Genomic DNA, 144,179 nt, shown 5'->3' on the forward strand with positions numbered 1-144,179 from the left:
GCAAATTCCGATCAGAAACTAGTGTCCGCAGATTTTTCCCAACAGTGCATAAATAATCATGATTAGCTAGTACTAAGTTTCCAGTACTTCAAAACTATGCTACTTATTTTTAGTTTAATGCCCTAGGATTATGCAGTTTCCAGTTGCAGTAAAGAAAGTTAGAGACGAATCTTTTCTTCAGACGCAGATTCCAGGGCCGGCTTTAGGTAGAGCGGGGCCCCAGGCTTACAACTAACTTGCACCAAGGTCTGTAGAACAAATAAATAAATATATTATATATATATATATATATATAAATATTTATTTATTTACCGTATTTCTTCGAATCTAAGGCGCAGAAATAATGTACAAATAGATTCCTATTTCGATAAGCATTTTCTTATCAGTAAAACGAAATGTTCATTGTTCGTGAGCGATTACCATCTTCATGCAGTCTGTCATTGTTATATTACAACCAATTTTAAGCAAATTAGTTGTAACTACAGTACCAGTATTAAAGATTGCAGTAGATTCTATGTTGTAACCTTCGTGCAATGAATAAATATGTATATTGCAGTACATACATCGAATCTAAGGCGCACCTGAATTTTGGACGTCTAAAAGCTGACAAAAAGGTGCGCCTTATATTCGAAGAAATACTGTATATTGTGCTTGAACCAACCAATAATAATAATAAATAACTACTAAGGAAAGAATTTTGATCTGACATTTTCTTCTTTCATGGTTTGGAGAAGAAACTTCCAGGTAATGTATCGGTATGTTAGAAACGTTTTTTTTTCTTTTTTTTTTTTTAAACTGCAACTTTCCCCTACACCTCTTATAATTATGTTCAACAAGCAGGGATACCGGCAGGGTTTTTCCAAGGGGGAGCAAAATATGGACTCCAGCGCAGTCGCGAATACGCTTACAACTTGATAACTTGAATCCACGCATGCACGTAGTACTTAATGTACATTTGTAAAACAAGTATTTACTAGTGCTGTTGAATTTTTGTGACATTTTCGGTTTTTGAGAAAACCGGTTTTCTGAAAACCGAAACCGCAAATGCGGTTTTCAAAACCGAAAAAGCGGTTTTCAAAACCAAAACCGCAGATGCGGTTTTGGAAACCGAAACCGCAAAAGCTCTTTTCGAATGCAAAAGCCGCCCGAAACGGTGTTTGCGGTATTTTAAACGAAACCCTGTTTGTCCTTTTCAAAGCAGAAACAATGTTTGATGTTTCTAATTACACCTTTTAACAATTGTGAAAGCATCTATCGATCGAGATAATTGTATTGATTTATGTCTATGTTTCAACTTTTTTTATTTGCTCCAAGACTATTATGGTAATATATGCAGCACTGTGCGAAAGGGATACTTCGATGGTTGTACAAGTCACAGCTAAATTAGGGTTGGAATATTTTAAAATCAGAAAAGTGGGGAGTTCTAAACCGTAAGTACTGATGTGAACTTATGTGTTACAAATACTGACCTGGGATCCTTCGCATTTTTTTTTAGTTACTTCTTTGATGACACTTCCAATGTACTTTTCGGCTGCAGGGAAGCAAACTGGACCCCACCTGATTTTTATATATTTTGTAAAGTGGAGCACGAGGAACTCGAATCTGAATGAATTTTGACATTCCGACTTCCCGAACTGGAGATACTAGAACTTATACAGTAGTTTTACATAATATGTATAAAATTAACGAAGAAAGTTCTGTCGCTTTTTGACCTATCACCTTAGAGCATCGATATGTCACCTAAGATCAGGGGTGTAGCCAGCAGGTTTCTGTAGGAGGGGCCAGCTACAATCTAAAAAAAGTGTTGCAGCTCGTGTTTTTGAAGCCTGAAAAAAAACTGGAAAATTTTGGTTTCCTTCCGGAAAACTAAAAACATTGTTTTTGTCATCATCTTATTATTATTATTATTATTAATAATAATAATAATAATAATAATTTCATAAATTATATTACAGATAGTTTGTATTATGTTTAACCAAGATCTACTGCCCCCAATCAAACATTATACCTTTGTGCTAACTATTTCAATACACAGAACCGATCTATAAAGGTAAACAAGAAAGTTATATCGCTTTCTCACTCACCACCTCCGAACATTCATGTGTCACCTAACACGTATCTGGAAGATCAAGAATAGATCGACAACCTTCTGCAAACGTTCTGGAAGGCCATTTATTCCATCGCGGTAGAGGTTGGTGTTCCATGAAGCGAAGAAGGTATCAAGTGCATTTTGCACCTCTACTTGGGATTTGAGGTGGCATCCTTTAAGGTGATTGTCCAAGGAAGGGAACAGATGATAATCGGACGGTGCAATGTCCAGGGAGTATGGCGGATGCAATAGTGTTTCCTATCCAAGGCGTAAAATGGTGTCCCGGGTCATCCTAGCCACGAGGGGCTTAGCGTTGTCCTGTAACATAAGGACCCCTTTGGGATTCAGAAGTGCTGGCTCCAGAGTTTTGAGTTTCTCTTGAACACGGCTCAACTGTTGACAGTACACAGTTGGATTGATGCGATGACCAGCTGGTAGCAGTTCGCGATGCACGATGCCGTGAGCAGTTCATCAACACACAGGAGGACTTCCTTCTGGTGTAGTGCTGGTTTCGGCTGTCTTGGAACCGTTCATGGGATGCTATCCAATTATGACGGCACCGTGGAACTTCGTACAGGACCCATTTCTCATCACATGGCAACACCTTGTCCAGACATGGCTCCTTCCTAAGACGAGACAGCAAAGAAACACAGGTGTCTGCTTGCGTTGCCTTTTGACCCGGAGTCAAGTTATGTGGGACCCATCGATCCAACTTCTAGTGTTTCCTCAGTTGCTGAAGGTGCTGCTGAATGGTTTCGCAACTCTCACTGAATTGTTCCCATGCCGTAAGCGTCGGTGGACCACAAATGGGCAATTACCGACATCCCGCCAAACATTGGCGGCGCCGCAGCGACGATCCCCGGTGGCCCCTCCACCGTTTTGAAAATGATTCCACCAGCGGCAGTGATGCGACAAAACACCAATGAACCACAAAATTACTCCCCCAAAATGTTAAATCGGCTATATGTGTGATTTAGTTACATTAAGGTGAGTCTAAAAAACACTTTTAAAAAGTACCAAAAAATTACCCAGAAGGGGACTCAAACCACCAACCTTATGATTACTAGGCAAGTGTTCTTCCTACTTCGCTACGAAGGCGATGAAGAAAACATCGCTTGTAAAGGGATAAATCGTTAAGATCTTTTTAATTTGGTCAATCAGAGTGCTCCTTTAACCGTGTATATACGACGATAACTGTTTGGAATTAGATAAAATGTGTTCGCCATGAAATTTTGTAAAAAAATGACGCGTGTCTATTTACTTTATTTCATAGTTCTAGCATACTCACTTTCTAATGATCGACGACAGTTGTCATCTAAATTCATACAATTATCGCACTTATCTCAAGATTTTTCACTTCATGATATTGAGGCAGAGGTTATTCTTGACCCTCGGAGCTCACTTTAGGAACAATTCGTCAGGAAAAAATAATATATAATAATAACCGCATGCACATGACTGGCGATAGTTCGTGTTGGTCCCTTCACGATTCTCCGCGAAGAATCTAAGAAGTGCGGACCAAAACGAAGTTGTCGCTGGTACGCGGTGGTAATTTCAACACCCCGGCGCGAGATATATGTTTCGACTCGACGAAACCCGGCCGCCAGTGAGGGCCAATTATCGCAGACCTCCGCAAAAAGCGACAGAACTTTCTTGGTTACTTTTATACATAAGACTGATTTTCTTTGAAATCGCACTTAATGCGGTGAAGACTTTCTGAAAAAAATGTTTATTTATTATTCGTGACTAAAAAGACATAATTATTTTATTAACAGCTATATCTCACTTCTTGTTTTACACGAAATAGCATTTAAAAAGCGAATGAAATCCAAACTGAAAAACTGAATAAAAACGTTGCTTTTCACCAAATTTACCATCTGATAAAAAGTTTTCTTGAAACACTAATTACAACATATAAATAATATAATTTACATACGATTTAGTTTAGTACCATTGTTTTATGGCAGAATTTATAAGGTCAAAAACGAAACGAGGGATGGGTACAAATATCCAAGTAGAAAATGCTATAGCAGAACGATCTTGCGCAAGCTGTGTACAAACAAATCAGGAAGTTTCTTCTCTTCAAGAAATAATAAATATTTTGATGAATGATGTAGAGTCGTTGAAAGGCAAATTAAACGAACTTCAAAACCAACGAGATGATAAGAGTGCTGAAGTGCAAGGTGAAATTCATAGAAATGGTCAGTGGTCAGAAGTTGTAAGAAACAATCGACTTTCTGTATGTGTATCAAATGTAGAAACTAGAAATAGGTTTGCTGCTCTCGATGAAGAACAATGTACAAACAGTAACAATGACGTAATTGAAACAGTGAATTATGGCAAGTGTGAACATTCAAAGAAGTGCAAGTGTTATCAGCAGTCTAACTTACATACGAATTGTAAAACAGCAGTAGCTCCAGTAAGTTCATCACCAAAGAACATGCAGTGTAAAGTAAAGAAAAACAGTGAAAGGAAGTTTAACTCAAATACAAGGGTACAGGAGAACATTAAGAGAGCACATGTGAATTCCGTTAGCAATATTAGTGCATCCAATAAAACACAACAGAACATTCTTTCACAGAATGACAGTCAAGAACATTGTACCGGTACTAGAAGTTTCAAGAAGACAACTGGAATCTCTTCTCGATCAGAAGAAAAGAACAGGCAAAAAATGCTACTATTGGGGGATAGTCATTTAAGAAACTGTGCATCTATTATCCAAGATTGTGCAAATAGTGGCCTTAGTGTGAGCAGCATTGTGAAACCAAGTGCACCCTACGAATCTATCGTTGAGAACGTTCACAAACTAACTAGTAATCTCAATGAAAACGATTGTGTTGTGTTGGCTGGTGGAACTAATAATAACCTAAGCCATCCACTAGAAACCCAGAATGTGTTAGTGTCTTTAGAAAGAGCACTTGAAAGCACAGGTAAAAGAAATATTAGAACAGTAGTATTGTCAACACCCTATAGGTATGATTTTCCGCATAGGCCGAACGGTAGTGTAAACAGATCAATATTTGAATTTAATATGCAGGTGAAAGAAATAATCTCTAGAAAGTACAGCCATGTTAGATTTGTTAGTTTAGGTGCATTGCGTAGACAGGATTACACTAGTCACGGCTTACATCTAAATGCAAAAGGAAAGAGAAGGGTCTGTGATTGGATTATTGAGGCAGCAGATGCTTTTTTATAGGTTACGAGTTCTGCAAAAAAACGAAATTTTTGACGTGTACTTCACCTCCGCAAAATAAACATAGAGAAGTTTCCTGTAATTGTTATGACAAAAAAAGTAATATAGGTTATGTGTGTTGTGGTATGCCGTCTTGTATCTCGGATCTAAATGTTGTAGATACTGTAAGTTGCCCAAGTAATACTCCCCTACTAAAAGCAGTAGATATAACTACCGGTAATGTTCCTAATCAAAAAGTAGAAGACGTAAGTGAGTCCAAAAATATCAGTCTCCAAATCCTACATCACAACGTCCAAGGATTAGGAAATAAAATAATCGAATTAAAAATAATTTTGGAAAATGAATTAAGTAAAACTGATGTCTTGTGTATATCGGAGCACTGGCTGAATAAAGAAGAAATAGAAACAATTTCATTCACAGGTTTTAAACTATCTGCGTACTATTGTAGGGAAAATATATCCCATGGCGGTATTGCCATATTTGTCAAAGAGGACTTTCGTATCAAAATTCTAAGGAATACCCTTACATTGAACGTTGATAAAACTTTCGAATCTGTAGCACTTGAATTTTGCGATCATAATTTAATACTTATCTGTCTCTATCGCACGCCAGACAGTAATGTCAATGACTTTTTGAATAAATTAGAAAGGAGTGAATTTGAATAAGGCTTATATCGGAATTGTCGTCCTCTAAAAAGTCGTTAGTAATTTGTGGTGATATTAATATTGATTTTTTACTAAATAATAGCAAAGAAAAAGAAGATCTCATTTCGCTCTGCACATCATTTAATCTGAAACCTATCGTAAATACTCCTACCAGAATAGGCAAAACAAGAATCTCTGCTCTTGATCAAATTATAATTCCACGTGATGATTTCGTATCTCATGTTGATGTACTAAACCTAGGCTATTCTGATCATAATGCTCAACTCCTTTATTTTTACACAGAAATAATTAATAAGAATAGAAACGTGGGCGTGGAATGGTCCGAACGGCGTTCATTTACACCCACTAACGTGGCATATTTCAAATACTTGTTGAAAACTGAGTCGTGGGAAGATGTTTATATTGAATGTAATGTTAACGACCAATTTAATTCATTTTTATGTATATTTACTCATTATTTTAATATTGCTTTTCCTAAACAAAAATTTAAGATAAATAAATCGGTAAATGTCAGTTCGAAGTGGAAAACTTTTGGAATAAAAGTTTCTCTAGAAAAAATGCGCTATTTACATCAACTATCCCGACGGTGCCGTACTCCCGTGTTTAAACGATACCACAAAATGTACAGACGAGTTTTACATAAGGTTATAAAACAGGCAAAAATGTTAGAGAATGATACTTACATAGGAAAAGCTTCCAATAAAATGAAAGCTACATGGCAAATTATTCGGAAAGAATCTGGGGAACGAAAACCCTCCTCTAAGATAACTAGCGTTTCTTGTCAAAATAAAATTATAAAAAATCCGACTGAAATTGCACATGCTTGTAACGATTACTTCACGAATGAAGTGGAAAAGCTTATCACTAATAACGTGAACAATAAACTATCTAGCAAACAATACGTTAGTAAACATAACGATATTTTCGAAAAATCATTGTTCTTGCGCCCAGTAACTAGTCAGGAAATCTTAAATACTACACTGAAAATGACAAATAAGAGTTCTTCAGGATATGATGAAGTTCCTGATAAAATTCTAAAGCAATGCTCTTGTGAAATTGCTGATATCTTATGCTTCATAGTAAATAATTCATTTAGTAGTGGCGTTTTTCCTGAGGCATTGAAGCTAGCAGTTGTTAAGCCCTTATATAAAAGTGGCAAGAAAGATCTTACATCGAACTATAGACCAATATCATGTCTGTCTACCTTCTCTAAACTTTTTGAAAAACTTATGTATATAAGACTAGTTAGCTTTCTAAATAATTTTAACTTAATATCTCCTGCTCAAAATGGCTTTAGATCAAATAAGTCTACTGAAACTGCTCTTGACTCTTTTCTCTATTCTGCTTTAAATTCAATAAACACTAAGAAATATACAACCGGCATATTTCTTGATCTTAGCAAAGCTTTCGATACAATTGATCATCAAATTTTACTTAAAAAATTGCAAGATTATGGTATTAGGGGAAATGCGTATGAGTGGTTTAAATCGTATATATCCAACAGAAGGCAAACTGTTGAAATTAACTGTCAAACTCGAGACACTCAGGGAGTAAGCAAATATTATTCAGATACCAAAGAGTTAAAATTTGGAGTCCCTCAAGGTTCCATCTTAGGCCCTATTCTATTTTTAATATATATAAATGATTTGCCACAATGTTTAGACTCTGCTAAAATTGCTCTGTATGCTGACGATACAAATATATTAGTAACTGGAGAAACTTACGTTGAGTTATGTAATGCAGTAGATTCCACCATGTCTGCCATCAGCGACTGGATGGATAGAAATAAACTAATACTAAACACAACAAAGTCTTCGTGCATGTGCTTTCACGTAGCAAAAAACGAGATAAGAAAACGCCCTTGTGTAACAATTAACGGCAAAACGTTGAATTACGTCTCGGATATCAAATTTCTTGGTCTTTGGGTGTCAGATACATTAGATTGGAAAATTCACATTCAAAAATTATCTAGTAAATTGGCTCAAACCTGTTACATGTTAAAGCTTTTACGAAATAGTGTCAGTCAACATGTTCTGCTCACAACTTATTTTGGACTTTTTCATTCTAAATTGAAATATGGTATTATATTCTGGGGATCTACTGCACTGCTAAATTCCATATTCGTTTTACAAAAGAGAGCTTTAAGGTTTATGACCGGAAGTAAACCTCGAACTTCTTGTAAACCTCTATTTAAATTTCTTGAAATCTTACCTCTTCCATGTTTATATATATATATATATATATATATATATATATATATATATATATATATATGAAATTCTAAAATTTGTAAGAAAAGATATACAGATAGGTACAAGCACCTTCCGGTTGAACTCAGATATTCATATGCATAATACAAGACAAGCGTCTGACCTTCATGTAGAGTCCTCACGTTTAAAAGTACATAAGAATAGTACATTTCCTATGGCAGTGAATATTTATAACAAGCTTCCTTCCACTTTAAAAAACAAAACATCTGGTTTCAATAAAGCAGTCAAGTCCTACCTACTCGAGCACTGTTTCTATTCTGTAGAAGAATATCTCGCCTGTAGTAAATAATGCTTAAAGTATATATATTTTGTATATCTATAATGTAAGGTTTTATTAACTGTTATGTTGTTTTATATCGATGTATGTAAATTAGAATAATGAAAAATTGTACCTTTTTTGTTTTATATAAATTCACACTATTTTAATATTGCATGTAGATTTAAATCTATACATATGTACACATTCAGTGTTCTTATGACGTGTTCAACTCATACGTTCACGTTGTGAACAATTTGTATGAAAAAGGATGAAAATAAATACAATACAATACAATATAGTACCTTGTCAAAACGTTTGTCTTCAAACTGTCAAATACAAATCGCCGTAAATTGTGTAATCTGCTGTCACAAAAAGTATACCATACTATTTTCGGATCGCTATAAGGAAGAAATGCCATACTATTTTGTGATCGGTATGGTAAAATACTATTTTTCTATACTATTTTACCGTAAATTATTAATTATATGTAAACTTTGTTATTTTTAAATGACTGAAGCGAAGTAATCTCACGATGATGTTTTAACATCTGGTCATTAGAGGGGGCAGAAAATCATTTGGGGGCCTGGCCCCGATGGGCCCCCCGTGGCTACACCCCTGCCTAAGACGTAGGCTACCTGGAAGATCAAAAATAGTACCCATCAGTATCAACGACCTTCTGAAAACGTTCGGGATGGACATGGATTCCTTCGCGGTAGAACTTGGTTTGCCGTGAAGCGAAGGTCAAGTACATTTTGCACCTTTACTACGGAGTTGAACTGGAGTTCTCTAAGGTGAGTGTCCAAGGAATGGTTCAGGTGATAATCGGACGGTGCAATGTCCAGGGAGTATGGCGGTTGCAATAGTGTTTCCCATCCAAGGCGTAGGATGGTGTCCCGGATCACTCTAGTCATGTGGGTCTTAGCGTTATCCCGTAACGGGAGAACCCCTTAGCGATTGAGAAGTGCTGGCTCCAGGGTTTTGAGTTTTTCTTGAACACGGCTTAACTGCTGACACTAGACAGTTGCATTAAGAGCCTGCCTTACTAAAAATAATACGAAACTTATAATTTTCTTTTGCTTGATTATTCATCAGTGAAAGGAGATAATGAAATGCAAGTTACCACATTCATTGATAATGCTATTCTACAACAGAAAATATTAACTTGAAGAATGTTCAGTGTTGCCATCCATAGAAATTACAGTGTTGCCAGAAAAACAATTTCCCTAACATCTAAGTTAAGGTACCAAGTAGAGGAATGAACTCAACTGCATTTGATTACGTATCATGTTCTTTTGGTTTCTTGTGAACTACTTTTTAATTAACATTATTATTTAGTTTTAATAACTGTATGTTAAAACTGTTTTGTTTATTGCAAACTAAATACAACTATAATTTAAAAAGTAGTTCACAGGAAACCAAAACAATATGATACGTAACCAAATCAGGGTGGCCACTCATTTGGAATTTCAAAACTCCCTGACTTTTCCAGAAATTTTCCCGGTTTTCTAGAAAATTTCTAGAGAGATCTAAAATTGGTATATCATTGTTTTTCAAAGCTTAAACAGAAGCTACAAGTGAAATGCAATGTGGACTAGAGGATCATTATTAAAAAAAGAATCACAAAAAAACACTAGCGAAGATAAATAGTCTAATTTTAATCACTTATTGCCTAATTTTCAATTCTCCTGTGTGTTTCCACTCCACTGTAACCAACTGCTGCACAGAACGAGAAGAGGAATGTCTATCCCTTTCGCTTTCCAACCTTAAGCTTAATACTAGTTACAAAAGTACACACACTTACAGTCCACTACTAAAACACAAATTACTGGAACGAACACTACTTTACTGAAATGTTTTATAACCTCAAATCACAGACTTGCAGTTCACTAAAATCAAACTGAAGTTAAGACCACATCCACTTAAATGTTTTAAGACCTCAAACCAATAATCTCATCATCAATTGCAGACAGTTTCTCCTTGACATCATTCAACAACTTCCTTTTCTTAGCCTCGAGTTCAATAACTTTATCCTTAATGGCATTTCTCTTCTTCTGTTTCTTCTCTTCCTCTTCTTGATTCCTCAGAGACTCAACATATACTCCATGAGCATTGCGGGCAGCATGGACAACCCTCTTTGTAATTGGAAACTTATCAACACCACCCACAGCTGAAATTTTATCATGTACCTGCCTGAGTGCAATTAGACTCAACTCGCTTTGATTTTCAATTAAACATTCTTTGTTGATTGAAAATCCCCTCTCCACACTAGCATTTCCATGAGATAAAATGAGTAGAATTTTCACAAAATCAGTCATATGTACTGAGCATGCGCTAAATGCAGCATCTCCATCCAATGGTCGTCTAATCTCTTACTTTTCCTGTTATAAGTTCTCATTGCTTCCAATACAAGAGGATTTTTAGCAAAAACTTTGAATTCACCTTGGATTTCATCAGCTAATGTTCCTGAAATCCAATTCTTGGATACTACAATTTCTAGGCAATCGGACAATCTCTTTGCAGCTACAGTGTCATCCATAACAAACACACTTGGATCCAGGAAAGAAATTGCTCTTGTCAGGTTGAATTTTAGAGGTGACCTGTCCATTATTTTCAGTATGAATTTCTGACATCCTGCACGACAGTCTTGTCGAAATTCAAGAGTCTGTCTATCCGATACGGTATTGGGTTTTCGTGTAGCATCCTTTGATGTGTACCCAATGTTTACAAACTTGGCTGGCTTTAAGTTTTCGCTATTATTGAAATCAATCTTAACCAATGGCCGGCCTTCCAAAACACTATCTTTCACAAAACGACCTGCAACAGACAATACTATGGCCTGGAGCGAGTTGTAAAGGAAAGGAGCTAATGGAGCTTCTCCCTGAAATTCACGCAGGAAAGGTTCAACAGTTTTTGCTAATGTTGTGAAAAAGTCAAGTTTTTACAGTATCAAAGCTTTTGCACTGTGGTACTTTCTTCTCATCAACAGCCCACTGTACGTATTTCTTTACGTTCGGTAATATTTCCATCGCCCGGGAAGCAACGTCTGAATTTTCTGTCCATCTAATGCTGCAAATTTTTTTCGGAAACACAGAAGACCCTGTGCATCTTATGTAATCTGCACGACGAGCTGGAACGTCTTTGAATAAATTATAAGACGCCCTTAGGAATTCTTCTTATTTCCAACCTGTTGCTTGCATGGCAGCTTTAAAAGCACAATTCATAGTATGCAGCCCACAACTTCCAATATCAAGAAGAATTGGATCTGAAGGTGAACTTGCAAGATCTTTCTGCAGGTCACTTAAAAATTTGAAGTTAACATGTGGGCCATCCATCGAAACTTGAACAATTTTCTTGAGGTCCAAACCTAAGATACCATTCTTGAAACTAACTTGAATGTCTGCTGACGTTGAATGTCCGAGGAACACTGAATTTAAATATCTTGCTGACACTTGGTTTTTGTCATTGTCCCAAAACCGAATCGAAGGTCCATTTGCTGCTTTTGCGGGACCTTGTTAAGGCTTTCATCAAACCCAATAACATAATGCTTGCAAGCTTCTATTTCTTTGAGAAGATCACCTTTAAAAAGTCGTCCAAGACCATGAACGATAGTATAAGCTAACTTGGTACGTTGTAATTGCATCTTACTACAAATTTCGCTATCAGGGAACATGAGCTTGAAATTTGATGCCAGTCGGGAAGCAGATCGGAATGACAAGTGTTCCATTACTGCCTGCAAACACCACAGAACTTCAGCTTTAGTTACTGACTCAGACACTAGAAACGACTTCATAACATTAGCATGTTTATTTTTAATAGATTCTTCGGAAGCCACCATCATCTCTTTACTTACAACCAGTTCTTCAGCGGGACAAGAAGGACCTGGATTCTGACCACTACATTCCACTGCATTCTTTTGCTGACAGAAAGTTGTTATCGGCCGAGTTACTAGAGAGTTCTTCGCAGCTGCAGTGTGTTTTTTACCTTCCATGTGGCTAATAATTGCCCGTTTCCCCATGTTGCTGAGGTTAAAAGTATTTCTGCAAATCTTACAGAATGCAGCATTCCTGTTGTCCTTCACAGCAGAAAGCCACAATGAGAAATTTGGGTTGGACAGCCAGTCGTTCGAAAAAGTAGCTTTTTTAGACATGATTGAGACGCAAACTGAAATGAAAAATAATAATAATATGAATATGAGCGTACAATTAATTCACATCAGAAATTAATATATATAACAACATCAATAAAATAAGTACACTGTCTATTGTTTCTCATTGCTCAACGTTGTTACTGAATTTGGTATACTGAAAAAGTTAGTTAGATTAATAAGATGTGTTAGTTAAATTAATAGATTAGTTAGTTAGATAGATTAATAAGATTAATTACAAGCCACACGACGTGTGATCACACGCAAACATAAAACAGCACAATCGTGATTCGTATATATTCTGAAATAACTCTTAATGCTTAATATATTTTTTAATAACTGCATATGCATAATCTATCTTTACTTACCTCCTTAATCCTCAACCTCTTAAATCCAGCTGCCGGATCATAAGGTCCAAAATACACGCGTAGCACGTTTAAATACCACACAATTTCACACAAGCACACATTGATGCGGCGTAGCTAACGTATATATATGTATATACACAGGGGCGGATCCAGAATATGATCAAGGGAGGGGCTAAACCATATTTTGCCGTTTTATCCAGTGTAAAGCAGGATCAAAGCCCATTTTATCCAGTGTATACCTGAGCGTCAAGGGGGGGCTATAGCTCCCCCTTTGATCAGCCACTGTATATGACAACCTCTTCAGTTCGTGTCTAAAACGGGGATGAAAATGTTGAACTGAAAAAGGTCACCTTCCACTCACCATCTAAAATGAGTGGGAACGTTTTCTACTTCTAAGCGAGAGGTTAATGATTCGTACATGCCCTTATAAGGATTTACCGTGCGTGCGGTGGTTATGTAACCGGAGAACAGGTCGACATAGATAGGAAATATTGTGTAACAAAACAACGGAACTGAAGTAAATGAGCACTAATAAAATGTGTTTTTAAGAAATCAGAAAATTTTGTTTGTAGCTTTTTTTTTTTTTTTTGAACAGTAGTACATGCAGTAGCGGAATTGGGTGTAAAAACTAGGGGGAGGAGAATGCCACTACTTCAAATTGGTGGTCAAAAGGTCAAATATCTGTAAAAAGCATAGCCAATTAATCGTGTGTCGCAAAAAGTACTGCCGCCACTCAGTACAAATGCATGTGGAATCCACACAGTTTTTGATTCCACATAGAAATACACGCATCAACCAAAATTCCACACATTTTGTGGAATTCGACACACATTCGGAACTCTTCCGGCAGAAATGCTCAACTACCGTTCAGCCTTTATATTAATCACGTGACTACCAAAACGGGATGCAGGGGTGCAGCGTGTCCCGATAACAAGTGTGTGAATTACAAAATGGTCCCGATTTCGCTCCAGCTCAATTCATGCGCAGCACTAAATGATAAAAGAATATGAAGAAAGTATGCGCAGCCCAAACCAGCAGAGCTAGACAAACGAAACCTGGAACGAAGGAGAGATCTGGGGGCGAAGCACCCAGCGACCAAAGCTATTTTATATATAAATAAACCGGCTAAATGGCTAGGAATACAGGAGAACGTAAATTTCTCCCCGAGTAAAAATTCCGTTTTTCATCAAAATTCCCTGACTTTTCCAGAATTAAAAATTTCCCTGACTTTTCCCGGTTTTCCAGGTGAGTGGCCACCCTGCAAATGCAGTTGAGTTTGTTTCTCTACTTGCTGCCTTAACTTAGATTTTAGGTAAATTGTTTTTCTAGCAACACTGTAATTTCTATAGATGGAAACACTGAACATTCTTCAGGTTCATATTTTCTGCTGTAGAATAGCATTATCTATGATTGTGGTGGCTTGCACTTCATTATCTCCTTTCACTGATGAAAAAACAAGCAAAAGAAAAATGGTACATTTTATATTATTTTTAGTAAGGCAGGCTCTTAATGTTCTGCTCTGATCAGCCGGTAGCAGTTCCCGATGCACGATGTCGCGAGCAGTCCACCAAACACACAGCAGGACTTTCTGCTGCATTACTGGTTTCAGCTGTTTTGGAACCAGTTCATGGAATTTTAACCAATGATGACGACGCCATGGAGCTTCTCATCACATGTGAACATCCTGTCCAGAAATGGCTCCTTCCTCAGACGAGACAGCAAAGAAACACAGGTGTCTGCTCGCGTAGCCTTTTGGTCCGGAGTTAATTCATGTGGGACCAATAGACTCAAATTGTAGTGCTTCCCAAGTTGATGGAGGGGTTGCCGGATGGTTTCTCCACTCACACTGAATGTTAGCCCCAGTTCCCCACAGGTCTCTCCACTGTTCGCCTCAATTGCTACCTGAAGATCTTCATTTTGTACATGTGTTGGTCTTCCGGCACGTGGTGCGTCTTTCGTGAGTGTTTTGTCACCGTTCTTAAACTTTCTAAACCACCCTTGCACTGTCTGCGTAATCACGACACCCTCACGAAAGGCCCGAGATATCTTCCGCCCCACTGCAGTGGCGTTTGATCCAAGTTTGAAGTCGTACAGCATACACGCCCTTATGACGCTCTGTGGAGGTTCCATATTCACTATGTCCTTACACAAGTTCACGTTGTAACTGAACTGCCACAAGCAGGTAGAATGTTGGATATACCCACACCAACATCTGACCTTCGCCTTCTCTCCATTCGCATTCAACTCACGGTGTGAGGATCAATTGAACACAGACCTCCACAAAAAGCGACAGAACATTCTTGGTTACCTTTATATATCTCACAGGACATAATATGTTTCGTATAGAGAATATATCTATATTAAACTTAGTTTTAATATCTCGAGTTCCGGAAGTCGGAATGTCAAAACTCCTTCAGATTCGTGTTCCTCGTGATCTAGTTTACAAAATATATAAAAATCAGGTGGGGTCCACTTTGCTTCCCTGCACCCTACTTTTCAAACGAAACTGAGTTTTCCAGAATGTACATTTTGCTTCAAACTGAGTTCTGCCCTGGCTAACATACGTAAATTCGCTTCTATAAGAGTCGTTAAAGTTACACTTGAAATTGTCGTTCGGCATTCTTGTAGCTTATGAGCTTATGAAGGCATGAATAATTCAAGTATATTTGTCAACATCTACAAAAGAATATTCATTCGTATAGAACCTCCAATACATTACATTAAAAACACATGAACTACACAAAGAAAACTATTGTGTATTAGAGCAGATCTCTTATTAGCAAATGGCCCTACACCCGCGCACTGCTCAGATAGCTCACAGCCTGAGCCTGAGCGCGAGTCCCAATTTAACTCAATCGCGATTAAGATTGTCAGAGGTGTAGCGGTTTACGTTGAATATACCAACACTTTATCCACTAAGTCGTGTTAGATTTTTCTCGAATCCCAAAAAGTGGGTGGTTTTTCGTGATTAAGATAGCGAGGGACGAATATAGAACCTGACAACCGGGTGGTACCCGCAAAAATCGGGTAATATGACAACACTAAGCTAAATAGAAAATAAGGTATATCCCCATTTAAGATCACAACACCTGCAACTCATGAAATCCAATTTGAAATCTCATCCACTTAGACTGAGATCTTTTATATTATCATTACTCTTTCACCTTGCTTTAAATAGTACTGCCACTCTTTCTTTTGTTAACAAACACCACCTCCCTTTCTTTAAAAAAGAAAAGAGAAAAATTAGATCGCAATACACAATTTTATTGTTGATTTTGTTGCCACTCCAATAAATGTGAATGTTGTGGTTTTGCATGTGTTGACTGGTTTCTTATCGCAAGTCCCAGACACCTGCAATAGTTCATACGTGAAGGGAACACCGATATTTTATTCTGCACCTTTTTACTTCCCAATAACGATAGCCGTGCCTCTTTGTGAGAAACTGCAACTTATTATTTTTTTTTATTCTGCCAATTGTAAAAGAATACTAAACAAGAATTTCCCTACACATTAAGACATTTTAAGAAAAAATATATTCTTTCACGTCTGCAAATTTTGAGCATTTTTTCCCTACGCCGGGGGAAATTTCCCTCCATCTGGCAACTGTGAGCCGAAGATGGGAAAGATTCTTTGCTGTTTTCTCGTCGTTACTTAGTGCTGTCGAATTTTTGTGACTTCTGCAGTTTCAGTTTTTGAGAAAACCGGTTTTCAAAACCGAAACCGCAAAAGCGGTTTTCAAAACCGAAACCGCAAATGCGGTTTTCAAAACCGAAACTGCAAATGCGGTTTTCAAAACCGAAACCGCAAAAGCGGTTTTGAAAACCGAAACCGCAAAAGCGGTTTTGAAAACAGACATTTCGGTTTGATGAAATTTCATTTTTTCAAAAACCGGTTTTCGGTTTTTTCAAAAACCGATTTCGACAGCACTAGTATTTACGTAGGCCTACTTGCATATCACTGGCGTAGCCAGGGGGTGGGTTCAGAGGTCTGGATCACCCGAAATTTTGAGGAGTTGTTCAAACAAAACCTAAAATTGCGTTTTCAGCCTCATATTACCACACTGAGAGCCCACGAACCACTCAAAAATATTAAAGTTCTTAAAAGAAACCCTAAAATTGCGTTTTAATTTCCCTATTGCCGAAAACTTTCCAGGGGAGGACCCGTTCCAAAATGAAAACCTGGCTACACCACTGTGCATATATTAAATATCCATAGTACTGTAGAATTTCTACTAATCTATTAAATATAAGTGTATCAGAAAACCAATCTAACAACTTTTGACATGTATTTCGAAGAATTTAATACTTTTCGAAAATGTAGATGATATAACTCACCTTCTTGCCCCCCCTCTCCTGCGAGCGCCTATGCATAGGTACAACATATATTTTAAGACGGTTTTAAAAATTTAGCAAAAGCTTCCAACAATTCTCATATTGTGGAGAGCATAAAAGAATGACGTCTTAAATGCGTCATAATAACTATAAATACTGTACTATAGTTTCTTTTGTCAATTTGGCATTTTGCAATTTAAGGTTAAAATAATAGGCTCTACTTGCACTGAGTGTTAATATGACTGAATAACACAATCCCCGCCTATAGTTTCTTATGAAAAGTCGCCCGATACTAAATACAAGATGAATGAATGAAAGAATGAATTCATCTTCATTGTTTGATTCGATGATATACGATAATCTTTTACCTGATGTTTTATTGATATTTCCTACTGCTCTTTATGCTATTTTTTTTTTTCAAAAATTAGGGAAACACTAATTCACTGAAACTTACCTCAATTGTATTTCAATGATATAATAATCGTAAATCCCAATCAACTGTGTTCACAGTACGAAAACGCACACAAGCTCATTCGTTGCTAAGCGGTTAGCGTGGGAGATACGGGTTTGGTTCTCAGCGGGAGCTCTTGTGGTTCGGATTCCATGTTATAACTCATTCTGAAAATATTATCATAGGTCTCACAAACAATCGAATGTTAATCCTAACTCGATTAATATATAACAAAAGGCAGATCTAAACAACTACTGACTTGAGATGAAAGTGGCATAATTTTAGTACGTTTAAAGATATACTAAAGACTAAATGATGGGGTGTGCGCAACAGTGGTCTAACCCCGAAAAATGTGAAAATGAGATTTTGATGTAATCTTTTGTCATTTAAATTGAATTGTCTTCCCACTGAGTTAGATAAAATTCACCTACTATATTTTAGTTCTGGGTCTCAATCTAAGGCCTAAAATATTCAAAACAGGAGTCCGAATCTGAACTTCGAAATTTCGGGTGTGGATCCAGGAACCGGATATCCGGATCCAAGATCCGAAATTCCGGATCCAATATCCGAAACTTCGGATCCGGATCCAAGATCGAAAATTCCGGATCCGGATCCAAGATCCAAAATTCCGGACCCAAGATCCGAAATTTCGGATCCGAATCTTATAGAATCCGGATCCGTCTGGCCATTCCTAGTATAAACGTGGACCTTGAGAGAAAATGGCAAGTGCAAGCAGAAAGGAGAAACGTGTTGTTTTAAATAGTCAATCTCGGGGACTTGTGTATAATTTGCGGGAATATTTTGAGGCAGAAGGGAAAATGGAGGACCATTACTTCCACTTTCTAAGTTGTCCAGAGAGTGTCTGCAGCTTTGCATATCGGAACAGCCACAGTGACAAGAATCACTAAAGAAAAGTGCCCAGTAAATTTGAATGAGCCTTCAAGAGTGACAAATCTGGATGCATTTCAAAAAGATGCGATCCGGCGGCATCTTTAAGATTACTATCAGCGAAAAGAATTTCCCACCCGGAGAAAACTTGTGACCCGCCTGGGTTCGTATCTTGTCCGGTACGCCTTTCTTATGGTGGTTTTAGTGGTTAGAGGCAACAAGCATTTCACTCCGCTATTGGTAATGGCCAGAATAAAGGGGAAGCAAACCTCTACTTGGATCACGAACCAACATGGAGTCTGATTGAGGTTGCACTTGCGCGTACCCACCGTCTTCGGCACGCCCGTTAACATTTACAGAGTGAAGGTAAATACCTGGATGTAATACCCACTATCTTGGTAGTAATTCATGCTGAAAGAACAACAGGAAACAAACAAATATATGAAATAGAATTTATTTGATTAAAAATAACTCACATATGAAATTACTTACGTACACCCTTTTTCAATAAATTTCTGTTAATAAATTTCTTTGTACGTTTTCAATACCTTTAGCCCACTGCAGATTTCAATAAAAAAATAACGAGGAGTAAAATTTTGATAGAAATAATAGATTTTTTGCCTATGAATTGCCGGATTGGTGGTGCATGACCATCTAACACACGTTAATTCACTATTATCACTTCATTTCACCAACAGGGTATTAAAATGAGGAAAAGGGGAGAGATTGAAATTAATTCCTTGTGGTCTCGCCTTCTTTCTTGTCTGATAGTTTTCTGTCTTCGTCCTGGTTATCGCGACTCACTTCGGCTCAAGATGAAATTTGTGACAATCCACTTAATATTAAATAAATTAATGGTGCTGCAGATGGAATTATACTTGCAAGTAACCCATACAGTGTTACCGTAGTTGTTGAGAAATTTGATTACGAAACTTAAAAATTCTTTTCTTGATGAAAACCTCTACATTCCTAAGTTTTACGACGTGGTTTCAAGCGATTCTAAGTAGTTAACGTTCCTCTGGAATATGATCGATAATTCCATTAAAATTTCACGTTCAAATAAGTGCATTTACCTTTCTTCACTTGTGCATAATTAATTCACTAACATTTCAAACGATGATTCGTTAAATAAACGATTTTTGTAACACAGACTGCACTTCTTGGTCCATTCAATCATCCATGGCGGCACAGAGTACCACTTCGCGCGTTCAGCATCAGGCGTTTGTCTTCTTACGCCTGATACTAACTACGCTTATTATTGAAAAGCACCTTTTCATAGACAATATACATATCGTTGAATGTCATTTTTATTCGCTATCAAAGTTACATAATCAAAATACTAAAAGTGATAAAGGTAAGCATCGATGATGCTGGAATTCGCAGGATTATTTCTTGAAACAGTGCAAACACTTTCCTTTCCTTTGTGCTTCGAACAGGAAATGCAAGTCACCACTGCACAGAGTTGTCAACACGTTGAAAAAGATAAAACCATAACGCAAAATTTGCGTCAACGTATAATCCATGGAGCTTTATTCCACTTCAGACAAGAGTAACTGGAAAAATTAAAATGGAATGGGAGTGAAGGAGAGCACACGCTCATAAACTACTTGTTTCACTTAAGGATAGTGGTTTGTTCGATGGGGGTAAAACTAGTTTATCGTTGGTATTGAAAGGGCTTGGGTTCGAGTGGAAGAAGTATTCAAGGCGAAAAGTTTTGTTGGAAAGAACAGATATTGTTGCCAAAAGATGGCAGTTTTTGCGGGACATTTTACAAGAGCATCGAGAAAACATCGTGTGGATAGATGAAACTTGGGTTAATGCAAATCATAGTAGGTCGCAGGGGTGGACGGATGATACCATTGTAGGCACAAGAAAAACACCTCTTGGAAAGGGCAGTCGTCTCATTCTGTTACATGCAGGTTCATATGAAGGTTTCATACCGAATGCCTTACTGCTGTTTCAGTCAAAAAAAAAACTAATGACAGGGGAAAAATTTTATGATTGGTTTGTCAATTCACTCCTTCCAAACATAAAACCCAACTCTGTCATTTTGATGGACAATGCATCCTATCATTCAGTACAACTATGAAAAGCCCCTACACTCAGCAACAAAAAAGCAGAAATTTTAGATTGGTTACAAAAGAATAATATTCAAGATTTCAACACGTCAATGACAAAAATCGATTCAAATAGTAAAGCTTCATAAACACAGATATGTACAATACACAATAGACAAAATAGCTAAGGATAATGGGCACAAAGTAATTAGGATTCCTCCGTATCATTGTCATTTTAATGCTATTGAAATGATTTAGGACCAAGTGAAGGACTTTGTAGCAGAAAACAAGTTGTTCACGTTAACATCTGTGCGAAACCTCGTAGAAGAAGCTATAGAAAAAGTTTCACCCGAACAGTGGCGAAAAGTAATTGATCATACATGGGGTGATATAAAAAGAGCGTGGGAATCGGAAGGTATTTTGCAAGAAAGAGTAGGCAGACTTATAATAAACGTTGGAGATAGTGACAACGATAGTGATTCTGAGGCTGAAACATCTGAAGAGGAAAGTGTTCCCTCGGGCAAGAATGAATTATTCGAAGATTGTGGTGTTTTCTCTCTAGAGGAGCAGTCACAGTAAAAGGTATGTAGGAACATTTTTCATTATGTATATATAAAAAAAAGTGCTACATTGGTGTATATTATATTCAATGTTCGCTGTAGGGTTTTTCACACTAAAATTTATTTTCTTTCTTACATACACTGTAGATTTCAACTCTATCGTATTGCTGTTATCGTATATGAGCCACTAATACATAATTAATATTATACAATATATTGTTTTTCATTCGTTTTTCATTAACAATTAGTACGAAATGTTAAAAATCTCGCCCCCGCATAGTTCGGTCGCCCCCAACGAGGAAGCAGATGATTCTCTCCTTGCGCGAGAAGCACATGGCAACACCGCACTCCTCAGTTGTCCTCGCGAGCTGAGCTGTCAGAAATCATCATTCATCAGCCAGGGTATAGTAGGAATTAATGTTGAAACCGAAAGTTGTAGTTCATTCCTATTATTTTCAATTAGGATAGAGGAGGAAATTTGGAGATGAACGCATTACGAAGGTTCGGCAGATTTCACATTGAAGTGTTGAAAAGGGACGCTAAGCTCCAACTAACCACACAAAAGCTACTACATATTAAACTTTGTTTATTATTATTATTATTATTATTATTTCTATAGCGATTGAAAAAGAAATCTTTAAGTTTACGTCCACAGTTATGTCGGCTAGGCTAAAGGAAACTGTGATGAAAAACGAAGGAAATGGTGGAACGAAGAAAGTGGGCGATTCCCGAGAAAACCCACACACGCGTTGTTTGTCCACCACAAAGCTCACTTGGAGCGAGCTGGGATCGAACCAAGGACCCAATGAACCAGAGGTGAATGCTCTGCCACTGAACCACCGCGGCCTCCTATAGCGATTGAAGTTGAAACCGGAAGTCATTTTTACCACTTCTGGTTTGAGTAAAGAAAGAAAGTTCAAGATATAACCATCTTGAAACACTGAAGCTATAGATCTCTAGCTCATACTGTTTTTGCACAATAGAGCTAAATACTGAAACCGGAAGTGATAGTAATTTCTACCCCTTAGAGAAGGTACAGAGATCAAGGCACCCATTTATAAACTGACACTCAATGTGTCGAGACGAGATCAACACAGACACTTGTAATGCGAGATGAAACAAAAACCAGTCTATACAGACTTTGTCCCGTCTCGAATATTGACCAAAAAATTACTGAATTTATTTTTAATTAAAATTTTAAATTCATGTAAGGTAATAGAATGTCTACAGTCGGATGATCGGAATTTATATTATATATATAATTCTATTTCGTTCATTTAATTACCAAAAGAACACGTTGCCGACATATTTGGAAACTTAATTTTGTAAAACAAAGACGTAAGATCTCTACTTCGCAATACTAAGGTTTTTACTCAGTTCAGTTCTGTAGGGAAAGATAAGTTTAATTTCTTGTTTTACTGCAACCGCCCGTACAAGCAATGATACGGACTCTTTTTTTGAAACTGAGGGGAAATCTTCAGTTCGCAAGAGAATATGGCCTGGAATTCTAGAATAGGCTACGCAAAATCATGGAAAGATGGAGATCATAGGATTAAAACAGAGATCACAGAAAAATCATGTCTCTCAGCAAATCACACCGAAGCAAGAAGAAAAAGATTTTACGACATGCAACACCTGAAGTGTTGACAAATGGAAATAAAGAATACAAAGGATAGTGTATGAATACGCTTCCCTATGCTGGCATTGCCATAATAGTTATTCTAGAACACTTACACTTTGTACACAAGTAGATACATCTGTAATTTATTTCTCTACAATTATTATTTATACACTTTATTGATTCTTTTATTCAGTTTTTGCAACCATTTGATGCTTCGTACTGTCTTTGGCATGACTAGCAAGAGCAGCACATCTTACAGGGTCATACGAGAATTAAATGTTTATTACATATTCTGTAGTTTCCTTAACTTTTAGTCGTTTCAACTAAGGAAATTCATTTTTCCACTTTTATTGAAACTGCATTGAAAGCATGACTATTTGTTACCATCTGAAAATATAGGACCAGAAATAAATAAATAAACGCCTGAAAATCAAGTTAGGCCTACAGAAAAATGAACGACTGTTCAAACTGAAGCCAGTTTATCCTTTGTCAGTGAAAAAATGCCTTTACCCTCCTTTTACTTTTTAACTCGTACATATTTTCTCAAAAGTACTGATATCTGTATTTTTGAATAACTTCAAAGGTAAACTAAAAGCTGAGGAATCAAACACATTACACTTAATGTTAACTGCGTATGGTAATGTCAGGGAAACTTTTTTTTTTTTTTTTTTTTTAACACTGTGGACTTAATTCCGTAATGGTCTGCGTCAACACAACACAAAATCTGCGTTTAAAAGTTCGCCATCATCGGCATAGCAGTTATAATTGATTTTTGCATATTCATGTGAAAAACATGCATCCGTAGGGGGAAGCCGGCGCGTTAGCGAGCGCGTAAACCAAAATATCCTAATAGTTACTACTGATGTCTATACTTACATATCATTTATTTTTCCTCTGCTGTGTTTCTCTTGCGAAATATCAGACAAATTCATCTATAACCTTATTACTAGAAATTAACGTAATGTCTTCGTCACGTTCATTACATCCAACAGGTTCTTTTATTAAGCTCAAAACAGTAAATTCGAAACAAGATCATCTCATGTAATTACTATTTGCATTCAGAAATAATGAAAAACTTGGGAATAGTCTCTAGCTATAGTTGAAGCGAGCGTAGAAAAATCTTCTACCATTCGACTCGATCGGCATTTGTGTATCTGACCATCCGTACGGCGATGTGAATGTAAAGTTATTTTCTTTTTTTAAATTGCTCTTTCTTACAATGTACAGTGTCATTAGTAATAAAATAAAAGTATTACTATTATTATCCGAAAGTAACATTAACAAGGCTTTCCTATTATTAGGTTTTATAAATAAATAACCCATTACCTAAGCAGGTTTTATTCTTGTGAATTAAAAATAAATTCCTGGAATGGTTCATATTGTAAGCAACAAAAATGGCGGTAGGCAAAATATAGAAGTTAAATGAATTAAGACATATTACTATGATTTCAAATAAATACTGCAGAAAAAAAAGCACGTTGTGCTTTATATTTACTCATTCGCAACTGTAGACTGCAATTATTATTACAAACTGCTGAGGATGAATTTGGAGACACAATACAATAAAAATAGTATTAGAATTAAATATACGAGGTGGTGCAAAACTTCGATACCAACTTGAATTGTAAGTAACTACTAAATGAAACGACATGAACTTGTCATTTAAATTTTAGATTCGACTACATATCATGCCATTTATAATTATAACACTTCCACAATATGCTTTTCAAATTCAATGATTTTATGCAATCTTATTTTAAATTTTGATACGATTTTGTTAGGACTATTCGCAGAAATGTGCGCAGTTATTGTTCAACAAAATATAATAAGAACCGTGTGCACTTCAGGTACTTAATGTTTTTATCATTAATGTATACTGGGCAACAAATTATAATCAAAAGCAGTTTCATTAGTTGCAGACATTATCGGAAGAGTTACAGTATTGTAGGTAATATTCATGTCTGTAATAATGAGTTTTTACCTTTTTGAAAGAACTATTATCAAATTTAATAATAATAATTTACGCATATTGACAAATAACTACACTCGCTATAATTAATCTCTTGCTAATAATTTTTAATAAAATACACATTTACTAATAAAAATTTACAGAAATATTCAACAAGTCACTAGTGTAACAAGGAAAGTGCAGCCATAATACATCATCATTAAACTAACAATGGAACAACTAATCGATAACTTAAAACGGTATCACTGGAAAGTTTAATCAACTATAAACACTGGGAACTTCCTTTATTAACTTAACTATTACATTTCATGTTCAAAATATTTGTAACCAATCTTGAGTACGGATTTAAATATTTAACAAAATCGTACTCAAGAGGAACTGTGGATTCTGTTCTAAAATATTTTTTTCCATTCCTTTCAAAAACTATATATGCGAAATATAATTGTCTCATACACTACGATAGAATGTATGACTATTGTACTATCACAGAATAGCTCGGGTTTCCCTATATTTCATTTATTACATTTTTTTATATTTCTTACTCAAGATACAGAAAGGCAATGACTTAAATAGTATTTTAAAATTCTAGAAAACAATGAAACTCAAGGAATAAAAATCGAATTTCATTAAATTCGTATCTACTAAGCATGAAATGTAAGAAAAAAAATCTTTTCCTTTCATTTCTCGATACATAGAACAAAACTTAGCTTAGAAATAAACAGCCTCCAACAATGGGATCAAATTCTTGGATCCGATTATTTCATACTGCTGAAACAGATACTTCCGGAGGTAGAAAATAAGAGTATCACTTTCGTATTATATCACACACGCACATGCGCGCACACAAACACACAAGTAAACACTGCCCACGTGCTTCTTTAAAATCATAGTATCACCTAGTAAGTTCTCGATTATGTAAATTTGGCAAGAACGTACGAAGGCACTTTATTGAGTTTTTCTTCTTTCTTGAATTTTCGATGAACTCATTCGTACTAATAATGATACAGTGTAGGTCATATAAAATGAGCACTATATACCAACTATCTCTTCTTCATAAATCACAATCCATTTTGGAGAATATGATAGGCTGCTCCAAGAGCCCAACTCAGTTCATGTCCATCGATTTTCTTCACTAACTGCAAGATAAATAAGTTCATTCAACCTTATTGAAGCAATTATAAATTTTACTTCTACTTAATCAATAGTTCTTACTTTCCATAAGCTATATTGCATACTTTTCTTTTTGGAGTAATCGAGATTTGAAGTTTAAAACAGAGCACGAAAGGCAAATTATTTAGTACCTAGTCTATATTTTAAAATTGAAAGTGACTATGCTTGTGACTCTTAATCTCTTGAACCGCCCGACATATCTCGATCAAATTTTCAACGTAGATGCGGTTCTGGGCTGGGAGTATTTTTAGCTATTTACTTTGACGGTAGAACTTAGGGGAGGGGGAGGGGAGGAGGGGAAATATGTCAAAATGAATAAAACTTAACTCTTGAACCGCCCAACCGATCTCATCAAACTTTCAACATAGATAAGGTTCGGGCCTGGGATGTTTTCGTCATTTCACTTTTACGGTGCAACCTGAGGGAGAGAGGAGATATATAAAAATTTATATAAGACTGAAAGTGACTATTTTTGTAACTTAATAACTCTTGAACTATCGGACCGATCTCAATCAAATTTTCAAGATACATGAGGTTCGGATCTTAAAACTTATTTGCAATTTCACTTCAACGGTAGATCCTAAGGGAGGGGGACGTATAAATAAAAACTAATAAAACCTAATAACTTTTGAACCACCCAAACAATATCGATCAAATTTTCAACATATATGAGGGTCGGACCTTGGGAGTTCTTTTTATCGTTTCACTTTGACGAGCCAACGTAGCGAAGGGGGAGATATATGTTATAAAAAAAAGTGCCTTTGTGACTTCATCACACTTGAACCACCCGACCGATCTCAATCAAATTTTCGATATACATGAGTTTAGGGGCAGGGATTGCTTTAGGCTATTTAGGCGTTCAGGCGATGCAACGTAGGGGAGGGAGGAGAAAAATTTCAAAATGATCAAAAATGACCGATATTAGTGTTTAATCCATAGTTTTCGGGGTCGATGATAGAAACAGTGACACCTCGGATGCTGTTTTGAATCCAAGCTCAGCCCTGATGGTTGGGGAGGGGGAGGGCATAAACATTTAAAAATGACCGAAAATGATTAATATTAGTGTCGAATCCATAGTTTTAGGAGTAGCTGAGATTGATAGTGACAATTCTGATGCCGTGTGTCACAGTGAGAAGGGGAAGGGTGAGCTGTATATATAATAATCGAAAATGACGAATATTAGTGTCTAATCCATAGTTTTCGGGATCATTCAGATGAACAGTGACACCGGTTTAAATCTAAAATCAGCCCCGCCACTTGGGGAGGGGAAGAAAGAGATATATAAAAATGATCGAAAATTGCCACTAACAGTGTGAAATTTAAAGTTTTCTGGATCCCTTAAATGAACAGTGGTACTTTCGATCCCGTTTAAATCCAAATTCAAACTCACAACTTGGGGGAGGAAGAGATATTTAAAAATCATCGAAAATAACCGATATTAGTGCTGAATCCACATTTTTTGAGGTCGCTGAGAAGAATGAAGAATGCCATGGCCCACAACATGGGGGGTGGGGGAAATATATATATATATATATATATATATATATATATATATATATATATATATATATATGTGTGTGTGTGTGTGTGTGTGTGTGTGTGTATGTATGTATAAATGGTCAAAAATGACAGATACTACTGTTGAATCAATAGTTCTTCCGGTCGCCGAAATGAACAGTGACATTTCTGATGCTGTTTAAGCCCTGACACTTGAGGGATGAGGAGAGATGACATACATTAAAATGATTCGAAATGAGCAACACCAGTGTGCATTTAAATTATTTATTTCAACCCAGCGAAGCGGGTAATATATGCTAGTTATTTTATAAATATTGTCAAGAGATTTTGACCATCATTTGCTATGCTGGGTATGAAATGAATGCTGCCATCTGGGTATTGTGGGTCCCTGAGCTATTTATTCTACGGTGAGACGCGTGGCAGTGGGAACGTGTAACGAAGGAGTGGGGCGACTACGAGAATCGTGTTGCAGTCATAGCGCTACATAAGGTGACCATGCCACCAACACGGATCTTCGCCACCGTGAAACCCCTGCAAATCAGTGAACGATCTACCAAACGCATTATCCAGTGTTACAATGAAACGGGAAGTGTAAATGGTCGGCAACATAGTGGCAGACCGCGCACAGTGAGGACACACCACAAGCAAGTCGTAGCCGCAAGAATTCGGCGAAATCTTGTCTGGACTCTACCTGTGATTTTCTGATAGATGTCCATTTCGATACCAATCATGTCACAAGTGCTCAATCAGGATCTGGGACGCAGAGCCTAGAAAAAACATACACATTTACTGACTGACCCGTTACACCACCAGAGTGATAAAAGCCAAACCTCTCCTGAAGCATTACGCAGGAAATTATCACAGGACAATTCTCTTTTCCGACCAAAAACTGTTCAAGCTCCGCAGTCCTTTAATACTCAAAATTACTGTGTGTATGCATTATCATCAGTGCAAGCTGCTGAACGTGTGTCCAGGGTGCAAAGATCCCATCACCCAGCATCAGTCATCGTATGGTCGAGTATGAGCTTCAACGGCATAACAAGGCTCCATTTTTGTGGAAAGAAAAAAAAAGGGGGGGGGCTGAAAACATAGGCTACCGTGTACCAAACCAGAGTTGGAGTCTATTATGAAATCAATAAGTACTACGATGTTCCCCAACCAACAGTGGACCTTCCAACAATATTATGCTCCCTTGTATACGGCACGGTCAGCACAGGAGTCGCCACAGGCCAATGTCCCAGATTTCATCTCCACATCAGATTGGTTCTCTAGCAGTCTGGATTTGAACTCACTCGACTACAAACTGTGGTTAGTGCTTCAGTCAAATCTGCAAGAAGAAAATTTGGACTCCCTGAAGCGCGCCCTGGTCAAGACTGCCCGCCAATTCCCTATCAATACCGTTCTTAATTCCAATGACGAGTCACCCACCAGATTTTGGATCTGCCTCCAGGCTCAAGATGGTACTTCATGCTCCATACTTCCACGTATCATCTTGTAAAAGGGTATCAATATACCGTCAACATTGTTCCGAATCTAACTTTCAAACCTTTGACAGTATTTACGAAATAACTACGTAGGATCTAGTTGAAACTTTACCATACAATATTAAAGAAGATTCACTACAAGATCTTTCACTAAACTTTTCATCAGGTATGGACGGAAAGAAGCAGAAAGAAGATTTAAAGAATAAAAAAGTACAGTTGGGCACCATGTTTCCCGCTCCTAAAAGCTTACCAATCTTTCTCCACATTCAAGCTAGCAACTCTGAAACCCTGAAATCCAATATGGCGCACAACCGGGCATCTCAGTTACTCCTCAATTCTTTAATGCTTCTTTTCTCCCCTTCCACATCCGATTTTAGAAAGCGTCAACGAGCAGATCACATTAGGATTTGCCAATGCAGAGAAAACATTTCACAACACCCTTCATTTAAGATAAAGATAATTCCTAAGACAAACACCCAGAAGAGCAACAAAAACATTTTATATACGCAACGTGCGAGGAAAGATCAAAGAGTACCGCACACTAATTTTATTGCCATACATTTGATAGATAGCCTAACTAAATCATATATATAATGAAACTAAATGTCTTACCTATTTTTCAATATAAGAACAAAGATCCTCGATACATTTCTTCCAGAATGACACCTATTTAAGTATACTTTGTTCATATCAGCACTCTGTGAGTAGAGTGGGAGACTGAATTTCTTAGGAAGGTGGAAATCAGAAAGTTTCAATTTCATACTAGACTTCTTTGTTACAGGAGTGTAGAGGAATATCAACGACTCGACGTTCGATACTATACCTTCCAGAAAATTATATTAATTGAGTGCCTAACGAAATAAGTGGTGAAAAATGACATCATTTTCTTGACCTACTCATCTATCATAGATTCTTGTGCACGCACCGCGCACCAGCTTTGCCAAATTTTAATATCTCAATATTCGCAGAATAATTTGTCGTCATTCTTAATTACCTCCTCACTACTTCTGACAGTGGCTGGCATTATAGCTTACACACTGAGTGACATTAGTCTAATTTATACGTTTAACTACTCTATCTCAAAAAAACTTGTTCATTTTGCAATGTTGTTGTGATTCACATATTCAGTATCTATCATTTCTCTGTGAATTTTAGCTGGAATTTTCAGTTTGTCCTACACAAATTTGACTACACTTCTTTGTTCCTCTTTCTACATTAAATATGAAAGATCTTAATCCCTCATCATCAAAGAACGTGATAAAAAGTAAAGAATGACTAATATTGCTAGAAAATGAAATGAAATCTTTGAGTTTTACGTCCTACGGATATGCCGGCTAGGCTAACGGAGATGGTGACGATCAGAGATGAATGAAATGGTGGAATGAAGAAAGTGGGAGGAAACGGGAGAACCCCGAGAAAACCCACGCACACACGTCTGGTGTTTGTCCACCACAAAGTTCACTTGGCGGGAGCTGAGACTGAACTCGGGACCCCAAGCACCAGAGGTGAACGCTCTACCACTGAGTCACCGCGGCCCTAATATTGACAGAATACAGAAGTTATAAATATTAATGATTCATATCTAGAACAAATTTCGCTGATTAAACGAAACGGCGAAAAGAGAAGGAATGAATACAACCAAGAACAGTGTCCCACCGCGAGTTTCCAAACAAATAGTTATTTAAAATATACAGGATAAAACTGTCAAAATACAGAAAAATCTTCACATTTGATATCCAGACTGTACACAAATGAACCTGTGAGTAATGAAAAACCGGTGTTTTGAGCAGTGTCATAAATATACTACATATTAAAATAACTCTGAACAATATCCTAATGCTATTATTCCGTTCAAAGCATTCATTTAAATTCTTTGTGTTGAAAATAATTTCTTACCAATATCTTTTATTAAACTTATCATATGTAGAAAAATATATAGAAACAGAAAACAAACATACACATGCAATTATTAAACAAATATTAACTACATAATTATCAGAAGTACATAGCAACAATATCATAATTTACAGCTACTATTTTGAAGCTATTGTCACTTTTTCTTTAAAAAAAAAGTAAGTTCCAATATAAATAAAATAATAAGACCTAACTCTGAATTCGTGACGAACTTCCTTTTATTTGTGAATAATAATGGTTTGCTCTGTGACTTTCCTCAGCACCAATTCTGACTGTAGTACTTGATTTTTAAAATAATTAATTAATTATTGTTGAAAGTTGTTACCCTGAAAATAACACAGGATCATCTGAAATAACAATTACTGGTATGTTACTTCTTACAATTCCATTTTTTCACTTCCAGAAATTTTAGTTCTCATCTTAGAAAAGTTTTCCATCTTTTTTTAGACACGTAAAATCACTTACTTTACGTTATGAATTTAATTTTTAGACCACAAACAAAATTTACAGGAATTCGCTAAGGGACAACTATGTTTTTCATAATTTTGATAGGAGCACTTGACACACACACACACACCAAAAAAAAAAAAAAAAAAACTTTTTCAACAGAAACTGTCTACGATGAGAACGAATTCCAAAGTTTAATAACTGGGGAAGTAACAAGTAATAAACCAGTAATTGTTTTCTCAGATGATCTTGTGTTCTTATAATTTTCCAGAGTAACTTCCAACAATTATATATATATAAAAAAATAAAAAAAAAAATGAAGTACTACAATCAGAATTAGTTTGAAGAAAGTCACAGACCGGACCGATATTACTCATGAATAAAAGGAAATTCGTCGTGGGATGCAGAAGTACGCCTATTATTCATGTGATATGTATCTTATAACGTCCATATTTATATTCTCTAATTGACAACTTAGATCATATGGACCCTCATTTATGTCATATTGCAATGTTGAAACAATATGATATATTTTATTGTTACTGATTAATTCTCTCTAAATATCAGTTTTGTTTTCTGGACTGAAAAGGACAAAATTTTAGTCTAATCCCTGAGTCGATCGATAAAAGTAACTATAATGACTGAACAAAAATACTAAAATGGCAGTAATTATTTCATTACCTTAGATTTTAGAATAAAACAAAAGTACAAACCATTAACTCATAATCGTTAACAATACTTACACTAAGTTTTGTCTCTGGTTTTAATCCAAAGCCGTCATGGAGTAATACTGATATGAAAGACAGATCTAAGCACATGAAAGGCTGATCAGCATTCGGAGTTCCGCATACTAAAATCGAAAGATAAAATTATTTTCATAGTAAATTCGAACTTTATTTAAACGGTAAAATCAAATCAGCTCAACACTTTACACCAATAGTTTTCAACTTGCTCGACAACACACTTCAGTGAACGGGCAAGATACCGGGACACATATTTTTATTAATAATAATGCTAATATTATTACCGATAATAATAATAATCAGTATCTAACTTTACGTATTAGACATCCAGTATACATAGGCCAATGTTTACACGCAAGGGATGTATTTCTCTAAATATAAGCAACATAGTAACACACCGATCGGCGTCAGAAAAAGATAAGTGTCTGGAATACTGGCCTATCTATATCGGAAGTTAATTTTATATATTTTAAGGTTTTAAAAAACTCAAAACGACAATTAATGTGAAACCTGCCTGCGCTTGGTGTGTTCACAAAATTTGTTAACATGTGGCCTTATGGTTGACAAGCCAACACGCAAGTCATTTTCAAGGTGTACCTGTCTGTTTCTCTGTTTCGATTTTACTATTTTCATTATAGACAATGCTGATGGACACAAGGATGACGTTAAAACGGCAGCGGAATTTCTATGATTTTTTCTGCGATTGTGGAATACTGACATCACGCATAATTTCAAAAGATCTCTACAGAAGTGTCTACATTTTATTTTCATGGTAGATGGCAACGAAAAAAGAGTTGAGAAAGATTAAGAACACAGTGTATGAAATACTGAATAGGGTTAAGAATAGAGCTTATTGGAAGTAAGTTTTTCTTTAAACATGTCTGTGCAACGCTGGTTTTTCGTGACAAATTAGCTATATAAAAGAGTCGTAACATATCTATGTAAAAGTCACAAATGGAATATAGTATATGAAAGCAGAATCCGTTTCGGTATGACTATAGTAAAGGGAGAAGGACTTGAGGCGAGTCAGCCCTCTGCCTACCCCACTGATATCGATTAAATCATCAGCTTTGTTACTCTCACCTAACTGGATGCATACAATAGCTATTAGCCTACTACGCTATTGCATAACTGTCTGAGAGTTATCTTACTTTTTCCTCGATTTTTCTTATTTTCGCCATTTTTACTTTCGAACGATGATAGGAGAGAAGAAATATGGTGACCGTGAAGAAAATAGAATTCGAGATTTTTAGTTGTTTTACACGTTTCATGGCTTCTAAACCTCGAGAAAGATTTTTGGATGCCTGTCCGTTCGTCCTGATGTAAAGATGTTCACTTGCGTTGAAGCCATACCGTTCAATGTATTGAGACCAAATTTAAAACTTTCTAAACATTGTAAGATTTTGTAAGTTTTTATACGATTCCCTAGGAGCATTCTTTGAATTTTTTTTACTACCCCTAATAAGGGTAGCTTACTGAAGGGTGAAAATTAATATTTGCTGTTTTCTCAAAAAACGGTTCTAACAATTTCGTTCGCATTTCATAAACCAATGGAAAAAACAGGAGAGTATATTTTTGAGGAGACTTTTCCAGGAATATTTTTTCAAAAACGACACACACGCGATTTTGTTTATATTTCATAAATAATCTGACAATATAGCATAACTCATTTGTCTTAAAAGAATCCACAACAGGTAATTATTCTTGGGGATGTTTTCTTTCCTGGACATTGTATTAGGAACAACTAACTTTTGTCATATTTCATTAATAGATGTTTTATTAATAACCTAACAATATGGCATAACTCATTTGCCCTGAAAAAATTCACAAGGTGTAATTGTAATTTATTCCTCGGAGTGAATTTTTCTCAAAAGAATGCGTAAGACGATTTTGTTCACATGTTATTGCTGTGCAAATAGTTTGTCACGAAAATTTTTAAAGCGTAGTTTCCTTTTTATTATTATTATTTACTATATTCTCAAATGAGATTAATGCGACTTTGTTGATACTTCATAAACAAATATTTCATAAATAACTCTAATACATAATAGTCATTTGACATCAAAAAGTCCACAAACTGTAGTTTACTTTTGAGGCTGTTTTTTTTTTTTTTTCTTTTTTTCGAACGAAGTTTTTCGGAAACATAATTTTGTTCGTATTTCATAAATAAATGGTTCAATAACAACTGCAGCATAACATGATTTAGTTTAAGAAATTAGAGCGAAATGAAATGAAATGAAATTTTGAGTTTTACGTCCCACGGTTATGCCGGTTAGGCTAAAGAGACGGTGATAATGAGTAATGAATGAAATGGTGGAATGAAGAAAGTGGGAGGAAACGGGAGAACCCCGAGAAAACCCACGCACACGGTGTTTGTCCACCACAAAGTTCACTTGGCGGGAGCAGGGTTTGAACCCGAGACCCCTAGCACCAGAGGTGAACGCTCTACCACTGAGCCACCGCGGCCCCCCAAAATTAGAGCGAGAATCCGTACCTTTTATTTGTAGTCTGCAGCAAAAAACTACATGAGCATATAAGTTTATTGTGAAACTACGCCTAACAACGCAGGGAATCAACATAATGTCTACATGGTACGAATCACGCCAGCAGAAACCTCGGCATTCTCCCGTGCACAGTTATTTTGGAGCAAAAGACTTCGTCGTTTCACATGAAAGTAAGAAGAAACAAAATTAGTTTTACATATACGATTATTTAGCCGTATTTAATGTTCAGTTCTTAACACTCCTTTGCAACGCAGCTCTATTTATTTTACGTTGTAGATTGTGATTTAACTAGTTATTGAAACCAGAGACTAATGCTCCACCATTGAGCCACAGTGGCCCCAAAAATTGCTTCCAAAAATACATTTTACAGATTAGCCTTATAATCACCTCTTAACATTACCACATAAACAGCAATCTTCAACAAAACCTAGTTGTAACGTCGATATTCATTAAACAATTTCTATATTGTAGAAATCTCGGTTCCTCTTTTACATAAATCCTAGATGAATGCACAGCACTTGGTTAATGATTTGATATTTAATTATATATATATATATATATATATATATATATATATCGGGTGTTCTAAAACTGGCGCCCACGGATCACAGAGCACTGTTCTGCAGGTCAAAATAAAGCAAAATAAATATATAATTATATTCCTTTCGGATGGTCGTCTGAAGACGCGATTTGCACTATGTGGCAAATCGCATTGCAGATAAAGGAGCATACAGTTAACCTACCATCAAATAATTACATCAATTCATTCCAGATGGCAGTTAAGTCTATAGACGTTGATACTAGCACCATCTATTAGCGTCGGTACAAAATAAAACAAACTTGCTAATAGAAGAGCAGTTCTACAAAAATACGTATTCTAGCTAAATCAGTGTAATTTTATTTTGTAATGAATCCCAAATAAAGAATTGTTTTAAAAAAGAGAATGACTCAGATCAAAAGACTTGCTACATTCAAATAATAAATTCTGCTTCATTGCTTAGATGTTTTTATAATTTCTCACCGCAGTCTCAGTGAGATCTCAAAATATATGCCTATACATAAATTTTTAATATTCCTTCTAAAAAAAAAAAGGGATAATTACATAATATACATACTGAAAATGAATACATTAATTATACAATTAGATCGTAAGAGAAAAAATAAATCGTAGAACACAGCTAGATTTGAAACAGGTAAAAATGATGTCTTAAATTTACAACATTAGTGTGAAAGAAACATAACTCAACACGCTCGGCTACCAAGCCAACTACAAAATAAGATGCTGTTACACTATATTCTGTACAATCCATACAACTATCTTCAGCTTTTTTTTTTTAATTACTGTCTTTGGTAAACAAAGTATATAAATTATTTTATTCTCAGTTAGCAAAGGTAAAATAATATTTTCGAAAGATAATTTACATATACTTTATGTAATAACAGAATATTTGACATTCCAAAATTTGAAGTAGTGGAATGATCGTTGGTGCAGTTGGAACATTTTAAATTTTAGAAAAATAAATGAATACAACTATTTAGATAACTTCACGTTAACGTGTGTCTAAAATATAATTCTCATACATTACGAGCTCATGCATTAAGAAAACAGAAAACATTTATTTTGGCGTACTTTTTGTGGAAGAATAACGTGTAATTTGTATTCTTAAGTGTAGGAAACTCACACGAAATTTTCAAATTGTACAGAATCTTCTAAAAGTCCTGCAAAAAAGTAAAAAGCTGCAACCTTGAAAGTACTACTTACAATTTTGTATTTTGTTTGTAATGTTTAATGGAAATGTTAAAATTTTTGTTGGCAACAATGAGCGGATGCAAACGTTGACGTCATAACCGCAAAACACGTGACAAAGATGGCGTCTACTCAAGAGAAAGAGCAGTGTGTGGCGTGGTTTTTGTGAGTTAAAATCTAGTGTTTTGGTGAGAAGAAAATTCCGACAAAAATATCAGAAACAACCACCTGCAGGTTCAAGTATCAAGAGATGGTACGATAAGTTCCTAGTTACCGGAAGTGCCTTGGACTTTCCTCGTAGTGGAAGACCAACAACCAGTGTTGATGTGATTCAGTCCGTGCAGGAAAGCGTGTTGCGAAGTCCAAAGAAATCGTTGAAACGCAGATCCTTAGAGCTGCGAGTGCCAATGACAACGCTACACAATATCGTTCGTAAGAAAATAAAGGCAAAACCTTAGAAGTTGAAACTTGTACAGGAATTGACGGAAGATTGTGACATAAGAAGTGAATTTTGTGAAATGATGCTTGCTCGGTTGAACAGTGATCCAGGGCTTCTTTCAAAATTACTGTTTTCAGATGAATCCACGTTTCATGCGTCTGGTAAAGTAAACCGACACAATTGTAGAATCTGGGGAATTGAGAATCCACACGAATTTGAGACACATGTTCGTGATTGGGATTATTACGGATGAATCACGTCGAAATGCCATTCTTGGATTCCCGAAAAGACTTCAGCAATGTTTGGATGTAAATGGTGCTCAGCTGGAGGTTTGGCGTTGAAAAAATGCTTGGAAACAAAATTTCAGACTTTCTTACAAGTCCACTAAACGTTTTGTACACATACAATAAATGGTTACTAAGTTACAGCTTTTTACTTTTTTGCAGGACTTTTGGAAAACCCTGTATTTATTATTTACAGGTTCAAGCATAACAGGAAAGTGTCATTTTTGTTTAATCATTACTTAAGTAGCATGGCGTGCAGTTTTATGAGCTGTCGTCTACTTTATAATATTTAATTTAATTTTCCTTTCTTAATATCTTAATCCGTGCAGGTTTACTTTTGGCGCGCCATTCGAAATAATTGTAGAAAAAATATACTTTCACTAATTTCCTCCTTATTATTCCCTAAAAGATTTGCGGTGGACGACATGAAAATATCTCACTTAGCATAGATAAAATTCAAGGGGACCACCAGAAGTAATTGCTGAAAAAATTATAATTCTTTTACGATTTACGTATGAATACGGCTTCCGAATGTATGGCATTAAAACTATGCTAGGTGGGCACTAAAACGCACGAACGCTATCTAACCGAGGAACAGCAGGGCGAATCTGGTGTGCCCGTGTTCAGGCACGTCAGCGATAATGAGTATACTCATAAGCGAGGGTAATTAAAAGAATGGGTTTTGGCAATGATATTAATTTCAATTGCACTTGTCATGGTTTCATACTAGTAACGTTCCACTTATAAACATAAAATACAACTTCTGTACACTATGCAGAAATACACCGCCGGTGGAAAATAGCATCTAACAGTGTCACCTTTCATATGTACTCACTTATTTTATCCTTCGTAACGCACTTGTAATGATTTTACACTACTAACCCTATTTGTAAACCCAAAATACAGCAGTATTATCTTGTATTTAGTTTGTCGCCTGCAGAAATTTGTTCGTTATAAATGTGTCTTTTGATAAGTATTCAATTTTATCTGTAAATCTTCCAAAATGTGGTGCGCCAAAACTACACCAGCACCCCTTATTTCATTCTAGAGTGTTATTATCTTGGTGCTAGTCCAAATAAATGTACAGATAAGGTTGCCATTCTTCCCGGAAAATCCGGAACCGTCACGGAATCGAGATCTGCGTCCCGGCGTCCCGAAAATATTTCTCAGGACACTTAAATGTCCTGCTTTTCAGCGAAGAAAAAAGGAAGGGTAATTATAGTTTGCTTTTTTCACAGAATTAAGCTTCTCTTCAACTTCTGAGTATGGCAATTCAAAAGTTGAACAAAAATCTTGAATACATAAAACATGAATTTAATTAAGTTCATGATTTAACTACTTTGACATTGAACGAAGCATTCGTTTCACTGAGCCAGGGACTAAAACTTTTACTGTTCAATCTTACTGTTATCTTTAGTACTCTGTTTCAAACAGCATCTTCCTTCTAATCAGGGATAACAGTGAGGGGTAACGCGTGGGGGAAGCCGTCCTCCAGTCTCCAAAGAATATGTACGGCGTCCCCCCAGTTCAAAAAAAAAAAAAAAGGCAAATATAGGCAGGCGGACGGCGTGATGTCATGCCGCTACCTATCGTCGCCCTAGCTTTTCAGATCCACTTTTACCCCTGCTTCTAATATATGTTAATCAATAACCCCTGACCGATATTTTTGCCCGGTCTTTTCTTTAAAAAAAATCAAGAAGAAAAATAATTGTTTTAATTAATAAAACTGAACAGACTGAAATAAACTGAGAACTGAAATAAAATAAAACAGAAAAAAAAAAAAAAGAAGAAGCTTACGAGGAGGGGGGAACGGACTCTGAAACACAACAGACCCTGAGAAATTAAAGAATTCTTACCAGGAGGGGCACATCATCAGATTACGTTTGCTTAACTAGGGAGAAGGTCTACTAAAATGACTAAAAATGTGATTACGTAATTCTTGAACAACTCGATCTAATGGAAGGAAGTAAATTAGTATATAACACTTCTTTTCATTTCAAGCACTTCAAAGATTCTCGTTAATTTAGCAGCATCCCGGATTTTCTTTTTTGAAATATAGCAACCCTATGTACAGATCAATAATATGCCTGCAAACTGATACCCCTTAAAAATGTTAATGTAAACATGCAGCAACTGTACAGTAATTGTATATATTGTTTCCTTCATGGCTGGGCGAAACTTATGAGCATGTGCAGGATTGAACCTGTAGGGTGTAGGCGCAAAGCGACTGTGAATATAATCGTAAGCGAAGATCCTTTCGAAACTACAGTAGCTACTCATATTATAACTTAAAAAGCACTAATATTTTTTCTATCTTCTCTACTAAGGCCGGAAGTGTTAGAAATCTACTACCACTTCCGGTTTCAATATTAATTGAAAAAATATGTAATGCCATATAAATAAATTCCTTCACGAGATATACACGTAACACTGTTACTTGTTTTTATGCATAGTCTATTACATCAGGCCGCAACTAGAGGGGCCTGACCCCCTAAACTTTTCGTGGCCCCTCCAGATCTCAACACAAAAAACATAATTTTGATGTTTGTAAGAGAATTTTTGATGATTTGGCTCCCCCAAACCTCTGTGTCTGGTTTCGGGCCTGTATTAGATTATGGTATTTTGTAGTATGTCTTAGGTAAACGTAATTCTAGCTCGTTTCACAGTATGAATCACAAAATGTTTGGCGTTAATTCAATAACTTGAGATAATTGGAGATCTACTGGAATTAAACCTATAAGACTGCTACAGTGTGGAAATTTAGAAATAACGGCAAAAGGAATCATTTCCTGACTATACATAATCCAGCTAAATGCTGTCGAGCAGGATATTTGTTTTAGACTAATGCATACGTGTATTTTGTAGGTACAGTCTGAGGTTTTTTTTATTTTTATTTATTTATTTATTTATTTTTGTGCACGACCTTGGTGAGAAAGGAAATTGACGTCTTTAACGTTTGTTACTATAATATCACCTCTTATTATATCCAGTATATGTTTCCCTTACATACTTAATGTCTTATTAACTGATGTGTGCAAATGAATGTGTATTGAAGATATGATCATTCAATTCTTTGATAGATAGAACGTTTATTTTTAATTCTCAATTTATGATCCCACTCCTACTCCCTAAGTTCACTTTGTCATATATTAGGTGCGCGAGATCTCTTGATTCAATCCCAGCTCACGCCAAGTGAACTTTGTTATGGATAGACATCCTGTACAAAGTTCTCCTGTTTCCTTCCGCTTTCTTAATTCACATTTCGTTCAATATAATCATCGTCACATCCTCTCTTAACCTCGAGGCATAATCCTGGAATACTAAACTGAAAAAAATATGCGCAGATATATCATGTTTTATTCTTCTGTATATAGGACGCTAACAGTTTATTACAAGTGGAATAGTTTCTGACTGTTGTAAAAGAAAATTTTAAAATCGGTTCACATGACTGAAAAAACTATGTTGCTCAACGAAACAGAATCGCAGACTGCGGAGGAGCACTCCGCAGAATTTTTGTGGGGTTCTCAGCAGCCCACAAAAACAGACAAAAATAGGAAAATTGAAAATAAAAGAATTAAGACAAAAGAAAGAAAACTAAATTCTAATCCAACGTAATTCCTAAATGGGGTATTCAGTGCACAATGGATTCAAATTCACTTTTTTGGTTAGTTTGGTGATATGGTTTTATGTTTAAGATTTTTATATGAAATTCCTTTCAGTGCTTGAAAGATTCATGTCCAGGTATTATAAATACTTCTTATATTGTAGAAAACAGTGCTCCTTTTTTCATGTATACAAACTGTCATTTTTTCTCCCAGCTTTGATAATTGAACTTGAATCTGTTGTGCTCTGAACAACCCAAATGATAGTAGGAACCGACATCTTAGGATGACAAAAGATACAGTAGGGTCTATATAAAATTTAAGCTGGGATGGAAAAATCCGAAATTGTGCCGCTGATGATGAAAAGACAGCAAAAATCATATTCACTGTATTTTTCTCAACGAAGTGGCGATTGCTATAGATGACAGATTCAACCATAATTTTTATGCTTCATATATCACATACGACAGACGTAAATGGCATGGCGAGAACTAAGGTCGGGGTTAGAATATCCCTAGTTACATCACAATACTCTCATGCAAGAATACATATTTTCCACTGTGGAAAAAAGAAGGGACACGAAAAGAATCCATTCATTCAAAATCCCTAAAATTGTAGTTCTAGAAGAGCCAATTTCCAGAATTATCTGGGAAAGGGCCCTCCTATAAGCCCGAGTTGTTTCCGTACCCCTAGATTCCCGGTCTTGAACAGTTAATTAAATGACCCCCTACTGATTTACAAAAACCGGCGCTTCTGCATCGAAATATTTCTGAGGATTGGCATTTTTGGTCCTGTTTCACAGAAAGTACTATCCTGGTAATATTAATGTAAGAATGATTTTTAAAAAGTTTTCTTCAATTTCTACAGTTATAGTTAAAATGATAATTATTTCACTACTACAAGTATTTACAAATGCATTTTATTGTTAATGCATTTTAAACAAGTCAGTAACACGAGATTTGCTTCTGTATCAATCCGCTGCCTCAGTTGTGTAACACACACACACACACAAATTACTCTAGATGTGCCTTTTCTTGGACCATGATATAATGCTACCAATGCTAAGAGATGGCGTTAGTATCAACATCTTCAACACTAAAGGAAAATATGGGGAATGATAATCTATTCTGAAATCGAGAAAGGATTAACCAATGAACAACGCTGAAACACGATCAGCCAATAAGCATGTTCGATATAATTCTCAGATATCACAATAAGACTTATGAAATATGTCATATAATTTCCATTTACTCTGCACTAGTCAGCTATAACTCCATCTGGCGACAATCGATGTAACTAATTGATGAAAACTTGTAGAGTAACTGCTTATCTTCCAAAGTTAATCTACAATGTTGCCACATAGTAAAGTTTCAATTCTTTGTAGCAGCTGAACGAGGCCGCGGAGGGTATTTCATCATATAGCATTTTAGCTTTATTTTGAGCTGTAGAATAGTGCTCTGTGGTCCGTGGGCGCCATTTTTAGAACACCTGATACATATATATACAGGATGTTAATGAACTATACCGACAAACTGTAAGAGGCGATTCCTTACATTAAAATAAGAGACAAAATTCCTGTGGATCTGTGGGGAAAAGTGCATAGTTTCAAAGCTAGAGCTGTCCATAATCGCGAAAAAGCCAAATTTCAACAGGCACTATTTCGAATTCCAGAAACTGTGGATGGTGATCCTTATCAGCGTAAAGGAAGTCACGCATGCGCAATCCAAAAGTGCATATTTCATCAATGTTCAATGGGTGTACAGAGTATTCCATACAGGGTGAAATTTCCAGACATGCCATCAACCGAATTTTGAGATATGCTCTGACTTTATGATTGGTCTAAAGTAGGCAAAAGATAGCAGTGAACACTGAATCCTTTGGCGCAATGTTGGAAGTGTTAAGGATCGTCAGCAGCCCGGTTTTTCGTACTCAGGAAAACGCATGCTGCAATGTTTTCTTTAATGCTTATAAGTGAAGAAAACGTGAAATATACCGTGACGAATTATATCGCATCACATTATTCCAAATACGAAAAAACATAGAGCTGCCGGTTCCTAACACTTCTGACTTCCCTCCACAGCATTGGATGACCATTGTTGCCAAGGCTTACCTTCTGCCTACTTTGGATCCTCCTTGAAATCAGGGTATATCTGAAAACTCTATTTACAACATATCTGAGAATCACACCCTATAGGGAATACGTTGTATACCTATTGAAAATTGACGAAATATGCACTTTTGGATTGTGTATGTGTGGCTTCCTTTACGATGATAAGGACCATTATCCACAGTTTCTGGAATTCGAAATAGGGCCTGTTGAAAGTTGGCTTTTTTTTTCTGATTTTGGACAGACCTAGCTTTGAAACTATGCACTTTTCGCACTAGGTCTATATGAACTTTTTGTCTTATTTTGATATGAGGAATCACCTCTTAGAGTGTCGGTATAGTTCATTAACACCCTATATATATATATATATATATATATATATATATATAGGGTGGGCCATTTTAATTAATCCACGGAAATATCTGAAAAATGATAAAACATAGAAGAAATTTTTGAAGTACACGTTATATATTGCTAAGGGGGAAAACCAATTCCGCCAAAAGTACCCCTCCCCGCCCCCCGTAAATGGGGGTAACGGGGGGTAACTTTGAAATGTCAAATGGGAACATGGGTCGAGTAATACCTCGTTCAAAGGTCTTGGAAAACTAAGTAACGCTGTACCAAAAGATGTTTCATATTGTGCACCAGTTTCAAAATGGCCGCCATGATATGGTTCGGAAACTCCAGTACCCGTTGTATGAAAACTATGGAAGGTAAATGAATGGAACAAAATTGAAATACATAAATATCATAGGGCATATCGAATGATGTAATCCCTGTAATCCCAGTGGCTTCCCTGAAGGGGTCTTGTGGGCTAACTTCAAAATTTCAATGTCCGACCGGACAACGGTTCGGGCGTACGCTTGACCTACCCAATGCTGTTTGGAAGGCAGACTTCATGCATAGAGAATTGGTGCACTAAGTTAACGCGGATGGCCACAGTTACATTTTGATTAACTATTAGCATTCATGTCATATTGTGAGCTTGAGGGACGAAACGGTGTGTACGTATATCCCCGAAATGCTTTCTGAATAACCAGCACGCATTGCATAAAAGTTTCTCTTTTTTTTAGTCACTACAGCGTCATCCTTACAAACAAATGTTTCAATCACAATCACACCATACCTATTTGTAAGGTTAGCCTTAATTTACGAATTAAAGTAGAGTTCTCGTTTGAACTTCACTTTACTTTCCACCCCACTCATATACAGAGCGCAGGGAGAGATTATTTTGCAGGACTTGGATTTCTCTCTATACATTATGGCAATTTTACTCTAATATTTTTATCTCTGTTGTATTATTCTCGAGCCTTGGAACGCCTCCGTGGTTTTCCTATTTAATTTTCGTTATTTTCATTTATGTCTAACCGTATTCATACTATGGGCACTAGACGTTTTCTTAGACACAGTCACCATGTCTTTTCCGATCATTTTGAAAACGGTGTCTCATGTCGAAAATTTTCTTACAGAAGCTGTTTGATATTAATTTGTCTATGTAACGTTATGTTACTCGCTTCAAGCTGCTATTTGAAATTTTCAAGTTGGCCCCGGATACCTTTCAGTTGGCCCTTGGAGTCACCCCGGCAACACTTCTCGACGTGCCTTACGTCAGTTAGCTACTCCAGTTTTTCTTTTGTTGATTTATCTCCAATCGCTTTCATACTACGGGTACTAAACCTTTTCTCTGACACGGATACTATGTTTCGGCGGCCTTTTGAGAACACTGCCATTTCACATCAATCGTTTTCTCCTGCAATATGTTAGATTTTGCAAGATTTATCGAACGAGGTACAACTCGACTCATGTTACTATTTGAAATTTTGAAGTTAGCCACCAAGACCCCTTTAGGGAGGCCACTGGGATCACAGGGACCACACCGTTCGACATGCCCTATGATATTTACGTATTTCAATTTTGTTCCATTCATTTACCTTCCATGGTTTTCACACTACGGGTACTGGAGTTTCCGAACCATATTATGGCGGCCATTTTGAAACCGGTCACAATATGGAACATCTTTTGGTACAGCGTTACTTAGTTTTCCAAGACCTTTCGAACAAGGTATTACTCGACCCATGTTCCCATTTGACATTTCAAAGTTACCCCCCGTTACCCCCATTTAGGGGGGCGGGAGGGGGTACTTTTGGCGGAATTGGTTTTCCCCCTTAGCAATATATAACGTATACTTGAAACATTTCTTCTATGTTTTATCATTTTTCAGATATTTCCGTGGATTAATTAAAATGGCCCACCCTGTATATATATATATATATATATATATATATATATATATATATGATCTTAATACACGAATCTATAAACTGAGTTTACAAGTAACCTTGTTAATAAAAGTCATCAGTATACTTTTAAAAGTATTAACCGATAATGTGGCTATTGTTTGTTCGGCCTTATCCCTGAATCGCGAAAAACAAAGCCGTGTGCAACTAAAGCAAACTGATCTGCTGTTGGCCTACCGCCGCTTGTGCTCCTCCGCTAAATATTTTGCCGCTTTTAATTATTAGTTTTACTATGAAACAACCATATAAAACTATGACATTATTTTAAACGACAAAAATATACCACAGGTTATCTAATAATACCAGAATCGAGTATGCTTAATGAAATAATAGAAAGATACATTTCAGCATGCATAGTTATTGCGGTGCCAATTCAACTGTAAAGTTGAAAAGATTGTTAACCTGAATCCTGGTTCCGCACGATACAGATCTGTCAATATGCACATGTATAATTTGCTCCTCCTGTTGCGAGAGTGGTGTATTAAGTCAATCACAATTTTAAACAGCAAAATAATTCGTATATTTTTGTTTTTCTCTATTTAGAGGCAAGCCGGAACAGATAACAGTATATTTTTATTGATTAATTTATATTTAGATTAATGGATTACTTGAATCTTATCCAAAAGGAGCATGATATTTAAATGGATTGACCCATTCCATACCTACAAATAAATAAAGCCTTTGCGAAACATCTACCTGGGGAAATGAATAAAAAAGAAATCAGATACGATTACAAGTGCAGATCATTCCTGGCATTATTCTGGCACAGCAAGCGACCAAAGCGTACCTCGCACTTTCTAAAACTCCTAAATACGCTTCCTACACAATAATACAAATACTTTTTTCATACTCGTCAGAATACTGACCAAACCAACTGGTTCGTGGATAACTAGAGATACGCAGTGCGATACGAACAATATATTTAATTTTCCAAACAGTCCAAATTATATTTTTCGAAAAGAAACAAAACCTCCCGTTCCTTTGAAATATGTTCAAATACGTCCTATTATCTACAGGAACGGCAAAAATTCCTCAACTGTATGCCCTAAAGAAAGCTTGTGAAATATTGCTTCAAGATGACAATAAATAAAAATAAAAACAATGAAATTCAGATTTACGTCCCACGGTTATGCCGGTTAGACTAAAGGAGACTGTGATTATGAGAAATGAATGAAATTGTGAAATGAAGGAAGTGGGGGGAAACGGGAGAACCCCGAGAAAACCCACGAGCATGGTGTTTGTCCACCACAAAGTCCAAATGGCGCGAGCAGAGATAGAACCAGGGACTCCAAGCACCGGAGGTGAACGCTCTACCACTGAGCCACCGCGCCTAAATAAAAATAAGTTTGAAAATTATTTGTATATGATAATTCTAAAATTAAGAAATTTACCAACCTGATTTGGTTGCCTTCAAGAAGTCCTGGACAGTTATCATGCCTCCCTTAAAAGGATCTGAAACGATATGACGGATCTCGTTTATACTTATGCGTATCATATTTTTTTAAAAAGACATTTTCAATATAAGCGTGTCATTTATGTAATAAATACTTAACTACTACTATTTTTTTCTTAACTTTACTATAAATACAACAATAATATTGTGTACTTCAAGTAGTTTTGTATATTATCCTGATAAAAACAAGTTTCCTTCATCGTCCTTTTTAGAAGAAAAAGAAATATGACACTGCAACTAAAATATCACTGTTTACAACTACTACATTAATATTTCAAATTGTTCCAATTTTAAAAGCCTTGTATTTCCACGATCAGAAACCAAATATAAACAAATGAAATTAATGTTATAATTTTAAAAACCTTGAATTAAATATACACAATTCAAATTATTACAATATAAGTTTTTTTAAAAAAAAATGCTTACCAATCAAACCAACTTCCGTAGCACGGTCATAATAATAAGAAAATGCGTTAACCTCTCGACTGCTTAACTCAGTAGGTGCGTGGACTTTATTACCCACGTAATTCTTAACTATTTTTGTACACTTCTCCCCATTTACTATTGGTCGCTTCTCTGGTACTTCGCCTTTTTTAGCCTTTTTTACTTCATAAGTTTGGATTTTTGGGCCACTACAACAAAATATATTCTATTTTAATATCCGAACAAACTACTACACTATCAATTTCATTTTTATTTATTCAAACTTATAATTAATAACTGATTGGATCTAACTTAGCATCACCTTACAAATTTGTAATTTGATTTTTCTTAGCGGATTGTCTTTACATTTGCTTTCTAATGCTGTTAGAAGTATATTTTTTTCGGAACAAATGGTACTCGACTCATACTCTGATAAGAAAAAATAAATGGACAAACCATTAAATTATGGAATGAAACATTTTCTTTTTAACATATTAATAAATAATTTTGTATCCACTATGCAGTCGAAAGCATCTTATAATGGAAACAATTACGTAATAATGTTTTCGCAGGAAGTGGTAATGACTGCGCATACAAAACGCAGGAAGCAGTCCTGCGCAGGATCTTTACCTATTCACACATTACATATATCTATGAGGGAAAATCTAGAATTTGCAACATTTTCGAGACAAAATCGAGATGTATAAGCGATCGGGTAGGCTTTCTTGGAATTCTTCCATTGCACGCGATTTATCAGTTGCCAAAGATGGGTAAAGTGCTAAAGATGTCCACCCCATATGAGCAGCGAAGTATTATTTGTTTTCTAAGATGTAAGGACTACATAGCTGCAGGTATCCACAGGGAAACGGAACCGGTATATGGGGATGAGTGCTCAGCAGTGCGAAATGTGAAGTGGTGGTTCCTGGCTAGACAGAGGTTCACGAAAGATACCGATGTACAAAATGTTGTTCGTCGTTGCTCCCGTGATCAGCCGGCCGCCTTCTACGTAGCAGGCATCGATAAACTTGTGGTACAGTGGGACAAGTAGCTCAACGGATGTGGTGATAATGTGTAGAAATAGACAAAGATGCGTAGAATATATATATAATCTTGTTTTTTGTTTATGGTTTGTAATCTGGGGATAAATCAGTGGGCGCTAAGACTTTTCGACCAGCCAAATTCGCCTGTTTATTTTTGAACGAAATGGTCGGGTTGACGTAAGATTCATGTGGGGCATAGCAGAAACGTTCGCATGACGGTGACAGATCTCGCTCAATCGGTCACTGCTGTGCTTGTACGTAAAATTGGGAATGTCGGCGATATATCAGGGTTTGACAGAAGTCAGATTGTAATGGCCAGAAGGCTGGTAACGAGCATCTAGGAAACGGCGCGATTCTTCGGTTGTTTGCGAGTTGCTGTGGTTAACAGTCTTCCAAAGGTGGGAAAAGACGGTAAAACCAGAACCAAATGACAAAGAGTGGGGCGGTCATACCTTATAAAGATGTAGAACGTCACTGATTTCGAGGTTGGTAAACCAAGTTAGGGCGCAAACTAAAATTAACGCAATTAACATCTGAGTAAACAGTTTATCGTACTCTCCTAGATATGGACCTCAGCACCGACGTCTCATACGTGTACCAATATTAACCGCACGGCATCATTGATTACGACTGGGATGGGCACGTATCTATCGTCATTGGACTGCCAAGCAAATGGCACAACGTTGCATGGTCCAATAAATCACGATACTGCTTTCATCACATCGATGGCCAGGTCAGAGTCCGTCGTTTTCCAGGGGAACAGCTCCTCGAAACGTGCAAATCAGAACAACAGACTCCACGATGATTTGGGGAACCTTTACATGGTCACCTTTAGGGCCAATAGTGCTTGTGGAGGGCACCATGATGGCTCCTACCTATCGGGAGGTCATTGCTGATCATGTACACATATTCACGTCGTCATGTTTCCAGTTGGTAATGACATCTTTCAGTAGGATAACGCTTCTTGTCACAAGCCAACGTTATGCTGCAGTGGTTCGAGAAGCACAGTGGTGAATTCCACTTACTGCAATGGCCCCCAAATTCACTCAATCCAACTGAATATTATTCGGATGTCAGTTCGAATCCGAGCTCATCGCCATCCTCCGTAGAATGACGTGTGTGCAGATGTGGTACGCCATGATTCCAGTCCACCTATTAAGGCCTCATTTGCTTCCATACAAAACTCACTGCGACTGTCCGAGTCAAAGGTGGACATAACAGACATTAGGTAAGTGGTCATCATGTTTCGAATGGTTTGATATATATACTGCTAAGCATAAAATTGAAACCAAGAGAAAGCATCGGATTATCGGATTACCTGCACATTTGCCAAATATAGAAAGGCAGGAAAATGACTAGAGGTTTCGTGACGTATTACGTGCGCCGCCACGTCTCTGGAAAAATAAACTTTAGGGCAGACAACCATAGTTTTTAGTCAGTAGCTTTTAAATGTTTGCGCGACATGAGGGTGTCATGTGTGTGAACGCCTTGTCGTCGAATATGACAGTAATATTAACTTATTTTTGTCTTTGCACAGATTTGCAGTTGTTACACAGCGACCAGTGTCCTCACGAGACTTTCGACTCACCATATTTTTACAGCATCAACTGCTGCACAGAATATTGTGTACGGCTGCAATGATGCTATGAATGTAGCGTACGGTAGCCAAGTGGCACAACATTCTCTTCCCAGATGAATCACTTCTGTCTGTAGCATCATGATGGCCGCATGTGTTTGGCGGTGCCGTTAAAACAGGAACGACATGTTGCTATTCATTGCAATCGTAACATTAGTCCGGTACTGCGCATTTGGTATGGAATGCCATTCGATTTCTAGCCAGCTTGTGTCTAATAAGGATCGATGAGTTTCTGATCAGCCACCAGTACATCACGAAGTCTTGGATAAGGTTACACTTTCCAACCGGATAACGATCAACTGTATGTGGCACGCATTATCTTATACTTCCTGAGTGAAGAAAGATTGTTCTCTTTCTTGGCCAGCGCGTTTGTCTCCTTCTCTCTCTCTCTCTCTATCCTACTGAACACGCACAGAGTTTACGATTTCACAACGCCTCGCACATCAGTGATCTTCCCTAGATACTACAGTTCATGTACAACGATAGTGTATATTTTTGTATGTACTCCTAAATATTGTTTCTATTTACGGGCAAAAGTGCTATTTAAAAGGCACAAGCTACTAAGAAGAAGACGAAGAAAATATATGAAGAAATAATTTAAATATTGTTTTCGTTGAGATGACAACTTGTTTATCTGGTTGACATGGTAATGTAGAAATATATAGAACGAAGAACCATATTGTTATAATTGGATGTATATTATTTTAATGTGACAAATAAGGTATATGTGGAACAATATATAATCTAAAAGTGCATAACTGTGGTGCAATTCATTTGTAATCTCGTGGACTTTATAAGTATTCAAAATATATTTGAATCACGGAAGGTAACGAAGAAATAACTTTACAAATAGCTTTAGTAATGTGTCGCAGACACATGGTTTGGCATACTCCAAGATGACATCCAATGTCTCATTTTCCCTATTTACTGTCGTGTCACATTTAGACTTTCTGGTGAAGTCTCGTAACATTATTACAAATCCCACAAGCTCACAAATGTAGCAATCCACATTTTTATCTTAAGTTATATATCTGCCACATTTGAGGATGCTACTTCTTACTGTTGCATTCTAATATCCAGCAGTGGATCAGTAAGTCTGTTGAATGTAATTTTACGATTAATTTTATGTAATTTCAATTTTCGAGCTTATCTTTTTCAAAAATCATACGCTACTTTTATTTGTTATACATTTCTACTTACTTTCATAAATAAAATCAAAGTTTATATTACGCATTAGACATAAAATTCAAATTAATAAAAGTTTTATTTACATCATATGTCAACAATCTTTAATTTATTTTACATTAGCAAAGAATAAAAACAGCTTCTACTTACACAATATTGTACGTAATACCCCCATACGTCCAAGTAGTGTTAATAATAGGATTTATGCACTCACTCCGCAGCAAAGTGGCCTCTTGAGGATTGCCTACACTAAGAATTTCTTTCCGAGCTGCTTGAAGACCCAAACCTAAATAACTAAAATATAAGTTACGATTATTACTACTTAATGTTAATCCTTACTTTTATATATACTGATGAAAATGCATTTAAGTACATTCTATATACACTGCCCTATTCTAACCCACCCATCGAATGTATGTGTGTAGAGAAGGGATGCAGATCTTTGTAAGTTCTGACACACCGGCCACCGCTGAGGATAGGTGGCTCATAGTATTTGTAGAGGACATCTGCTATCAGTTTGAAAGTCATAGGACAACAGAGTGAGGCTAGTTTCGTGTGTATGTAGATTACAGTCTTTGTTTGCAATCTTAAGAAGACGCTAGCAAACGCCTGACTTGGAACGTGGTTGTATAGTCAAGTTGCAAAAGGCCGATTGTACGTTCTACAGAATTGCTGCTCGCGAAGCCTGTGCCGTGTACTTAGCCCATCGGTGGTACATTTGATAGAAGACAGAGGTTTTACACAGCAGGTGCTTTCTCCTCAACATTCGGGAAGCGCATGGGCAGAAGGATCGTTCGGGCTGTCCTAACTGACAGAACGACTACCATCAGCGCAATTAAAGCCACTATGGTCCGTTGTATGAGTCCATAACACTAAACAATAATCGACTGTTACAGGTCTACGTTTTCATGTTCCTCTTGCATTATTACCAATCGACAAACTCATCGCCAAGAACATCTTTCGTGATGTCGGAAGAAACTAGAGTGGCGTCGTTGAGCGAGAAGTTTCACTATGTTGTCGAATTTGACATATAGAACCACCTCTGGCAATCTGGTATGAGCTTCCCTCTGGCCGTTATTCAGAGGTGTATGAACAACGCGTTATACATTCATGACGTCGACAATCCTGTCCATCGATTTATTTGGACACTCTGCGAGACCGCAACTTTCAGAGGATAACGCGCGTCCGAATGTGGTCTACTCGACATACACGTCCTATTCTGGTCTGCCAAAATGAACACTTATAAGACAAGGTAAAATGATGCCTGACGGCAACGACTATAGGCTAGCTACACGATCTATAGCCAGCAAGGAATACTTCAACACGACATACGCATTGATACGACTCTGTATACGATCGCCTATCTGCCCAAACGGCTGTCTGTGGGCGATTGGGTGCGTACTGTGAGATCTTTTAACAGCCTATTCGAGTCGGGTGTCATTTTATTCATTTATTTACTTTTGAGTTTCACATTCAACGATTATGCCCTTTTGGTTATAAGAGACCATGAGAAACAAATGGTGAAAGGACAACATGTAACAACCATCCCCTAAGTGAGATTCGAGACAACAATAAACAGATTTTGCAGTCGCCAGCCTAATGCCTTTGACCACTAAAAACCATGTACGCCATGTTGAGATCACTATCACCTACCATCGCTTGCTTCTTGTGTACCAACGACGGGCCAGATCCGTCATATCCTACTAGACACTTTAAAATGCATTCCCACCACTATACGCATATACAGTTCTAAAAATATTTTTGGACACGTATTGTCCGTTTTTAAATCATAGTTTTAGACTGTGAAAACAATTAACTGTTTCTTGTTTATACAATAAATCCCATAAGTAGAGACTCATGGCTTTCACTTCAGCCGATAGCTATGCCGGTACATATATTCTGACAAAAACACATACATACGTGTATTTTATATTATATATATACACAGGGTGACTCAAAATAAATGTTACAAGCCAATATCTCGCGAACTATACATCAAATAAGAGAAATATTAAAGAGTCAATGTACAATACAGAGGGGCCTAAAAGTGAGTCAAATACGAGGTTCCTCCTGCCTCCCATTTTAGGGGGAGCGGGGTGTACGTTAAATTTTCAAATGGGAACATAGGTCGAGTGATACCTCGTTGGAAAGAACTGGAAAATTGAACAATTTTTGTAGGAAACAATTTTTGATATGGGGCACCGATTTCAAGATAGCCCCCAAAAATGGTCCTCTATCAGATAAAATTTCCAGTACTTATAAATCAGAAACGGCTGAGAAAAAAAAGAAAAAGGAAAACGCCATAGACAACGTGGAATGGTGTTGTCGCGGTGTCCCCAGGGCCCCCGTCATGGGGCTCCGGGACCAACTTGAAAATTTTAAATGGGAATTTAGGTCGAGTGATACCTTGTTTGATAGATCGTGGAAAACCAAGCAGCTTAGTACAAAATTTGTTTTGATTTCGGGCAAGCCTGTTTCAAAATAGCCGCCGAAAAGGGTTCCACATTCAGATACAAAGTGCAGTGTTCAAATTGAGTGTTACACGCCAATATCCCGCGAACTATGCATCCATAAAAAAAGTGTTAAAGAGTCAATGTTCAATACAGACGGCCTAAAATATGGGTTAAACACGAGGTTCCCCCGCCCCATTTTGGATGCAGAGGTGTACGTGGAATTTTCAAATGGCAACATAGGGCGAGTAATACCTTCTTTGATAGATCGTGAAATACCAAACAGTTTAGTACAAAATTAGAACCTCGTTTAACCATCTGTCCGTATTGTACATTTACTCTTAACATATTTCTTATTTGATGCATAGTTCGCTGGATATTGGCTTGTAACACTCAGTTTGAACAATACGCTTTGTATCTGAATGGGGAACCATTTTCAGCCGCCATTTTGAAATAGGCTTGTCCGAAATAAAAAAAAATTGTACTAAGCTTTTTGGTTTTCCACAATCTATCAAACAAGGTATCACTCGACCTATATTCCCATTTGAAATTTTCAGGTTGGTCCCGGAGCCCCATGACGGGGGCCCTGGGGACACCGCGACAACACCATTCCACGTTGTCTATGGCGTTTTCCTTTTTCATTTGTTTCAGCTTTTTCTACTCAGACGTTTCTGATTTATAAGTACTGGAAATTTTATCTGATAGAGGACTATTTTTGGGGGTCATCTTGAAAACTGCGCCCCATATCAAAAATTGTTTCCTACAAGAATTGTTTAATTTTCCAAGCTCTTTCGAACGAGGTATCACTCGACCTATGTTCCCACTTGAAAATTACACGTACACCCCCCTCCCCCAAAATGGTGGCGGGGAACCTCGTGTTTGACTCATTTTTTAGGCTCCTCTATATTGTACATTAACTCTAATATTTTTCTTACTTGATGTATAGTTTGCGAGATATTGGCTTGTAACACATATTTTGACACTCTGTGTATATATATACTTTTTTAATTTTTATTACAATCCTGTGGATTCCGTTATCATTACGTGTGCACAAGTTCATGGAGGTCTCCAATTAATGAAACAGTCAGGGCATCATTGTAAATCTACAGTATAAGATATGAACATGAAACGTCCCAATAGATAGCTATAGTGAAATGAAGATGAATAATTACCTGTGAGTATATAAATCCATGGTGGTATGAAAGATTGACACATGATGAAGGTATTCCGATGGAGAACTTTCAATAGTAGCTTTTTCTTTGGGAGCGAATGTTATTTGAGTCGATCCTCCACCTAAATCCAATGCAACAACAGTTTGGTCTGCTCTACCTCCAAGGCGATCTGTAATTGAAAATTTTCCAAATTGTCCACATTTCAAGTATTTATCTTTCCTTCACATATCATTACACTTTTAACAGTCTATTGACTACTTTTCAGATTCTGTCATGAAAATTTAAACCATGCACACATGACCACCAATTTTTATAACAAACACAAGCTAATGAAATCTTTCTGCTCAATAGTACTTTTAATAATGTCACGGATTTGTTGCAAGTGACACCGCTTGTAACATAATGTGCACATACGAGCTCGTATAAAAACAACTATTTCAAACTAACACTAATTAAACTACCTTAGTGTTTATTACTTCTAAGTTATGTTTTGAATAAACTTACTGATGCAAGGACGTACATTCAGTCAAGAAAGTACTGGGAATTGTACATTTACAAAGCACAATGAAAGGGAACGTCGAAATAATTCTTATCGCTACGTTAGTACAGCTGCCCTCTATGCTCACGTGAAGTTTGAGCGCTATCTGTCAGTTAGTTTGTTTACAGTGCTCTGTTTGTCAGTTCATTACAACTGTGTGTAGGTAATTTTTACAATGGATGAAACTATCGAACAAAGAATCTGTCTGAAATTTTGCATTGCAAATGGAATTACGTATGCCGAAGCGCTGGAAGTGTTACATAAAGCTTACGGTGAACTGACTTTATCAAAAACGCGTATGAGTGGAGTGGTATAGTGCATTCAAAAGCGGTCGAGAGGTGGTGGAAGATTTGCCTCGCTCTGATCGACATCACCGTCTTGAACTGAACTGAACATTGCTAAAGTAAAGGAAATGGTGACTGAAAATCGTCGTTTAAGTCTGAGAGAGCCGCTGAAATTTGTGTACCTCACGAATCAATTCGTACCATTTCAAACGATTGTTTGGGCATGAAACGTGTTGCCGCTGGGCTAGTGCCGAAAGACCTGAATTTTCTGCAAAAACTCAATTGCTTAAGGATTGCTGGAGACATGCTAGAACGAGCCAATTCCGATCCCACATTCATAAAATGCAGTGTAACTGATGATGAGACATAGGTTTACGAGTTTGACATGCAAACCAGTCAATAAGCTTCGGAATGGCGCCTTCCAACTGAGCCGAAACCAAAAAAAGCACGAATACTTAAGTCGATCCCGGAAAATGCGTTTCAAAAATGTTTTGATGATTGGATCATTCGTTGGCATGTGAATTATTTCGGAAGGGACCTACTTTGAAGGAAATACAATAAATTTGGATAAATAATGCATATTTTGTGTTTTATTGACCAATTCCCGGTACCTTCTTGACAGAATGTATGCTCTATTTGATTTACCAACATAGTTATAAATCGTTTTCCCGTACAATATCAGATCGTATTACTTAACATTTATTGCATATAAAGTCCGAACTATAAGCATAGGAATCTAACATGTAAAGTTGTTTTAAACTTCTTAGGTTTACTACAATTTCTACAATTATAAAAGTTACAATCAAAGAACTAAGGACCCTTTTAAATTATTAAAATATTCTCACCTTTGAACATAACTGTTCCCAACTGACACTATACCATCTTAAATATTAAAAGAAAAGTTCAAAAATACAAAGATGCATACTACACACAGACATGTACACCAAACGGGCATGTAACTAATAGCTATTTATATGACGAAAAATTCAACTATTATTTTACAAGCAAAATAGTTCTTTCTGCTATACGTACCCAACAAAAAATTCACTGTGAACCACGAAAATATTCCCTCATCATCTCCATCCATAATGGACACAGACCTTTCATTTGTATAAAACCCAGATTTTGCCAAGACATTTCTCGCCTATATTAAAGGGAAATTTATTAAACTACTGTTTTTACAACGAAAGAAACGGAATAAAAACAAATAAATAATAAATGAACAAATATTTTTAAACTATATTATATATGATTATTAATAGTTGATACAGTTAAAACAATATCATTTGTCTAATTCTAGCGTAAAATTAAAAAAAAAAAAAAAAAAATCGACAACGATGTATTCATTTAAAGTTGTTAAGAATTGTACCATATATTATAATATACGTAATATTTTCTCAATTTTCGAATACGAATTAGATAAGATTATCTTTAATATTAAACAAAATAAATTAATACATATTTTAACTTTATCAACGAAACTACTACTTTTAATTTTTTTCCGAAATGTTTCAATGTAAATTCGCATATGACCTTTTGCACCATTTATTACTGAAGTCTTGATATATGGCTTTTAAAAAAGTAAATAAAAAGAAATTAGTTTTTACCCTATATTAAATTCACGAGATAGTATGTTAAGCTTTTAGAAAAAGTACGTTTCTTGCCTTTATATAAATAATTATCACACGATTTACCGTTCCGCTTTTATAACCATACGTACCACGGAATGCATGAACACGAAAGCAAACCTACTTGCAGTTCCCGAATGCAAAATGATATGAACCAAACAGTCCAACTTGACATCAATCATGCAGCTACACTACACATACAGTTTTATTATTTATTTATTTATTAATTTTTTAAAGCTTACTTACCTCTGCAAGTAGAGCATCTGCTTTCTCTTGAGGAAGTAGCCTGAGACCAGCTGTTGCCTTCATTGCAAGCGGTGTTTTCTCCCAATCAGGTTTCGGAATAACCTCCTTAGCTCTATCTAATAACTCGTTAAGTTTGTTCGCACCCTTAGTCAACAACAAAAATAATTATTTAGAAACAATTACATACTACGACTAAACTTTCGACAAGTATAATTATCTTAAAGAAACAAACAAAACAAAAAAAAATCTTGTATTCACACACTTTCGAAAGAGCTAAAGCAATTTTATTCAAATGCGAAATATGCTTCAGGTTTGAATAAAATTGCTATCAGTTCTTGGGGAAGTAATTTTATAAAATGTTTACATCTGACGCCAAAAAGTGTTATGATGCTGTTAGTTCTCTACTGCATAAATATTTATACTAACAAACTGCTATGCAAAAGAAATTAACATGTCTCATCGCTTCACAGTAAATGTATATGCTTATCTAGTATAGATATAACTCGCTTATATCAAAATTAAATAACACAGCAGTAACTTCAACAATGAAGTATCTGCGTTATCTGTTTTGATTTTAAATATGATACGGAAATGATGAGGTATAATTTAAAATAATAGTTGAAATAAAGAGAAAGTACAGAAAGAAAGAACTGAAAAATTAAGATACATTTTACCTGAAAAATTAAGCACGTCAATCAAAATATTAATCACCTCGTAGCTAACAATGGTGTTTCTGTCATTATAGATAGCATTTTATTGGTAACGTGACAAGTCACCCATCAGCGCTGACACATGACCATTGCAATTAACTTGACGTGTACCAGTGGGTTAAATGAAAACACCTCCAGATGGGTTGAAGCAAAGATGTGACAAAATGGCAAAAAAATAAATAAATAAATAAATAAATAAAATAAAATAAAATTGTGTTCGGACAAGCCCATCGTACAATGAAGTTCCCTAATTTGTTGGTGTACCAGAGCAGGCTGACCAATGCATCTACAATGAATGGTCTAACGTGCGTGTGAACGAAAAACGGAGTGAAAACTTTAGTCACAAAGATTCTAACTCAGGCCGTCGAAAAGTTCACAGCTGGTCAAGCAAAGTAGTTTCCAAACTCGACAGGAATTGCTGCAGTTCGTAAATGCAGATCAATTTCAACCCATTTTCGAAACAACATTACGAAGAGAACTTCATGCAACATATTTAGAATCGGATACCAAGGAAGGAGACACTTCTCACTGCAGCCCATAAAGAGCTTTGTCTTCAGTGAGCTCACGAACAGATACGAGACTGTAGCGGATTTAAAACGCATAGGTGGCACAACGAGTCTGTTTTTGTCTGTATACCAATTATGCAAAGCGTCGAGTGCACCGAAAGCCCAACGAGGAATTTTACCCACAATGTGTAAAGGGTGTAGTTCAAGCTGGAGGAGGTTCTGTAATGAGCGGGGATGTTTTTCGAACCGTAACTTGAGCCCACTCATACACGTGAATGTGAACAAGCATGTTTATTTGGACATTCTGAGTGTCCAGGTTTTGTTATTTTTTTCAACATCTGTATGTAGTGGACGCTCATCTTATAAGATGACAACTTCCGTGTTCATAAGGCTTAAAGTACTTGTACATGGTTTGAGGAACATTCCGGTACCGTATCGTAGCTGGTATGTACTGCAAAATCCCCGTACTTAAATTCAATTGAAAATTTACGGGATTATTTGCAGCAGTGAGTAAAAAACACGCTGGAACCCAAATCCTCGTACTTTGCCTGAACTAAAGCATCTACTGACGAGCGAGTGGATTCATATCAATGTGACATGTCTACAACACTTCGTAGAGTTACCTCGAAACAGAATTCTGAGGGTTATTCAGTCCATATTAAAATGCTTAAATATTAGTGAATGAAATGTCTGGTGTAAAATTCACCGCAGCAACACAATACAGAGATGGATTAAGGTCACGTATCTAACGTCACGAACTATGTACGTGTCCAACAAACAGACTGAGATACCCAGACAGTCAGGAGGTAGTGCGCTGTTGAGCAGGGTCACATGAAAGTACACGATGGACAATACACAACTGTAAGTGGTTTTCCTTTACGAATTCAAATTGGGACATTCAGTATAGCAAAGCACAAAATAGATTAACAGTGCATTTGGGCCAGAAATGGCGAATGAACGTACCATTCGCGGTCGGTTTTGTTAAATTTCGTTCTGGTAACATAGCAGTCCAATATGTGCAGCGTGGGCGCCAACCAACATCATGTTTGGATGAGTTCCTCAGGAACACTGTGGAAGCGTATTCAAAGGACTAAAATCTTGCAATTTCAGATCTATCAACATTTGACCGACACTAAGCACATCATCATAAAATAACTTCACAAATATATACTTAAGGTATGAATCTTACTTTATTAGGGCTAAAAGGATAGAATTAAACCTATATCAATGATCCTTAGAGAAAAGTTGAAACTATATTATCACTTTAATAAACTCAACTAAATTCGTTTTATTACAATCTAAATTAAAAACTACAAATTTTTCATACCATCGCAAAAATCTTTCATATTTTTTTTCCAACTTTTTCACAATCGTAAGACATTAATATACGAGGGTTTGGGTAATATGATCTATGGTGGTAGGTGTGATTGAAGTGTGAATGACGAATGATTATTTTTCATGTATAACCGTATGAGTGACGAATGGTTCTTTTTCATAATTACGTGTAAATACATCTTATAATTGAAGAGAAATGTATAAGTATTCAATGAAAATTTAAGAAGTTGTCTACGTGGGAACATATGTGAGAAAGTCACCACATACTAACGCGTTGTTCGATTACATCTTCACTAAGCTATTTCCTCTGAAAGTGTTCCAAGCTGCTGCGAGTGAAGTATCAGAAAGCTTAAATAAATAAAAATAGAAAAATATACGCAAGGTACGTAAAGAATTTTATTTTATTTATTATACTGCGTAAATAAACGAAAACTGAATGTTGTGATAAACAGTTTTAAGTGACTGACTAAAATATTCTTCTGGTTATGAAATAAAATATTTGAAAATAATTTAGTTATTAATCTAACCATATGCTCTCCTAGTTTTTTTTAAGTATAGGTTTCTTTAAAACTCGAAAGTATACTGTATATTTGTATATTTTTTACTGTATATTTGTGATTCCATATGTACTTGGAATAGTTCTGATAAATTATGTTATTAGAATCACGCAAGTGGTGGAACTTTAATTTTAGTGCGTCTCTTACTCCCCACAATACCTCTTGAACGGAAGCGAATTTTAAAATTTATTTGACAACAGATAACTAGGGCAATTATCTTGAACAAGTTCGTTAACGGAGTCAATGTTAAGGAATAACGTCAACTTACGCTTGTCCGTTAGTGGACATAGTAACTCTTGAAAGAAAGCGAATTTTTGAATTCTGTCTTTTGCAATATATAGCTAGAGCAATTATTTCGGCTAAGTTTGTTAACGGAGTCCATCCAATAACATCCTAACAGGTAATGGTGACCTATGTCCATCCGTTAATCTACGAGATAACCGAACTTCTGAAGTCTATTTTCTGCAAAGGCACAAAGCTGAGTCATAAGTCTTGCAACATTTCTACAAACTAAATAGCATGCAGTGAAGCAAAGCACACCCAACTCGTTGATTCCGGAAATTTCGTCCAGGTTATTAAAATGAAGATTGGCCAAGAGCCGGCGTCTCAGGGTAAGATTCTGAGGCTATGCGATATTCATTGAAGAACATGCATCTACCAGCACACGACGATTGTCAAAATAATTTGGCGTGTCCTAGGTGAACTTTAGTACGTCACCTTCACAAACTCGGGAAAACTATCAGTAGCTGCCCCATTGTGCCCCATGAGTGGATCCCAGAGGGGAATGAATGTGTGCAGACAACTCCTACAAAATCCGTGATATCTGCATTTTGTGAAACGGATTTTTAACTGAGACGAAAAGTGGGTGTTTTTCCGTAATCCAAATGTGCGAAAACAGTGGTTGAGCAAGAGTCAACTTCCAAAACGGTCGTCAAACAGGCCTGTTTTGAGCATAAAGTCATGTTGTGTGAGGTGGAACTAAGAAGTGGTAATTCACTCCGACTTCGTTCCTGATAGTTGTAGCATCAATGGCGACACTTATTCCGAACAATTAAATCGGATGAATGATGCACTACACCTAAAACACCCTGTGTTGGTGAACCGAAAGCTCGCCCTGTTGCAATATAACGCAAAACCACACTCGATCCAAAAGCAGAACAAAAAGCGTAGGAACTCAATGATATCGAACTGATGCCACACCCAGCAGATAGTCCTGACCTTGCCCCATCAGATCTGTTCCGATCCAGGCGCATTTCCTGAAATTACGATGCTTTACCAATCATCAGGAGGCGGAAACAACAGTAATTGACTTTTTTACTTCTAAGGATAAGACGTGAAATCGAGAAACTGGCAGATAATTTAACGCGAGGGACCATACTTTGAATATTAACCTGCTTTCATTTTACTGTAATATATCAGGTATATTGTGTATCAGAATACTGCAAGACTTATGACTCATCCCTGTAATAGAACTTATACGTCTCACCGCTAGATAGCAGCAAACATCCGACGGTCGACATCTACCCGACGAAATTGGAATTCCTAACATCAAATTTAAAATAAAAGGCGACCCTAAAATTTTATTTAGAATCGGTAAATAAAATAAACGTAATGACATAGACCATATCAATTCAGGCAATAGGGGTTACCTTGATAGTCTCAGATGCTATTAAATTTAACAGCCGTTAAAATTAAGGACAAAGTAAGAATTTTTTTTTTGTTTGTTTGTTTGTTTGTTTGTTTTGTTCAAAGAAATTCCTGGTCTGAGATACAGATTACCAAAGATGGCCCTCCGGCGCAATTTCTTACATCTGACTTTCGGAAAAATATTAAAATGGTCTATCTCTGAAATGGTTCAGGATATATTTTCGTTTGTTTGGTTGGTTGGTTTACTTGCAGATAATAACTTACTGATTCAAATTATATCCTCCATTTGGAAATATTGTCTAAGTTCTCGTGATGTAGAATTCTGATTATATTTATACTGTATGTTCAAAAATGCCAATCCAAAAAATTCTGAGAATTATTCAGTAGTTGTATCTCTAAAGATACTACATATCCTGAAAAGGACAACATGCCACTTTGGTTATTGAATTAGTAATAATGTCTTTGTACAAAATTTACTCTCGTATCAATGTGCTATGTAATAGAATGAAAACGATAAATTAGACACGGTTGGAACTGGTGAAATGTTTTATTCTTCTGGATATTCTTTACATAGAACCTTCCAAATCATGAAAGGTCTTCTGGAACAGTGGAATCATCCAGATTATTCCAGAAATTCTAGAACACATTGAAACCATTTCACAATATAACAGAACCTTCTGGAACAATCTAGATAATTCCAGAATGTCACAAAATCTTCTAGAACTATCTGGAACCATCTAGATTATTCCATAATGTAAGAATTTTCTATAACTATCCAGATAACTGTGTGTTTGGCTCAGCATATAAAAGGGAAGGCACATGAAATCACAGCTAAGTTGTCAACAAACAACGAGAGCAGTTCCCGAAATTTGTGATCCAACATTATCTGCATGCTTTAGCGAGAATCCTGCTGATTTTTTTTTTTTTTTTTTTTTTTTTTTTTTTTTTTTTTTTGAAAGGACTGAGTTTGAAATGTTTTCTGAGTGGGCCAAAGACAGACTTTCTTCAGGTTCGGAATAAGAGTGCTCAATTCAGATTTAGAGAGAGTGTTTCAAAACGAAGATGTTTCCAGTAATGACGTTCTGTGTTCTAACTGCTTTGTATTCTAAATGTTTCTGTGTTCTAAATACTTCGACGAAATATCAACAATGACAGTAACTGAACAAAAAGTTTTCCATGGTGTGGACGATAAAGATTGTGTACCTACAAGAGAAGAATTGCATTCCCTGAATCAGTCAGCTATAGATGTTGGTGTTAGTCCTATTGAGAAATCACGGTTAGTGAAGTCAAATCGCAAGCTGTATGCATCAAGAAAGCACAGCAAAATTACTATAGTTGCGGGTTAGTACATCAAATCAAAACTGACCACACTAGTCAAAGTACAAATTCCATCTTCAAAGAAATGAACTAAAAAAAGCTCTCTTCCTTCATAGGCAGTAACCTTTGCTGCATGTTCAGCTTCTTCATTACCAGCTATGCCAATATGGTTTGGAACCCAGCAGAGTTGTATCTCTCCCTCTGTACAAATGATCTATGACAGGATGATTTGCTGGACGAAAGGATGTTTACTGTGCACATCCACGAAGCTACTCCGAGCACTTTGAAAATCACGCAGCAGATTACGATACTACGTACATGACATGCAGATAAAGTTTGTAAAATTGCAACTAGTTCAGCAGTATATATTGAAGAAAAGCATGTAATTTAAAACCATAAGTACGTGTAGTTGAAAAAAAAAATGTATATTAAAAAAAAGAAAAGAGAAAGGTATATTCAACGGAATCAGCATCTTCGGAATCATCAGTAAAAATACAATGTAGTCTTGAAACTGCTCTAAGAAGGAGTGAAACTCTTGATGATACTCATCAGGACTGGTGCTTGGCTTCTTGTATTGGGCCAGATGGAAAGAAATAGCTGGTTGACGTATCTTCCATAGGGAGTAAACCCAACAGACATAAGAGGGGAACTTCGAAGGAGAAGTCATCCGAAAGTTCCAGAACGAATACCAAAAGGTCTTGTAGTATTGGGTTGCAGGGTTGGCAAAAACCATGGTTTTTATTTAAAGAAACAAAAAACCCGGTGTTTTTTTTTTTGTTCAAACCAGTTTTTTTGTTTGTTTTGTTTTGTTTTGTTTAAATAATTTGCTCTATGTATTTATATCATATATGGACAGAAACAAGTTTATTTCGCCTTGGTGTTATTATGCAACAATCGGGTTATGTTGGAAGAGAATCCAAACCGCTTCTCGGCTTATATCCGAGAGAAATTGCCCTCCATTTGAACTCGAAGCCGAGACTAATTGGCTACAAATGCGATACGTCTGCCGACTCACTCACGCAGGACTCCTGATAAAACTACGTTGTACTACCTTTACATACTTGTTAATATAACTGTCAAGAGTCATTTCAGAAGGAGAAAAAGATAAACAGTTGCACAAGTGAAACCATAATGCAGAATTACATATGGATAATTTTAAAATACTGCAGAGTATAGAAGAACTAATTTATTGCAAGTTAGTTCACTACGACTTTTATTAGTCCAAGTTAAAGAAATACAACGACTTAATTTGCATATCAGTAAGAAAAGTGAATAAAGATACGAATTATCTGAGTCCACTTTGGCTCTGACCCATTTATACATAAATAGATACCAAAGATACTTCTGATTTCAATAAATGCATCTCGCGAGGTTTGTATGACCCCCCCCCCCCAAAAAAAAAAGTACGGCAATTCGATATATTTTATCAATAATAAACATTATTAAAAACGAAACAATATTTACAAGGTTCCTTTGATTGCAATTGCATAACAATAATAACAATCTATAAAAAAAATCACAAAAGAAACATTCATAAACTTATTTTAAAAATGTTGCTTTTGTAGTATATTCTCTTCGAGTAATGAACAGGAAATTTAGGTCTGAATATAATACGAATAATATACGGGAGTGGAACTGATAATCCACAAATGTGTGTTCATCAAGATTTTACGAACACTTACACTTTTACTAACATTTTTCGTTTTTTTGGTTTAAACCAGTTTTTTTTTCTCGAAAAAAAAAAAAAAAAAAAACAGCTAGTTTAAAACATTGTTTAAACCAGCCAACCTTGTTGGGTTGTGCCTAACAACGTTGTTAGCAATGTCCAGCTTCCAATGCAAAAGATGAAAGATGGTAAAGTATTGACTTTAGACGAGCAAAATAGTGGAGCATTAGCCGATAACTGCGCTGAGTTAATGATGACTCGTGCGCTTCAACATAGAAGCTGGGAATAAGACTGGTACGGAATGCAAGTCCCCAAACGTACGCCAAAATAATGGAAAATGTTCAGTTGGTGTAACGTTGTAAATCTAGCTGATTCATAAAGAATGCATTCATAGTCCAATCTGTGCGGATCAGGGTACAATACAGTCGTAAAAAGACAATACAATCAGCACCCCCAAGAAATATGAAGTAATACTTTCATAAGATTCAGTGCTCTCAATATGCAGATAGCGGTATTTTAGTTCTCTTAGATGGACTGCTCAAGACAGCCGGTGATCAAACTGAAGACCCAGAAATCGGAAGCTGTCAACAAAAGACAAGCATGTACGGCCCAGATAAAGATCTGGATGATATGAACAGTTGTGTATGCGATAAAAATAGACATAGTCTTGTCGATGAAAAAAGGAAATCCAGTGATCGTTGCCCAACGTGAAGGCTTGTTCAGAATGAGATGTAATTGTTGAGCAGCAACACGGAGATCGTAGAATGGTAAATTGCAGGTCGTCCCATGCAACATTCCATGAACGGGAGTTAGTATCTGTGTCAGAATCATTTATCGCCAAAGCAAAGAAAATCACAATATATTAAAACAGTTGAGTCTTAAAAACATATTACATCAGAAAAGCATATTATTATGAAACAGAATTTTAGGTCTTCTCCCAACCACAGATTACGTAACCATCAATAGTCTACATATGTCGTTCAATAAATGGGACATACCTTCTTCGGATCATCTGCGAAGGAAGACAATCCAGGCTTTACCTCTACAAATAATTCATCATCAAGTTTTAGACTCCCATCTACAATCAAAATATGCAAAAATTAACACGATAATAATAAGATCTTAAAAATTAACCAGTAATAAAGATAATGAAACAAGAACAACTTATTTATTTCATAGCCAGTAACAATTTTCCTCTTTACATTATGTATAAAGAAAACTATGCAAAATACAGGACCTAAGTTAAAAAATCAGTTGCTGCAGAATTCATATTTACAAGTTACTGGATTAAGAATTTACTTCTGCATCATTTTGCGTAATACTAACTTTTTATACAAATCTTATATAACCTTTCCTAGTGAATTTACGTAAGTTACTTTTGGTTTAAAAAAAAAAAAAAAATCTTCACTTCATTGTTTCTCCGGCAATGAATAAGCATATTTTCTACGTAAAAGAATATCTAGACAACTCACTATTATAATTTGTTAGGTTTCCTTTATTGTAACGACGTAACGACAAGTTTCTCAACTTATACAGTGCTTTTCACTAAATTTTAACTATGGCCTATGGAACCCGGAGGTTTAATGCCGCGTTCACAAAAGCTCTCCACTGACTTCTATCCTTAGCTAACTGCATCCAGTTTCTACTTTGTATTTTCACTAAATTTTCGCACAGCAAATATTACTTTGTAGCAAAAGCAGCATAGTACAGCTGAAAGTATGTTATTACTATTGAAACGAAGCGGTAAACATATAAGAGAAGTTTACCTATAAAAGATTTATGGAACTTGAACGCCAAGATTCGAGATCCAGTACTGCCTGCATCAATCACTGCCGCATAACTGTGTTCTTGCATTCCAACCATGAGGGCTAAATTATCAATAATTCCAGTTCCATGTTTATGAATATGTCCCGGCAAATTGCTGTAAAATGAGCCTGAAAGAGAAAATATTAGACACACTAAATAAATAAATAAATAAATAAATAAATATATATATATATATATATATATATATATATATATATATATATATATATATATATATATATATAGAGAGAGAGAGAGAGAGAGAGAGAGAGAGTGTTAATGAACTATACCGACAAACTTTAAGAGGTGATTCCTCACATTAAAATTAGAGAAAATGTTCATATGGACATTTTCTCTGATTTTGATGTGAGGAATCGCGAAAAAGCCAAATTTCAAGGGGTCTTATTTCGAATTCCAGAGACTGTGGATGGTGGCCCTTATCAGCATAAAGGAAGTCACGCATACGCAATCCAAAAATACACATTTCATTAACGTTCAATGGGTGTACAGTTTATTTCCTGCAGAGTGAAATTCCCAGACATGCCATTAACCAAATTTTGAGATATGCTCTGACTTTATGATTGGTCTAAAGTAAGCAAACGATAAGCCTTGATACCAGTAAACACGGAATCCTTTAGCGCAATGTTGGAAGTGTTAAGGATCGTTAGCAGCATGGTTTCTCGTACTCGGGAAAATGCATGGCGGGATGATTTCTTTCACACTTAAAAGTGAAGAAGTCGTGAAATATACCGTGCCGAAATACATATCATCACACGTCATTCCGAACACAAAGAAACATGGAGCTACCGGTTCCTAACACTTCCGCCTTCCCTCCGAAGCATTAGATGTCCATTGTTGTCAAGGTTTACCTCCTGCCAAAGTTACCCTTCTTGAAATCAGGGTATATCTGAAAACTCTATTGAAACCTGAAACCCCCAACTACGTCACTCCTCCTACATTCTGGTTATAATTTGTTTTGTTGGTCGCCAAGGCAATTGTAATAAGCCTAACGGATTTAAATGATTTATGAAGGTATTAAAGTTTTAAAAGGCAATGGACTTCCGAAATTATATTTTATTTTCTTTTAGTTATATGACCGTGTCCAGAATGGAGGAAGAGGACGAGTCGTTTTCAATTTAAAAGAATGACACGAAATTACCTTTTCTAAGGTAATTTCATGCTATTGTTAACTTGTAGTATCAGAAATTCGAAGTTAACAGTAAATTGGAACTAGGCCGATTCATATTCAATTACGCCACATAATTGAATATGAACCGAGACCCTCCTTGGTAAGCTGCAAATTGATATGAATGTACTAATCATATTTCAGAGTGAAATCCTAATAAAATGGTACCGTTAACTTAAATTACCGTATTCATTATTTTCTTCTAACCTCATATTTTATTCATTAGGCTTTTGATGGTAACTCTGTTAAATGTTGATATTTATGGATTTCCAAGTTTAAAGTAATTCTGTTGACTTGTCATAGATTACTAGTATCACACCAAAACTATCTTATTACATATTCCTAAATTATACTAAACACTAAAGTCAAAAGTCAGGTACTACTCACTACTAATACATGTTGAATCAAATAATTCAATTCCACAAAACATTTTAATAAACGAAATATTCATTTTAACATACAGAAAAAGATTGGAAGAAAAGAAAAAAAATTGTATAACAGAATATAATAAAATTCGAAAGCAAGATTTTAAAATTTTATTATTCGCAAAACAGATTTAACTAATGAGTTTTAAGAAAACGGTGTTACATTTGAGATTATTAAAGTATCCAACATATCGGTAACCAGATTATTAAAACATAAATGAAATTAGTATACATAGATATATTACACATTTTAGAAAGTTTCGTAGCTTTTGCGTATGTGAAATTTAATAAGCACGTCTAGAAAACAAAATCTGTTTCTTAGCTCCACTATCAGTGTGGCATTACGATTGATACTATACGAAGAATGGTTGATAATAAAACGTCCAATAATGAACCACTTCCTTTAAGATACTTGAAAGGGTTTCAAGTTAGCAAAGTAACGAAAAATAATAATAATAAAACAAAATCCTTGAAGAGGTTAGGATTAATTAGAACCTTGAGTCTCTTCGCTCACATCCACTTAAATCTTAAATCGTTTGATAAAAAAAAAAAAAAAAAATCTATATTGGGTCCTATCTCGATTAGATCGTAGTTCAAAATTTCACTAAGAGTACACAGCACACCTTTATAAGTATATATATATATATATATATATATATATATATATATATTTCCCTTCTTCTGATCAGCGCTCCAACTGATCTGCTTGGAGGAACCATATCGGTTTACTTATTTATATGTATCATACCTGAAGAAAATTCGATTTCCACACAGAAATCATAAGTCTCATCCGGGAATAGCATAATTAGTCATTATGAGGAATTTTAAATGATGGATTGTAGTCTAATATTTTACTGCTTCCACTTAACATAACGACCGCAAAACTTCTTAGATCAGGATATATATATTTTTGGGACAGCTTCTTAACTTTGATTTCACTAAGTTGGAAAGATATAATTTGGTATTCCTGAGCGCTTGGTTTAGACTGTTACTATATTACTTGCCACCACTGATTTTTGAAATCACTATTTCGCTGAGAAGTTGATGCATAATTATGTCTCTCCACCCAATTTACAAAATTTTAACAGTATTGAATGATACGTATACACAAATATCGTGCTTGAATTATATTAAAATCAGCAAATATATATTAAAAAAAAAAAAAAAAAAAAAGTCAAACAAAATATGGCTAACACTTCAGATGGCAATTCGAACAATGTACTGGCAGGTCGGGACTCGACAAAAATCATGTAGAATCGGTAAATACAGGGCTAACTTTACATTTCTTTACTTACTTCAAACATTTCGTAATGATTAATTATATATGTTTCATCGTAACGTTACAATTCCCTGTAATCATATAATATATGCATCACAATTCAATTTTATTTTCAACCCCTTTTCCACTGCGTACAACATATTTATATAGAATGCTCTGTGGCGCTAGGAAGCTTTACTTCATTATATATGTTACAAAATGACTTTGGGTGAACAAAATTATTAAAACAAGTCTACTTCAAAATTAGGTATATGAGTAAAAGAAAAAAAAAACATAGTATTTGTAAGATCAATAATTTTCTCTAAATGCATTCAAATGTATCGACAACCGTAACAAATAGGAGGGGAGAGAACAAAATCAGGTGGTATATTGTGATTCTTCCTACACAGAATGGGTATTTGCACTCAGCTCAACAAGGAAATACGATATCAGTTAAGTTATGTCGCAAGAAACAGGAAAGAAAAAAAAACATGTATTGAAATGTTAATCTGGCACTGAATAACCCAGCTCGCCATAATCCAGACACACGACCGAAGAAGGTAGCAGATAGGCCCGAAACGTAATCATTGAGTATAATATATATATTGTGTACAATACAAACCAATGTATAAACAGCAAAAAAGTTAACAACCACTACGAATTGACGCTCAAACTTTTATATAGATATATTAACATGTTTAGGGAAAATAGGGGGATATTACAATAAAGAGATAGGTTAGAACAAGGAAAAATCAGGAGTCAAAAGAAATTCAGGCAAAGTTACTTAGTTGAGAGTAAACGAAACTGCGAGTCGTTTTTTTTTTTTTTTTTTTTCAAAAACTTAGCAACTATTTTAAATGCCAAATATATTTTCCCCTACTCCAAAAATATCGCTAGCATTAATTTAGACAATTTCCCAACTCGTAGTCCTCGTTAATCATCATCACATGCATAAGTTTCAGGGTATGAAGAAGAAGTAAGAAGTGGACATTGATAGTTTCCCACGCTAAAAAAAAAAAAAATAAAAATAAATAAATAAATAAATAAATAAATAAACATTCGCTGAATATCCAAACTATTTCATAAACTCCGAACGAATACCGCCCCCAAATATCGGGCGGATTGAAATGTCCCGACATGATCGCTGAAATTGCTGTGTCCTAGCATGGAAACCAAGAGAAAACACCCTAGGCGTTACTCTTAGGTTCCCCGCGCTCTAGTCGCTGTAATCTGCCAGAAACGTCCATGTCGGTTACGGCCGACTACATCGGAAGGTTGGGTTTTCCTGTTTAATTTTGAAATATTCTAAAAAAAAAAAAAAAAAAAAAAAAAAAAAAAAAAAAAAAAAAAAAAAAAAAAAAAAATCGTGGTAGTTTTAAATGTCCGTAGAAGACAGGAAAATAGTAAAGCACTGACTCCAATCTAAGAAAATAATAAGAAATAATAATAATAATAATAATTCAAAATTCCGACATTTTGGGAAGAAAACTGCCAAAATCCCAAAATGAGCTCACAAAGACATGCTCGCTACAGACATGCGCCGCGTTTCTAGAACGTAAGAGGAAAAGGGAGCGGCGTGTTATCTTATAGTAGTGGGAAGTCAATAATAAAGTTTGAACATCATCTCTATCGATTTTCTCCTTGCATTTAACAGATTCCGAAAGTACGAAAACGAAATCGCAGAAAACAACAAAATTTGCATCCTCCCAAATCAACACACACACACACACACATACAACACGTTGTCTACTGCACGCCAGAAGCACACCACGCAAGTCAGCCGCTTGGAATAATGTTTGGACTTCGGGATAAAATATTTCTTTGCCGTTCGACAGAGAATAAAACTTAAGTGTAGACCATAACTTTCATAAAACAGTTTTAGTTGACCATCCACATTAGTGAAATGACATCATGCACTTGTGCATGATGAAAGTGGTAGGGTAAAAAAAAAATCCATATACATGAAGTGTATATACTGATGAAACCTACTTTGACACTATATCTGAACAATTGTCAGTTGTTCCATTAAGAAAGTTCACTATTGTGCTGTTGGTTTCTACCTAAAATCTAAATTTCCTTCACTGCAACTTCTTACCTAATTCAACCAAATAACCTTCCTTTCCCAACGCGTACCGAATTATTCAATTTTGTCAGCAACAAATACAGTTAGCGCAAGACGCCGAAATATCACACGCACTCATCATTACACATGTACTTCCATTAATCGTGGCCTATACTCAAAATACCATGGGGTCTTTATCAATATTCTTATAAATTATCATTGGTGTTGGGCCCAAGAGTCTCTCACTTGTCGATAAAACATTTATATTTATATTTATTTATTTATTTATATTAGTATTACATTACGTTACGGCCACAACACGGTCAAACACATTTTAACTTTATTTACTTTTACACCTATAGACCGCCACGAAACTATATTTTTTTTTTAATGTGAGTAAATGTTAGCCAGGTAAGTGACATGGCTAGCATTTACAACACGAAAACACACTCTCACTTTTCTGCAGTCTTGAAATAACTGGATTTGCTTGAAATAACTGAATAATACTCACTCCCAACACATTAGGCTTAAATTTCTACATGAAATTACCAACAGCATATCAAGATTAAAACTTCATATTTAAAATAACCCAAGACCATTTTTTGTTGTTGTTGTCGTTGTTGAAGCGTATAACTGCATATTAGCAGCTACTTATCAAACTCGCCGCAGGAGTTTGGTGAAAATTGTTCTATTGAAACAAAAAACTAACATTGAGCGAAGGGTAACAGATGGCACCCTAGTCGACACAGTAGACAACGATAATGCATCCCTTGCACCTAACAATAAAATTTGCACTTTCATACGTATATTTTCACTAAATGGATGTCATGGACTGAATCAAATTTACGAAAATTATCGAAAAACACTCGCGGCATAATTATTTTAGTCTTGAAATTATTTAAAAGAAATGAGGTTAAACAAAACAAATAAATAATAAGTAAATACTCTAATCAATACTACATATCATGGACCTGACCTTGACCTTTACTACGACTAAATCACACAATACATTAACTAAAATCAACAATTATATATTTTCGGTGTGATACTTAACTACGGTAGAACTCTTGCCTATTGTGGATTGTTAAATTTTGTTGTGATATAGCTCGGTTTGCAAAGCAATGGTCTATTTCTACACCGAGTGGAGGGGAATATTGATAATAATGGTTATAAAATTACATATTACAAGTTTAAGACATCTGCAGAGATCAGTCAAGGATCTCTGGCAGATGCCTCGCCGAAAGAACTACATTTTTGAACCCTGGTGGGCCACTCCTTCCTAACCTGACATTATGTTAATGTTTATAACGGCATAGAAATTGCATGGGGCTGCCATGATAACAGAACAACAATACTACGTTTTATTACAAAAAAAGACAAAATGTTACTTTTATTGGGTGAAGATACCTACAATAACTTTTCACTATTTCTTTTCACTGCTGAAAATTCTGGATTTATAATTTAAGAATGGATGGTTCCAGTCACTGCAAACATGGCTGCCCACATGACTATTGTTGTCGTTACTTTCGATTATTAGTTTGTTACTAAATCTTCAACGTTTTGATGTCGGAATTTCACTTAATTATTATTGTTTCCTACCTCTGTTTACTCTTCTGTAATAGTCGTTGAGATGGAGCAATAAGAATATATATTTTTATTCAATTTATTTCCTCACATTCGTTGGCCCTCCTGTGCTCACAAAGGTTCTTCAAGATTAGACGCTAACATCACAGATTTAGCGGTCTTTGTACACTATCATCCAATGGTTTAAAGGCAAAATGCCAATCGGACCTATAACAATCAAGTTAGAGATGGGGGCGATAGAAGAGAACTACAGGAAACCGTTCTAGCGCCTCTCATTGGATGAGATGGTCCCTATCTTTACAAAGTATTTTCCTTCCTTCCCGTGATTTATATTATTTATTTATAGTCATCTATTTTACTTAAATAGAAACTTTAATGTCGAAACTAAAGAGATGAGAGTATAATAACGTGGTCATTAAAGAAGCAGTGGCGGAGAAAGAATTTAAAAAGGGGAATAAATATTTTTTTAAAATTAAAATTTAACAGGAATATAGAAAAATACATGTATAATTGTAATAATATTTTAGATTATTACAAACCATATCTGAGAATTACACCCTGTAGCGAATACCTTCTACACCTATTGACAATTGATGAAATATGCATTTTTGGATTGTGTATGCGTGGCTTCCTTTACGCTAATAGGAACCACCATCCACAGTTTCTGGAATTCGAAATAGGGCCTATTGAAATTTAGCTTTTTCGCGATTTTAGACAGCCATAGCTCAGAAACTCCGCACTTATATATATCCTAACTATATATAAAACTATGAGTTGACAAATTATTGAGCACTTCCTATAGGGCTACAATGATTGAATTTGGCATGATTGTAGCTTTCCGGAACTGACCCACAGGAAAATTGCCAAACGTGAATATTTTTAATTTTTAGGGTTTCTAAAGAGGGGATGAAGAGTTTTCCTATGTTATTTAAATGGACCTTTTTGGACCTATAATCTCATGTTTTAGGTACTTAGAATTGGAATAAAAACTTGAAATTCGGTATGCTTGTACATTTTCGTTAGCACTACCTAAGTAAATCAGTAAAAATAAAAATATTTCAACTTTAGAGTGGTTTTATAGGGAACAGAAAAATCTTTCCCATGTTATTCATATGGGACACCTCTTACACCTCCAAATTATTGAGCACTTCCTATAGGGCTACAATGATTCAATTTGACATGATTGTGGATTTTCGGAACAAATCCACAGGAAAATTGCCGAAAGTTAATATTTTTAATTTTTAGGGGGCCTAAAGAGGAGATGAAGAATTTCCCCATGTTGTTTAAATGGGCCTTTTTTTGGACCTATAATCTTATGTTTTAGGTACTTAGAATTGATATAAAAACTTGAAATTCGGTATGCTTGTACGTTTTCGTTAGCGTTACCTAACTGAATCATCAGAAACAAAACTTTCCAACTTTAGAGTGGTTTCATGGGGAACTGAAAAATCTTTCCCATGTTATTTATATGGGACGTCTTCTACACCCCAAAATGTTTAAGCACTTCCGGCAGGATTAGAATGATGAAATTGGGCATAATTGTAGCCTTCCAGGACTAACCGACAGGAAAATTGCCAAAAGTGAATATTTTTAAATTTTTAGGGGTCTAAAGGGGGATGAAGAAATTCCCATGCTATTTAAATGGACATTTTCTTGAGATACAAAATCTTACCTTTTAGGCAATTGGAATAGGAAAAGAAGCTATAGAATTGTGAGTTCAAGAGATGCGAGGCCGTAGGCCGAGCAAAGACTGTGTGTGGGAGCGAAGCCCCCGGATGGGCAAATTCAGAAAATATGAAGAGCAAGTTCACGAATTCACTGTTGATTCAAAGGCCAATAGATAAGAATGCGAGGCCGTATGCCGAGCGAACGCGGGGGTCTGGGGGCAGAGCCCCCAGCTAGCCAAAGGCCAGTATATATATATATAAAGCTATGAGACATGGACTTACAGTTTAAGGTGGAATCCGAAAAATTTAAAACCTCTAGTATCAGGAATCGAATAACGGGCCCCATGCACCAAGGGGCGCGGAATAGTCATTAGACCAGCAAGAAGAATTATCTTAAAGAGACAAAATGCATGCATGTCTTGTTAATAAATGATATATATATATATATATATATATATATACCATTCCAAAGTTTGTTCAAGAACATCTGTGATACAAGCTTGTGTGAGTGAGATTTTGTGCAATGTTTAACAACTCTCAATATTTAATTTTGTATATTGTTAGTAGCGCTAGGTGTCATATAGGCTAGTGTAAATATGCAAAGCAATAATGACTCCAGAGAAGAAAGTACCTTGCGTGACGTGGTGTGTAAATACAGAAAATCACTGATCCAAGTCCGGTGATATTTTAGGCGAGAGTAACCAAGGACACAACCAACAGGAAGCAGCATTAATTAGTGGTCTGAAAATGTTAACGCTATTATTCAGTATCCTGAAAAAGAAACAGCAGCGGCAGAACATCTATTTCGGAAGAAACTGTTAACTATGTGTCAAACGTAGTCCTACAATATCAGTCCGTTCTACCAGTAGCGAACTTCGAGTATTTTCAGCAACAATCAAGTTTTGCACAAACGTCTTTGCCTTCACATCAACAAATTGTAGCTGGGTCCATAGGTATATCAGAATGATAAACCACGTCGTGCAGTGTGTGTGCCACAAACATACCTGATTGTATAATACCGACCCCACAATCGGGTCATGACCAAGCGTCAGTCATTTCGCGTTTTCATAACAAGCAAAACTGTCTAACTGAGAGAGAGAGAGAGAGAGAGTGAGAGAGAGAGAGAGAGAGAGAGAGAGAGAGAGAGAGAGAGAGAGAGAAGAAAGAAAGAAAAAAAAGAGAGAGAGAGAATCCTCTATACTAACGTTATGATATGGGATAATGGAACACAGCAAATAACCCTAGTTTTTTAACCGGCTACGCAATATACCTCAACATGTTATAATTGTTCGTCATTATAAAACTCCAGGAAATTCAAGACGCCCTATCCCAGCAGAAGAGCAACCCCTACCACTGAATGGCCTGCAGAAAATTATTATTATTTTAGTTTAACATCCCATGTATATGCCCTTTAGGCTAAAGGAGATGGATGATTAATGAAAGTGAATGATTATGAAATTATGTTTCTTGTGCTCTCCCACCGGGAATCGAATCCAGGACCACGTACACCGCAGATACAGGTGCTAACCACTCGACCAGCGGGCAGAGTAATTGGTGTGTGGAGGTCAGTATATGTTTCAACTAACATTTCACTAGTCGATGCATTAGATGACTTAATGATTTAATAGAATGAACAGCCCGTTTTCCAGACAACCTCCTGTGAGTTTGGATTATGCAGCTTCATTCGGAATTACGTACGGGTAAATATAATCCTCCATAACCGCAAAGTCATTACTACACTATAGTTTTCATTCATGTAGCATCCAACATTCTCCAGTGTTTGCAATTTGAAACTGATTTCAGTCTAGACTATTGTCGTAAAATTTCCGGAAATTTTGAACCCATTGGTAAAAAACAGTTTCTTTCTGGAAAAATTGGGAAAATAACAAAAATCTTTATATTAGGTTAATTTTACTAGTAATGCAACCCCCTTTTTTTTTCCGTACGCGTGAAAAGTATAAGCTGGGAAATTTCAATATTACGAATATTTAAAAAAGAAGCATTCAAAAATAAAACTGTTCTAAGTATTCTTGAAAATTAATAATGTGTACTCATATCCTTTATGTGCTTTTTAGTCGTTTATTCGTAGTTGTGCATTAATTACAGAACTTTTACAGTATCATACACATCTACCATAATGAAGCATTTCTCTTCCAACAAATAGGGCTCTTGAGTGAAATTGAGTTCTTAATGTGCTCTTTGATCTGGTGAAATTTTGTTAATTTTAACCAAATTACTTCTTAAAAGAGAACAATAGGGAAAATTCACTAATACTCATACACTAAAACATATAGTTACTTTATTTAATATTTTAATATAGACTTTTATTTAAACTTTATGTACAAAATTTTGTACGCAAACAAATACATGTTTTCTAGTGCGAAAAAATTTATATAAAAATGAAATTGACTATATTTGTAACTTAACAACTCTTGAACCACCAGACCGATCTCGATAAAATTTTCAACATAGATGAGGTTAGGGTTTCGGATAATTTTTGTCATGTCACTTTCAAGATGCAACTTGAAGGAAGGAAGGGGGATATATATTGAAAATGACCGATATTAGTGTCGAATCCATGGTTTTCGCTGAGACACTTCCGATGCCGCTTAAATCCAAATTCAGCACTGCAACTTGGGGAAGAGGGAGAGGAGATATATAAAATGATCGAACAATGACAGATAAATCCAAATTCAGCGCCATAACTTTATGGAGAGGGAAGGGGTGATATATAAAAAATGATCAAAGCTGACCGATATTAGTGTCGAATCCATAGTTTTAGGGGGTCGCTGAGCTGAACAGTGATAATCCTGATGTCGTTTAAATTCAGCCCCCTTTGGAACTCCTATAGGGTGACATGGATAAGTAATTGAAAATGACAAATACTAGTGTCAAATTCATAGTTTTTGGGGTCCCTAAGTTTATTGGTGCCCTTTATGTTCAGAATGAAATGTATTCTTCCCATGCGAATACATTTTGCTAGTCTAATAATAACGAATGGAAGTTTTACATGTCAAATTCTTTAATATATTTCTCATTGCATATATACAATGCATTTACGCCTTGTGTGGTGTATGTCTGTATGTGTAAATAGGATTTTTTTTTTGAGTTGTTCGAAAAATATACAAATAATAAAGAGGGATTTTTACCAGACATCAGAAAAATGAAAAGTAAAATTAAAGCCTGTTGCTTTACGTATTTTTCCTGCTAGCGAAATGCATTGTATATATGCTGCAGACACGTTAGAGCAAACAAGACTAGCATCAGGCGAAAAAACAGTTTTTAAATTATACTGTATTTTCCGGTTTACGTCAATATATCCAAACAAAACGTTTTTTTAATGGGTTCAAAATTTCCGGAAATTTTACACAGCACAAGGAAAATACGTATCCCCATAAAATATATATTTGATCTTAACATACCGGTATTAACTAAAATGATCCTGCCCCCGTTATTTCAACAATTCCCTGTCATAAAGCGGGAACTTCATAAGATTGCTTAAGATAATTTAAATGCGTCTATATCAATAATCTAGCAAAATTATATTTTAGTATCTTTTGTAGCCATAACTCTATTCTATCACGGTGCAAACTTTAAAGTATTTGGATGTGTGGTGCATATATATTTGTTGCCATACATTTTTTCCTATTCTAATACAAGAAACATAAGTACTCAATGGTCTTAACTGTAAACTAGTAAATATAAATAGTTTTCATTTTAAAAGCATAAGTAGTAAAATATTCGAAAATTTCATTTTTTTTTTTCAAAATTTCCGTTTTTTTTTCCAAGCTCGGGAAAAAACGGTAAAAACTGGTTTTTTACGCAAAATTTCCGGTTTTTTCCAGGCCTTTACAACACTGGTCTACACATCTTACACGTAACACAAAGAGCACGTGTGAAGCGTCTTACTTTAAAATGGGCCTTTCAATGTGGAAACGACTACGGTAAACTAACAAACTTTTTGTTATATACAAGCTGAGAGAAGTAGCTTTTAATAATCTCTGCTCTATGAAAATAAAGAAGTCGGAATGAGGAGAGTTTATTACATCCTGGTACCACAAAGAGTGTGCAACGGGAGTGTATTGCCACAAACGAAGTGATATGGATAAGGGTACAAAGAATTTCATAAAAAGTATGGAAGAAAGAATAGGAGACCTAAACACAAATGAAGAACAGAGGAAAACAGATTTAAAGAAGTTCTGGACACAACTAAGGGGAAATGGATACAAAGAAGAGGATAGAGTCACAAGAAACATAGCAAGAGAGAGAAAGAAAGAGGAAGAAGACAAGAACAAAAAATGGTTTGGAATAGAAAGTCTAGGCAAAGAAACAGAGAAGATAAAAGAGAATGCTTCGGAAAGCAGGAATTAGGACGTACAGGAAAGGAGGAAGCAGAATAATTGAACTAGTCAAAAGAACCAAGAGAAAAGCAATAGCGGACAAAGATCAAAGGGGAGTAATATATAGAGTAGGGTGCGCGGAGTGTTAACAAAATTTACTTAGAAGAAACTAAAAAAAAAAAAGAAAAGAAAAAAAGAAAATGTAAGAAAGGATTAAACAGCACCAGGATGATTTAAGATTGAATAGGGGCAACAATGCGATATACAAGCATCAGAAAGAGACAAACCACAGGATAAGGTGGAAAGAAGCAGAGGTCATAGAAGCAGAGAACAGAACTTTGGTGAGAAAATGGAAGGAAGTCAGGGAGATTATGAAGGCAGGAGACAAGGTGATGAATTGGAATGCAAGATTCTCGATAAATAAAGAGTGGGAGAAGATTCTGCTTAAAGCAGAAGAAATGAAAAGCAAAAAGAAAGAGAAAAAAATAATAAGGAAAATAAGGAAGGAGAGGACAGAATGTATCCAGCGAAAAAAGTAAACTTTTAATTGGACACGTGTGTAGCTAAAAAGTGAAAGTGAAAGCCACACAAGTGTTACTTTTTAATGAAGAGGCGGAGCCTAATTAAAAGTTGATCTCCGGAGAGTATATAAGTGATGACCAACTCCCAAGCAGCCAGAAGAAGTGGAAGTCTGATGAAGACACAGTTATTGTGTTGAAACTGTTCCGTGATAGTGTTTTTTACATATTATCTCATAGCCTTGCTCAGTGTGTTATTGTGTATTAGTACAAAACGGAAACAAGGCCTGATAGAATAGTTACTTAATACACCGACATGTCACGCCAACGACCCGTATTCATAAACTAAATTTAATTAAACTTTGCTTTATCATGTGAAGAAGTCACTGAACAAGGTTTACAATTCTATCCAGTTAAAACAAGAGCTACAGGTTGACGGACAATACTTATAAAATACTTTTTAACAAGTATATTTAGTTTTAACTATACTTACTCTTATTTCGGAAAATCATCTCTCAAAGTTCTCAAAGCGAATAGGTTGTCTCCATGTTTGGTCATGTCAAGAATTAAAAATACAGCGTGTGTGTGTTGTTCAGATATATTAGTTGTGAAAATTATACAATACCATTTTTACTGTGTTTACTGATCAGATTAATTTTCACAAACGCTCATTATGCATTATGTGAGTAAACAACTTTGTAGAAAGTATCCAGATAAGCTCGTTCCTAAACAACTCAAACAAATTAGTAAAGAGACTGCCACCGTCAATGACAGATTGATGATTCACTGGATTTTAACGTCCCTTTTCAGCATCAACGCTATATGAGGCAGGACTTACTGTTTAAAGTAAAATCCGAACCATTACTTGGATTTGTCTCTCAAGCAAATACCCTCAGCAGACACTGAACTCGGGACTACAAATACAGAAAGCAAATGCTTACCCACTCGGTCACAAATGTGTGTTCCATTAATGGTCGAGTCCCGCGAAAGTTCTCCAATATGTTAAAAATTGTTTTCAACAGGATTAATGCTAGAGGTGGTCTTTTTGCACATCTACTGTAAAACTTGTTGCGCTCCATTCAAATATTGTAGTCGTTCAAATTTAATTGAATGTACAGGTTTTATGAACGCACCTCAAATAGCTTCTGTGAAACATATACAGGTGATGAGCTACGAATGAGGTTCAAAAGCGACAGTACACAGTTTGGTCCTGTTAAGAACACCCAAATCTAATCTACAGTTATGGAAACTTACCAAAAATAATCAGCAAGAGAACACTCCCCAGAAGAAACAAAAATAATCGTTTCATAGATAGATTTCTCTTTGCTCCCTTCCTCGAATGTTCAGCAACCATACCGACAACATCATTCTTCTTACCCTGAAAAAGAAGATAGAAATCAAATTGCATTTTTCATTGTGTCCGATATTTGCTATTATGGTAATACTTACTTATTGCGTTCTACCGATTACACACTCATGCATACTTAATAGAATTAACATTAAACACGTCATAATGCAAGTAAAATGCAAAACAGAGGATTAAGAATACGTTAAATTTAATACCTCCTTCTTTCTCACCTTAACCATAGGTTGGTGGGCAACTTGGAAATTTTAAAACTTTTCTCCCTCTTAGGAGAGCTGTTTTATACTTTGATAAAGTATCTTCTTCGTAACAGCATCGGAATATTCTATCCTTGGTCTTCCTCTTTCTGGTTTTCCTTTTGCCTTTCACTTTATCAACATGGTGATCCAATCGGAGTGCCGAATAAGATGGCCAAGCACGTTGTTTCTTTTTTTTCCTATTATCTTCATGATCTGTCGTCCTTCATTAGCTTTCTTTAGTATGTCTTTATTCCTTTTCCTTTCGGCCGATGATATGCGCACCATTCTGCGCCAACACCATATTACAAATGCTTCCAGCTTAGATATTTCAGCTTTTCTCAATGTCCACGTCTCAGATCCTTAAAGCGCCACGTTCCATACCAGGGTTTTAATAACTCATTTTCGAACGTCCAACGGCACATTTCTTGATGTTACCAGTCCTCTTTTCCTATTGAATGCTTGTTCAGCCTGCGCTATTCTTGAAATTTAATATAATGCATTGAATTCATATATAATTTGATTCATGCATTGTTCTGGTAATATAAAAGTGCTTATTTTAGTAAAACTGATTTTTTCATCAAGATTTTGTGGCGTCGCTCACATCTGAGTGCCATCACCTTAGGCTTTAAATGCTGTATGAAGCGGTCCAAAAGTTTCGGACCCTTTGTAAAACACTATGTAAGAACATAAAAAAGTAAGAAAATATGCAGCTCTTTGCAAACAACTCATGACCTTGTCCTACAGAGTTCAAATCTGTTTCTAGTCTATAATTGTAAGAGTTTGTCTATAATGAATTTTAAGATTTTTAAGTATCCTTCATACAAAACTTGGTTGATTAGAATCCTTTTTCAAACCAGCCACCGTGAATTCTACGAGTTCATTGGACTATTATTATGTATCTGGGATCTTTATACTACGAAGCAAATATTCTTGTTTCATATGTTTAATACATCTTTTCTGAACCGACAATATTTATTACACTTTCATTAATGTGGAATTCGAACAAATCCCTGTATCGAAAAACTAACTCGGGTCTTTCACACAAAGACGAGAAATTCAATCACTAAGTTGCACGAATGCTCTCTTAATAAGTAAAAAGCAAACTCACTAACCTCCTACCACGTGGCTTGGTACCATAAAAAAGTGATAACACATTAATCAATTCCCGCTAAACTGAAGTTCGGCAATAATCAATATATGCTTGAAATATATTCAACTTTCGTAGGATAATATTAAGATATTTCACACATCAGTGTCTTCACCTTAACTCTCGAAGACTAGTTCTCGCCAAAAGTTTCACGAAGCCCTTAAAAACATTATTCACGCACCCATTCCAAATACACTGATATTCTAAATTAAAGTGACAAAAAAAAGGAGTGTATTTCATTACAAACACCGTGCTTGCCACTAACTACCTAGCAGGGTTGGCAAAAACCATGGTTTTTATTGAAAAAAAACAGGTTCTTTTGGTTTAAATAATTTACTCTATGTATTTATATTAGATATGGACAGAAATTAGTTTGTTTCGCCTTGGTGTTATTATGCAACAACAAGGGTATGCTGGAAGGGGTCACATAAGCTTAAAGCGGAATCCAAACCGCTTCTCGACTTACATCCACGAGAAATTGTCCATTTGGACACGAAACCAGGACTAATTGGTCACAAATGCAATTGCCGACACTCACGAAGGACTCCTGATAAAAATACATTGTACTGATCTTTATATAGGCGTACTTGTTATTATAATTGTCAAGAGTCATTTCAAAAGGACGAAAAGATAAACAGTTACACAAGCAGAATTATATATAAATCGGGAAACTCCCGCCTTAGCCATTGGGAAAATCCTGTTATTACTTTAAATGTATTTGTATGTAAAATTTTAAGGTCAATATATCATAATCACTACGCTAAAACTGAGGTATTAAATTACAAATTTGGTATGTAGATATCATTCAATAAAATTAAAACTAAGTCAAATCCAAGTTGATGTTGGAAGCTACGTAGGCAGTTGATAAATTTTGCCAATTTCTATCAATAACAGGCAAGCATGGTTTCTTTATAATATAAAAGGCATTCATTAAAGTAGAAACATATAATTTGGTTTCATTTCGTATGTTTAGGCTTAACATCCTTATGAAATACCAAGGAGAAGACTTTCGCTTAAAGGGACACCTCGAATCGCTACTTGGTTTACACTTGAAAGATAGGTTGTGGTTCGACCGAGAATTGAACACGGGACCCCTTGATTAAAAGGTGAAAAGTAGATAAACGTAATGCGGATGGTTTGATATGTGGAAACGTCACCATTAAGTTCACATGATTTAAAGCACTTTTTTTTTTTTTTTAATTTTGGTTTAAACCAGTTTTTTTTTTCTTTTAAAAAACAGCTGGTTTAAACCAGCCAACCCTGTTACCTACTACCAAAAAAAAAAAAAAAAAAAATGGGAAACAATCAAAGAAACAAAACAAAGAACCAGAGGAATATTTATGTATTATAAAATGATATGCCGCAAATTGTAGACGAAGAGATAAGTCACAAATTGTGAAAGCTGCACTTAATATGGGATATGATGACCCCGAGACATTTCTGCCTGTTTGATCTGTCTCCATGTAACCAATCATTCTCTACTTCAGAGAAAACATTAAAATACTGTATTTGAGTCACGACGTTACGTATACACTGCTAGCACCTCTTCCGAAACTCTTCTCACTTGAGCTGATGGTCTGCTGGACACTTTAGTATTATGGCTGCGCCTACTCTGTACTGACGTTATCGAATTCTTTTTCCTGTTCGTACTCAGTCACAGCCAGGTGCTACTGTAATTTTACACATGTGTGTAATATAGATAATACATAATATTCCAATGCTAAGGACAAAAATGAAATTAAATAATTCGAATACTGATCACTCTAGCTTTGGAACTACGTATAAACAAAAATAAAATCCAACCAAAAAAAATCACTTATTATTACTAATCTATATTAAAGTTTCGAGAATGTATCACTGTCTTCTTCAGATAACGTATTTATAAAGGCAATGACACTGGCGAAACTGAAGAATAGATTAGTGTTTGCTTTTCAGATTATATATTTTTATTTAAGAAATAATTAGGTCGATTTTGTGCATTTACATCATCCTGCATATTAACATCAAAGTAAACTAAGCAGACATCCTCCCACCGAATTCAATCCTTTTAATGGAATGTGGGGGTAAATGTTTGTGCAGCACGCTCTCCGATCAAACAATTATCTTTCCTGTAGACTGAAGAGCACATAAATAGAGCGCAATCTTCAAAAGTTACCATGACAGGGTTTCCACTTATTTGGCAAACACGAATTCCCTGGTTTCCCCAGGTCACGACTAACAAATTTCCAGGTCTATATATAATGTAAAAATCAACTACATTTTTTTTTTCTCAACCAAGGGGTTTCTCATCTACCATGCATTACACTTATGCTCATTAAATCTTACGCGTAGACTGTAAATCACAATTTTTCATATTTATTACATTTTTCCTTCCGTCTTTAGCTAAAATTGAGTGATTATTAAGTTGAGATGATAGAAACCATTTCTTGTATGAAAATGTTCACAATAAATTATCAAAAAAATAAGTGAAAAACAAAATTAACCTAGACTAAATCTATTCCGGTAATTGTGCTTTCCAGGAATTTTTGCAGTAACGAAAGGAAATTCACAAATATCCAGTAAAGGAGCTGGGTTACGGATGGGAGGGAGGGAGGAAAGAGAGTAAATTGTTGAATCTATCGGTTTAAACTTAATGTCCAGATTGTCTGCCAAATATATACGAGGTGTGGCAATTAAACAACGAGACTTGGTCATAAATGTGATATATTGCAAAGAAAGTTACAATTGACTGTTATCCCCTTCAATATATTCCCCTTCCCTATCTTACACCGCTGCATACGTGCCTTCCATTGTTCAAAGCAATGCTGTAGGTCATCAGATGTCACACTGTTCAACAACTCTGCCGTTTTTCTTTTCACCTCTTCCACAGACTGCAAATGTGTTCCCTTCAATGCACTTTTTACTTTTGGGAATAGATAAGTCACAGGGAGCCAGGTCTGAAGAATACGGAGGATGGTCGAGCACAGGAATGCGCTTGGCTGCTAAAAAACTGCTTCACAGAAAGGGCATTATGGGCAGGCGCATTGTCTTGGTGGAGGATCCATGCATCATTCTTCCACAAAGCCGGTCTCTTCTTCCTTATTCTTTTCCTCAGCTTGATTACGACTTCTTTGTAGTAGGTCAGATTCACTGTTTGATCCTGAGGCACCCATTCAGTTATGATGATAGCCCTGATATCGAAGAAAAACGATGAGCATTGTCTTCACTTTCGACTTGCTCATTCGTGCTTTTTTCATTCTAGGCGATATGGGAGTCTTCCAGTGCATGGATTAACGCTTAGTCTCGGGGTCATACTGGAAAATAAATGTTTCATCACATGTGATGACACATGTTAGCAAGTCTGGTTCTGCTTTGAGTCGTTACATGACGTCACAGCAAATGGTCTTCCGAATGTCTTTTTGTTCCTGGGAGAGGTTTCTCGGAACAATTTTTGCACAAATTTTTGTCATGTTTAAATTGTCATGCAAAATTTGTCTTACTGTCTCTTTGTTAATGTTCGTCATGTCTGCGATCATCCGAATGCTCAGACGTCTGTCTTTCCGCACAAATTCATTAATTTTTTGAACATTTTCGTCCGTTCTTGAACTCAAAGGGCGGCCGGGTCGTTCATCATCTTCAACCTCCTCCCTACCTTCTGAAAATCGTTTGTCCCATTCGAAAACTCGCGCACGTGACATAGCATTATCACCATACACCTTTTTTTTTTTTTTTTTTTTTTTTTTTTTTTTTTTTTTTTTTTTTTTAACACTGCACAACATTCCGTCGTTTTATTTCTTTAATTTCACCCGAAATTTGATGTTAACGGGTTGCTCAACTTTACTGTTCACCATGATTCCGGCACTACTACAGAACACTGTCCTCTTCATGCAAGCTTGCAAAGAAAAGGAAAGCTTTCAGAATTATGAAACAAATAGTGGCTGCTCATGAAGGTTCAAGATCAACAACACATCATTAGCTACCTCCCCCCTCCTTCCCTACGATCCTGTGCGACAGGAGATGGGCAGTTTCGTTATTTAATTGCCACACCTCGTATATTAGCTTCCGTTGTCAAGATTTCGTACGTAATATGGAAGGAAAAAAGAAAGAAAGAAAGAAAAAAAACTTCTCCTAAGACTCAAAGTGAAAGCTCAATGTATGATATAAAGTAGGGATGTCAACGGAATGTCTGTGGACGAATGAACGGAATGAAATACTACAAACTCTCATAGTATTTTGAAGCCGAATCGAATCATTTTCTTTTTTCATTTCTTTTAGATTAGTAGGATATCTATAAGAATTTCATATTCATAAGAACTGAAGGAACATAATAAGAAAGTAATTAAGTTTTTCCTTTAATATACGTACCTACTCAGAAGCAGAGTAGTATCGGTAGTAAGTACTGCACGTGTGTTCCTCCCATCCCTCGTTGCATACCAAACGAATCCACTTCGAACTCAGGTAAACAGAGGAAAGAAAGTGAGGCAATGATGCGTTAAATAGAATGAATAAAATAGACAAGGTTGTTGTTATCAAGCCATGTTCACGCATTTTTATTTATTTGTTTTAACCGAAATTTGCACAGAAGATTTTGGGTGCAGACATCACGGGGACGGTTCAGAATAATAAAATGATATGAAATTTCTAGTTTTACGTTCCACGATTACACACCTTTTAAATTAAGGGAGGCGGATAATTGAGGGAAGTAAATAATAATTAAAATTGTTGGAATGAGAATGTAGGAGGAAAAGGATCACAAAGAAAATCCACGGACACTATGTCGTACACTACAAACTCATGTGGCCTGGTATCGAACCAGGGACCCCTCGCACTACAGGTGAGCGCTCTACCACTACATTCACAATAATGTATATTATTAGGTATCTGTTATAAGAAATTCAACAAGTAAAACCTTACATACCGTACAATATAAAAACTAAATTGATGCTGAAATAAAAAGAATCTTATCACACCATAACAGTTTAATAGATGTTATCAGGCCACCTTTATCTTCGTTTCACTGACAAAATGATCATACTGACGTATTTTGTCCTCGGGAGAAGATTATACAGAAAGAACACATAGTTTTAATGTTGCTTCACATCCATGTGACATTCAACTCGTTTGAGTCCTCTTCACTTTCTTCTTCATGCGGTCTTCTGAGCAAGCATTGGTTTCACAAAGGAGGTCAGCTTTTATACCTTCCATAGCATTGGATATTCTACTAACTTTAAAACTCTTGAAGATGGTGTCTTCTGAGACTTTTTCCATGCTAAAATTATCCAGACGTCCAGTTGGTGTTCTAGCATCAGCACGAGTTAAAATCCAGTTACTATATCAACAACAGTTGAAAGCTCTTTGAATGGCTTATTGATGGAAACATCAAGAGCTTGGAGCATCGACGTTACGCTGTCAAATCAGCGCGAGTTCACTTCGTAATGCATGGAGATGTTTTATTTGTTCTAGTTTGTCCCCCCTGAATGATTGCCAAGAGAGAATGACAACTCTACCACCTAGCCATGAGGTCTTGAGAAAAATATTGGATGAGAGTATAGTTGTAGAAAAAAAATAGCTATAGGAGAATGAGACCAGTAATAATAAAATAATTAAGAACATGAACAATATGTACGTTACATGTTATAGAAAAGAAAATTAGAAACTCTTAAAAAAGATGGTTGCAGTGTAGCGTTCCTTTTTAGTACGAGCTTATATGTGACATGGACCTGGCACTTAAGGTAGAGTCCGAATCAACGTAATGTGTTCAAATTTTAATGCTCTCGCACCGGAATTCGAACTCTAGGGCCATGTGCTCCGAAGGTCACCGCACAAGGTATTAGGAGAGCGGAGGGGACTCCTTTCACGCTTAATCCTACACATGGACCACAATACCCCTTGGAAATGTCTCCTTTAGCAGTTTTCCTCTTGAAAATGACAAACGGTGGAAGTTTTCTTTCTGGCAGCTGTTACAGCTAATATCACAGTGACTCGTGTTTTTTCAGTCGCACATGTGGAAACTTAAACAGATTACTAACACTTGTGCATTACTATAAGCCTTTGCATACTCATCGTTCAAATATTTCAATCGTTTTTCCTAAAAGTCATGCAACACCTTGCATGTTTTATCATGTTTCCTTTTTTTTCTTTCTTTCTTTCCTGTTCTTGTATCGCGACTTTATTTGTTACAGGGAACACGGAGCACAGGGTACACAAAAGCTCCTTAGTATATATATGTAAACCGTTGTATACTGCACATTTTCTAGGGGCCGCGGCAGCTCTGTGGTAAGCGTTCACCTCTGATGCATGGGATCCCTGGTTTGATCCCAGACCGCGCCAAGTGAACTTTGTGGTGGACAAACACCATGTGCGTTGGTTTCCTCGGGGTTCTCGCGTTTCCTCCTACTTTCTTCATTCCACCATTTCATTCATTTCTCATCATCTCTGTCTCCTTTAGCCTAGGGACGTAAAACTCAAAGATTTCTTTCTTTTTATTTTTGCACATTTTCTGTCCGATACAACAATATTAAAATAACACCACTGTTACAGCAATTATAGTGTCGTTGCTGCAGTTCTCCATCTGCCTTGGTCTGTGAAGAAACAGAGCTCTTTACAAGAATTTGTTCTTCCTTAATTACTATTAACATAGAGGCTGACAACAAATCTCCGTGTGTTATACACGAAAGAAAATTTGAATGAGATGATTTCGGGGTCACTAAGATGAATACTGGCACGAGAATCAAGGACGATATCAGGAACTGCAAGGTCATTACGTTAGGACTATTGAGACATTACATTCCTCAGTCCTCATTCGGGACTTCTAGGTTTTATAAAGGTCTTCTTCGTTACTTGATATGTGTATTTGAAACTTTCTATACGTGAGTTAAAGGAGTTTTAGACAAGGGTTGGGATATCATATGCACAATAATCACACGGACGAGTGAACTTATTTTTAGGGTTTAACTTTTTTTTTTTTCCCAGCCACAATTAAAACTTGTCAGTATGGAAAATTTCTTCATCGGTAACTGGGAACTGTTTCAGAAATTATTTAGTTTGTGGACTTTGCGATAACAATTTTTATGATACTAAAAATATTTATATATATAACCGTAGTCAATCATTTTTGAAAAATGTAAAGAAACCAGTGGTAAGTTTCCTATCCTCAATGGCTCGGATGAAGGAAAAGGCAGTTTTTGAAACTGACAGAAAAAATAACATTCGATTTTTTAAATCATCTCTGTAATTCTTCCAAAATCCCTCTCAGTAGATTGACTGGTTAACGGGTGCCTTTGGTGCATATGGTTCCGGATTCGATTCCCGGTGGAAGAGAAGAAAATTTTAATTTCACAATTATTCACTTTTATTAATCATCCGTCTTCTTTAGCGTGAAGGGTATAGCCGTGGGACGTCGTTCAAAATGAATTATACTTTTTTAGGATGCAAATTTGTGCTAACTCTGCTTCTACTACTTACACTGCAGTGTTCGATTGAGTTCACAATAACGATCTGTGAACAGGTTTTAGGTCTACGGTGCACTGTAGCTTTTTTTTTTTCTAATTGCTCCTACCAAATTATTATTATACTTCTTACATTAACTCAGTCTTATCACCATTTTTTCACGCACTTCAAAATACTGCGAAACTCAAAAAACAAAACAATGAAACCTCCCTTAAAAGACATCTCCATAATACAATCAAATTTTCTTTAGTCCTGACAAAAAAAAAAAAACTTATTATGAGACAGAACCTTTCTTTCACATACACGGACATAATCTTACTCCTCCAGTGGTATAATAATCCATTCATAACAGACAGGATATTATTCTGAGCTCATACGTGTTTGCCACGGAAAAAATTCTCTATAATTTGAAAATAGATCTACTATAAACACAATAGATAGAAAATCCCTTCTTCACAAAATACCATCGCACTGAACAGTTGCAAGTTGAACCTGAAATTACTCTTTTCCCTGTTGCTTTCTGGTGAGAATCATACAAGATCTTGAATGAGTAAAACATTCGAGGACAGCCAGTCATGTGACGAAGAATTCTATGAGCAATTTCGTTCTTTCCTGACAATTCACTCTTGTTGTCCTTGAGCTTGCATCTTTCTCTAGAATCCCAATATCCTTTAGAGATACTTTGTACCTTTCCAGAGGGGAAATCCTCCCGAACAGTGAATATAGTATTTCGTATTAGCCTAAATTTATTTTTATAACTAATATACAGGGTGACTGGTAATTCGATGCATTCCTTACAAAGGAATATTCTACAAGTATTTTTGGAACATTTTCACCTATATGAACCGGGATTCGAAAATCAATAGTTTGAGTAATTTGCACATGTATGGTTTCTTTGAAATTTACCGGCTAACGAGGGGTGCGTGAGAAAGTTTTACCCTGACCCACTTCTACATATCGTAAAACGCTGGAATTTTGCAAATGTAATCCTGCATACCCATGTAAGTCATGTGGTAATGTACAGCTCGTAACTCTGCACCTAACGTGAAGTAAGGCTTAATATTAAATGACAATTATGCCATTTAAGTGAAAGTATTTTGGTTTAATTTCGAATTAATCCTCAATCGTTAACCTATTTCAATCCGAAACAATATTTCTTAAGCATTAAGGAAAAAACGTACAGCAACGTTTATCAACATGACACTTTTCTTTTCACGAAAGTTCCTGATATTTGGCAGGAGTATATTTTTTAAAACATCGAAACTACCCAGCGGCACGAAATACATGTAAAGTACATAAATTTCGCCCAAAATTAACTGTTTAACTCTATGGCCTATGGAACCCGGAGGTTCAATGCCGCGTTCACGGAAGCTCTCCACTGACTTCTATCCTTAGCCAACTGGATCCAGTTTCTATTTTGTATTCCTATTTCTGCTAGATGCATCTTAATATTGTCATCCCATCTGCGCCTAGATCTTCCTAATGGTCGTTTTCCGATTGGTCTTCCAGTTAAGAATTTGAAAGTGTTCCTATTTTCTTCCATCCTGGCTACATGACCTGCCCACCTGAGTCTCCTAGACTTGATGACCCTAGGATCTTGTTCTCAAATGCTTTCAGTCTACGTTCTTCCCTCATAGTAAGCGACCATTTTCGCAACCATACAGAAGCAGGGTGTCTACCAGTCAGGGAATTTGCAGGGTCAGGGAAAATGTCAGGGAATTTCATTGTGTATCAGGAAAAAATCTTTCCCAGGCTGTGAGGGGTAAAGAAATGCCACTAAAATAGTCATAAATTACAGGTAAATGAATTGGTTCGTTTGTACGTCTGTAGAATATTGTATAAGTATATAAACAATGGTGAAAACTTACAGTTCACTTTACAGTAAATATAAGTTGGGGGCGCGGTGGCTCACTGGTAGAGCGTTCACCTCTGGTGCTTGGGTTCCCTGGTTCGATCCCAGCTTGCACCGTGTGAACTTTGTGGTGGACAAACACCGTGGTCATGGGTTTTCTCGGGGTTCTCCCATTTCCCCCCGCTTTCTTCATTTCATTCATTACTCATCATCACCGTTTCCTTTAGCCTAACCGGCATAATCGTAGGACGTAAAACTGAAAGATTTAATTTTCATGATTTAAATATAACTTACTTTTCATGAGTTACTAAAAAAAAAAAAAGAATGACGGAGTCACGGAAAATTATAATTTTGTCAGGAAAAGTCAGGGAATTTGATTATGCTTGCTTGCTAGACACCCTGAGAACAACAAGCATATGTATTTTAATCTTCAAATTTCTGGACAGAATTCGTAACAAGAGATTTTGAACTGAATAATAACACGAATTCTCTGCGTTTAGTCGACATTTAATTTCTTCGTAGACATCGTTTTCGTCTGTTTCAAATATTGATCCTAGATATTTGAAAGAATCCACTTTATCAAAAGTATTATTCGATATTTTAACGCATCCAAAATTTGCCGTATTACGATCCCGAGGAACTTCGTTCTATGTATTTAGTACATAAATTTTGCCTAAAGTTTTATTTATTTATTTATTTATTTATTGTTTCGGAAAGGGGATCGGGCCCCTCTAAATACGCCCTTATTATCTGGAAACAAACAAATAGACGTGGACATAAAAGAATTTTTGTCTTAAATGTCGATGGTGATTTCTCCGTTGAAATAGTTAACGATTTAAAAACCCTATGTTACGAAGAGAAGAAAGCAGGATTCTCCCGTTACCCGTTCAAAACGGGATTTTCCCTAATCATCCTCTGCATGATACTCGTTTTCATACTGTGTTGTACATACATTGGAGTCTCATTGTATTATGATTATTATCTTCCATAATAGAAATAACAGAACAGAAACGAGATTTTACTTATTTTCACTTTAAATTAATTTATTTCGAAATTTGATTTAAATCAACGATTTTTATTAAAAAAAATCAAGTGATTTAAATCTTGATTAAAATCGTGATTTAAATCAGACTGATTTAAATCAATCCACCCTGCGATCAAGTATTAAATAGTTTTACGTATTCAGCGCAAAATTATTTAAAGTATGTGTACGATTGCTTTAATTAAGTTGGATTCGGTTGAGTATATTCTTTTCGTTTTCATGAAAAATTACATATCAAGTAAAACCAGTACTTCTGACAACCCTGTCACGTGGCTGATGTCACTTGTAAACAAGGAAATTAGTTCCAGAACTTCGTCGCATGCAGAGATAAATCAAACGAGTAATACTGAGAGAATGAATTTATATGGTGCCGATTGAATGTACGGATCCACATATTTGTAAAAATTTACACAACACATTTATAATGATATTTTAACTGACGAGTGTCTATACAACTGAAATTATGCAAAGTTGAAAGCAGTATGTGAAGTGAAGAAAAGGAGCCACTGAAGTGTTGGAGAAGTAGCACCTGTACACTGGAAGATTATTTACAGTGTTTCTATCTGACGAATTAAAGCGCAATGAAAAATCAACCGAATAACTGCGCTATTAATAAATTAATTGTTCAAAGTAACGACTACCGAATCTCCGAAAAAGAAAAAAAGACGTTCAATGATGTACACTCATGTCCAAAATTATTGTCACATGTCTATAAATATGTTGTTGTAGGAATATAATTTGATAACGAATACGCCCTGTATTTCTTATAATGTTAGTACGTATATAATCGGCAAAGACATGTATGTGGCAAATTTCACGTCGAAAAGGCAGTAAATAAGAACAATAAAACAAAAATAAAACTTTCTTGTCCATTTAGCAATATTTTGTTTCACTCATTCTAATTTTCGTATTTATAATTCTTTTCCTATAAATTTACCACAATAATACATTTCCCGATTATACACATAGCATCAGTATTAAAAGTACCCTGCAAAATTATCATTATATTATATTCTTACAACAAGACAGTTATACATATGCGACAATAATTTTGGACATGAGTGTACATTAGGGTGGTCCTTAATTTTTGATTTCCTAATTTCTTTGGACTCACCCCCTAAAATGGTTCCATATGGGACTAAATTAAGGAAGGAGAAAAATTAACTTCATTGAATAATATTAAATGGTGCCCCAAGCGACCTAAAATTTTGAATCCGATTACAGTACATAATATATGGGAAAAATCTGGAATAAAATCTTGTAATTTAGAAACGGCTTAAGGGAACGCAAAAATACCCTGGATAATGGAACTAGAGGAAGAAACACACCTAATGTTGTATAGTATTGTCACAGCGACCATCTTGAAGTCCGCTATCTTGGATTCAGATAAAAATTTTCAAATAGGAAGAGGGTCATGTGACATATCGTTTTGAGGTGGCGTTTCACCAGAAACACAAATCTGGCACTATTTTAAAGATAGCCTTAGTCGTCTAAGAATTATTACCTGTGAAAATATTTATCTTTTTCACAAGTAATAACTCTTACACAACTAAATGTAAAGAGATGAGTTTGGTTCGAAAAGAACAAGAGGGATATGCGCGGCTTTATTAGAAAGAGGAACGCAAAAGAAAAATGCACTTCTGAAAATGATTTGTATGTATTTTACATCAAAATACACGGAGGTAAGCATTTCAAGAAATGAAGAGGAAAACCCAGTTGAGTATGTAAGATAAAATGTAAATATGTGCCTGTGTGCGCCCGGACCCTGCAAGAGATGTAAATGGGGAAAAACTAATTTAAAACTCCAAGACAGGTTGCTGCTCTTGATCGATACAAGTCCACTGATAGAACGAGAATACATATTCTGACAGCGACGGCAGAAACATTAGGCCATAATGTAAAGGAACTAGTAATAAATATGAATCGATGCTGAAGAAAATCCGTAGCGAAGTTGCATAAGACCACAAAAACAATTTCGGAGTGCATCAAGTGTGTTAGTTGTGCAATGAGACGGAAAACTACTGCCGAATTTGACTGGCAGAGAGACTATCGACGGGTTATCAATATTTATTACAGATGATGCTCATGAGAGGCTAATTGGTGTTCTCAGTTTGTCATCATGAAGAGGAGAACGAACATATTTCTACTACAGTTCATTAGCTTGAAGAATGGAACTTGGTAAAGTTCGTGCAGGCAGTTTGTTGTCACACTATTCCCTGCAATATGTGTCATGTGAACGGTGCTTTTATTCTGCTAGAGCAGATGTTCCAAAATGATCTTCTATACCTTCCTTGTAGGCACTACATTTATGAATTGGTTTTAAAACGTGTATTTGACAAGTGTTGTGTTTCGTTTGCATCTGGACCGGACGTTCCCCTATTTAAGCATTTTCAGAATTGTGGCATATGTTTTTCACAATTATTATAGATTTCTACAATAACACAACGATACAAAAAAATTCTATAACCCAATCTTCGGAAATTCCGATAATCGCTTCTCAAGCAACAATGAAATTACAATAAAACTGCTATTATTTTTAGTTCTGAAACTAAGATCGAAATTTTTCTTCATTATTGTGTTCGTCTCATCGAGATCTATAACAACTGTGAAAAACATTTCTTGTGCCACAACGCTTCTCAAGTAAAAGTACCCAAAAAGGTGCTGGTCAAGTATAAGTAGACCACATTTTGGAAAATTTACATGTAAAATTCACCACTTAACATGGAAAGACACATTTAAACGGAACTAATTTCTGCAGGTGAAAGAATTAAATAATAAGATATACAGCTGTATTTTATATTCACAAGTGTAGACTTACTAATGTAAAATCATTACAAGTGCTATACGACGATCGAAATAAGTGAGAATATATGAAAGGTAATTTTATTCGGTACTATTTTTCGCTAGCAGAGTATTTCTGCAAGTGTACAAAAGCCATATTTTATTTACAAGTGTAGTGTTATTGATGTGAAACCATTACAGATGTATACGAACCTACATGTTTTCACTACCCTCGCTAACGCGCCTAGTTCCTTCAGACGCACACCCGCGCGGACCCATCAGCTTCATCCTGCCCTAATTTGGTTAGATAGCATTCGTACTTTCCAGTGGCAATTTAGCACAGCATGATTTGTTTCTTGCACTGTAGTTTTTATAGCACATGTCTGGACTGTATTTATATACAAATCGTAAAACAATCGCAATTTTTCAATAACTACTTCTGATGGCCCCCTTTGAATTTTATCCATGGTAAATGGAGTAATGCCCTAATGCCATGTCTCCCAGCGAAAATCTTTTGCAGAACAATTTGAAGGAAATTAGTGAAAAAATTATAATTTTTCAACAATTATTTCGAGTAATGTGCCGAAATTTGACTTACACGGAAATGCGTTTTGTCTTTTTGGGTTCACTCGAGCAGACGGTTCTACCAAATAGAAAATTTATACGTAAAATACGATGTGAAATATTTTTCGTGAAGGAATAAGAGTATGTATATGTAATTTCTGGAAGTCTGGTGCATATTGAAATGAATTTAGAATGGAAGTGAAAGTATTGTATGTGTAACTATTTACTGAAGCGGAAGGTGACAGAATACAAGAATTCAAATTGGGTAGAAATAGGTGCCGGGAACTTTCGGTTCGTACGTTAGTAATGGACGTTTGGAATGGATGTAAGACGGTTCTAAGTTCTAACCTAACCTTTCGTTTCGTACGTTAGTAATGGACGTTTGGAATGGATGTAAGACGGTTCTAAGTTCTAACCTAACCTGACAATGTACGAAATTATCAAAATTTGGAAGAGCCAACCTGAAAGCCCTAACCTAAAAAAATGTAACCAATCAGTCAAAATTTGATAGATCCGTCTGATCATGTATTGCAGTTTTTTCATGCAGAGTACTGACTTTTACCTGTAAACTTGACTGGCCGGTCCAATATGTGGCGTGCCAAAACTTGACCAGCATCCTTTCTTTGAAATTCTAACTTAACAATGTACTCTTACATTCAGGATCAAGTTAATTTAGGTGTTTTTTAGAGTGCCTTTGATCAAGTTCAGAGATATTGAGCCTAACCGAAACTGATGTACCCTACCCTAAGCTAACCAGTTTTAACATTCTGTACCTATTTTGCGGTACAAAGCCTATTTTTAATAATTTTATTTTAAAGTTTGACGTTTCTCGTACGATTTACTCGTGTTTTAGAGCACATGCAAGTCTTCTGCACGCGAAATTATACATATTTCCATGAAGAATATTTGCAAATAATGGTTTTAGGGTCGTATTATATCTCTTCAGAGCGTGGTAGTTCACATCATTTCCTGTTATGCAATCAATAAATAATCGATCAAAACTGCCAACAAGTCGTTGCGTGGTTGTTTGAATAACTGCTGTACCAAACCAGACGTTTCAATAAGCGATATTGGCGTATTACATTATAACAGGATGACGTATTTGAAGGAAATAGATATTATGTACCACTGAAAACAAATTACAAATTCCACGGAAATTCCTTGTACTTAGAGAAAATCCATCGTTGCTTGTCTACACTGGAGCAAAGAAACCATTTTCAACTAGACTACAAGAACTTAAATCAAGTAATGTATGTTACTTACGGCTACCACAATAGAAGTAGCTCTGTACGCACACCCGAACTCGCCGGTTCGGAACTGATTTATAATACAGATTACGCTATGGTTACATCAAAATTCTTTACAGACTACTTCCAACCATACACCTTGCACTCAAAACACTTGCACGAACTCACACTTTTTAGAAAAATAGAGAATATACTGTGCTTCACTTTCACAGGATAATTATAAAATATTTACATTACCCGTGCTTTTCGTTGGCGAACAGTAGACATTTCGCACTCTCGTCACTCGTTTCCTTTCTGTGCATAAGCTTTCTTCGTTAATTTCTCTATAAATGGTAGGTACTTCTACGTTACATAACCTGAAGGCAATAGAAATCGCAAATTGCTACTGTAACAGAAATGGAATACTTTTGAAAGCAGATAATTTCTACCCAAGGATGTAACGAGATACTGTAAAAAAAAAAAAAAAAAAAAAAAATTTGTTAACTAACAAATTACGTAATCATGACTTGCTATTACCGTTATCTCTGGGATAATAATGAGTAATAATTCGACATCATGAATGGCTTGATCATTGTTACAAAAGATAAAAGAATTGGACACTAAACAGTGGCGGAGCGAAGATCCCTCTAGTCCAAAATTTGACAAGGCGGAGAAGACAACAATAGCAACAAATTTCCAATTGAATTCAACAAGAAATCGCGATGAATATAGATCATTGTGGTGGTGTTTAAGTAGAATAGGGAAATATGGCTCGCTAATTACAAGTGGACATCATGGGCGTCGCAAGAAAATTTTCCAATGGAGTCAAGAGAATGTGGAAATTATATGCCAGCCATACGTCCCTAAAAAACGGAACAGTCCCGATTTTAGACCCGAATGTCCCGCGACCCCAAGAATTTAGTTGGGACAGTCAAATGTCTCATACTTAATTCCGTTCTATTTCTACTCTCAATATCAGCTTATCGAAAAGTGAAAAATCAAAAAATTTGACATTGACTGGGAACCAGGGCCGGCCTTAGGTGGTGCGGGGCCTGATTGGGAACATTTTGCGGGACCCCATGTTTACAACTAACTTGCACCAAGGTACGCTAGTCTGTAGTACACTAATATATATATATATATATATATATATATATATATATATATATATATATATATATATATATATATATATATATATATATATATATATATATATATAAGGTAAGTGCACCAGTAGCTGACACTGCTCCAAAAGCTGACACTTTTATCTTAAATTGAACATAATAAGGTTATTTGTGATCATTAACAGATTTCTCAGCGCTCACACTTTTCTTGATGGTTTAGCAACATTTTGCTTAGTCGTGGTTAATTTGCGTGCCAACTGATAGAAGTATGACAAAGTTGAATTACGTGCTAGGAAGAAATATGCAAAATGAGAAGAATTCTTAAGAAATATGGTCAGTGTTGAATTCAGACATTTTCACCCGGGGGGGAATGTCAACTCCTCGGGGGGGACGGTTGTTTTTCTGTATTTTTGCAAGAAAGCAGCAGCATATTTAACAATTCCATTCACATACACATCTTACCTAATATTGAGACTAATTGCTGATAAATATTCAATGTGAAATTATAATTTAAAAAAAAAAAAAACAATCGTTTGATTTCATCTAAAGCATTAAATAAAGACTGGCAAAAATATTTTAGACTAAACTTTAACTGCTATTTACAGTAGCTATTTTTGTTATTATTTCCTATATTCAGTAGTTATTGTTTGTTACTAATGTAGAAGTTTTTAAAAAGATTTAAATTAACTCAAATATTTTTTGTCCTAAAACAAACACACACAGAAATATCTTAACAAAAAGTTATCATTCTTTCTCACACTTCTGATTCTAAATCAAGCATATTAGCCTTGGTTTCTTCACTGCATACACATCAATAGTTTAGTTTACGAAATCTTCAGTAGAATTAGTGCCGTGTCGTGGAAAATCAGCGCTTGGCGCGAGAGTATACGACGGCACCCCCGTATATATGAGTGAGGTCAACAGACCAGCCGGAAAGGTGAGAAATTTTTAAAAAGTAAACCATGCTTTTCCTTGATTTTGAGCACTTTTCATTACTTTTTTCTCTTTTATTTTATATAATATGTGCACGTGTGTTTTATTCCTGTTTTTCTTTCCCTCTTGTCTTTTTTTTCCCCTCCCGAATTTTTCACCCCTTACTTCGGCACCCGGGGCCCTTGCCCCGCTTGCCCCTCCCCCATGGCACGGCTCTGAGCAGGATCTTCAACACCTTCAATAGCGATCTTTCACTTATATACTACTATCATATTGATAAATTATATATAAGTCTCTAATCCAGGAGGGATAACTGTTCCTCCCTGATCCCTCTAAATGACGCCTTCTGAATCTCACCCTTTAACTGACTTATTTTTAATTAAAGAAAAGTGTGTTTACTTTAACAATCGTAAAACACATTACGTCTGTTATTTCCGATGCGAGAAATGGGATTTAGGCGCTCTATTTCAGATAATGCAAGAACTACAGTTTCAAGAACTGAAGTCTGCTGACATCAGAGATCATATAGAATGGTCGAAAGATCTTCTCTATCTTTTCTTTCCTATCTCAACCTGTGCTAGTGCTACCTACAAATATACAATATAGGGCGAGAGTATAGTACCTACTAAGATACAAACCTTTCTTCAACAGTTGACAATTTCATGTTCTGCCAAACTCGGTCATAGCGTTAAGAAATACAAGTTTTATTGGCTATTTGGTATTCTGTCTTAGATGTTACATGTTTAATATTTATATAGAATGGGTCTGCGTCATTTATGTGTATATTGAGAGATTGGATTGCACGGAAAGAAAGCAAATAATTATGTGAAGTAATTTCTACATTTTGTGACTGAAATTCTTTGAGTTTCTCCGGGGGGGAATGAATTTTCTTCGGGGGGGGGAGATTCCCCCCGGGCTACCCCCTGAATTCAACCCTGAATATGGTAAGCTTGCTTACCTTGTTACTCTTATGTTAATTTATGATTTTTTTCTAGTTCAGTAGCATGTTCAATATGTATTCTGTTGGTGAAACAGTGTAGTGAATTGCGGGAGGAAAATTTTGTTAAATTTTAAATTCTAAAACTTCAGGAGGGGGGGTGTCAGGTATTGGTGTCCTTTTGTGTAGGGTTATTCCAGTAGCTGACACTGCATGTCAGGCATTGGTAAACAGCATAACGGCATTAATTTATGAATTTCATACATAATTTACACGAGAAAGTAACACTTGTCTTCTGTTATGAATTTCACTAAATTTGGATGTCTCGGTCCAAAAGCTGACAGGGGTTGTCACTTATTAGAGCAGCAAAATACTGTTTTGTACCAAAACCTGACATAAAAATTTTCAATGGATTTGAGCAACGCAATGATGCAAACATAATTTTACAGAAAAAAAGTGGTTGTTCTGAAGCAGATTTAAGACAAAATAAAAATTCGTGGTCTGCTTCTTTTTAACTTTTCATTGATTAGAACACAAATAGATAGTGGCACTTTCTCCTGTAGTTGGAAACTAGATGAGCCGATGTGTGTGACCAGCCGAGAGTGCGGTATTTTTCCAGGCACCTTAAGATCCATCCAGAATTCTTAACGCAGACGAGACTGCATCCTTTTCGTTTCCGAAAGGAAATAAGGTGTTAGTTCGTAAGGAAGAAAAAACTATATACACATATGCAAGCAATGATGAAAAAAGAATGTATGACAATGCTGATTACAACTAGTGCATGTATTTTGGCTCCCCCGATGGTTGTATAGAGTTGCTGGGGTATTGGTAGATCTGAGTAGGTTGGATGACAGTAGAGCCATTTTATGAATATATGACTAATGTGTTTCAACCATGGCTTGAAAAGTCAAATATCAAAATTCTTGTGTTGGTTTTCCTTGATGGTCATGCATAGCATCTCACTGAGCCTCTAAGCACTTTTTGTAGTAACAATGGTATTGTGCTTGTAGCTTTGTATCCGAATACTACTCATGTTCTTCAACCGATGGATGTTTCAGTTTTCCATCCACTCAAGAGTGCTTGGAAATGTGGTGTGCATCAGTGGAGAATCAAACATGACGGTAGAAAGCATAGAAATGAAGACTTTGCACCTCTTTTGGAAAAATACAATGAAAATGTCAATAACTCCTACTGCAATACAAAATGGATTCAGAGCATGTGGTCTCTACGCATTTAACGCTGATAATGTAGACTATCAAAAGTTCAGGAAAGCAGGAACAACTTGAGAGATATCTTCCGGAAATCTCTCCAATGAAACTCATCATGGCCAAATAAATTAATTCTTGTGTTTCCTAAAACAAAGAATTTGTACTGAGAAAGTTAAAAAAAATATCCGATTGTGATGGCACGCTTTTACGCAACATAGAAGATAAAAATCTTTTCCTCCTATGGATGCAGAGAAGTGTAGCAGACATGTTTCTGCACCCAGAATAGACAACAAAGTTACGGATGAAATATCTACTCAACAAAATTCGAATGACACTACTAATATATCAATTTCAAGCACTTCGGAAACTACACGAACACACGTTTCTACGCAAGAACAAGTTGCAGAAGTAACTAAAACTTCTACTCGACAAAATAGAAGTGAAACTATGTTTTCAATTCCATGGACTTCGAAAACTACAGAAACTGACGTTTCTAACCATGAACAGAGAGCAAAGAAAAGTACTGATACTATTAATTCCCTTACCATTTAAAAGATCTTTATTTTGGCCGCACCATACAATCACACCTACCTTAAAGAGTAGGAGAGAGAAAATAGCTTCAGTCGCAACATCGGCAGAGTGGAAAAAATATAATATAATATAAAAGTGAATTTTCCAGGATGGATTTTGAAGACTAAGAAAAACGAAGCTTTCGTCAAAGTTACGCTAAAGAGTAGACATGGCTGGTGTTGGCCGAAAGTTGAAGACAAGCCATTGTATGCATATGAAGACATATTAAAAAAAAAAATCAATTCACCTAAATATGATTTGATTCCAAGGTGGGAGCATATCTGATAGAAGAAATTGAGAATTATCGCGTTAACAAAAGGTAAGAAATGTCTTGAAATTTTAAATGGATATATTTGAATAAGTACTAAACAAAGAGCAGATTCTACCTATTATAAACCTGTTACTTCTGCTTAACCTATATTTTAAAAGAATACGTGATGTTATTCTTACTAACAAGTGATTTCATTATATATACATTCTTTAAAGTAAAACTGTCAGCTTTTGGCACATTACTATGTCAGGCATTGGATCATTGGTATTTTCTGTGTGTCAGCAACTGGTACAAGTGGGTTATGTTCCATATAAATTTCGGTAACTCATATATGTTTATCTGAAGGTCTTATATCAATTGAAAACCTTTCCTTAAACTTAAACCTTTCAGTTACTAAAGCCATAATCTTTCTACGTTGTTTTATTTACAAACCAAAGCATTAGATTTAGAAATGCATCCTTAAAGTGTCAGCTATTGGTGCACTTACCTTATATATATATATATATATATATATATATATATGAAAACCTAATGTACACTAGTGAGAACATCGTAGGTAGCTACTTTTGAAAGGTATAATCAGCTTGAAATCGTTATCGACTGTAGACACAATAAAATGGGGATGACACTATCACACACCTTAAAGAACTGATGGAAGGTAGATAACATATTCTCCATTGGATTATTCGAGTTAGAAGATAAACTTTCATAAGCAGCCACTTATTCAGTATGCATTAGTATATATTCGGTTTTCCTGGTTTGATTAAAAAAAAAAAATAAACACTGGATTTTTCGCAGGAGAGGGCAAAATTTGTCCTCTGGTTTTGTATCTTTAATATATAGCTATAATAAGAGAAACATGGGCGTGCCAGCCGGGGGGATGAGGTGGACGCGTTCCCCCAGAAATTTTCTAGGAGGGGACTGTCCCTCCCAGAAGACTGTATAGCAGGAATTCTTCCCCAAATATCTCGGCAAAAATGATGAAATATTGGAATGGAAACGTCGATTGTCAATTAATAATTCCTGGAATTGAAAGGAATTACAGTTTCATTGAAGAAAATTCTGTAACAATTACCAGGGTATATACATGTACAGAAAGTAGCGACACTGTCGTCGAGAACTACCATAAAGCGCGCACACATTCATTTGCAGCAAACAGAAAATGTTGTAATATCTATATATTAAAATGATACGTTTATATGTTTGTGGTCAAAGAAAGTTTATATGTTTGTGGCAAATTATTTTAACAATGATATCTCGGAAACTACAAGCTCTGGAAAGATGCCGTTTTCACTGATCAATTGCAAATTTTGTGAAGATTGTTGAGTTATAATTGAATATTTTTTTAATGGACGTTATTTCTTTATTACATTTTTTTTAGAAGTACGCGGAAGTGTTGAAAATTTTAAAGTAAAGCATCATATCTCAATGAGTTATACATCCCAACACATTTGTATACGAGGTTAGTATATGTCTCTGGCATTTGTTTCATTGTCAAATGATAATGAAATACGAAGCATAACTATTTCTCCAGTGTAAGATGAGTCTTTATTGTTTGGAGTGTTTGGCCCAATGAACACCATATAGCCTATCCCTGACAATATAATTAATTGTGTGTTTGAGCTAGTATCTTTATGAAAATAGTAGATTCTAATTAAAAGTACGCAATTCTTAGTGTGTCTTTTCATTTTCAACAGCTACTGCTTTGTAAAAGATTTACAACTTGGTTCCAAGGCAAAAATATTTCGAATTTGACTTAGTACTTATCAAAAGTTTCATGCTCAGTTTGAAATATTTCTGCCTTGAGATTTTATCTTTAGTCTTCCAAGAAAGTGGTAGCTGCAAGAAAAGAAATGTCGCTTTCTAAAGTATCTAAAAAGATTCGTTTCCCTCTACACTATAGCATTACAAAGAGAAAAGAGAAAATGTGGAATGATTTTTTTTTATTAATATTATTTAATATACCGACTCTTGCTGTATCGGCTTCGTGGAAAAATACCACATTATTGTGCCAACCTGCACAATCGATGGAAGACTTACAACACTGTTTAGCTTCGGAAATATAACTCAAAACCTGCCTAAAAAGACCTTTTTCTTCGTGCGGGTAACGTAGGTCTCTTTGTGTGTACGTCTGATGAGGATCTTGGCTAGAAGATCGAAACGTCACGTGTGTGTGTTTATTTTTCTGGTTTTTATTCGCAAGACGTATGACTATGATTGTGTGTCAGTCTCTGAAGGATCGAACATTGAAATTTGTGCCAACTTGGTTTCGTCCGTGGCTGCAAGTAGATCCAAACAAAATTAACGTCATTTTCTGTTTTCACTGTATGGATATCTTGAAAAACAATTTAAAAAACGTTCTTACTAAAACTGTGGAAGACGCTTTCTCTACTGTAGGATTTTGCAACTGGAAGAAGGCTAAAGAGAAATTAAGTATACACGAAACTTCAGAATGCCATAAACTGGTTGTACTGCGCAGAGAAAAAATCCAATAGAAAACCAACTAAACAGACAAGTTTTAGTTGAACAACTGAAAGCCAGGAAATTCCTGGAAAAAATGTAATCTCAAGCATATGTTATCTTGCAAGACAAGGACTCGCATTTAGAGGATATGACTCCCGGTTCAGGAATTTATTTCAGTTGATGAGCCTTTGCTCTGAAGATTTTCCACAATTGAAGAGCAGGATAAAGGGAAACGTGAAGAGATGTAGTTTCATGAATGTTAAAATCCAGAATGAAATCTCGAAACCATGGGCCAAGAAATTGTTTTTCATATATGTAACAAAATCAAATCTCAAAATCCTCCTCTGTTCTCTATCGTGTGTGATGGTTCCCGTGATGTGAATGGCGAAGAATAATTAAGTATTTGTGCCAGGTGAGTTGATGAAGATCTTTGTTCTCATAAAAGTTTTCTTGTGTTCTACAATATATATTAAAAAAAAAAAAAACTACTGGTGAGTTTATAGCTTCAGTTATTTTGAATGAGATGGTGAGACTCCATCTTTCCATTGCTCAACTCAGTGGACAAGTTTATGATGGCTCTCGAAATACGAGTGATGGCTCTGGAATTAGTGTTCCATCTATTATATGTAAACAGCAACTTCTTGCCTTGTACGTACATTGTGGAGCTCACAGTACTAATCTTCTGATTAAGGGTGCCTGTAGTGCGTCAGAAGTAGTGAGAAACTCTGCAGTGGGTGCACGAACTATGAGTTCTGTTTTCACGGTCACTTTCACTGAGGTCACGATTTTCTGCTCTAATCGAGGCTAATGCTTATAGTGTCGTCTAAAACATTCTAAACATTAAATCCTTGTGTCCCACTAGTTGAATTGTAGACTTAGTCTAATAACGGTAGTCGTTTAACATTATGAAGAAATTCTCTCTACGTTGGAAAAGATTAAGACTGACGGAGTTGTTAACACATCTTCAGGATCAGCAGCTGGGCTTTTGCGGCTTTTTGAAGAAGGATCTACGTTTCTTGGTCTCACATGGCTATAGATATTATTAGAGGTTGGAGCTTTTTAACAGGACACTTAAAGACCCAATTTCAGTGTCAAAATGGGAAACAATACAAATCATAAATGAAAACATGAACTTGAATAATATGCTTACTCACTGATCATAAGTTCATTGTACAGCGGGGGACACTTTTAAATGGTACACCTTAGCCGTAAATCTCCATATGGCTGTACCATTTAGAAGTGTCCCCCGCTGTACTAGCATGAAACCTACAAATTAATATCATCGCCCTGGAAATTTTCATTAATTATAATAAATATTGTCAACAGTACCATGAATATGATCTTTTGTGTCGCTGGAATAGAACCTGTTATCACCATTGATAAGGATTTATCTATCCTAAATTGCGGCACTTTAATTCGTGTTATGTGACATTTTGAAAATTAAGGGGGTGCAATGACATCAGCCTTTCTTTAAATTTGGCCCACAATGTTGAGTAAAGGGTACTGTCCCCCTCAGAAAATTTTTGGTGGATACGCCTATGAGAGAAAGGATATGCAAAGAAGTCGCACTGAGGCTGATTTATTTGACACCATCTCGGTATTCACGGTAGTATCACATGACATAATCAGTAAGAGCGCCAGGAACTTTTACTTACTAGGGAAAGTCGCGGAGTGTTACTTTGACTTCATATCGATACTATGCTCAGTTAACTCCTTTTTATATATGAAACAATTACGCAAACGGAGAAATTCTCGATCACTAGCGTGTTTGAATTACGAGTGTTGAAAGTTCAAAATTGAACAGATTTTGCAAAAGGTTTGAAACGACTACTTTTGAGATAGACGCTTCATTGTTGGTATCGGGGGGCTTTTTTGGGTGCCCAGTACAATGGTTGAGGTCAAAATGTACACATTTTGCAAGATGAGAACATTTATTAGGGAGGAGGTGAAGGGTATAGCGTCTTACAACTTGCAAATTGCCTCCTGTTTGGCATATCGGGTCGATAGGCTGTCAAAATGTATTTGCCATCCCTATTCCACTGTATTCATTCAATTCAATTATTACTTTCCTGTGTGGCCACCTTCAAATTGAACAATGACATTTGCCTTCAAAACTCTTGGCCACGGAACTAACGCGAATGAAACTATGAACCCAGTCGGCTTCTGCTTATGCATTCTCGAAGACAGTGTTTCAATATCTCATCTCTAGCATTTCTTTTCTTTAAAAAAAAAAAAAAAAAAAAAAAAAATCAGCGGATTTTAATGGCGATTCTTGGAAAATAGTGTCGAATCTTCAGGGAATATTTTACGATATTCGACGATAAATGTGGCTAAGAAACAAACAATCGGCTAGCGACGATGTATGCAAACATCAGTTTTCTCCAGAATAAAAGCCACCTTGTTCACAACTTTGAATGCACATTCCCGCTATTCATTTCTTTTAAAAATTTTGTAGCTGAATATCTTCAAATATTCACTGGAGTTTGATCAATATTTTTGCATAATCGGCATTTCAATTCGCTGAAACAAAAAAATGGCAAGCGATGATGTATTGGAACACCGTTTTCCGCAATGAATAAGCATAGGCCGATAGGGTTCGGAGTACCGCTTAGGATAATTCCGTAGTCATCTGTTTGAAGCGACAGTTCCTTGGGATTGACTACAAATAAAATGAGGGTGGTGTAAACTGATATTCGTATTCACTGTCAAAACCTGCCTGTGGTGGATAATTTATTTAGTTTAACTTCATTTTAACCTTAAACTGATCTTTATTTTCCACATATGATACTATGTTGTAGTGCGCAAAGTGCAAAATCTTTGCTGGACAGCTGATCCGGGCAAAACACATTGGTGACAGAGTCTTTTGAGAAAATATGGGTCCCACTCTTACCTACAAAACGCAAGAACATCGGAATATAGATTATCACAAGATTAAATATGAATAACATGACGTTCTTCATCGAATTTCTGAAGCCTGGCAAAGTGTTTCGGAAACAAATGTCATTGTTCAATTTGAAGGTGGACACACAGGAACGGAATATTATAATCATACAGTCGAATAGGGATAAGAAATACATTTTATTAACTTTTCGACACGGTGTGCCCAACAGGAGGCAATTTGCAAGTTGTAAGACGCTATTACCTTTCACCTCCTCCCTAACCCTGCCCTTACCTTGCAAAATGTATACGTTTTGACCTCACCATTGTGTTGTTCACCGAAGAAAACGCTCCAATACCAAAAATAAAACGTCTATCTCAAAAATAGTTTCTTCGAACCTTTTGCAAAATCTGTTCAGTTTTGAGGTTTTGATCATTGTATTTCAAACATGCTTGCGATCGAGGATTTCTCAGTTTGCGAAATTGTTATATATATATATATATATATATATATATATATATATATATATATATATATATATATATATATATATATATATATATATATATAAAGGAGTCAATTGAGCATAGTATCGATATGAAGTCAGAGTAACACCCCGCGAACTTTCCTAGTTAGTGAGTTGTTCAAAATAAAAGAGGGTGTGCACCTAGAATAATGATACACATTTTTACACAAACTCAAAGAAAACAATATTTTTACGACCAAGGGTGTGTGTAAGGAAATTTGGAGGAGCATTAGGGGAGTTGTGGGTGTGCAGAATACTCCCTGGACATAATATATACTTTTACAACAGAAGTTGTAAACGTTAAAAAAAAAAAAAAAAATACTTCAGCATTACATTCAAAAAATATTTGCTTATGCACGGAAACTTAATGCAAACTATTCATTTACTTGTTAGGGAGAGGCCATATACCCTCCCTTGTAGAGTCCATGGATGTACACTCATGTCCAAAATAATTGTCACATCTGTCTTCTGGTAAGAATATAATTTGATAATGATCTTGCAGGGTATTTTTAATACTGATACTATGTGTATAATCGGGAAATGTATATTTGTGGTAAATTGCATAGGAAAATAATTATAAATACGAAAATTAGAAAGAGTAAAACAAAATGTTGCTAAATGGACAAGAAAGTTTTATTTTCGTTTTATTATTCTTATTTACTGCTCTTTTGACATGAAATTTGCTACATACATGTCTTTGCCGATTATATACATACTAACATTATACGTAAGAAATACGTAAGAGCAAGGAGAAAAATTAGCTAAGTTTTCATCAGATTAAACTCACAAATGTAATTTTGGCAAATACAGCCGTGTAATTAAGTATGGCTCAATGTACGAAGAGTAGATTGTGTCACTGATTTAAATAAAACAATTTTGCATATTGTTTTCCTGTAAATCATTTTTATAAGATATCAACTTAAGTTATTAAGGCGATTCTTTTGTAAATATCTTCACTCCGTATAATTAATTGCAGGGAACGAAGAAAGAAAAGATGCTGCAGCTGACGGAACTTTCGCTTATTATACTGTAGTTCATAACCAGAGCTACAGTTCATTGGATTGTGTTCGAAAGGTTTTCTTTGGGGGGGGGGGGGATATCGAAGGTGTCCCGTATTCTCATAAGAAAAATATGTCAAGCTTAGGAAATTTCCTAGTGTAACCTGTGTTTGCGTATGCTGTGGTGGACATATACGGTACACTAGTATGCAAAACTTAACGACGAAAGCAGTGACGCAACTACGATTTATGGCCCCCCACAAGAGAATATCCAGCTTTCCCGCCTTAACTTTTTTGTGGCATGATAGATAACATATTAAATAACCATAAACCACTTTGTTATATATATATATATATATATATATATATATATATAATTTATTCAATAAGCTTCAGAATGGAATATGTCGCATGGGTCCCTGGTGTTGAATAATAATATTCTGAAAATCTTCTGCTGTGTACATCTTTCGGAAAAGAGCCTCCAGATTGACACGGCCCTTTCCGTATTATGATTTTTTTTTTAAATTGTCACTGATATCAACACTGAAAGCATCCCTTATCAGTAGGATTGACACGGTTTAAGAGATCATGAGAAATTTCTGGAGGTCCCCCCCTTATAATGGAACCGTTAACACGCTATTTGAATTTATTATTTTTCTCCCTTCATGCTGTGAACTAGTACTTGTCTCGGTAGATTCTGCAACACTATCACCACTTTCGGTATTCACACTACTAGTTGGAGGCAGGCCCGTATTTATATATTGTCCGCCCCTGGGCTCTAAATAATTTGCAGCCCCCCGCGACATTGTTTATTTTGAACTTATCACATAATTAAAGATTATCGTGAGTATAGTAAAAAGCATTTTATAAACTTTATATGTAATACTCGAACGAATAAGAGAAACTCTTTCCTAAGTATTTGCAAATAAACTTTTTCTCCTGTATACATTTCCTTTTATCATGTTTTAGGTTACTTGGATAATAATAAAAACTTCCCAAAGTATTTGTAAAAAAAAATATCTTGTATGCGTTTTCTCATGTTGTTAGATTACCCAAATAAAAATACTCTTCCCAAAGTATTGGCAAAGAAACGGTTTTTCTCCTGTATGCATTTTCTAATATGTTTTAGGTTAGTTGAATATAAAGAAAACTCTTCCTAAAGTATCCGCAAAGAAATTGTTTTTCTCCTGTATGCGTTTTCTAATGTTTCTAGGTTTCTCGAATAAAAGTATTCCCAAAGTATTTGGAAAGAAACTTCTTTTCCTGTATGCGTTTTCTCATGTTTTAGGTTACTCGAATAAAAAAAAAATATCTTCCCAAAGTATTTGCAAAGAAATTGTTTTTCTCATGTATGCGTTTTTCCATGTTTCTAGGTTTCTCCAATAAAACATATTATTCCCAAAGTATTTGGAAAAAAGCTTCTTTTCCTGTATGCGTTTACTCATGTTTCTAGGTTACTCGAATAAAAAAAATCTTCCCAAAGTATTTGCAAAGAAACTGTTTTTCCCCTTCTGCATTGTTTCATCGGTTTTTAGGTTACTTGCACGCGCACAAGAGAAACTCATTTATCATCTTACACAATTAACGGTTTTCGTCTAGCTTGACTGTGAGCAAAGTCATTGATTATTTCGTCAAAACTTATCCTGAGTAGTATAGCACGTAGATCTCACCATCTTGTTCCGAATTTCTCACCAAAATGGGCCTAAAATCCGCCATTTTCTACCAAAATTTACCGAGATACCCAAAATCTCACCAAAATCGCCCTAAAATCCGCCATTTTGTACCAAAATTCGTGTACAGACCGAAAATCTCACCAAAATGCATGCAAATTTCCTTCATTCTCACAAGAATTGAACAACAGTGCAAATTTCTCACGAAAATGGGTGTAAATTTCCTCTGATCTATTTTATTATATATTTTAATACAATTTTATGTTGATTTATTCAATTTATGGTGATTACTTACCGTTTTCCCCAAGCCTTTAAGAAACTTGTTTCTTCCTTTCTTATTTCTCCCTCAAGTGGTGAAAAAATAGCTGAAGAAACTTCAGAACATGTCCACACAAGTCTTTTTGTTAATCTTGAACGCAGTTGGTCTTGGTATTCAAGAAACTAATTCTATACAAAGAATTCACATATAATAAAAGAATGGGATGTCGTAAGGTGAGGTAACCATAAGGGGAAGGCGGAAAACAAAGGATAAAAAAGTAGCTGTATTCCAATATGTAAACATTCCTAACAGCGTGATACCTTTGTTAAATCAATAGCAAAGGGTTGAATATGTAATTGAGAAGCTTTTTTGTAACTGTCACGTAATTTCATCATCCTGTCATTTAAAGAAAGAAGAAAGTGTCAGTTGAAAGTGACATATAGATGTCGGATAATACTTTAACTGTTGGAAGCCAGAGAGACATGTCAAATAATTTAGTTTCATGTATTTAGAAAACATGGGAAAATCTGGATAAAGAACAAATGTTAAAAGACATTGAATGTTAGGTAAGGATGGCGGGGGGAGGGAGAGAACCCTTTGATGGGGGAGTAAAGAAAGGAACATAGACGCAGCTGTGTTGTAATTTTGGGTGGTCCAGCTTGTTGGAGGGGGCGAAGTGTGCTGTCCATGGAGTAAAAGACCTTGTTTAATTGGGACTGTGACTTGCACCCTACGGAGAAATAGCACTTATTATTTTGAGGACAGAGATTTTAAGAAAGAGATAGTTACATGTTACTTTTTAAAAGTTATTGGAATGGAAAGCGAAACAACATATTGCTGAACTATTGACATAAGATTGCATGGGGGAATTGTAGTCTCCTTTTGAGCAAAGGACCACTTTTAAATTAGCGTTCGACTTGTTACGCATTTTGTTAAGGACCTTGCCACATAGTGTGAAAGAAAGAGTGGCCCTTCCTACCTGAGTTTTAAAGGGGAAAAAGAGTGAATGAATTGTGTACGTAATACAACTTTCCCTTTTGTGCTTTTTGGAAGAAGTCTTCAAACAAGATTTTTTTAAGGTATTTCCACATAAATGATTTTATCCTTTTAAAAAACTAGATTATTGAATTAATTATTTATGAATATTAATGACATGATAATGAATATTAATGAGGTGCTAAGGAAAGGGTTAGAAAGAATGTTTTTTGTGTTTTTCGTATATTTAGAGGTATATTGCGGATATATGTAATATAGAGCACTACATATTGTACATAAATGTATGAGATAATGTGGAAGGAAATGGGCGCAACTCTAAGAAACGTATTTTATGTATTGATATTGTATTTTCAGTAGCTGATATGGGATTTTAGCATATCATCTTTTGGATACTGTATGGGTCTAATGGTGTACGAAGCTTAGACGAATAAGAAATTACATGTATATATGATTAGATTGTAAGTGGGTACATGTATGTGTAGCTGATATGGGATTTTAGCATAGAATATTGTCTTTTGGATACTGTATGGGTCTAATGGTGTACGAAGCTTAGACGAATGACAAATTACAGGTATATATGAATAGTTTGTAAGTGGGTACATGTATGTGTAGCTGATATGGGATTTTAACATAGAATATTGTCTTTTGGATACTGTATGGGTCTAATGGTGTACGAAGCTTAGACGAATGACAAATTACAGGTATATAGGAATAGTTTGTAAGTGGGTACATGTATGTATGTATGTATATTGGTTTTTGATATCGGGACAGGAATATATGTATCATATTGTAGACATATTATCTTTCGTTTGCATGTAAGTGTTTTAAGCATGTGTTGTTGGGTTGCGTAGCTTTAGGGGCTATACTAGGCTGGATGCAAACACCTGAAGTGTTTTTATTGTATTAATATTGGTTGTATTGTATTAATATTGGATTGTAGCCTTATTTTATCGTATTGTAGAGCTGTATATCTTGTTGTAGTGATATGCTAGGTGAATGCAAACACATGAACTGATTATATTGTAGACTTATATTCTGATTGCTTATGTATATAGATTACCTTGAATACCATGTTAGAATGTATATATTGTGATTTTTTACGTACGTAGATGTTTGTTAGACATGTTCTAGTGGTATTTTAAGTACATAGGATATTACTATGGTATAACCATTTACTTATAGATATCTTTTTACTACAGTATTCTAATGACATTTATTGGTACCTTTACTTACTTCTAAGATGCTTGTTCACCTTGTAGAAGACATTATGCCATCATTATGGTTTCCAACGTAGGGTCATTTATTGTAGGAACATAAAATATGATAAATACGTATAAATAACCTTATATGAAGCATACGTATTCTTCCTTTATCTTATATAGAATACAGATACTTCGTATTATATCAATATTTGTTTGGATATAGTCATAGGAATAAAACATAATATCGTAAATTGTAACGCTTTATTATATTTATATAATCTACAATATTCTATTTCCAATATTGGCATATTTATATACATATATAGATAAGATATTTACTATACTTAGAATATTTTTAATAACTTATTCCTATATTTACATTATATATACGTAGAAGTACCAACTGATAGATCTTGTGAAAACTTATGGACATATTTGATGATATTATGACCATGTTACTCCATCATGGTACCTTTAGACAGTCTACTATTTACATATACACAGAATACCAATCATTTAACACACTTAATACTTTGATAACCATATGGCAATGTTCTATAGTCAGTAATACTGTTATGATTTAATCGTCGTCTTTTATTTTGAACTTTCTGATGTGTTTTAGTTTCAGACTTGGATACGATGACAAACCCAGGCTTACGAACAATTCTTCCTGGATTGTGTAACTGTTTTTTCTGAGCTTTATCCCGAACTAGTTGATAAAAATGATCAAAGTTAATTTCTTGTCGTGTACGATGATTTAAAGTTATTCCTCTAATTTTAAATACATAATCTACTTTCCCTGTTTGAACTTCTTTCATTCTATAGACATAATTTTTTGCCCTAAGCCTATAAATGCATCAATTTCCCAGCCATCAGGAACTTCATTAGTTAACTGACCCAAATAGGAACCCAAAGAAAGTGGAGGCTTTTCATTACGTTGTTGTACAAACATAATACTGTCAGTGTCACAATACAATACACGATCAGAATCTATAGCTGTTAGTAACTCGTAAAGTTTTAGACGCGCCCACGAGGTGATGAAGGCTGCAAGGACAACATTGGAAAATTTCAATGGTTTGTTTTTGTTCTCATTGTTTTTATATGATACAATGAGATGTTGCTCTCCAATAGGCAATACAGTTTGTACCTCATATTGTGGTGCCCATAGATAACTTAAAAAATTTTCTGGAGTATCTACAATTACAGATTGAGATAAATCTGTTCGCTGTCCCCATTTGCCATATAAGGAATTGAGAAATATTTTGGAAATATATCTTAGACCAGGATTTGATTCAATGTTATTTTCCGTTAACTGAATGCATTCATGTTCATAATAGTCTGCAATATATTTCTCTTGATCTTGTTTACTTTTGCACCAGTTAGGAAATCCTGAAGACTCCTGTTTCATTTTTAAGAAGGAATTGACATAATCTTTAAACAGATTATCTTCTGATCCAGATAATTTGAATTCCCAAATTTCGATAATTTGTAGAATTTTGTATCCGAGATCTAAAGCTACATGAAGTTCAGGAGTACAGTATGTACCAATAAGCACACGCTCAGTATCATTATGGATGCAATTGTTGTCACTTTGTTCCATACACGTACGACATAACCCAAACAAAAGGCGTTCATTACATGTATATGGTAAAATTGGAAAATATAAGTCTTTGGGAGGTAAGATACTACATTTAACTAATCCATGAATACTTTGCACTTGTGGAAAGTCAGGCCCCTTGTATATTATAGGTTTACCTGTAGGCAAGGGCTTACGTGCCATCACCCAGGGGTAAAGACTGGTAATATCATAATATGCCACAAACTCTTCGCTGGTACATTCGTACAAGGCACTAAAACATTCTGTACGTCCGCCATGAAAACTATCTTTAGGTACCAAATGATCAACAAGATCATGACACTGTGTTTGAATAAACTATTGTAATTTTTTGTCATTTTTTACCATGTGGTCCTATTCACATTCCCACATTTCAATGACATTAAGATTTAATTTTTTAAGAAATGCTATTTTTGTAGTGGTGTTTTCATACCGATCTTGTAGCGATGTACATTGCTTAGAGGTAGAATCTAGGGACACGTGTCGTAGTGTAGGATAACAGTTTAAACACCCGTGATAGTAACATCCATGAAATTCGTAAACTGTATTTGTTTTAGTTTCAAATCCATCAACCTTATACCTCCCAAATCGTTTTTCCAAACCATTTCCAGAATGAAGAATTTTATTACCAGTAATACGTTCTAAGTATCGTAGCCAGTACATTGCCTTTAGACTTTGACGATCACGATGGTCAAACCCATAGGGTGGAATAATTGGAATAATTTCTTTGGGTAAATATAAGGTACGATACGTTAGTATTGCCAAACTAGCAATAGTTGACGCGACGATAAAACATTGGATACCATTTGTTTTGTATTCAATTAAGTTTGAAAATTTAATGACAGCCTCTGCTAAAATTTTAACATCATTCCGACAATATTCAATCATTTCCTTTTGGAGATTATACTCCTCATTACTTGCAACACGTTCTTTGTGCCATATGATAAGTTGCTCTCGATCTTCAGTGCTCCTTGAATCAGGATCAAAATATTTTAGATCAGGAATTTTGCCTATATAATTTTGGTTCTCTAATGTATTAAACAAGTACGGGAAATCTCCCTTTCGTAAATTTACAGAAAGACCTAACGTCTTAGGTAATTTAGATAATTTAACTCCCATATACAAATATGTGTCACGGAAGTAAATCTTTTGTCCTAAACGCATTTCAATAATTTTTTGCCCTGACATTATTACTTCAGGTGTAAAATGATGGTTTATTATCAAAGTTTTAGCACAGAATTGCATATCATAATTACTGCCATTATGGGAAAGCACAATGATTTTTTTAAACATTGGTCGAGTTATTAATACATGATTAACAAATTCTTCAATGTTGTTGAAATCAAACGAACGGAATCCATTTTTATCACCGCATACAAAGCATGTATCATCAAGTTTTATGTCCTTACACTTGTAACAGGCATGAATACAATTTACGAAATTTACGCGATGTTCTTGTTCTCCTTGTTCATTTTTAGGAAGCAACATTGTTTCTACATCAAAGATAATGTACAAAAAGGTATCTACATGCTGCATCATAGCCGTTTGAACAAAACAAATATGGTCATCGCTTACATATGAGTAACATGTTTTACAATAACGTTCACCACATTCATGTTGAGACCTGCGTGAACGCATGTCAATCATATCACCACATTGGACACAAATTTTCTTTGTTTCGCATAAACTTTTTCCGGAAACATTTATTGTTTTATGATTGTCAAAACATTCATCCTTAGAAAACAGTCTATGACAATCAATGCACTCGAGTTTAATATTAATATCATTATTACAAACATTGTGATACTTTTCACACATTGGACATTTGAAATTACACTTATGATTTTCGGTACGATGATAAGCTTCCAAACAATACTGACAATAATTTTCCTTGTTTAATAGCGTTGTAATACTAGTAATTAATTCATAGTGTCCCTCAGTATACAAAATTAAAATTTTCTTTGATGCATGTATTCCATGATAAATTACATTGTAGTTTCGAGTTAGATTTTTTTCGTAAACAACAATTTGATAATGAGGCGCTAGCTTATTTCGAAACTTTTTTACATCATCAATAGTACATCCATCATGGATTTCAATGTCAACTTTAGCACTGACACACAAATCCTTTGCTTGTTTCATCAATCGTTCAGGATGATTTTTCAATTGATATACATAGTTATAAGGATGATCAGCCCTACCCATTCCAAGGACAATACTTTTAGGAAGACAATACACATCCTTTTGTACAGGAATAGTACATTGATGCATGTGTGTTACAAGATCAACATATTTTGCTGAACCCATAGTTCGTCCCCTACCTTTATGTGAATCAACAATATGAATTTTGAAATTTACTTTATCAGCTAATAAATAATTTTTATTACTATTTAAAACATTTTCAATATTACGAAATAAAATGTCGGAGCTTAAATTTGACTTTTGACGCCACGAAATGTATATTGGTTTATTAATTGTGGAAGCAGAACTTTCTATTGTTATACCAACATACATATCATCATCGGCATCATTTAAAACGTGATCCTTTACAAATTCAAATAACAACTGAATATATTTTTCAGGATCATCTATACCACCAGTGTGCATACGTTCAATTGAAATTTCCTTTCCCGTAAGTCCAAAATAAGTATAATGTTTGGTTGTATTATTAACAATACGAAAATATTCATTTGTTTTACCACTCCCATACATGGTAGGTTGTGATACAGTATTAGTATTAGGACTTGGAAAGTTTATAAAATTTTCCATGAACACGCTAAAATCATTTGTAGTTAAACTATCAGCTTTTCCTTCAGACACAAGTTCCATAAACTTTTCACGAGCTAAATTCTTTATATTATCTTGACGAAAGAAGCCTACATGATATAAATCAATAATATCTTTTGCAGACTTACATTTTTTCAAAACAACATGAGGATCACAACCAAAATGCATAAACAACGCCTGCAATAGCTTGGAATAAGCTTCATTGCTTACCCTTGCACCCGTAGCATGACATTGTGTTATCACTTCCCATGTAAATAAAACTTCGTTTGGATTTTCATATCCACGTGCTTCTTGTGCTGACAACATGGTACAGATGACAGACTGTCCTTCCATTGTATTATTGACACACTAAATATGTAATTGCAATTTGAATTATTGTCTTATACAGTAAATATTTTACACAATGATGTACACAGAACTTTGATATTTGTTTTCACAGTTTTTAAATGACAAGGTTTCGTAAGTAGACTTTTATGATATGATTCACAATGTGTTGACCAAAGATACACTTTTTAAGAATTTTTACACTTACCAGTAAATATAACAATAAAACTTTCCCGAACTTGTTTCAGTTCACAACAGATTTAGTTGTAAGTTTACCGACACTACACTTGAAAGCTTGTCGGGAATTGCACTAACACTTGCCGTTAACTACAATGATAAATCTTCCCGTAACTTTTTTCAGTTTAGTATCGATGCACTACCACTTGCCATTCACTAACTATATTTTAGTTCACCGAAGATATACTTTTAAGTTTATCGGTTAATCCTTTAGCACTTTCCGATAATTGTAATTTACAAATTGCCGTAATGAAATTGTTTTAGACTAATTACAGCACGCAGAGTACAAACAGGAAGTGTGTTTACTTTTATCGATTGTTTATTATCAACACTAATAAATGGAAATTCCAAGAACTCCATACGAAGATTCCCGAAGATTGCCGAAGTTTTCCGAAGTTTCCCGAAGTTTTCCGAACATTGCCAAAGATGAACATTAGAGTTTATCCACAATTCCTGTACATGTTGGTTAATGTACCACATAAATGGTTCCGAAAATTGCCGAACTTAACCGAAGATGGACATAAGAATGTATGAACAATTCCCGTACACGTTTAGTAAATGTAACTTGCAAAAGTCTTGTAACTTTAAAGATCACCAAAGATATATTTCAAAGTTTATTATTAGATGTAACTTTGTAACAACATTGGTATTTTAAAATAAATATTGTTGTGAAGTTATAAATAATTTTTAACAGAACACTGATAGAGTGTGATACAGGATGATGTGGAAGATAACAACTGCTGCTGCTGTTCACGTCTTCTTCTGTAACTTTTCGCATGTGACCCAGACTTAAATACTCATCCATAAAGGCGGCATATTGTTTATGAAACTCAGGATTTTGTAGCAATCTTCTTTCAAGCTGCTTAAATCTTTGTAGTGCCATGTTGTAAGACTCTCCTAAAACTGCATTCTCTTCCTTCTTTGGTAATTTGACAATAAATCTTCCGTCTCCATTTCTGGTTGTATTTTGTAAAAAATGCTTCTCACAATTTCTTCTTCCGGCGTGTAAATCTTAGTCTGAAGATCTTCGAGTTCCCAGAATTTTCTCAATTGTGTATCCAAGTCTGTCTCCATCTGAGCAAAACATGAAATTACCGACTGGTTGGCTTCTTCGGGTATTGAAGGCATATTTCCGACGACAACGTATCCTAGCTTCGTTTCCTGCAAAACTGGATAATGTCCTTTTCTAGTCTTCTGGCCTGGCTCGAGGAGACTGTAGAATAACCCCGCACCTATAAGCATGTCCACTGACGACGAGCGATTAAAATTTGGATCGGCTAAGCAAATATCCTTTGGCAAGTTCCAATTACTGTAATCGATATCCTTAGAAGGTATGCAACCTGTAATGTTTGGCAATACTAAACAATCGACCACTGCATTAAAATCACATGTTCTTGAATAAATATGAACTTCAACACTGTACTGAGCTTCGGAGGTTACAGAATTGATACCTCTAATGGGAACACGATTTTTCGTTTTCTTGAGACCTAATCTATGAACTAAAGCTTCGCTTACAAAATTCGATTGAGACGCTGCATCTAATAACACTCTGCATTGTTGAAAACGACCTTTAGTGTCTGTTACGTTAACTAACGCTGTTGCTAATAAGACTTGCTGACCATAATTAATCTTAAATGAGCAATAAGAGTCCTGTGGTTGAACTTTAACCTGGTTCTGTTCCTTTAGGTACATTAGTATTATTGTTATTGGTTTTGCTTGAACTGTCTTTGTTAGTAGCCTCCTGAGTAGTATCTTCATGCAACAATGTGTTATGCTTAAAATTACATTTCTTACAAGTACTTGATTTGCATGCCTTTACTTGATGTTTATTACCTAAGCAATTAAAACATAGTTTATTTTGCTTCACGAGCTCCTTTCTTTGATTAATGTTGGCACTCAGAAATTCTGGGCAGCGAAAAACAGCATGCGTTTCTTTGCTACGGCAAATATTACATGCATTTGGAAGCACAGTAACAAACGCATTCACTTGACTGTTATTCTTTCTTTTTGCTTTGGAATCTACACTTTTGTTGTGATAAGTACTTTCAGATTGAGTAGGACGAATGTTTTCTAACATTTGACAACGACCTTCTAAAAATGAAAATAATTCCGATAACGATGGAAAGGAGTCACTACTTTGCTCAGCTTCCCATTCCCTTTTGCTTGCCGAATCAAGTTTTTCTACTAAATGTTGTGTTAGGAGTTCGTCATGCAAAGGTTTGTCCAAATTCAATGCTTCAAGGGCTTGAAAATTACTACGTGCAGTATTTACAAATTGTCTAATGTCTTTAGCGTTTTCTTTCATTACTGGCTTGATATTGAGCAACCCTTGTACATATGTCGAAGCTATCAACCGTTTGTTTTCGTAGCGTTCAACAAGAAGCTTCCATGCAATTTCGTAATTTACTTCTACCGTTGGCAGATTTGCTATTAATGTAAACGCTTCTCCCTTGAGTGATGTGCGCAAATATTGAAACTTACAAACTGTACTTAATGATTCGTTATTGTGAATAAGGGAAATGAAAATGTCCTTAAAGGGCGACCACTCCTCGTATTTACCGCAAAATGTGGGCAAGGAAATTTTAGGCAATTGTACTGAACTACTACTAGAATTTCCAGCTTTGTTATTTGCTGTCCCTGAATCCGTTTTTTGTTCAAAACTATCAATAAATTCTTGTAGCTTAACCTTTGAATCATAATACAGTTCCTCGAATGTAATTCTGTGCGTTTCTTGTTCACCCGTCTCATCCAAGAGCTCTATTTCTGACTGTATCTCATCTAACTTAATAAAAACCCCTTCAAGTGCAACTAGCCTTGTTCTTGCTTCTTGTATGCTAGGTTTATTTTCATTCTGTAGTTTTTGAAGAAATGTCTGTATTCTTGTTGCCTGACCTTTGACCGAAGCACGTTTCTTAATTAATTGACCCAACTGCACTTCTGCCATTGTTTCAGTCTTTTTTTTAACTACTCAAACCGCTGACAATATATTTTTCTTTTTTTTACTTCTGAGTGACCTACAAACGTGTAACCTTGAATTCAGCTGGGTTGAATGCACACACACCACTGTACTGATATGAACAGTTCTGTCCTGCCTATGACAGCCAGAACCCACACAAACACACACGAGAACAAAGAATGCAGTCACGTTTCTCGTTCTGATATCCGTGGACGGAGGACGAAAAAAATGATGATGTATGAAGGGGTGATATGTTTATGTACTTTATTTACAAATCACACATATCACATCCAAAGCTAATGAACTGTATGATTAAACCCATTTTACTGATTCACCCAGATATCATGAAGAAACGAGAAATAAGACTTGACGAATATTTTAGATGTTACTTGCTTCAATTCTTATTTAAAGGTACATGTGTTAATATGATAAATATAACATGCTTTGTTCATATGTTAATATACTGATATAATACTTAAATATTAGTACAATGAATTACTTATCTTAACATCTTTCTGCAGTAATATGCGTTGCTTGCTGCTAGCTAAACCACATGTTGCTTGCTAACCATCATACTTTGTCTTCGATCACACATAAACTGAGTAACACTCTAAAACACTGTTAAGAACATGTAAATCTTGTATATTAATGAACATAAGTTTCTCTAAAGCCTATGAATAAATATGCCTTTCTGAAACTATGAATGAATATGTTTGCCTAGTTGCACTTCACAACACATTGTCGAATGCACAGACACAACTTGAATAGCACTCTGAAGGCACTGTTGCCAGCCAATGCAAACACAACTCACTAAAACTCACCAGAAAAATCACTAAAAGAATCACAAAGAATTCACTAAAACCACTAAACTATATACAAAAAATGAAACTAATATGAATAAAAATAATGCACATATGCAAGCTTATCCACCCACCACAAAACTACTTTCGCGGGGTTTGAACCAGGGACCCCATACAGCAGAGGTGAACGCTCTATCACTGAGCCACCACATCCCTTACTGGTGCGAATGAAGTAGAGGTATTTGGTTCGAGCTAATGTGTTTGTTTGACGTTGGGGTGACCATATTTCCCTTCTGATTATACAATTTGGGGCCACACATGGACCATAGCATTAATGTGAATGAGTTAGAGATGCTTTGGCCCGGGATTGCATTACCTATTGAAATTTTGCTTATGCTTGCTCAGGGGGCAGGGAATGCATAGGATCACTCAGGACACATATGATCACTGATCAGGGACCTCACACATTAGAGACAAACGCTAAGCAACCGTACTCCATTGAGAAGTTTTAGTTTGTTGATTACTACGTTATAGACATTGCAATCGTCCGAGTTCGATTCTTGGTGTTAGTTTCAGGAAATGTTGAGTTCAACGTCCCCTTGAAACGATGATGAGAAATGGTAGGACGAAACAGGGGGAAACAAGAACTTGCTTGACTGAGGATTGAAGTAGAGACCTCACACATCACAAATAAGCGCTGAGCCACCATGCCCCCTTCGGTGCGAGCAATTTCACGTATGAAAAGAACATGGATAATTATGTTACATTACATATTTCGGTGTGGGCAGTTTTTACACTAGGTTTATGTTTCATATAGAAAAATAGAAGGTCTGTGTTGCTATCATTTTACTTCGTGTGCGACTTTGACCTTGAAGGAAACCTTTCTGACTCAGTGCTAAGCGTTGGCATTAAAACGTATAAACATAACCTTATTGTTTAGTTGGATGTATTTAGAGATGAATCAGGCGTTTAGGATTGTTGGTTCGAATCTAGTTGTGTTCGCTGTAGCTCATTGCCTGAGCGATACTTAGCGTGATTTTCCAGTGTCGCCACCATTATCAGAATGAATCGATTCCTTTAGTCGGAGCAGTTTCGTGATGAAATCTGATTTTTTTGTTTCGTACACAAATTTTTGTGAAACAGAATATTGTTTTGTACACAAAATTTTTTCTGAAACAGTTTTGTTTCGTACACAAAAAAATTCTGAAAGTTTTGTTTTGTACATAAAAAAAATTCTGAATCAGTTTTGTTTCGTACACAAAAAAATTCTGAAACAGATTTTTATTTTGTACACAAAAAATTTTCCGAATCAGTTTTTGTTTCGTACACCAAAAAAATCCAAAACAGAATTTTATTTTGTACACAAACTTTTTTATTTCGTACACGAAAAAGGTCTGAAACAAAAATTTAGATTTTTTTCGCAAAACATTGATTTCAGAAATTTTATTTTACCGGTAAACTGATTCAGAAAAAGAAATTGAAATCGCAGTACAGAAAAAAATTGATTTTAGGATGTGAAATAAAATACAATTACTTTTTTTCATGTTTCTGTACATTTTATTTAGCATGTGAAAGAGAATACAGAATTTCTTTTTTTTCATCTTGGTGTGCATTTATTTTCTTCAAAGAAAGACGTGTCCGTGACGGGTACAAATTGTGTAAAGAGAAAATAAAACATATGAATATACGTGGTAATATTTATTTTGTTTCCTGTGAAAGAAGAAAAAACAAATTATTAACAGAGAAAGTGAGGTGAGAAAAAGAAAAGCAAATATGACGTACCTGAATTCCTTATTTTCTCCACTGGTTTCTGCAAGGTGATGTCATCTTCTGCACCCGAGTTTGTCTCCGCTGTGGCATAAAAAAAGGAACTCGTGCATCGTTGAAGCATGTCTCGTGTTGTGGTTGTCTCTTTGCTCATCTTTGGGAGGTGATGTTGGTGGGATTAGGGAAAAATACGGCTGTTATTCTGTTTTGGCTTTTTTATACCCATAGGGCAATGTCTCGTATGTGTCTGGTATTAATCGGCATTTTTTATAGTTGAAACTGTACTTCTTTTCTTCAGGTTTTGTGACAAGCTGATGATCGTGGGTTCTGTAAATTTTGTGTGGCGTGCTAATGGAGATTTTTTTCACTGGATTGATTTACGATCATTTACTCCAGACTATTGAAATTTAACTTTTGATTTGCTGTATAATTGAGTGTAAATCCACGAATTTTGCATACATACTGGTTGATTTCGTGTCGGGGTCGTAGATTTCTAAAGCGTATTGTTTTGGGCCACCAAACACGAATTTTTTATGTATGCTTTTGTTCCAATTGATTCCAGTTCATTTGACGTTGAACCAAGAAATACTTCTGGTTCTATTGTGGGCTCTGATGGTCGCTGCGTGAATATCACGGAATCTGTATCGAAATATAGTACTCTTTCTTGCAGCAATTCTAAATATTTGTAGAGTTCCAGACAAGCTTGACACGTTGTAAATGCTCCAAGGACAACATTCGCATTGTGATTTTGTACTGGAACATCATCTTTATACTGCCAATAAAGGTATAACAGCGAATCATTAAAAGGTAAAATTTGGTTGACTTTTATATCTGGAGCAGTTAATTTTTGATAGTTCTTTGGGGTCGTTAATGATGGTCGTTTGGCTGAAATTGTCTCTTATAGTGAGTCGTTCCCAGAAGGCATTCAAAGAGAGCTTTGCAAGACTACGACGTGCTGAATTTGTCATTATATTTGCTGCATCCAAAGTTATGCCTTCACGTTGTTGTACCATTTGAATATACTGCTGCTTTTCTTCTTCGGTGACGCAATTGGCATGCCAAACCAGAAGCTTCTACCTTAGATTTCAAAAATGTGTTAATATATTCGCTGAATAATCCGCCAGTCTTGCTTTCAGGATCATATACGGTGATGTCGTAATCCCAAATTTCGTAAATTTCAATGATTTGATACCCAAGTTCAATGGCTTTTTGAATTTCATAGGACACCCACGTTCCTGTTAGACTTCGTTCACTGTTGGAATGTGTACATTCAGAATCTTGATTTAATGCTGTGGCAGAGGCAGCACAAAGTGGAAACAACAACTTATTTGAGCGAAATGAAAGTACTGGATGAAACACATTTCTGCTAGGCAAAATCTTTAACTTGACTAATCCGTTGACATCTTGAATGGCGGGCGTTTCTGGATGTCCCTCTAGATATATTTGTGGATGCCCTATTGGATACCGTCCACATTTATTTACATATAGATACAGGGAAACAATATCCAAATATTTAATTTCTTCGCCTTCATTTTCATTTGTGACGTGATACAATTTAATGGCATTAACACGGCCACCATAGAAGCTCTCTTGGATTTAACGGTGTCTTATTAGTATAAGGATGTGTGCTTAAAGAAGATCCCAATTCTGGATTGGATTTTAAGACTTGACGAAATTCACATTCCCACATTTCATGTACTTTATACTCCATGGATCGTAATAATTTCATTTTACGCTGTGTTCTCTCGTAGCGATAGTTCATAGTTTCTTCGGAGTTCTCATAAATGGGCTGATCACGGCCTGTAGGGACGGAGAGAGGACATGCATGGACCCTACAACCTTGAAACTGATACACGTGTTTCTCTTCAGTGTCGGGATGTTTGTAGTAGCCGTCCAGATAAAAACTAGCAACAAACTTCTTTTCCTCTTGCTGCATGTAGAATTTGATGTCCCTCTTTTTTTCATGTAGGCAAGCCACTGCAAAGCAATCCGTGACTGATTGCTTCTGTGACGATATCTTTGTGCAGGAAGAGTTTTAAGAAATTTCGTCGAAATACTAAATTGCACGCACTCGCCAAAGTGATAGCCTCCAGGAAAGGATTGACGTGAGTTTCTTGTTCAAACGTGGTCATGAAAGATATACAATCCATTCGAGGTACGTTGACGTCCTGGACACAACAGTTCACCAATTCTTCTTGGAAAATAAACGTATCGTTCTGGTTTTCGTTGTACCATGTCATGAATTTCCCTCATTCATCCACTTTCATTTCATCTGCACCATAATAATGGATGTCCGGTAATTTTCCCACATACGTTTGATTTGCAGCAGTATTAAAAAAGTGTGGAAAATATCCTTTGGTCGCTGGTAAATGAAATGCCTTGGATAATTTACTTAAAGCCATTGGCATGAAATTTAAGGAGGCAATAAACGATAAGTGATTCACTTTCACGCTTAAAATTTTTGCTCCGTTCAAGATCAAAGTAGGTTTCAATTCATGTTCTTCCACTAAAGATTTAAGAATAAAATGACCATCATATCCCTTAGAGTTATGTGCCAAAGATACAATAAGCTTGATATTGGGTTGTGGTTGACGTAAATACGCAAGAAAGGCTTTGATCGGATCATCTTGAAAACTATGTTCCCGCTGTCCACAAACTTCACACGGATGATGTATATCTTCATCTTGAACACAGTTGTAACATACTTATTGGGCCACTAGTAAATTGGGCTTATGGATGAACGTGTCTTCATCAAAGAAGGTATCCTGTGTGGCTTCGATATCATAGAAGACAATCATAGCCTTCTTGGCATGTAACACTGATGGAACTCCAGGTTTTAATTGAGTCGTGTCAGGCTTCATGTAGATTGGTGGGTAGACATAACCGGCGGTATTCAGAGAGAGTTCGTAAATCGAAGGTTAGTCACAGACTAGTTAGTAAGCACACCAACTCTTTACTAAGGAAGGTGCCCTTTTTGCTATTCAGAGTCTACTTTGAGTACAACTAAAATGATGATTTGGGTATGATTAACTTGTAGAACCCCATTGCATCGGTGAGTAAAATAAATGTGGCAACTACGGAAAAGTAGATGAGCACATGCGTCGTCTGTAAAGATGAAAATACATGAATTATGAAATACGAAATGTTGTGTCTCACACTAAATCGTGGGTAAAAGATTAGTCTCTGCTCTAGATTAATTAGTCACATGTGATTAACTTCGTCCAATACTACGTTCTAATAAGAGACTCTGAATACAATTTTGATAACAATCCGTTAGTCAACCCCGTAGTATAGTGTTAATCAGACGTCAAAACGACTCTGCATAAGACCCAACGTGTTTACGACACACATTACAAAAATAATCTGTGCAATCGTGTTCTCTTTCACCTGTATGGACAAATGAATAAATGCGTAGACATTTGGAACAGTGTTTTACCATCTTGCATATTGGCTGGCCCTTATGATATGGTACAGTCAGATGATTTGTATAACATGTTTCACCTTAAAATTCACGATTGCATTCTGGACACTGCTTCTCCGTATTGGTCTTGCTGCATGGCGGTTTCTGCAAACATTTATCACACATGGCCGAACAGTTCTTGACGTGTCTATACCTGTTATTATATCTTTTGTGGCATGCTACACAATAATACACAGTAGAAAAAACGGACGTTAATGACGTGATGATATCATAATGAGAATTGATGCACATTAAATTGATTGGAATCTTGTCTTCGCCACCAGGCCCTTCATACAGAATATCTTCTCCGGAAAAGCTTGTGTATACGGTAAGTTTATAATCGGTCAAGTAGCGTTGCAATTGTCGCAATTCTTAAACGGATCCTCCATGATCTAAATTCACTGAAGATCTGGACAAAAGTTTATCTACGTTAACGACACACTTGCTCTGGTTCTGATATTGTCTGTACAGTTTCTTGTTCGTATTCTTATATTTCTTTAGGCCAACAGCAATCACAATCGCATACGCCAAACATTTCTTGTCGGTGTTTTTCACACGTAAAATGCCATTCTTGCGTTTTAGTAACTCTTCGTTTGATAAAAGACCTCGACGCATTCTTCCAAATCCACGGGGCACATCCACATGATGAAAATGTACAATGAACGGTTCGTTCATGAAAAAACTATCGTTACTTTGAAGGATGCGATCAAAGGAAGCCCATAAAGTCTCCAATGTCAAATTTCTTGCACGCCTAAAAGATAAATAAAACGGCTTGTTCTTTTCATCGTGAGATAAAATCGATGATCCAACCATCGATGATTCGTCGACATTTTCCAATAAGTAATCCAACATATCTTGAAAGGAGGTCTGAACCCACTCAACAATATAGGTGTCACTGGTCGGAGCATTGATTTGAATTTCCAGCATTCTTCCTTCGAGATTAAAACGTCGATAATGTCTATTGATTTCTCGCAAGACAGTAAAGCCAGAAGTAGCCATATTCAAATAGGAAAAGGTAAGGTAAAACAAAAAGGAATAGGCAAATAAAACAAATATCTAAAACGAGAGAGAGAAAAAAGAACGAATTAAAATTGAATTCAGAGATCGCTAACATGTTTAACGGTATCAAAATGACTACACGATCAATCCTAAAATAATTATCATATCTCAAATAGTTCTACTGTTAAAAAATTTTATTGTCGTCATACTGGAAATCAAACCCGGGACCAACATCAACATGTAACTGACCTAAGTTTCTGTACTGATAAAAAGAATGAATGAAATTGTTTTCCAACTCAGCTGAGAGAATCATTGTAGTAAGCATTTTTTCTTCACACTGAACTTTAAATGTATAGTGAAAATGAAAATCTCATGCGTTTGCTTTTTCAAGCTAAGCGGTTAAACAAGGAATACTCGAATTCGATTCACGGCGGGAGATCAGATCCCACATTAAACTGTAGGCCCACGTCTCACTGTTAAAAGGCACGTTGTAGGGAAACAAATTCGTGCGTAGTTTTTTGAAAAACTAAAATTTTGTATACGTTAATGGTAACTTTCAGAAACTGAGCTTCCTCCTAGCTAAGTGGTTAGCGTTACGCACCTCTGGCCCGGGTTCAACACCCAGTATGCGCTCAGATTTAACATTAAGCTGTATTCCTAGCATTAACGCTGAAGGGACGCTAGATTAAAATCAACAAATGATATCATTTCTCCTGCTTACTTCTAATGTGTGGGATTCCTCGACCCCCGGTCAAGTAAGTGAGGGTACTCCCACTAATTCTTCGATTTGCTCTCCCATAGACTAAATATTTCATGCTAAAAATAAAACAGTGACAACAATGTTATCCTCATACGTAATACATTTCAAAAGCACTCTATTGATATTAAGAAACGCGGTTGATAAACTCTTAATAACTTACCTCAAATTCAAGGAACGGAGTAAAGTCACGCTGACACAAGAGGTACACCTGCTCAATTTCAAGATCTTCGTGGAAATAGGACTTGAAAAATAAAATTAAGAATTTTATTTAGGTCTGATACATGTTCAACTATAAAGTGACATCACTATCAGCCAATCAGAAACGAGGAAATTAATAAATGAAATCACGGAGAACCAATGAAAACATAGCTTTCATCATGTATCATGAGCCGAAACGTGATGCAAGAAACAATTTGATTGGTTTTGACATTATTCACGTTTTTCTCCTTACACATCAATCGTTACACATCTAGTATCGCAGTTCTAATTATGACTTCATACCGTTGACTCGTTCGTTTATTACGACATTCAAATTAACACATCTAAAATGTGATTCATTTTTCTTAAACTTAATTGAAAAAATGTAACACTCATCGATATGTTACGAAACTGTCTTTGACATGAATGTAAAGTTGAGCTTTAAAAGTTCGCCAGCTGAGAAAAATGCTGATGTAGTACTCTTCGTAAAAGCAATTCTGCAATTTCACAATAACAAACTTCTATGCGTAACAACGAGGAGAAATGTGTAATGTAACATAATCTGCTCGTCTTCTTTTCATACGCAAAACTGTTCGCACCGAATGGTGACTCAGCGATTATTTCTGATGTGTGAGGTCTCTGCTTCAATCCGCAAGCAAGTAATTTTATGATGATTTCTCATTTCATCATTTCTCATTATCGTCGTTTCGCTTAGCCGCGATGGAACGTTCAACTCAACATTTCCTGAAACTAACACCAAGAATCGAACTCGGACGATTGCAATGTCTATAACATAGTAATCAACAAATTAAAATTTCTCAATGGAGTACGGTAGCTTAGCGTTTGTCTCTAATGTGTGAGGTCCCTGCTTCAATCCTCAGGCAAGTAGGTTCCTGTTTTCCCCTGTTACGTCCTATCATTTCTCATCACCATCGTTTTCGCGGGGACGTTAAATTCAACATTTCCTAAACTACCACCAAGAATCGAACTCGGGACGATTGCAACACATGTAAGGTATCCATGTTCACCCCTGAAGCGGAACAAAGTGGATCACAAAGTACTTATCAAATTTAAGGGAATAATTTTAAATACGCCTCCATATAGTCATATAACGTAATAAGGCTCCAAAATCAATATTCATCAAAGGGAACGATGACTCCCAAATTTAAAAAGTAAACCATTGTACCCTATTATATAACGAAAATGTCTCATCAAAAGTAATAGGATAATTTTTTTAAAAAACTTCCAAATTTTAATATTTTTATACTCATCAAAGGGAACAAGGTCCCTCTCGTCAAGTGGATCAAGGTGATCATATGTGTCCTGAGTGATCCTACGCATTCCCTGCTCCCTGAGTAAACATAAGCAAAATTTCAATAGGTAATGCAATCCCGGGCCAAAGCATCTCTAACTCATTCACATTAATGCTATGGTCCATGTGTGGCCCCAAATTGTATAATCAAAAGTGAAATATGGTCACCCCGACGTCAAACAAACACATTAGCTCGAACCAAATACCTCTACTTCATTCGCACCAGTAAGGGATGTGGTGGCTCAGTGATAGAGCGTTCACCTCTGCTGTATGGGGTCCCTGGTTCAAACCCCGCGAAAGTAGTTTTGTGGTGGGCAACATTATGCTCGGGATACTCCACTTTCATTTCACCAATTCATTCATTTCTTATCGTCACCGTCTCCTTTAGCCTAACCGACATAATCCTGGGACGTAAAACTAAAGATTTCATTTGCATCAGTGTTAGTGCGTTTGCACACGGCAACGATAATATCGGTGGAAGTACCGATAATGTCGGCGGTGAAATCGACTTCAATGTATTCAAATCGTAGCTTGCACATGCCACCGATATTATCGGCCGATCCTCCGACACGCAGATGCTGTCGGCCAAGCCCCCGATAGTGTCGGCGGTATCGCCGACACCGATTTTGTCGGGGGCAATGTTTTCTTATGATTGGATGCACACGCCACCGATAATGTCGGGCGACCAGCCGGTTAGATGAAGAGAGTGAGTGACAAGGCGCAGTGTATTTTTGTTTCGTTTCTTGTCTTTGAAATTTTGTTGTTTCCATTTTATCTATTACAATTGTATAATATTATTATTATTATCTTGTCCTATAAACAACTTCGGAACAGCTTATTATTTTTTTACAGTCTCTGTTTTGGAGTAGCTAATTCCTTTTATTAAATAAATATAAAATATGGGAAGTCTGAAGAGTACTGGTTTCCCTCTAAATAGCTATTACCAAATAGAATGTAGGAAATTTAGATAAGAAATTTCTTGATTATTTTCCACTCCTTTTTTATTTTTGTTTCTCTCTCTCTCTCTCTCACACACACACACTCTTTGATGGTATATTTTTTTAATCTATTAATGCTTTTAAATTTTAATATATTCTGCAAATTAATTTAAGCGTAATTTCCAAAGTTTGATACACTGTGAACATAAACATATGGAAAAAATCCTGATTATTATTACTTTCTTTTATTTTCATCAGAATTGTGTGCAGATCACTTTTCCCGGTTCCACTCAATAAGCACTGATTGAATAGAATATTTGTTGACAAGTCAAAGTAGAATTATTATTATTTTGAAACGAAACCAGCACAATCAAACACTCTTTCCAAAGCTCCAAGGACAAGTTACTCATTTGGCATTTTCTTGATTGTGATCTCAACAATAGAGATGTGGCTTCATGCTTCACTTGTTGCAGATTTTTTCTCTCATTTCCAAAACTATCCCAAATCCCCCCTTTTCAAAAATAATTTGTGGAATGGCAATTGAAAACAAAGACCAAAGCTATGTATCCAAGTTTTCCCTCTCCCCTTTGTACCGGGATCGACCCCCTGATAGAGTTCTGCAGTTTAGCTACAGTGACTGAATGAAAAGGTTGTGTATTATTGCATTCGTATCTTTCTAGTTTTGCTTAGATTTTTAGAGGTGGCAGGAATTTTTCCATTCGATATTTTAACCCTTATTGAACTTGTGAAATGTAGACCTTGCATATGGGATAAGACAGACTTTTTCAAGGACAGAATTGAAAAGCAAAAAGCACGGCGAGAAGTTTATGCAAGCCTTGCCCAGGATTTTGAGATCATGGACAAAAAGAAACGAGAAACGACAAGTATGTATGCAACAGCGCAAATCTGTCTTCAAGATTGGGGGGGGGGTAAGATCGTTCCCATATTATATATATAGCGATGTTCAAACTATTTCTGTAGTCGAGAAACAATGCTGTGGAGGATCAGGGGAGCAGAGTTGTCTTTAACATTGGGAGGCGGACAGATTTGAGACTTATTCTGAGTGGACATTAATTTCACCTCACTTTCCTTTCTGGCGATCGGACACAATCAAATTAATCTCCCAAAAAACACATTTCAAATCGGATTATTGAGGGGGACAATCTCCCCAGTTTCAAGATTGGAGGGGACATGTCCCCTTCATCCCCCCCGGGATTTGCGCCAGTGTATGTATGGAGCAATGTAAAACAGAATTACTAATTCGAATCTTATCATTTAATCTACTATGACATTAGTGTTAATTGCAAGGAAAACAAAATAATATACATACAATATGTAACAGTGTTCCAACAAAAATTAAAACTAATATAGTTTGCAATGTACAGCAGCATCAATTCTCATCTTAACGAAAATAATATGTTTACAGCATCTATTTAAAACGGCACTGTTAAATCTAAACATGTTTAGGCATAGGGCTATTTTTTCTGTTTTGTACCGTCCTCCACACCTCTTCAGAACAGTTTCTGTAGTCCTTGTTTTAAAAAATAATTTTCCCAATTATTATTTTTTTTATTTGTTTTCATATATGGAGAAGATTTTTTTGTGTGTGTCGCTTACTTCGCTCACCACCGGCAACGATATTGTCGGGGCTTCCACCGATATTGTCGGCGACGTGTGCAAAGTACGCCGACACCGACATTATCGGGACTTCCACCGATATTATCGTTGCCGTGTGCAAACGCACTTAGTCCATCTCATCAAAGGGATAACAATCTCCAAATTTTATGCCATAAAAGGGAACGAAAATAAAAAGCATTCATAAACCTGTATTAATTCATAACGTAATAAATCATCAAGAATATGTTTTTAATAATTTTAAAGAATCATCATATCCTCTAATCCAAAAATCCCAATTCAATGACGTCATAGCCGGGCCAAAGTACCTCTGACTCATTCGCACCAGCGTGCATGGCCCCTGAATAAACATTAGCAAAATTTCAATAGGTGACGCAATCCCTGGCCAAATCATCCCTGATTCATTCGCTATGGTCCATGGTGGCCCCAAATTGGATAATCAAGATTTAGATAGGGTGACCCCAGTACTACTCACTCACACATGACATAGTTTGTCAAATTTGAACCACACCTAGTGGTGCTATTCAGCTGGCTAGGCCCGCAACTAGCCACAGAGGTTTGGGGGGGTCATGAATAAGAAAGGGTAACCAAGTCATTAAAAATTTTCTTACAATTATCTAAATTGTGATTTTCGTGTTAATAATAGTATTTTGCATTGACGTCTGGGGGGGGGATGAAAAGTTTAGAGGTGCAGGCCCCCTATTGCCCTCTCGTTGCGGACCTGCACCGCTTCGCTACAACCAGTTGTTAAAATATTTCGAGTTGGCAGAACCGTTTGTTATACCGAGTCATTAACTCTCTCTCACACACACACGCATACACAGGCTTGTTGCACACAAATTTTTCAGCAAAAAAAAAAAAAAAAACTATTTAAACAATCTTGCTTTGCTCTGTACTGGCAGGATGGGAGAACGGTAAATTTTAGTTTATCTTTGCTTTTAGAAATTCTAATAGCTATAAGGTTCAACATATGCCGCCTTATGCATAGTCGTTTTGACGTATGATTAGCGTCATAGTGAAGGTCTGACTACTGCAAGAACATATATTAGTTGAACTCTTTAGTATGGCACTAATCACGCCTCAGAACGACTCTGCATAAGGCCCATGAACTCTTACAAGGGAAGAGAGGGAGATTATATATCGAAGTGGAAGATGGCTTATACACCAATCGAAAGAACTAATGACGCCTATTACGAAACTGTAATAAAAATTTTCCGAATGCATATATTGTGCGAGTTATATGAATATACAGAGTGTACAGAAAATCCGTTTTCATCTCTAGAATCGCAAACGGTGAGACAGATGCCAAAACAAGAAAACATGTATTTGATCATTTTAAAAGTACAACGTATCAAAGCAAAAAGTGTTGTGTTAGGGCCACCCGAAGGTTCCAGGCGGGGTCCAACTCAAAAATTGCAATTGATAAAGGAGTTAGGTAGCATATCTCTGGAAATGTATTGAGAAATGAAAGAAGAAGGAACAAGTCTCGACTCTCTAAAATTACCCTGTGCAAAATGGCGGCTGCTCAAAATGTCAACAAAAACGTTATTGTAAAGTCTATGACCACCCTATAAATCTGAAACGGTGAGACAGATGTCAAAACAGGAAAATACGTGTCATCATTTCAAAAGTACAATGATTGAAAGTAAAAATATTTGTTCCAGGGTCCTCCACAGAGTCCCAGATGTACTCAAAATTTTCAAATGGCAAAGTAGGTGAAGTAGGATATCGTTGAAAACTATTGCGAAAAGAAAGAAGACGGAACAAGTCTCGACTCTAAAATTAGCTCAAAAACGTTAAATGTTGTGTCTTTTCTTTATTTCTTAATTTTCTTTTATTTTATTATATTTCTTTGTTTATTTATTCATTTAGACATTACTGGATCCAAAGAGCAGAATCTCAGAGTAAGGGCATTTCCTTTCTTTTCATTGAGTACAAGAATCCCGAGTACAGAAAGAACTGAAAAGAAAGATGTTTGTACAGTGTTACCGTAGGGCGTCCAGACTTATTTCATCTACTTTCATTTAACAACAGCTTTTCAACGATATATTACTTGATCCCCCTTGCTATTTGAAAATTTTGAGTAGGACTCCGTCTGGGACCCTGTGGAGGAGACCCTGGGACAAATATTTTTTACATTCAATCGTTGACTTTTGAAATGATGGCACATGTATTTTCATGTTTTGACGTCTCCCTCACCGTTTCAGATTTCTAGGGGTGGTCATAGATTTTAGAATGACGTTTTTGCTGACAGTCTGAAAGGCCGCCATTTTTACAGCGTAATTTGAGAAAGTCCAGACCTGTTCCGTCTTCTTTTACTTCCCAACACGTTTCCAACGATGTGTTACTTGACCCCCTTACCATTTGCAATGTCTGGGACCCTGCTGGTGCCTCTGGGACAACACTTTTTGCTTTAATATGTTGTACTTTTAAAATTATCAAATACGCGTTTTCTTGTTTTGGCATCTGTCTCACCGTTTGCGATTCTAGGGGTGAAAACGGATTTTCTGTACATCCTGTATATTCATATAACTCGCACAGTATATGCATTCGGAAAATTTGTATTACAGTTTCGTAATAGGCGTCATTAGTTCTTTCGATTGGTATATAAGCCATCTTCCACTTCGATATATAATCTTCCTCTCTTCCCATGTTAGAACAAGGTATAAGCGTTTATTCCTAATATAGGGGAGAGGGGGGGACATTGGTACACGGAGCACATATGTACGAAGTAGATATTTTTCCACTGTTAAGAGGTAAATAGACAACAGTTTGGTGTTGGCAACATAATGACAAACACACATCGTGAGGCACAGCTGATGGATGGACGCAGCGTTCTTCTCTTTGAGCAAAAAAAAACTTGATTTCTTAGAGCAAAAGTAGGTTTTCACTTATGTCTTTGTAAGCTTGTATTTGTAATAAGCACTGAATTTTTGAAAACTTATGTATGTTGCATGAAAGTGTAATTCTTTACAAATAATTTCATTTATGTTCAATTGCCCTGCGTGGAGTAATTTTTCAGTTAGAGAAATTAATGATCCTGAAGTTCGGTTGGGGCATATTAGTACATATGCATGTGGGGTGGATTGGTACGGACCAATGTGCCCCCACTACTCTATACTAATCTACCTCTTCCATTTGTAATTATAAGGGTAGACCACTCTTTGTGCATTTCCCATGTATCACAGTTTTCATTGTGATTAACGTCAAGTAGAAAGAGTTACTAATAATATATGCTATCTCTTGGGTGATCGCTTGATTTCCATAATCAAAACATAAATATAAATTAACCAAAGTAATATGGAAAATTTTCCTTTTATTATATTTCCCACTTTACAGATAGCCGGTGTCGAGAATTTTGCGCCTGGCAAATTTCCGCCCTACCTCAAGAAGAGGGAAAATTGCGCCCGTAATGTACCTGCACCGGGAAGTTTGCGCCCTGAGAAATAAATGAACCTGTTCGAGCTCACGCACCTGCTCAGAGGGTCGGACATTACAGAGTAAAGAATCCTCTCCCACAGTCGTGCCACCTGTGATTTATTTTCATTGGCTGATTGTGATAGATTGGAACTATAGTATATCAGGGAAGAATAAATTTTAATTATAAGCCAAACGAACAGAACGGATCAACTAAACATGTTGTATTTAGTTTTCATGATAATATTACTGAAATGATTTTACATTCACTTTACATTTACCGTAAGACTGCACCAGATTTAGGGAATTTTAAAGAAAATCGCATGTAACTTACAAACATAATGATTTAGAACGCTGTAATATTTAGCTAGATATATAAGGAAAATATTTGTACATTAGTAAACATTTAGTATGACCATAGTATGTTATTGAAATATAAGCTTTGATGCAAAGTAACCTCATAGATGGGGATACTTTGCACAACATACAAAACAGTATGTTCAACATACGAACGTAATGTTTCTGGGCAATGTTTTCTCTTCAGTATTTATACATTTCACTTCCTATACAAAACTGCATGCAGTCTACAAATATTGATATTAGAATAATGGTACTGGTACCAGTACTTAGTATGAATTATTGATATTTGTAAACAAAATTATGTATTTTCTGGTACCGGCATAAGAACCACATTCTGATAGTTTAGCATGTGCTCCACAAAAATGCCAACTCAGGAACAGAATAAAAATCCCCGTGAACTGATTTGCCTTGGTTGCTCTTTATGTTCGAGAATATCATCCCAAACATAATCAGTTGAATATTTACGGTGTTTGGGACTTTCAGGCTGAAGCCCACCAAAATTGCATGATTTCTTTTCTTTTCTTTTTTTAATTAATGTTAGTCATTCTTATACATATAAGCTTCAAGCACCTCACCTAAAAGTCCAGTGATTTCTAAAAATAAAAAAAGTTAAGCTTTTCTGACTGAAGCTCCTCCCAAACTAATTTTCTGGATCCGCCACTGTTCGTAATCTGTTTTCCAACACGAAATCCATTCCGGCATCTATCTAAATAGGAAATTTATCTAAAATTAGAAGGCAGGAGGTACCAGCAGTAGTAATTTCCTAAGGGATTAGTTTGGACCGGTGCAAAGTAACCCCGATTAGAGGCTGAAACCGCTTTCTCCAAGTTTTATCTTTTATATAAGACTTTAAAAGTTTCACATTTCAATTTCAACTACTGTTTCAAAGCTTCATTATACACAGTAATATAAATTCTTGTAGATGATATTTTTCAAATTTTGGCGGCCTTAACAATGACTGCTTTCCATAAATCTACAACAACAAACTCTACGGGTAATTAGAACTGATGTTAACCCCCAACGTTATAACCAAAATACAGTTGGATGTTCTATCTTACGGTGGCAGTTGAAACTTTTACCGACAGAGTTCAGAGACCTTTACCGGCACAGTTCATGGTTTTACCGACATAGGGCTTTGCAACTCTTTTAATCTTTTGTGCAAACCCTACCAGCACAAGATGTGCTAGCCATGTGCCATTTAGGTGTCCCAGCTACTTTTTAGATACCCGACACTTAGCACCTTCAGCTACCTACAGTTTTAGGTATTTGTTACACCTAATAGATATTTGCAACTATGTACCACAAATATAGCACTTATATACCCGGCTCAGTTTCGCACTCTAACAGTCATTTGTTCTTATGTCGTCACTTGGGATATATATCTGCCATGTTCTAGGTACGTCCTTTAGGTACATGCTTATTCAGATACCCTAACAGCACAAGATGTGCTAGGCATGCTACATTTAGTTGTTCTAAATTCATCTCCTACATTTGATGCATTTGTGGCTTTTTTCTAAGCGATTGTGTACTAGAAGCAACAAACGCATCAACTTCATTAGATTTATTAGAGAACAAAGTATGGTACGATGAAATGTAGAAATTCTCTTCAAAGCTGGGTTGCAATGGTTTTGGAGATACAGCTTTTCCATCCACGTACAATGTAAAGAAATTAAAGTGTATATGTTGGAATTCAAATGGATTGCTAGTAATAGTTCCACTGGATGCTTCACTCGATGTAAATCCTACAATAATACGGTGTGGCAATGTTCCCATAAACAGGTTATCAATGGTTTTGGATTGTATATCTTTCGGGATGGTAAATGATTTCATTTGAACTCTTGTGAGAGGATACTTTGCCGGTGTAGATTGTAAAATTTTATTGTGATACTAGGGCTAATGCTGACTGTTTTTCACTTGCAACGATGCATCTAGAACATTGATTTTTGCACTGACACTACTTTCACTGGCCATGAGACAAAAGTTTGGTTTTGCAGGAATAAGTTTCACACGTAATTCCACTCTATGAATTAAAAATTTATCTTGGTTAAAAATGTCACAATGAAGATGTCCAATCATATCGAATTTCATACTTTGTTTTGTTAGTTCATAGCGCTATTCAAATCCTTTGTTTTCACTGGTGGTTGCGTTCACATGACCAGCCGTATCTTGAAACCACATTGCTGTTTGTAAATGTGTATTTTTAGCTCCATCACTATAATTGAACAGTTTTTCCAGGTACGAACGATATGGAAGGATGATTATGTGACGGAAATGAAATCAGTTTATTGTTCAAGTAGATTTGTACTTCACAAACATGGCATTTAGAAAATCATTGACAGGTGCAATTGGTTTATCCGTTTGAGTGAAGAAGGAACCATCTGATATCACAATTTGTGCTTGGATGTACAACAAGCTTTGTGGCAAAACAATATATTCATCACTACTACCACTCACTACAAATTCTATTCGTTAATTTTCAGCTATTGAACTAATTGGTTTGTAGTCAATAATACAATTGTCCAGAACACTGGTTTGCGTGAGTGACGTTGAAAAAATATCCAATTCACTTTTTACACATTCACAGGATTGATGATGCAAGAAAACCATCGTTGAATTAATCAAAAATATCTGGTGACGATGCCAATGATCTCTTCTTCTTCTTATGTGATAATTTACGTCCGTTAGTAGTGTTGGTGGTGTTGTTGATCGTTGGAAGGTCAACCTCAAACTGAGAGCAGTCGCCCCACTTTCGTTTATGTTATTCACTTCCCAGCATAGTTTTCAACTTATTTTTCGCTTTTTCTTGTAAATTTGATTTTGCCTCTTGCATACGATGATGAAACGATTCTTCCAGCGGGTGATTCGAGATCACAACATAATTGATCATATTGGCATCTGATTTTAATAATTCTTTTCCCACAGTTTTAGCTCCTTGCTTCACAAGTGGTAACACTGACCGAAATAAGCCACCAAGGAAACTTCCAATGCCATGTCCTGCTTGATAATGACTTCCCACATAGACGTTTCCGATACCGAATAACGCTTGTTTTTGGTAGTATTGCAAATACGGATTAGTTATGACGACGACGACGGAAATGTAATTTGTACACACAGTCCCAAAGGTGAATGGCATACGATGATCTGTGCTATCCCTCATATCGATTTGTATTTGCTCAAAATTCATTTTTTCCACCGGAACATAATGTGCAGGATTAAAGATTTGTACTGCATGACTTCCAAAGGTATGATTCACAGGATACATGTTGACAATTCGTAGCAAGGGTACCATTGTATCTCCAACAAGGAGAAATTCAATAATGTCACAGTAGACGTACATTTGTGATGGTAAACTAATCTACATCAGATGTATATTGTCCCTTTTGCATATCTTTGAAATCAATTTTCGGTTCAAATCCAAGCATTAAACTAACACTTGGTGAGAATTGTACAGAAGTATGAATTTCCTTATTGGGATGTCTTATGAAGCATATATTATTAGTTGCATCGTGAGATATAAATAAATTGGTTTCTTTATGATGCGTATTAATTGCATGAATAAGATCTCGTATATTGTTATAATAACGTACAGGGATCGTTGCAAACTTCCACGGTTCCTGATCACTACTACTTGATGGTTTGTAATATATTTTATTGTTTTCACTGTTAATGTTCAGCAAAGAATATGGATAATGAATCTATACAATTGCCACATCCCATTTCTGGCGAAACTCTACACATCGTTGTAATTTCGTAATATATGAAGTCAAAGTATTTTCTGGAAAATAATCCATGGGACTATTACTGGGAAGTGTAACGTAAAAATCTTGATCAGGTTCCATTCTTCTTCTTCTTCTTCAATGAAGCTCAGTAAGTACGCCAGAAATTTTTACTTGGGGGGTGTTCAAAATAAAAAGGGGGGTGCTCTCAGAATAGTGATATACATTTTTAAACAAATTCAAATAAAACAGTATATTTTGTTACGAAACTATTGCAATACTACTACTACTACTACTACTACTTATTATTATTATTATTATTATTATTATTATTATTATTATTATTATTATTATTATTATTATTATTAAGCTAAATAATACAGTGAAACCTCTCAAAACGAACATCAGTGGAACCGATTATTTGTCTGTAAATGAGAGATGTCCATAAAAGGAAGGGTTCTCTCTCATAACAGTACACCACACATATTTATGACATGGAAGAATAAGAAAGTTTGTCCTCTTATAAAGGTATCCACTATTGAGAGATGGCCGTTAAGAGAAGTTTTACTGTATTACGAATTAACCTCCACTATTTTACCCAGCAATTACATTTGAATTGATTACATACAAATTATTGTAATTATTTTGCACAATTCTGCTATTATTTCAATTTATTCACCCAAAGCAAGTTTTAGTGAGTGATTTTTTTCCAAAATGTTAATTGGGAAAAAATCCCTCGTCCCATGCTGACATCACAATCGTTTAGTAATTAATACTGTATATTGTTCCAATTTCATTATTTTAATATTCTAACCCTGTTGTTAACGTTAATTGTTGTAATATTATTTGATCTCTTAATCTCCGTTCCTGCCCCTTCTTGGCTACATTGTTGGCTCTGAATATATTTTATAAGAAAATTAATTCATTGAAGTTGTTTTCAAGAAATCCAGTTTTTCAATTTACAAATATTTTGTATCTTTCTGTTTTGTCTTTTTTAATGTATCCTAATTTTAATAGCCCCAGGGCTCATAGTGGTTTGGTCTGTTGTAAATAGTTGTAAAGTTACCAAAAATGACCAAAAGCACACGAAAAAGTGACCAAAATCTCATCATGCCCCTTTTTCCTTTGTCAATTTCTCCACCTCTCTTTTTGTTTGTTGTTTTGTTTCTTCTTTACTTCTTCTTTTTGAGCTTCCTCCTTTCTTAGGTTTTCTAAGTATGCTTTGTAGTTACGGTAAGCAGACGTGAAAACCTTCTGAGTAAGTGGAACCAGTTCTGGCCTATTTCCGAATTTCTTCAACCCAGACATTACATTAACTTAGCATTAAGAGTTCTCAAAAACGGAAAATATTCAAATTCATCACCTACTCCTAAGAAGAACACACAAGAAGCATAACACAAAACGAGCATGATGAACCACACAAACACACACACACACACACAACATTCAGCGGAGTGTTAACTATTACGAGAGAAAACTAAAAGATTATTGATAGAAGAAAGAATAGACACAGAAGGGTTCTCAACCCCACCTTGAGAGCTTAAGCATCTACCAACCGTCCACTGTGCTTTAGAAAGAATAAAACCTGAAGTGAGAATAAAGCTGACTGTTTCACATGTGGCAGCAAGTACTGAAGCTTTCAGAAGAGTAATGAGTAACAAGTTTCTGCCTTTTTCCATTTGTTTTTATACTTTTCTTAGAAAACTGTCAATCCAAAACATAAATAACACACAAAAAAGTGACTCGCTATGAACCCTGTTCCGCTCAATAAATTTATATGAATAAAAATATACTTTACAAAAAATTAAGCTAGCGCCAAATGCATTCCCGCATAACACTAGACTCAGTCTAAAAAATATATAATTTTTACTTCGATCGATCTCTTCATTTCTAAAAACGTTTTGACTACACCCTTCTAACGGCCGTCCGTTGATACCAAGATGTTATAAATAGAGGATCTGCCCATATGTATCTTCATCCTATTAAATCGATGAAGCCAAAAAACAACCGAGCATCGGCACGTCTGATTGGCTACTCTCGTTTCTGCCATCGTCTCATTGGCTACTTTCGTTTCCGCCATGATTGTTGGCTCAAAACATTGCGATCCTATTGGGCGGAGTGGGCAGAGTAGGGGTGGCGAAACTGTGACGTATGGCTTCAAGATTTTGTTGTAAGGGCAGATCCTCTATTTTATAAGATCCTTGGTTGATACACCACTTGCAGAACAGGCTCGAAACTAGCCACAGAGCTTTGGGGGACAATGAATATGTTAGAAGGGGCCATTCATTAAAAATTCTCTTACAAATATCTAAATTGTGCATTTTTATTAAGGTCTGAAGGGGACATGAAAAATTTATGGAGGGCCAGGCACTCCCTAGCCCCCCTCTGGTTGCGAGCCTGTTGCAGAGTAGCAGTTACCAACTGAATCTGGTATAGACTTATTACTACATTGTCATATTTTTCTTTATTGAGGAGGAGGTAGGTTAATGACCGCTCAAGACGTTGCCAATTTCAGTCATCTGCATTTGTCCATCAATCTCTTTTCTCGGAAATGACCGCGGAGCCCTGGAGGGTAGGTATGAGCGGTCTGTTTTGTCAATTGTTTCGATTGAAACACCACCCGAACAATGAGGTCATGTGGTTCTCGAAGCCGTACATGAAAACGAGGTCGCTTCGTATTTTGAAGTGAAATAAAGAAATAAGAGTAGAGCCTTCTTCCCTCAACGCTAAACATTTTTTTAACTTGATGTAATAAATAACCCATATGATACCGATTGATACAATTGGATTTGGGGAAGTATTCCTTTTCCATCCAGGGGTGTGTGTAAAGAAATTTGGAAGGGTGTTAGGGGGGTGTAGATTACTCCCTGATGAAGCTGCAGGGATCCACGAATTGAATGAGGTAGGATATCCTTTCCACTGGACGAGATACTCCTTTCTGCGGCCTTTTGTTCTTGTATTTAATATTTTATCGATGAGGAACGTGGAAGGGAGCGGTACTGGTTGTAATTCTTCTCTGTAGAAAACGCCATCGATGAGTTGATGATTTAAATCCTCTAGTTGGTACACTTGTGGGTTTCTTGGCACAATGGCTTTTACTCTAAATATTTCCCAAGTCCAGTTCTCGAGATGACCCTTGTCAAAGATACGTTTTGTTTTACTAATACAAACAGTATCACCAACAGATAAATCCGTATATTGTTTTGAACGTTGTAGCTTTCTGTCGTATAAGTTATGCCACACCTCCAGTAAATTGTCTTGAGAAACGTTTGCAGGTGTCATTTTAATACTGGAATGTCGACTTTCATTGTATGCTTTTACAAGTAAAGGTAATACTTTGATGTAATTGTACGTTTGATATTTGGTAAAGTATTTCCACATGCAATGTTTCAATGTCTGATTAAATCTTTCTGCGATGCTGGCTTTAATATCTGGATCCTTTGTTGTAACATGTTGCA

At 35.9% G+C, this 144,179-nt stretch overlaps 1 protein-coding gene across 4 annotated transcripts; it reads right to left on the reverse strand.

The window, feature by feature from the left end:
* Window positions 1-24,951: 24,951 nt before the first annotated feature.
* On the reverse strand, window positions 24,952-98,076 carry NTPase (ectonucleoside triphosphate diphosphohydrolase NTPase). Of its 4 annotated transcripts, none has more exons than XM_081725558.1 (12): window positions 97,940-98,076; window positions 81,015-81,138; window positions 66,681-66,848; window positions 65,913-65,992; window positions 57,177-57,320; window positions 56,335-56,446; window positions 54,481-54,649; window positions 51,009-51,152; window positions 47,001-47,206; window positions 46,517-46,573; window positions 32,142-32,248; window positions 24,952-26,001 (listed from the first exon to the last, which is right to left on the reverse strand). In XM_081725558.1, exons 2-12 carry the CDS (start codon window positions 81,112-81,114, stop codon window positions 25,924-25,926), a joined length of 1,365 nt encoding a protein of 454 aa, XP_081581684.1. In that variant the 5' UTR covers window positions 81,115-81,138; window positions 97,940-98,076; the 3' UTR covers window positions 24,952-25,923. The 4 variants fall into 4 exon arrangements, with proteins under 4 accessions (XP_081581684.1, XP_081581682.1, XP_081581683.1 ...); XM_081725556.1 differs by lacking the exon at window positions 97,940-98,076 and adding an exon at window positions 97,661-97,869; XM_081725557.1 differs by lacking the exon at window positions 97,940-98,076 and adding an exon at window positions 97,440-97,596.
* Window positions 98,077-144,179: the final 46,103 nt, after the last annotated feature.

This window comes from Thermobia domestica, chromosome 9, assembly GCF_964235325.1.
Source record: "Thermobia domestica chromosome 9, izTheDome1.hap1.1, whole genome shotgun sequence".
Classification (NCBI taxonomy): domain Eukaryota; kingdom Metazoa; phylum Arthropoda; class Insecta; order Zygentoma; family Lepismatidae; genus Thermobia; species Thermobia domestica.

Coding starts and splice junctions, on each gene's coding strand:
- NTPase (XM_081725556.1), bottom strand. CDS start 97,690: ATGTCTACTGTTCGCCAACGAAAAGCACGG. Junction 46,574..47,000: donor TACGGAAGTTGGTTTGATTG/GTAAGCATTTTT, acceptor ATATCGTTTCAG/ATCCTTTTAAGGGAGGCATG. Junction 32,249..46,516: donor CTTGAAGGCAACCAAATCAG/GTTGGTAAATTT, acceptor TTTCGATTTTAG/TATGCGGAACTCCGAATGCT.